We start from the raw sequence: 144,179 nt of genomic DNA, 5'->3' as shown, positions 1-144,179 counted from the left end.
AAGCCTGGATGCCAAGTAAACTAAGAACACTGTCCTGAGAATTAGTGCCTGAGAAAGGGAGAGTTCCCCTCCTCTTTCTAGTCTACTCATCTTCAGGAACTTGATAAACACAGTCCACTCTTATCTTTTGGATTGTAAATGCTTCCCTTAAGATCTAACTACTTTCCTTTGAAGTGTAAATGCCCTGTGCAGGCCTGGGCCTAAGGCCAGAGATTTATGGAAGGCCTTGTAAAAGGAGCCAGTTCTTCCCCTTATCACACTCTGTACTTCCCCCTTGAAACCCCATGTATGTATCATGTAGGCTAGAAAATGTATGACACTAGATAGCATATAAATGTGAAAAACTGGTGATGGGCACTCAGAATTTGGAGTGTGATCTTCCCTGGGCCTTCTAGGATAAAATAAAATTTGGAGTTTTCCTCCTCTCTGAGTGCTGCTTGCGGTTTCTCCACCAGTCTGTTTCCTACAACAGTGATAATCCTTCAGTTCACTCATTCATTAATCCAATCACGAGTGCAGTTGCCTCTTACTGGTCCCCCTTCTTAACACCTCACAATGGGAATTAAATTTCAACATGAGTTTTATAGAGACAATCAAACCATAGCACCAATCAGAATAATATCACGTTTTTTAAAATTCAGGGCTTACCTTTTCTGGACTTTTGTTAGAGAAAATTGTCAGAATTAGCAATTCCAATAATATCCTTAACATCTCCACAAATTACTTTGGGGATCCCACAGATTACTTCAGGGACCCTTCAGTTCTTTTGCCTGGATAATGAGTGGTCAGGGGGCCTCCTGTTAGGTATGCACTGTTCTAGTGCTGGGGGTACCAGGATAAGCAAGACACATAAGATTTTGCCTTAGGGCCCCCCTCAGCTGCTGGAGGACACTGACAAACTGCAGAGCAGAATGGTAAATGCTGTGTTAGTGTTTGATGTGTGAAAGGAGCCTACAGAAGGGGCACAGGACTGGGTCATGCAAGGTGCCTAAGCTGAGCCTTCAGGGCTGTGCAGGAGTCAGTGAGGTAGGAAAACCTTCTAGACAATGGGAATAGCATTAAAAGCAGGATAGAGCAGGGTGATTCTGAGTGACCAAGAGTTTAGCAGTGGAAGAGTGTGGGTGCTCATGGGGACAGTGGCAGTGAATGAGGCTGGAGAGAGGTAGATAGAAAGCATGGGATACTGTGTAAAGGAGCGTGGGCTTTGTTTTTAAGGCAAGAAGTATCAGTGGATCAATTTGAGGAGTGGTGTTATTTGGTGGGGGTTTTGGGTAGCTAGTCCACTGGCTATAAATAGTGTGGAGAATTGGAGGAACCCAGGTAGGAGGCTGTCAGAGGAGTTCAAAGAGGAAGTGATGGTGGCCTGAGCTGAGGATATGCTTGTGGAAATAAAAAAAAAATGGACGTAGAATCAAGAGATGTTTTGATTGTAGAATGGCATGCACTTGGGGTATGTATGTGTGTGTACATACGTGTATGTGTGCTGTGACAAGAGAGATGTTAGGGTTATGGGACCCTATGGAGACTTTATGGCCATGAAACTCTTTATTGCAAGGTGTTTATTGACTCAACCCTTCTTCCTGAAATTTTCAGTACACAAAAGTGGCTGGCTTATTGATGGTTTATTGTCAATTGAACTTCTGTATTCTTCTGCTGTTTTGTCACAAAGTGTGCACCTTCTTATTTTCACAGAGAAATTAAGTAGATCCATCTTTTAACTTTCTGTTCTGCTGTTCTCCTTTAATATTTTTGTAAAGTCAAACTTTAGTAAAAGGACAACTTTTGTAAAGGACAACTATCAGATTCCAGACTTTATCAACTGTGTGGGTGGTGATTCCACTAACTGACTGACTGAGAAAGGAATATAGGTAGAGAAAGGGAATGACAAGTTTGTCAATTTTAGGTTTGGGGTGTCATTTTTCCGAAGAAAAATTGCAGTAGGCAATTAAGTGTGAAGAAAATTGAAGTTTAATAGGGAATTTTGGGCTGGAGTTATGGATTTTCTTTTCTTTTTTTCTTTTTTAGTTGTAGATGGACACAGTGTCTTTATTTATTTTTCATTTGGTGCTGAGAATAGAATCCAGTGCCCTACATATGACAGGCAAGTCCACCACTGAACTACAACCCTAGCCCAAGTTATGAATTTTCAAGTCAGTTGCAAACATAGGTGATTTAATGCCTCCTGATAATAGATAAAATCATCCAGGGAAATTATTTAGGGCAAGGAAAATAGACTGAAGAAAAATGACTTTCAAAAATAATAAAGGAGTATCCAGGGAGAACAGGAATGAGAAGAAAAGAAAAGGGATGACTTGAAGAAGGGATTGGTCAGGGGCTGGGGATGTAGTAACACGCTCAAGTGGTAACATGCTCGCCTGGCATGAGTGCGGCCCCGGGTTCAATCCTCAGCACCACATACAAACAAAGATGTTGTGTCTGCCGAAAACTAATAAATAAATAAATAAATATTTAAAAAATTCTCTCTCTCTCTTTAAAAAAAAAGAAGGGATTGATCAGTATGAATACTTTAGAAAGGCCATCTAAGATAGGAGTTAAAATAGATGCAGAAGATATATGAATTAGGAGTTCCCTCATGAGAAGAGCAGTTCAAATCGAGACAGACTGAAAGGTGTAGCAATAAGGAATGAGTACAGCTACAAGTAATCAAAACTCAGACAAAGTGGCTTACCTATCTATGCTTATTTTTCTTATATACCATGAAGTCCAGAAGAGGGAGGCTACCTGTGTGCATTCTAGAACTTATTGATATTAGAGTCTTCATTTTTTGCTGTTCTCAAAGACTTTCCTTACAGTCTCAAGCTGGCGGCTGCAACTCCAGACATTGTGTTCATATTCATAGTGGGAAGAAGAGAAAGAAATGAAAAACTTCCCAGAAATACTCATTTTAGTTGACTTCCACTTAGGTCTCACTGGCCATAACGAGACCTAAGCATTCCTATTGGAATGAATGTTGGAAAATGTTCTGACAGAGTGTGTCTGGGCTAGACACATTGCCACCTTGAACAAAATTTGGATTTTCTTCAGCAAGGAAGAGTGCAAGTTAAGTGGGCAGCTGACAATGTGGGCCTATATGGATTGAAAAATGAACAGTAAGTGAGAAAGCGAGGACAGAGCTGGGTATGGTGGTTCATACCTATAATCCCAGAGAATCTGAGGCAGGAGAATCATAAGTTCAAAGACAGCATTTTAATGAGATCCTCAGCCACTTAATAAGACCCTACCTCAAAATAAAATAAAAATTAAGAGGGCTGGGGATGTGGCTCAGTGATAAAGCATCCCAGGACCCCTCAAAAGTGGGGACAGTCTGTGTCCATGGCTCCTTAAAGGTGGCTTAGAAGTGGAGACTAGAGAAGGAAATTGCCAGGTAGAATGTGGGGATGTAGTAGAAGGTTCCCTTTTAGAATGTGAATGGCTTGAGTCATGACAATGTTGATTTGTATTGGAGAGGGTGAAACTGCACAGAGGTGTTCACATTCTGGGGCAGCAACCAGAGATGTGGACTGGGTGAGGGCTGTGCTCTTCTTTTGTAAAGTGTCAGAAGGGAATAATGAATACAGGAGCCTTCTCAGGCAAATCAGTTGCAGGGGAGAACACACAAATAATTTGAGGATCTGGAAACTTTTCCCTTAAAACTCTCCATTGCAAAAGCTATATATGACATACCCAAGGCCAACATCATACTTAATGGAGAAACACTGAAAGCTTTTCCTCTAAAAACAGGAACAAGACAAGGATGTCCACTTTCACCTTTTCTATTCAACATAGTCCTTGAAACTCTAGCCAGAGCAATCAGGCAGGAGAAGGAAATTAATGGGCTACAAATAGGAAAAGAAGAAGTCAAATGATCACTGCTGGCTCATGACATGATCCTATATTTAGAATACCCAAAAAACTCCACCAGAAGACTTCTAGGCTGATAAACAAATTTAGCAAAATAGCCGGATACAAGATTGACCTTAATAAGTGGCTTTCCTATATTCCAATAATGAATCTTCTGAAAAAGATAATTTCCTTCAAAGTAACCTCAAAAAACCCCCAAAATGACAATTTAGGAATAAATCTAACCAAGGAGGTGAAACACCTCTACAATGAAAACTATAGAACATTGAAGAAAGAAATTGAAGAAGACCTTAGAAAATGGAAAGACCTCCCATGTTCTTGGATGGCAGAATTAATATTATCAAAATGGCTATTCTTACCAAAAGTGTTATACAGATTCAATTAAATCCCCATCAAAATTACCAATGATGTTCTTCACAGAACTAGAAAAAAACTGTTCTAAAATTCATTTGGAAAAATAAGAGACCCAGAATAGCCAAAGCAATATTTAGCAAAAAGAGTGATGCTGGAGGCATCATCATAAATAATACAAGACATCAAAATATAGCAAGAGTTATGGTAACCAAAAAGCATGATATTGGCATCAAAACAGACATGAAGACCAATGAAATAGAATAGAAGATACACAGACATTAGAAGATACACAACAAGGACTACGAAGAATTGAAATGGTGAGAGTAGACATCCTTGTCTTGTTCCTGTTTTTAGAGGAAAATTTTTCAGTGTTTCTCCATTAAGTATGATGTTGGCCTTGGGTTTTTGTCATACAAAACTTTTGCAGTGGAGAGTTTTAAGGGAAAAAATAGTTTTTTAACACATAGTACTGGGGAAACTAGAAATCTATATGTAGAAAAATTAAATCTGATCTGCTGATCCTTTTCTCTCACCCTGCACAAAAATCAACACAAAGTGGAGCAAAGACCTAGAAATTAGACCAGAAACTCTGCAACTACTAGAAGAAAATGTAGGCTCAACACTCCAGTGACTACTTTAACAAGACTCCTAAAGTGCAAGAAATACAACCAAGAATCAATAAATGAGATGGCATCACATTGGAAAGCTTCTGCACAGCAAAGGAGTGGGAGATATTTGCCACCTACTCCTCAGATAGAGGATTAATATCTATAATTTGTAAAGAACTCAAAATCTTAACACCAAAAACCCCAATAGTTCAATTAATAAATGGGCTAAAGAACTGAAGAGACACATCTCTAAAGAAAAAATACAAACATATAATAAATATATGGAAAAATGTCTCAACATTCTAGCAGTCAGGGAAATGCTAATCAAAACTCTACTGAGATTTCATCTGACTCCAATCAGAATGGCTATTATCAAGGATACAAATAATAATAAATGATGACAAGAATGTGGGGGGAAAGGTTACGAATATGTTGTTGGTGGGACAACAAATTTGTGCAACCACTCTGGTAGTATGGAGTCTCCTCTGAAAACTAGGAATGAAACCCTCATATGACCTAGCTATCCCACTCCTTGGTGTACACACACACACACATACACACACACACACACACACACACACACATCTCAAAGCTCTAAAATCAGTATACTTTGGTATTCAGCCTGTTTTAGTCAACTTTTTTACTGCTGTGACTAAAAGATCTGACCAGAACAATTGTAGAGGAAGAAAAGTTTGAGGGCTCATGGTTTTAGAGGTCTTAGTTCCATAGACAGCCAGCTCCATTCCTCAGGGCTCAGTGTGAGGCAGAACATCATGGTGGATGAACTTGGCAGAAGAAAGCAGTTCACATGATGATCAGGAAGCAAAGAGAAAGACTCCACTAGCCACATACAAAATATATATCCCAAAGCCATGCTCCCAGTACTTCACCCCCTCCAGTCACATCCCACCTGCCTTCAGTTACCACTCAATTAATCCCACCAGGTGATTAATTCACAGATTGGGTTAAATCTCTCATAACCCAATAATTTCCTCTCTGAACCTTCTTGTGTTGTCTCACCTCTGAACTTTTGGGGGACACCTCACATACATACCATAACACAACCACCTCGGTGTTTTTAGCACAATTCACAATAGTCAAGCTATGGAACAAACCTAGGTGGAGGTCAATAGAGGAATAGATAAAGAAGGTATGATATGTATACACAATGGAGTTTTACTGAGCCATAAAGAAGAATGAAATTATGACATTTGTTGATAAATGGATGGAACTGAAAATATTAAGCTAAGTGAAATAAGGCAGACCCAGAAAGTCAAGGGTCTAATATTTTCTCTCATGTGTGGAAGCTTGGGCAGGGGGCATTCAACTTCATTCTTCCCAATATTGTACAAACGTTAGGAAGTTACCTGGGCCAAATACCTCTGGGTATTCTTTCTGAGAAAAAGTTAAGTTGTGCAAAAAGTAAGTAGAAAAGATCTCACCAGTCCTGAATCATAGCCCTTAATTTCTAGGTGTGAGAGCTGAGATGGGTCAGTTTCTATAGACATGGAACATTTTCTCTCATTGAAATCCCTTTTCACAAAGTGCAACCATAACTTAGAATCAGCTCCTTCAGCAAGCCCAAACCAGGCCTGAGGAGAGCAGAACTTCCTGATATAGTAGGGATGGCATCCAGAAGGTGCATAGTCCCAGGCAGCCTTAAGATGGGCTATGGCTAAATTTCTTTCTATTTCTCATCTCATTATTTTGCTGGGACATTTCCTTGATTCTTGTCTTTCCAATAGGTAATTCTGATTTCAGCTTTGTCTCTTCTGAGTTCAGTCTTTTAAATTGAGTTTCCTTCTCTTCAAATTGCCCCTTTTTTTGTATTAGCCTTTTCTTGTATTATGTGTATAATCTTTTCAAATTTATCTTTGGGTAGTAATAAAAGCTTTAAGAAAAGCTTTTATGTTATTTTATTTTTTGAGAGAGAGAGAGAGAATTTTTAAATATTTATTTATTTTTTCATTTTTGGCAGAGACAACATCTTTGTATGTGGTGCTGAGGATCAAACCCAGGCCACACGCATGCCAGGCCAGCGCACAACCGCTTGAGCCACATCCCCAGCCCAAGATTTTATTTTTTAATCTATGCCTCCATCATCTCTGTTTCCTTTGGTTCATTCTAAATTTCTTCTCTGATACTTTCTCTCATGTTCCTGCTTTTCCTCAAATTTGTGTTATTTCCTGATTATCATTCTGTAAGAATGAAGGACTAGGTCTATCACTGCAGGTAGCTGAAGTAGAGTTTGTCTGTTTGCCTAACAGTCTTCTCTCCTTCCTGGAAAGAGTGAGTATAGGATGAGAGTGGTGGGGTCAATGGCCAACAAGTACCAAACAGGAAGGCTGGAAAAAATATTTTACTTTGGGAATGTAGAACTATGCTCTTGGCCAGAGCTGTCTCTGTATGTACCCCCATGTTTTTTTTTAAAACATTTTTGGAAAGATCTGTAGCTTCTATCAGATCTTGACACCCACTTTGGAACCCACCTCATCAGAGTAATCCACTGTTTTGGAGTGTGGTTATAAGTTTAGTCTGGGGACAAGCAGCCCTATTTCCTGTTGCTTAGTGGATATTGTTATTGGCTAATATTTAATGAGGCAGTGTGAGATACTGTTCTCAATGCTTTCCATACATTTATCTTTTAAAGTAAGTACATTATTATCCACATTTTGCAGATAAGGAGTTGGAGGCACAGAGAGCTCCAGTAATTTGTCCAGAGTTCCTTCTCTAGTTAATAGTTGGAGCAGGGATTTGAGCCAAGATGTTGTAGCTACAGAATGTGTTTTTGGGTACAGAGATGGGATGTGAAGGGCATCATCAATTCTTGCTTTCCATGTAGTTTTTTAAATTAAGTTCCTTGATAGTTCTCCAGGGATTTTCCTCTTCTTTTTGTGTTTTCTTAATTTAGATTTAGAAATTCTCTGTATTAACTTTTATCTCAGGAGCAGATTCTATCATGTATATATTGTTCGGCTCTTTTCTCAGCTCTCTTGATTCCATATGCTCACTGTCTTCTAGGAATTTCTCACCATTTATGTTCTGTTACTGGCACCCTTTCTGGTTTTTCAGCCCTGTTATGGGTATATATGTCAATATATATTTAGAAATTTACTTAAAGGCATTTGGAACAGCAGAGGAGGGTACATGCATTTGACGCACCATCTTGATTCTGTGTCTGCAGTATTTACTTATGCATTTTAACTATTTATTCATGATAGGATTAATTATTTTTTTAGCATGGTGCTGTAATGATTAAATTCGAAGTGGTATTTGTGATTCAGGGGATTCAGTCACAATATAGTAGCCCCTGAGCTTTTTATTCTTTTGAGCATAGATTATTAGATCCTGTATAGTTTAGTTGCAATTGCACTGAACAGAGACTTCCAGATGTGGATAATCAGATATGCATTGCTTGTTAGACTTCTTTCTAGACAAATAAATCAGGAAAATTACAATGTCTTATACATATTGCAAACATTGAATGCAAGGTTAATGGAAGGGATACTTAAATGTTTTTTAAATTGAATAAATGCATACAGGGAAGTGAGAGACCCATAGTGTAAAACTTAACATATTTAAACAAATGCTGTATCCATGCAACCAGTTCAAAATATGGGATACCAGCACCTCAGGTGGCTCCCTTATAAACTTACCTTAAAGATAACCACTATTGCTAGGCTCAGTGGCACACATCTATAATCCCAGAAACTTGACAGGCTGTGGCAAGTTCAAGGCAAGCTTCAGCAACTCAGATACTGTATCAAAATTTGAAAAATGGAAAGGGCTGAGGATGTAGTTCAGTGGTATAGTGCCCCTGCATTCAGTCCCTAGCTCCCACCCCCATACACTGACTTCTATCACCATAGATGACTTTTTCTTATTTTTGATTTTCCATGAATGGAATAATACAGTGTCCTCTTTATTTTTGAACTTTATTTCATTAGAATCACATAACATGTGCTTCTTTCATTCAATATTATATCTGAAATTTACCCTTATAGTTACATAGTTGCATGTCATATCATTCTTTTAAATTACCACAGTATTTGTGTTTTAGAAATAGCTGCAATATATTTATTCATTTTTTCTTCTGATGGGTATTTGAGTTGCTTCCAATTTTTGGTTCTTATAAATAATGCTGCATATACATGAATTTTGGTGCACAAATGTAGTAAGTTCTGCTGGGAATTTACCTATGAATGGAATTACTCAGTTATAGGGTATCTCTTTTTACATTTAGCCTTTGTAAAATTGCTGAACTGTTTTCCAAAATATTTATATCAATGTATTCTCTTAATAATGTGTGAAGTGCTCTATTTTTTCCACTAATTCTTGGAAACATTTATATTGTTGTTGTTGTTGTTTTAAAATAATTTTAGTCATTCTGTAGATGCATCTCATTGTGGTTTAATTTGCATTTCTATGATGATAATAGGTGAAAATATTTTCATATGCTAATGGCCATTTTTGATATTGTCTTAGTGCATTTGGGTTGCTACAACAAAAATATCAATAGAGTGGTTTAAGCAACAGCCATCTCTTTCTCAAAGTTTTAGAGACTATGGAGTCCAAGATTAAGGCAGATCTGATGTCTGGTGAGGGTCTGCTTCATGGTTCTCAGATGGCTGTCTTCTCTCTGTGTCCTCACACGATGACTTTAATGAGGGCACTAATCCCTTATGACCTAATCAACTGCCAAGGACCCCACCTCCTAGTACTATTATATGGAGGATTAGGATATCAACATATGTTTTTTTTTTGTTTTGTTTTGTTTTTTACTATACTGAGAGTTAAACTCAGGACCTTGTGCATCAAGGCAAGTGCTCTGCCACTTAATTATACCCTTGGTTGTATATCAATGCTGATAACCTTGACACAACAGGGATTGAAAGGATTTAAGAATACACTTCAGGATTTACGAGGTCAGGTCTCTAGATTTTTAGGCCTTCAGAGACTAACTAAAATCCCAGGGTGTTTACCAAGGTATCTCCTTATCAGGCTACTCTAAACTCCAGAGTTTAAACACTTGATCACTGTGATAGTGCAAAAAACTCTCAAGTCTTTAACCTTTAAGCAGCATCTTTGTTCTGGTTTCCTCAGTGTCTTGCTTGGTGTATAGGCAAGGAATTGTCAAAAGCCTCGAGAGGAAATTGAAACATAGCCTGTCAGGCTTACTTCTTTATGTTTCTCTTTTTTTCCCCAGAAATTTGGCCTCATTTATATCCTGGTTTCCTTGGTTACAGTGCATTCTGCTTTTCCTTTCACACAGTGTAGTGAGACTACTGCAAGTTCCAGTCTGCAGCTTTCTGCTCAGACTTTCTGTTCCATGTTTCAAGACAGAAAATTCTTCAAAGAGAAAAAGCAACTTAAAAATATATAGCTTTCCTCAGCACATTACTTTTTCTCCTTGGTCCCTTGGATCCTGGCTGCCTTGGTGTTCTGATGCTCTTAGAGATTTTTAAAATACATATATTTTTAGTTGTAGATGAACACAATACCTTTACTTTATTTATTTTTATTTTTATGTGGTACAGAGGCTCAAACCCAGTGCCTCATACCTGGTAGGCAAGCATTCTACCACTGAGCTATAGCCCCAGCCCCCTCTCAAGAGATATTTTTTAAAGGAAAAAAAAAATATTTTGGACTTACAGAAAAGTTAAAACAATAGCAGAGACCTTTATACAACTTCCACCCATCTTTCCTTAATGTTAACAACTTACAAATAACCTTGATTATTTGTTCTTAAAATTGAGTATTGCCATATTCTCTGAGCAGATAAAAGCAGAGCATGGCTGCTGATTGGTTGAAAGAAAAAACAAAGGAGTCAGTAGAGAGGGTGAACATTTTGGCGCAGGGCTTCTCAAAGTGTGTTCCTCAGAATATTGCTACTTGGAGATTTGTCTTCATTTTAGACATTTCACATGACTATTATGGTTTGGATCTGTAATGCTCTCCAGAAAGCTAATGTATTAGGCAAAACAGGAATTTTCAGAGGTGAAATGATTAGCCTGTGAGAGCTCTAACCTAGTCAGTAGATTAATCCATTTTATGGATTAATAATCTGATTGTACTACCAGGTGATAACTGTAGGCAGGTGTATGGCTGGAGGAAGTGGGTCACTGGGGGTGTGTCCTTGGATTATATGTTGTCCCTGACTCCTTTCTTGCTCTCTCTGTGCTTCCTGACTACCATGAGCTGAGAAGCTTTTCTCTACCATGCCTTTCCACCATGATCTGCCTCATCTGCAATGGACTGAACCTCTCAAACTGTGAGCCCCAAATAGATTTTTTTCCCTCCTCTAAGTTGTCCTTGACAGGTCTTTTGGTCACAGTGATGAAATCTGACTAATACACGTGACCAAATAATTGTGGGCCATTTTATACATGCCCCCTTGGAAATCCAGAGGTGCCTATTAGCATTTTAAAGCCTTTGAAAAAATTTTGCCTCCTCCTCCTCTTCCTCCTCCTTCTCCCCCTCCTTTCCATCTCCTCCTCTTCCTCCTCCCCCTTCCTCCTTCCTCTTCCTCTCTTCTTCTTTTTAAAAGAAGTCTAATTTTGTTTCCCCTGTGTTTCCAAACTTATGTGCACAAGAATTGTTTTCTTTTTAACTGACTCTTACATACTGTAGAACTATTGTTTTTTTGTGTACTTATATGCAAAAATACTATTTTGGAGTAATTTCTAAAATCCTGAGTTATAAATTTTGCTTTTTTACATTTTCTCGTAGGTTGGGCTTTCTTGATGTTTAATTTCTTTCTTGATAAAAGGGAAGAAGATGGAGAAGCCCGGGTTTCTTTGAAACAGATATTTGCACAAGAAGATGGCCAAGGCTTTATAAACTATAAACACCAAAACCTCACAACAGCTAGATGAAAAAAACAAATGCAAAACTTCATGTTACCCAAGAAAATTTCTTTTATAATTTGTCACTTCTCTCTTGTAATCTTTGAAAAAAAATTGGTTTTGGTTTTGTTTCCTATTAGTTATACATTTATTGCCACCAAGTATATGTTGAATGAGGATTTTTATCTCTCACTCCATTATTAGTTAGTACATAATTCTAAAGTTTTGTGCCTATACTTTTTTTACTGTTGATTCTTAATATAATTATATTATTAAAAAAAACAACAAAACCAAACACACGTTCTTATAGTATTAATAGCTTTTGTGCCTCAGTACATGTCAGCTTTTGTAATGTTCTCTCTTGTATTTGCAAAGAAAATACATTTTCTGTCTATTGAATAGTGGGATATATATGTATATGGGCATATTTTGTCGGGGTTATTATTCTGGGCATTTGAGTCATCGATATCCCTTTCAATTTTTTTATCATGTTTGATATGTTGGTTTTCTGATGAGTTGTATTAATTCTGGTACAGTTGTGAATTGGTCAGTTTTAAAATTTCAGATTTTTAAAGACCTTTTATAAGTTTATTGTTTTTTATCATCAACATTTTTATTGGTGCATTCTAGTTATACATAATAATATAACTATTTTGTAGTTGTACATGATGGTGAGATTTATATACAATATAACAATATGATTTAGCCAATATCACTCCCCAGCACTTCCTCCTTTCCCTCCTCCCACTCCCTTGTCCCTTTCTTTTATTCTGATGATTCCTTTTTTTCATGAGATCCATCCCCTCATTTTCTTTTCCATTTCCTCTCAAGCTTCTACATATGAGAGAAAACACAGGAACCTTGACCTTAGTTTGACTTATTTTGCTTAACATAAAGCTCTCAAGTTCCATTCATTTTCCTGCAAATGCCATAGTTCATCATCTTTATGGTTGTATAAAACTCTATTGTGTGTATATATATACCACATTTTCTTTTTTCATTCATGCATTGATGGACACCTTGTCTGATTCCATAGTTAGGCTATTGTGAATTGTGCTGCTACATGGGTATGCATGTATCAACTATAGTGTGATGACTTTAATTCTTTAGGGTAAATACTGAAGTAGTATAGCTGGGCCATATGCTGGTTTTATTCCTGATCTTCTGAGGTACTTCCATACTGATTTCCATCATGGTCATACTAATTTATAACCCATGAACGGTGTAACTGTTCCTTTTCCTCCACATCCTCTCCAGCATTTATTATTGTTTGTATTCTTGATGGCTGCCATTATGACTGGAATGAAGTGGAATCTCAGTATAGTTTTGATTTGCATTTACCTAATTGCTAATGATGTTGAGCATCTTTTCATACATTTATTGGCTGTTTGTATTTCTTCTTTTGAGAAGTATCTGTTTAGTTCATTTGCCCTTTTATTATTATTATTATTATTATTTAGTTCTGAGTATTAATCCTCTGTTAGAAAAATAGTAACAATTTTCTCCCGTTCCATAGACTCTTCACATTCTTTTCTCCTTTGCCGTGCAGGATTTTTTAAAAATCGGATACCATTCCATTTATTAACTCTTGGCATTATTTCCTGAGCTTTGGGATTAGCAAAGTTGTTGCCTATGCCTATCTGCTGGAGTGTTGACCCTACCTTTTCTTCTAGGAATTATATAGTTTCTGGTTGAATTCCTAGGACTTTGTTCCATTTTGAATTGATTTTTGTGCAGGGTGAGAGATAAGAATCTAGTTTCATTCTTCTACAAATGGATAATGTTTTCCTGTCACCATTTGTTAAAAAGGCTATCTTTTCTCCAGTGTATATTTTTGGCACCTTTGTCAAGGATCTAGAAGACTGTAAATGTGTGGCTTTGTTCCTCTGCCTATTTTTCTGTACCATTGGTCTATGTATCTGTTTTTATGCCAGTACCACGGAGTTTTTGTTACTATGGCTCTGTAGTGTAGTTTGAAATCACGTATTGTGATGTGTCCAGCTTTGCTTTTTTGGCTTACAATTGCTTTGGTTATTCTGGTCTTTTATTCTTCCAATGAATTTCTGGTCCATTTTTTCTAGTTCTGTGAAGAATGTCATTGGTATTTTGATGGGGTCAATATTTCAGTTTTTGGTTAATTTATTTTGGACATCATGATGTTGGTAGATGCAATATCATTAAAACATCATTTAGTGTGGATTGCTTCTTTTATTATTAGCCTGAGTATCCTATTAATACTTTGTCTTATGAAAGTATTTCTTGTCAAATATTATTATTATAGGCTTTATTCTGACTAATATTTCTTTACTATGTATATTTTATGTATTTATTTTTAATTTATGTGTTTTGCTTTAGTTATGACTCTAGATCTTAAAAAATTCACTTTATTAATTTATCTTTTAATGTTACACTTAATCCATTCACATAATTACTGATTCGGACTTATTATTGCTATCTTATTTTATTTTTTGGTTTCTATTTATTTAAATAATATTTTCCATCTGAACCCTTTTTCCTGATTTCCTTTGGATTGGCAAACACAGGTTTTTCACCAGTGTTCTGGTATGGATATTATTACAACATCCATAGCATTATATGTAATTTACAGTTTTGTGCTTTTAATGGTTACCATTAATTAAATAACATATATGTTTCTTATATGTTATTTTAACAATATCTCACATCATTCCCATTTCTCACCTCCTTCTGAACACACATGAACTTTAATGTGTTCAAAAATTCCTTGAACACCTTTCCTCTTCCCTACCTTATTATTGTTAAGATTTTAGTTTTGCCTTTGTATAAATTCAGACATTTTAGTTTTTGTGTGCTTGTTTGTTTTTAGTTAGTAGTTAATTACCAATCTTACCATTATTTCTAGTGATCCATACTTTTCCTCTTACTTCAATTTTATTTCCTTGGTGCACTTTAGCATTACTTTTTTATTTTTCATTATGTTAGTGCTGTTTTCATTTTTTTAAGGGAAAAAAATACACAAGAAATATTGATTCAATTAGCAAAGCCAAACAAACCATGGGATTGTAAATGAGAATGAATTTACACAGAGCTTCTTAGACCTTCTATCTGCCAAAATATGCCTTCAAGTGGAGGCAGCCCTGTGCCTGAGCATTGGAGGGTAATTCAAAAGATGCCCCAAGTTTCCCTTAATAAGAAATCTCTCCTCTGCTTCTTCCTAGTACCTGAAATTCTTAAGACTTACATTCTACTTTAAGAACTTTAATTGTGTCTTAATTCCTCCCTCCCTCTGGTACTGGGGATTGAACTCAGAGCCTTATACATACTAAGCAAGTGTTTTACCATTGAGCTACATTTGTAACCCCTTCCCCCCTTTATTTCCCTTTATTTTAAAATGAGACAGTTGCCCAGGCTGGCCTCAAACTTTCTTTTTTTTCTTTTTTAGAATATTTTTTATTTGTTTTAATTAGTTACACATGACAGTACAATGATCTTGACATATCATACATTTGAATCAGATGGGGTATAATTTCTCGTTTTTTCTGAGTGTACAGGTTGCAGAATCACATTGGTCATGCAGTCACGTATATACACACAGCAATAATAATGTCTATTTTATTCTGTTGTCCTTCCTTTCCCCCTTTCCCCATCCCTCCCCTCCCATCACTTCTCTCTACCCAATCTAATGTGACACACTCCCTTTTTTTTCCTCACATCGTCATACATGTATCCTGTATAATGATGAGGGTCTCCTTCCATCTTCTGTGCAATTCCCCTTCTCCCTCCCTTTCCCTTCCATCTTTCTTCCCTATTTAGTGATAATCTTCTTCCCATGCTCTTCTTCTCTTCCCAATTTTGAGTCATCCCCCCTTATATCAGAGAAGACATTCAGCATTTGTTTTTTGGGGATTGGCTAACTTCACTTAGCATAATCTGCTCTAATGCCATCCATTTCCCTCAAATGCCATGATCTTGTTATTTTTTAGTGCTAATATTCCATTGTGTATATATATAACATTTTTTAAAATCCATTCATCATTGAAGGGCATTTAGGTTGGTTCCACAGTCTAGCTATTGTGAATTTTGCTACTATAAACATTGATGTGGCTGTGTCCCTGTAGTATGCTGTTTTTAGGTCTTTTGGATGTAGTCTGAGAAGAGGAATAGCTGGGTCAAATGGTGGTTCCATTCCCAGATCTCCAAGGAATCTCCATACTGCTTTCCAAATTGGCTGCACCAATTTGCAGTCCCACCAGCAATGTATGAGTGTACCTTTTTCCCTGCATCCTCGCCAGCACTTGTTGTTTGACTTCATAATGGCTGCCATTCTTACTGGAGTGAGATGGTATCTTAGAGTAGTTTTAATTTGCATTTCTCTGATTGCTAGAGATGGTGAGCATTTTTTCGTGTATTTGTTGATTGATTGTAATATCCTCTTCTGGGAAGTGTATGTTCAGGTCCTTGGCCCATTTGTTGATTGGGTTATTTGTTTTTTTGTTATTTAACTTTTGAGTTCTTTTTGTATGCCCTTGAGATTAGAGCTGTATCTGATGTGTGAGGGATAAAAATTTGTTCTCAGGATGTAGGCTACCTATTCACCTCACATATTATTTCTCTTGCTGAGAAAAAACTTTTAAGTTTGAATTAGTCCCATTTGTTGATTCTTGGTTTTAACTCTTGTGCTATAGGTGTCTTATTAAGGAATTTGGGGCCTGCCCCCACGTGATGAAGATTAGGGCCAACTTTATCTTCTATTAGATGCAGAGTCTCTGGTTTGATTCCTAGATCCTTGATCCATTTTTGAGTTAACTTTTGTGCAGGGTGAGAGAAAGGGATTCAATTTCATTTTGTTGCATATGGATTTCCAGTTTTCCCAGCACCATTTGTTGAAGATGCTATCCTTTCTCCATTGCATGCTTTTAGCACCTTTGTCTAATATAAGGTATGTAATTTTTTGGGTTAGTCTCTGTGTCCTCTATTCTGTACCATTGGTCTTCCAGCCTGTTTGGTGCCAGTACCGTGCTGTTTTTGTTACTATTGCTCTGTAGTATAGTTTAAGATCTGGTATAGCAATACCACCTGTTTCACTCTTCCTGCTTAGAATTGCTTTATTATTCTGGGTCTCTTATTTTTCCAGATGAATTTCATAATTGCTTTTTCTATTTCTTCGAGGAATGCCATTGGGATTTTGATTGGAATCTCATTGAATCTGTAAAGTGCTTTTGGTAATATAGCCATTTTAATAATATTAATTCTGCCTATCCATGAGCAAGGTATAACTTTCCATCTTCTAAGGTCTTCTTCTATTTCTCTCTTTAGGGTACTGTAGTTTTCATTGTATAGATCTTTCACCTCTTTTGTTAAATTGATTACCAAGTATCTTATTTTATTTTTTTGAGGATATTGTGAATGGGGTAGTTTTCCTCATTTCCATTTCAGAGGATTAGCATTACTTTTGTTAGAGACTTATATGTCTTTATATGTCTGAATATGTCTTTATTTTATTCTCTCTCTTAGAGAAGGAGACATAAAATTCAAGGTTTCTATTTACTAGTTCTTAGCTTTTTGAAATTTTTAATTTCCATGAATTATTTTGTTTCTAAGATTTATAATTTTTAAAATATATATTTTTAAAAAATTTGTCCTTTTGTATGTTTGATTACTATTTATTTACTATGAATCTGAAAGATTATTATTTACTATTAGAATACTATAAGTAGAAGTTATCCCTCCATTAATCCATTTTGTTAATCCTAAACATAACTTTGCCATCTTCTTTTCTTTTATAAAGTTATTTTCATTAGGAGGGAATTCACATTGTGTTATATGATTTTTGTTGTCTCTCCCTTGGTATTGTATTTTGTATCCTTGTGTGTTAGAATTTAGATCTAGGATGGATTTTAACTTGGAGAGTTATCTTTTTGGTCTTTAGGCCCTCTAGTGATTCTACTTTCTTACACTTGGCTTTCTGAGGCTCTTACATAGAACGATGACCTCTTCTGTGGTGATATTGTAGACATTTGGATCTATCCACATAGCTGAGGGATGAGTGACTTGATTGATTCAATCCCCTTTTTCTTGAAGATTGCCAAATTTGGTAGCATCAGGCTATGATTTGTATCTGGATTGTTTTTCCCAGCCTCACCTTCCTTCGTCTCCCCTGCCCTTAAGCAGAGCTTGGGTCCAGACTCTCATCTCATTGAGCATTTATAGACCCCTGTTCACCCAATAAGAACCAGATTGCTGGCTACCATTGCCAATGTGCAGACAAGAAGCCCAAGAAACCTGCATTTCACCCTTGCTCACCCTGGATCGTTTTCAGGTCAAAAGGTTATTTTGTTTCTGAGCATTACTTATTTTTCCTATTTTATTTTTTTGATATTTAATCTATCATTTCTATGTGTCTAGAGTATAGGGAGTGCATCAAATTTGAATTTACATAGTTGTCTTTTAAAAATTTTTATTCTATTTGTTATATATGACAGCAGAATGCATTTCAATTCATATCACACATATATAGCACAATTTTTCATATCTCTGGTTATATACAACATAGAGTCACACCATTTGTGTCTTCATACATGTACTTAGAGTAATGATGTCCATCTCATTTTACTGCCTTTTCTACCCCCATGGCCTCTCCCTTCCCCTCCCTCCCCTTTGCCCTATCTAGAGTTTGTCTATTCCTCCCATGCTCCCCCCATCCCTATTATGAATCAGCATCCTTATATCAGAGAAAACATTAGGCATTTGTTTTTGTGGGGGATTGGCTTATTTCACTTAGTATTACATTCTCCCTCTAACTCCTTCCATTTACCTGTAAATGCTGTGATTTTATTCTCTTTTATTGCTGAGTACTCTTCCATTGTGTATATATACACATTTTCTTTATCCATTCATCTACTGAAGGGATCTATGTTGGTTCCACAGTTTAGCTATTGTGAATTGTGCTGCTATAAGCATTGACGTGGCTGTGTCCCTGTAGTGTGCTGTTTTAAAGTCCTTTGGGTATACTCCAGGGAGTGAGATAGCTGGGCCAAATAGTGGTTTCATTTCCAGTTTACCAAGGAATCTCCATACTGCTGTCCATATTGGCTGCACCAATTTGCAGTCCCACAAGAAATGTATGAGTGTGCCTCTTCCCCTACATCCTCACCAAACTTATTATTGTTTGTCCTCTTAATAGCTGCCATTCTGACTGGAGTGAGATGAAATCTCAGAGTAGTTTTGATTTGCATTTCTCTAATTGCTAGAGATGTTGAACATTTTTTCATATTTTTGTTGATTGATTGTATATCCTCTTCTGAGAAGTGTCTGCTCAGTTCCTTGGCCCATTTATTGATTGGATTATTTGTTTTTGGTTTTTTTTTGGTGTTAAGATTTTTGTGTTCTTTATATATCCTAGAGATTAGTGCTCTGGTGTGTGTGTGGTAAAGATTTGCTCCCATTCATTCTTTTGGCTCTCTATTCACCTCACTGATTGTTTCTTTTGCTGAGAAGAAAGGATTTTTTTTTAATCCATCCCATTTATTGATTCTTGATTTTAATTCTTGCACTATAGGAGTCTTATTAAGGAAGTCAGGGCCTAATCCTGCATGATCGAGATTTGGGCCTACTTTTTCTTCTATTAGGCATAGAATCTCTGGTTTAATTCCTAGGTCCTTGATCCACTTTGAGTTGAGTTTTGTGCATGGTGAGTGATAGGGGTTTAATTTCATTTTGTTGCATATGGATTTCCAGTTTTTCCAGCACCATTTGTTGAAGAGGCTATCTTTTCTCTAATGTATGTTTTGGCACCTTTTTCTAATATAAGATAACTGTAATTATGTGGGTTTGTCTCTGTGTCCTCTATTTTGTACCATTGATCTACAAGTCTATTTTGGTGCCAATACCATGCTGTTTTTGTTATTATTGCTCTGTAGTATAGTTTAAGGTCTGGTATAGTGATGCCACCTGCTTCACTCTTGCTAAGGATTGCTTTAGCTATTCTGGGTCTCTTATTTTTCCAGATGAATTTCATGATTGCTTTTTCTATTTCTATGAGAAATGTCATTGGAATGTTGATTGAAATTGCATTAAATCTGCATAGTGTTTTTGGTATGGTCATTTTTGACAATATTAATTCTGCCTATCCAAGAACAAGGGAGATCTTTCCATCTTCTAAGTTTTTCTTTAATTTATTTCTTTAGCATTCTGTAGTTTTCATTGTAGAGGTCTTTCACCTCTTTTGTTAAGTTGATTCCCAAGTATTTTATTTTTTTGAGGCTATTGTAAATGGGGTAGTTTTCCTTTTAGAGGATTTGTCACTGATATACAGAAATGCCTTTGATTTATGGGTGTTGATTTTATATCCTTCTACTTTGCTGAATTCATTTATTAATTCTAGAGGTTTTCTGGTGGAATTTTTTTTTGTCTTCTAGGTATAGAATCATACTGTCAGCAAATAATGCTAATTTGAGTTCTTCTTTTGCTTTATCTATATCCCTCTAATTTATTTCATCTGCCCAATTGCTCTGGCTAGTGTTTCAAGAACCATATTAAATAGAAGTGGTGAAAGAGGGTATCCCTGTATTTTTGCAGTTTTTAGAGGGAATGCTTTCAATTTTTCTCCATTTAAAATGATGTTGGCCTGGGGCTTAGCATAGATAGCTTTTACAATGTTGAGATATGTTCCTGTTATCCCTAGTTTTTCTAGTGTTTTGAACATGAAGGGTGCTGTTATTTTGTCAAATGCTTTTTTTGCATCTATTGAGATGATCGTATGATTCTTAAAGATAAGTCTATTGATGTGATGAGTTACATTTATTGATTTCCACATGTTGAACGAACCTTGCATCCCTGGGATAAACCCCACTTGATCATAGTACACTATCTTTTTGATATGTTTTTGTATTTAATTTGCCAGAATTTTATTGAGAATATTTGCATCTATGTTCATTAGAGATATTGGTCTGAAGTTTTCTTTCTTTTCTTTTCTTTTTGTTTCTTTTCTTATCTTTTCTTTTCTTTTCTTTTTTTTTTTTGATGTGTTTTGCCAGGTTTTGGAATCAGCGTGATTTTGGCCTCATAGAATGAGTATCTGTGTATCCATCTGGTCCCGGGCTTTCCTTGGTTGGTAGGCTTCTGATGGTGTCTTCTATTTCATTGCATGAAATTGATCTGTTTAAAATGTGTACATCATCCTGATTCAGTTTGGGCACATCATATGACTCTAGAAATTTGTGGATGCCCCTGACTTCAATCTCCAGTAATAAAATAGATGAATGAATGAATGTATGAATGAATGAATGAATAAATAAATAAATAAAAGCTACATATCAGTGGAGAATTTAGGAAAATTAAAAAAAACAAAAATAAAAATAAAAGATCCTAACCCTTACCTGACTCCTGCTTAAAAATGAACCCTATATTATCTCTTTCCGAACAAGAAAGGAGTATTGATCTCACTTGTTTCTGTTCTTGAAACTAGAAACACCCTCTTTCTATGAGGTGCTCTGCCTTTTGAAAACAGAACAAATTTAACCTGAACAGATGAGAACTACTGATTCAGATTTAAGAGGTTTCAGGTGTATTTTCAACTTAGTATTTAAAAACAGGAATCTGTATCTGGGCTTCTGTGGTTCAGAGAGCAAGAGGAAATGATGGGCAATGGTGTCAATCATCTTTTGCTGCATAACACACTATCCTAAAGCATGGTGACTAAAAGCAAAAGTCATTTATTTAGTGCAGGGTTCTGTAGGTGAGTAATTTGGGCTGGGTGCACTGGGTAGATCTGCTGGCACAGCTGATCTTGACTCCACTTGCTCACCTGTTGGCTGACAGCTGCCAGGTGAACTGGGGGTTTGATGATCTGAGATGGCTCTGTTGGGATGGTTTATCTCTGCCCCATGTGGTCTTTCACGTTCCCTCAGCTAGCCCACTCACAGAGAGAGTGAGCAGAAATATCTATGTTTCTTTCTAGCTCTAAAGTTTAAAGTCTAAACTCAATATACATATGGTGTGGCTTACACTCCATTGTATTGGCTAAAGCAAGTTGACGATGGACTCTCTCAGTGGGGGGAGTTTCAAAGTATTGTGGTTATTTTTACAATCTACTTGTGGCAACAAAATGTGAAGGGAAAGGTTTTGTAACTTTTATTAGATTCTCAGAATATGACCTCTGAAGTTAAAGTATTTCAGATTATTTCACTCCTGAACTACAACAGCAAAAATGTTTAAAACATTGCTCGGGTGAGCTGGGACTGTGGTTCAGTGGCAGTGCACTTTGCCTGGCATATGTGAGGCACTGATTCGATTCTCAGCATCCCATGTAAATAACTAAAATAAAGGTCTATCAACAACTAAAACAAATATTTTTTTTTCTCTTCATCAGTCTTCCAAGCTGGAGGTATTTTTTTATTGGTTGTTCAAAACATTACAAAGCTCATGACATATCATCTTTCATACATTTGATTCAAGTGGGTTATGAACTCCCATTTTTACCCCAAATACAAATTGCAGAATCACATCAGTTACACATTCACATTTTTACATAATGCCATATTAGTGACTGTTGTATTCTGCTACCTTTCCTATCCCCTACTATCCCCCCTTGCCGCAGTCTGGCTGGGCACAAATCACGAGCCACTGAAGCAGGAACAAATTTTATTTTTTCTACTGCAAGAAAAAACCTCACACACACTCCTGGGGAATCCTCCCGAAAGCCACGAGGCTCCTCCAGTAACCCCCAGCCGGAAATATCTCCCCGGGAAACCCTCCTCCTGCCCTTCGCCAACCAATGGGAACTCCCGGGGAATCCCCGTGAGAACTAAAAATAGCGCGAGAACTCAAAATTAGCGCTAGAACTCAAAAGTAGCGGCAGAGGCGGATATTAACGCCTTGCCTGTCAATCAATACTGTTGGCAAAATGCCAGGGGCCATACAGACTCGGCTGTGGCTCTCAGCACCCCCTCCCCTCCCCTCCCATCTACCCTCTCTACCTCATCTGCTGTTGTTCAATTCTCTCCCTTGTTTCCCCCCCTTTCCCCTCCCAACCTCTTATATGTAATTTTGTGTAATATTGAGGGTCTCCTTCCATTTCCATACAATTTCCCTTCTCTCTCCCTTTCCCTCCCACCACTTGTCTCTGTTTAATGTTAATCTTTTCCTCATGCTGTTCCTCCCTGCTCTGTTCTTAGTTGCTCTCCTTATATCAAAGAAGACATTTGGCATTTGTTTTTTAAGGATTGGCTAGCTTCACTTAGCATAATCTGTTCTAATGCCATCCATTTCCCTGCAAATTCCATGATCTTGTCATTTTTTAGTGCTGTGTAATACTCCATTGTGTATAAATGCCACATTTTTTTAATCCATTCATCTATTGAAGTGCATCTAGGTTGGTTCCACAGTCTAGCTATTGTGAATTGTGCTGCTATGATCATTGATGTGGCAGTATCCCTATAGTACGCTCTCTAAAACAAATATTAAAAACAACAACAACAAATATTGCTTTGTGTATGACAATGAGATTCTTGCTGATTCCCACTGAAGGTCATATCTTGACCTGAAAAATATCAAGATCATCTAGTGTATCAGTTAACTTCTGAGGAATAAACCATCCCGGAACTTACGGTTTAAAACAATACCATTTATCATGCTTATGATTCTATGGATCAGATGAGGCTGGTCCAGCTGGACTCTGTCATGTGCAGGCTGGCCAGCTGATGGCTCCCATCCTGGGATGGGATGGTTGTGTGATGAGTGCCAGGCCACTTCTCTCTCATGAACAGATTGGTCAGGGCTGGTTCACAGCATGGCAGCAGAGTTTCAAAGGAGCAAGTAGAAGCATACCAAGTTTCCTTGGGCCTAGCTAGGAGGTATCAACACAAGGCACAGGCCCAACCCAGATAGCAGAGGAGAGCAGCTCTAGGGAGGATGGAGAGCCCTGGCCATTCCTGTGATCTTCCATATACACTCTTCAAGAAAATTCTTATCATACCTCAAATTTAAGTTAGACACCATCTCCATTTATTTCCCCCTCTATTAAATAGTTATACTCTGTGTGCAATAGTAGTAGTGCACATAGTAGGAGAAACCAAACTTGCCTTTAAAACAACCTACAATCCTTTCACCTATCACTGGCACTCCCTATTTTTTGTGTTTATATTAATATTTTAAAGGCATAAACAAATAATTTTGATGTAATTTTTTAAAGAAAATGATTAAACATATTTTCTTCCTCCAATTCATCCTCCTTGTTCTTTAATCCAATCCCACTGGGGCCAGAGTTGCCTTTCTAAAAGGGTTCTCTAACTACATTGTGCTTTATGAGGAATCTTTAGGGACTTCTTAATCACATCCTTCAGCTTTCGATGGTATGATCTGGCCTCTGTCTAGTGTTCAAATTTTATTTTCCTCCATTCTTCTTTGAGCACTAATTTGGACAGTTCAACTGAATTCTTGCTGTTTCTTGAACACATTTGCCTGACACTAGTGCTTCTCAATTGTCTGAAGGCATTTTTGGTTACCACAATGGTGTGTGTGTGTGTGTGTGTGCTACTTGCATTTAGTGGGTGGAGACCGGGGTTGCTGCTAAACATCTTACAGTGTACAGCATAGCCCCCACAACAGAGAATTATCAGGTCCAAATATCAGCAGCACCAGGGCTGAGAAAACCACCCTACTCACCCCTGTTTCTGATTCATTTCTTCCATTCTGCCTCATCCTATAATGCCTTTCCTTCACTGCTGCATATTGAAATGTCCCCTGTCCTTAAAAAGCCAGCTCAAATGCCAAATGTTCTAAGAAACGGGTCTGGATGACTCACCGCCGGTGCCGTGGGCTTCAGAGTACTTTCTGTACATCACTGAAGTGCCTACCACTTAGCATGTTAATTATAATTTGAGTCTAGTACTATTATTTTAAATTGTTCTTGTCCCCCCTTGGAGTTTAGTTGAATGTTAGTGCAGTAATTCTTTTGCTGAACTGCTTATTTCTGGATGACAAAGCTCCTATTTTGTCTTTCTTCATATTGGAGCACCTGTGTACTATGTGCTTTATACACAGCAGGTGTCTAATAAGTCAAGACCAACAAGTAAGAAACATGTCTTCATGTGCCCTTAGATATAGTTATTCTTCCAGCAATTTTCATGAAGACTTAGATTTTAAAAACTAAACAAGTTAGAGTTTTCTTTTTGTTTTTAATAAATTAGGTAAAAAACTACGATAATTTTTATACAATGCACTTGTGTTTATTTCTGCAGCTGTTTAGTGAAAAAATAAGTGGTGCCGAAGGAACGAAGTTAGATGATGAATTTTTGGACATGGAAAGGGTAAGAGAGCATTTTTTTCACTTGTATTTCTGTTTGGTTGTTTTTTCACATTGAAAAAATATATATATATGTAAAAAAATATATATATATATATGTATGTATTTTAGTTATAGGTGGACACAATATCTTTATTTTATTTTTATGTGGTGCTGAGGCTTGAACCCAGTGCCTCATGCATGCTAGACGAGTGCTCTACCTCTGAGCCACAACCCCAAACCCCTTCCACATTTTTATTGGTACATTATAGTTGTACATAACAATGGAGTTGTTGTTCTATATTTGTACACACACAATATAACAATATAATTTGGCAAGTATTACTCCCCAGCACTTCTTCCCTTCCTCCCCATTTTCCATGTCCTAGACTCTTTCCACTACTGATCTCCCTTTTATTTTTCATGAGATCTTCCCCTCCAACTTCATTTTCCTTTTTCCTCTTTAGCTTCCACATATGAGAGAAAACATATGACCCTTGACCTTCTGAGTTTGGCTTATTTCGCTTACCATAACGCTCTCAAGTTCTATTCATTTTCCTGAAAATGATATAACTTCATTTTTTATAGCTGAATAAAACTCCATGTGTATATATACTGCATTTTCTTTATTTATTCATCCATTGATGGACACCTAGTCTGGTTCCATAGTTTGGCTATTCTGAATTGTGCATAAACATGATTATGGTTATGCATGTATCACTGTAGTATGATGACTTTAATTCTTTAAGATAAATACTGAGGAGTGATATAACTGGGTCATTTGGTGGTTCTATTTCTAGTCTTTTGAAGAACTTCCATATTAATTTTTGTCATGGTTATACTAGGCACATTAGACCAGAGACAATGCACCTACTAGAAGAAAATGTAGGCCCAAATCTCCATCATGTCTGCTTAGGAACCAACTTCCTCAAGAAGACACCTAAAGCTCAAGAAGTAAAATCAAGAATCAATAAATGTGATGGCATCACCCTTAAAAGCTTCTCCACAACAAAGGAAACCATCAAGAATGTGAAGAGAGAGCTTACAGAATGGGAGAAAATTTTGCTACCTGTCTCAGATAGAGCATTAATCTCCAGATATATAAAGTACCCAAAAACTTAACACTATGGGCTGGGATTGTAGCTCAGTGCTGGAGCACTTGCCTTGCACATATGAGGTACTGGGTTTGATCCTCAGCACCACATAAAAAATAAATAAAATAATAAAAGGTATTGCATTCATCTACAACTTAAAATTTAAAAAAAAACCCTTAACACCCCCTCCCCTAAAAAAACCCAACCCAATCAATAAGTGAGCAAAAGAACTGAACAGGAAATTCACAGAAGAAGAAATACAAATGGTCAACAAATATATGAAAAAATGTTCAACATCTCTAGCAATTAGATATGCAAATTACAACTACTCTGAGATTCCATCTCACTCCATTCAGAATGGCAATTATCAAGAATACAAGTAACAATAAATGTTGGCAAGGATGTGGGAAAAAGGTCCACTTATGCATTGATGTTGGGAATGCAAATTGGTGCAACTACTCTGGAAAGCAGTATGGAGATTTCTCAGAAAATGGGAATACAACTACAGTTTGATCCAGCTATCCCACTCCTCGGCTTATGCTCAAAGGATAAAGTCAGCATACTACAGTGATGCAGCCACATCAATCATCATAGCAGCTCAGTTCACAATAGCTAATCTATGGAATCAACCTAGGTGCCCTTCAACAGATGAATGGATAAAGAAAATGTGGTATATATACACAATGAATATTACTCAGCCATAAATAAAAAAAATATGGCATTTGCCAGTAAATGGATAGAACTGGAGACTATCATGCTATGTGAAATAAGCTAATCCCCAAAAAACAAAGGCCAAATGTTCTTTCTGATATGAGAATGCTAACGCACAATAGTGGTGAGGAGGGAAAAATATAAGTTCAGTGGAGTAGACAAAGGGGAATGAAGGGAAGGGGGGATGGGAATAGGAAAGACAGTAGAATGAACTGGACATAATTTTCCTATGTTCATTGTGTTCATATATGAATACACAACCAGTGTTACTCCACATCATGTACATCCACAAGAATGGGACCCTAATTAGAATAAGTTATATTCCATGTATGTTTAATATGACAAAATACACTCTACTATCATATGTATATTTAAGTAGAAGAGTTTTTTAAAAGGAATAAATATAAATCAGCAAAAAATATAATCCTGAAGGTATTTTTAAAGTTTATTTTTTTAGAGAAAAATAAACTGTGGGACATGCAAAAATAAAATAAATTTTAAAAAACCCAATCCTACCAACAGTGTAAAAGTGTTCCTTTTCCTCCACATCCTTTTCAGCATTTATTATCCTTTGTATTCTTGATGGCTGCCATTATGATTTGAGTGACATAAAATCTCAACATAGTTTTGATTTGCATTTCCCTAGTTGCTAATGATGTTGAACATTTTTTCATATATTTGTTGGCCTTTTGTATTTCTTTTTTTGAAAAGGGTCTGTTTATCTCATTTTCACATTTATTAGTTGGGCTTTTTGTTGTTAAAATGTATTATGTATTCTGGATATTAATTCTCTGTTGGAAGAGTAGCTAGCAAAGATTTTCTCCAATTCTATAAGGTTCTCTAAGAAATCGTTTAACAAGTATGAGAAACTGACTTTTGCTGTGATGTAAGATGTGCTTTACAGGATGTTAGAGTGGAACTAGGATGTTTACATGTAGGTATGGATGGTACAATCAGAAGGCCACACGTTCACACTTCCAAATTCTGGAGGCTCCCTTGAGCCACTTCCAGTCTAGGCAGGCAGAGGAAGGAAATGGGATGTGGCTGATTGGTTCCCTCTAGTGGGCACATGTCAGAATGCACAAAAGATGCTTCTTCTTGCAGGTACTGTGAGTAGTTGTCCTGTGTATCCTTGAAAATCAAAATCTGTTTCTGGGACAAGATCTTTCAAATATGTATCAACTGATTTACTATCAGATTTTGTCCCTATATATTGCATCATCTATACAGCAAATAAATTTATCCTGGTTTTGCCATTAGAGCTAGCATTATGAATTTGGATATGCAATTTCATCTTTCCTCAACTGTGTCATGAAAGATGATAATGTGTGTTCTGTTTGCCTCATGTGATGTTGCAAGAATTATGAAGAATATTAATGTGTTTGCAATAACATAGGCAAATATGACCAGCTTGGTACAGAAATGATTGTGATATGATCCAGAGAAGATTGTATAATCTCTATCCCCTAACATGTTTCCTGGTCAGTATGTAAAGGCTGACCTAGGAGCACTTAATTTCCTTACCCTTTGTATTGGGCTCTTTAAACAGTACCCTTATTCTAATAATTAGACTCCCCAGATGAAAGAGGGAGGAGATAAAGGAAAGCTTCTGTCCTCAGGCATAACATAAGGCCAGCCTGTAGCAGGTAGGGGAGATTTCAGCAGGTTCTAGGGAAGGAATCTCTTCAGGAGACCTTGACCCTGGACAGCTTGTCCTCCAAGGGAGTTCTGGTATTTCTGAATGAGAGGTATTAAGTTTCTAGAAATATTAATACCTTGAAGGGAAAAACTTATTTTGGTTTTGATTTTGAAAAAAAATTGCAATTTGAGAACCATGGAAACATTTTCACATCATTGAAATACCTGAAAGTACTTTAAGAAATCTCTTGATATACAAAGGTAGTATGGGTAGCCTTGTTACAAACAAGATGATTCAGTTCAAATGTTAAATTTAAAAGCATATTTCAGGAGTTATAGTTGCAGTTGATGGACCAAGATCCCTTGTTTATCTCCTTTTCCTTCCAGAAATCCCAACAAGTAACAGAATAAATATAAAATCTGTTATCTGTTTTATTTCAACATTGAAAAGCTTGAAAATATACAATATGTGACCAGAAATTTTAAAGACTTCCTGAAAGAGATATATTAGATAGCATCAGATCCAGCTAAAACATCATACAGAAATGATGAAAGTAATGAAAAATATACCCCATGAAAAATGCTGACCATACAAAAATAGAGGAGAAATAGTAACATCAAAGGAAAATTTGATGCAAAAAGCATTAAATGGAAAAATAGCTTTCCTAAAAAAAATGAGAAAATGAAGTCAGTGTCAGGGAATGATAATAGTTATAAATCATTTTACACCACATAAGATAGCATCTAAATTTGTAAGGTAAAGCTTTCAGAAATACATAGCAAACTGACAAAAATCAGAGTAGAGGACATCACATACCTCTGTCATAGCATAACAGATTCAATTGGCTCATAGACAATTTGCATAAAATATGGTTATTAACTGTGATTATAAATAAATAGAGACATCTGCATTTCCCAAATGGAAAACACATTCTTTTGGAACAATCATGTACAGGGGGAAAAAAAACTCCATAAATTTTCCAAAGTAAAAATCATAGAATGCAAAAATTACATGGAAAGTATAGTTTCCAAATTCTGAATGTTTGGAAATTCATAAACATGTAGAAACAATTTCTAGTTTAAAGAGGAAATGAAAAGTAAAATTACGGATTGCTCATGAGTGACAGAATTCTATGTTCAAGAGCAGTGATATATGGGCAAATCTTAAATGCATTTAATAGAAAAATAAAAGTTGGGGAAAAATGAATGACTCATGCAGTCCAAGAGATAGGAAAATAACAGGAAATCATATCACTCTAGGTAGAAAGTAGAAATAAATATGGTTAAAAAGAGAACTTAATAAAATAAACACCGGTAACAACAAAGAGACAGAAGCAATAAGGCCAAGAGCTGTTTTTTTTTTAAGCCATAAAATGATAAATCAAGTGTGACCAAGAGGAAGAAAAGTAAAAAAAAAAAAAAAAAAAAAATCAAAAAACAAAACAAAAATGACATAATGAAAAAGAAAGACATACCATTGGTATATTTTTTTTCCTAACAATACTTAAATAGCCCTCAGCACCCAGGGCTGTTAAGAGCCCTTTAAGTCGGAGGTGGGCCTGGGAGTTCATGACACCAGCTTTATGACAAGCTCATGGGCAAGGTGACAACGTTAAATGGAAATTCCAGATTTAATCAACCAACAAACATGCCTTTACACCCCCATAGGCTTTACAAAAATAATGTTTACCTCTTTACTTCCTCTATTTTTTTCCTGATGGTTTGCCAAGATACTTGCATAGCATTTTGTTAACCTGAACATACACCAAACACACACACACACACACACACACACACACACGCACACACACACATACACACACACACACACACAGAGTTATTTGTTTATTCTAAGACAGAGGTTTTATTTTTGATTCTTTGCTTTTAAACTACATGGGTTGTTTTTTCAGGGTCCACCCTGACTGCCTATATTTGCCCACGTGTTTGTTGGGCATTCTTTGTTGTTGTAGAGAGTTTATTTGCAGTTTTGATGCCTGGCCTGAGTTGGAAATAGCTCCACTATGCACATGGCAGGGCCTATAGTCCCTGGCAAGTTTTGGGTCTTTTGTTGCTTGATCTTTAAGCACTGTACTAGGCATTTTCATGAATCACAAGTGTTTTCCAGCCTTCTTGGTGAACAGGAAACATTTAAAAAAATTTTTAATATCTATTTTTTATGTGATGCTGAGGATCGAACCTAGTGCCTCACACATATGAGGCAAGTGCTCTACCACTGAGCTATAGCCCCAGCCCCCAGTTGCTTGGCCTTTAAAAAAAATGATCCAGAAGGATCTAAAGTAGAAACTATTTCCCTGCTAATTCCTCTCATTGTCATCTCTGAAGGGTGCCTCTTATCTTTCTCATGGCTCTTCACATCCAAAGAAGGCTGAATACATCAAAAGGAGTACTCTGAACTGTGTTTTAATTAAATTAAAAAATCTACAGCCTAATTTTTCTTAAATTTTAGGCAGAACTTATGAATTTTATTTACAGATTTAGTAATTTTTATATAATATGATTTTTTCATCTTTAATTTAGGTTTTTATTAACATAGGCCACTCACACACAGTGTGTGATTATCAGTGCTACAGCTTTGATTCATTTCTTGTCATTTCTGTACTGTCCTTTTATATTTTTATATTTTTCTGGTACTCCAAATTTAGGCATTGAGCTAAGGGGAACAAATACAATGTCAGGCTGAATGAGACTGCATGATTGAAAGCTTGTGACTGACTAGGTTGTAGTTTTTCAAATTACAAACATAAAACTTTTTCCTATTAGAATTCACTCTGCAGCTCATCACCTTCTTTAGCAGTGCATTTTGGGTATTTCTCCAGAACATGTACATCTTACTTATTTACCTATTTTTCCTTATGACTAAAGAGTGATTTTTATGTGGATGTTTATACAATTTATCATTTATCTAGTAAGTCAACTGTTGACTATAATTTAGATTATTTTAAATTCTTTTTCTTGTGGGGGGCAGTACTGGGGATTGAACTCAGGGGCACTCAATCACTAAGCCACATCCCCAATCCTATTTTGTATTTTATTTAATGAGACAGGTCTCACTGAGTTGCTTAGCACCTCACTTTTGCTGAGGCTGGCTTTGAACTTTCGATCCTCCTGCCTCAGCCTCCCAAATCACTGGGATTACAGGCATGCACCACAGTGCCTGGCTATTTTAAATTCTTAACACTGCATTTTTGTGGGCTTACAAAAATTACAAATGCAGCACATAAGATTGGCTTATGTGGAGCTATGGAAACTTGCATATTTAACTGTATTGTATGTCCTCTTATTAGTTCCCTGTTAACTAGCAGTCAGAAAGTTCAGGAATGGTTTTTGCAGAAGAAAAGGTTAATCTTAATCTGGCAGGTTGGACTTTGAATTTAACTTTTTCTGACTGTAGCACAAATAAATAGGTTTAGTTATATCACCAATGATTTATGATTATCTTATTGTTGGTTTCTGAGGTAGTTCTAATATGAGTCATTATTATGGTATCCTTCTTACATAAGCACAGAAATTCAAGTTCACCCAGCAGATGAGGAGAGATTGGCTCATGTCTCATCTTGGTATTGAGAGATCTCCAAGTCTATGCAGTCATTGAATGAAGAGGAATGATTTTCTAAGTTCTGCACTATTACATTAATATTCACTTTAATGTTCAAAAGAAAAAGAAATTAGGCTTCTCTAATGGCATTGGGAGGAAGTGATGTTCAAACATTAAAAACCAAGAAATTGTTACCTCCCTCAAAAGGTTGCAAGCATTCATTTGGATTCAAATAATCATGATTGTGTTAGAAGTACATAATTAATAAAAATTACATCTCTATTTGTTCTTCTGAGAATTATCAAGTCTTCCATTTACTAACATTTCTACTTGTTTTGTCTTCTTTTAAGAAAATAGATGTTACCAATAAAGCTGTTGCAGAAATTCTTTCAAAAACCACTGAATATCTTCAACCAAATCCAGGTAAAGTTAGAAAATGTCTTGAAATATTCTATTATTTATTGGTTGTCATGGATGCTACGACCCCCCTATTTACTTGACATTTGGTTGACATGATCTAGAAACAATGTCCTCTAGGTCCAAATAATGCTATTCAGTTTTAAAAAGTTGAATCTTACAGGCATAGTGGTTCATGCCTGTAATCCCAGTGCCTCAGGAGGCAGGAGGATCTCAAACTTGAAGCTAGCCGGGGCAGCTTAGCAAGAAAGACCCCAACTGAAAATAAATAAAAATAAAATAAAAAAGGCTTGGGATGTAACTCAGTGATAGAGCACTACTGGGTTCAATTCTTAGTACTAAAAAACAAAACAAAACAAAAAATAACAACAAAAAAACTCCAATGACCAAAACAGTGAATAGTGGCAATGGACAGTAGACAGTTGGTGAGAAGCAAAGCACATACCTCTATGGACTTTGGTTGGTATCATCTGATGGAATGTTGCTCTTAGCAATAAGACATGCTAAGCAAAGACATTTATGAAATGCTTCAGAAATCCACTAAACATTTTATAAGTGTTTTCTTATCTATTTCCTTTTAAAATAAAAAAAAACACTCTCATCCTGTTCTAAAGGATCATGTTCTTCCATCATGTATGTTAATTTGAAAGGACTTTCACATTATGGCTCAAATGCTAAAGAAATGAGGTGTGATAAACATGAAAAATACAGAAAAGCTACCAGTCACATCTTCGATGCAGAGGCCCCTATGCAGCATGCAGTGATGTGGTTTCCCTAAGAAACCAAGAGAGGGCGCCCAAACCTTGAGTCTGTGGATTTCCCAAGCTGCCTTTCTTTTGTAGGGATTTATTATTTGCATGTAGTATCTGCGATTCCTTTGGCTGTGGGAATTGGCACAGAGATAACTTTCTGAAAATCTAGAAAGTGAAAATTTAAGAAAATAAATTTTATCATGTATCTAGGGAAGACAGCAAGTGTAAAAATTGCTTTAAAATTGTTTTGATGATAGTAGCTTTAAAAACCATAATAATGTATCTTCTCCATGGCCTCATCAATGATTGAAATGATGAGTTCCCTTTTCTGTATATCAGTCTATAAATGTTTAATAATTGTCCCCTCTGTGCTAGAGGCTTTCTAGGGTGCTGGAATACACTGTCAGAGACTCCATCGTCAAGGAACTGACATGGGAAGAGGGTGGGGAGGCATTGGCTAGCAATCAAAGTGTCCACTGGCCAGTGGTCTCTGATCATTCCTGAAGAAGAGTAAGGGAGCCCTTCTAGCTTCTAAAGTAGTCTAATGCCCTTCACTGAGTACACACCACATCCACTCTGACAGTGGGAACAGGGGCTGAATGCCTGTGTGTTTGTGTGTGTGTGTGTGTGTGTGTGTGTGTGTGTGTGTGTGTGTGTTGGGGCAGGGGAAGGGAGTGAAGCATTTGGGCCTGAGGACCCAGAGGATAAGTGCTTTGAGGCTGAGACACAAGGCTTAAAAGGCTGCCACTGCGAGTGTTTAAATCCTTGCTACTCAAAGAGTGGTCCATGGACCAGCATGATCTATGTACCCTAAGAGATTGCTGGAAACAGAATCTCAGACTCACTCCAGATCTACTGAATCAGACTATATTTTAACAAGATCCCTGGGTTATTTGAATATATATTGAAGTTTGAGAAGCACTGTCTAGATTATGTTAAAAATAAGTATCTCAAATACCATAAGCTAGTTTGTGTTTTACTCTCTTGCCTATAGGATGGAATTCCAAACTCTCAGCTTGATGTTAAACTGGTAGTCCCATTTACTCCATAGTGACCTCTCATTTTTGCACTGTATTAATCTCTTCTTGGGTCAAACCAGCCAACTCCTTGTCCATTAATTATACCATAAGCGTACCCTTTTCCATGCTTTGCCGATACTACTTTCTGCACATTTTAGGGGATTATTTTAGCCTTTCTCTAGCGCATTGTCATCTTTTACTTTCCCTGCACCACCCCAAACTTTATTTTAATAATTACAATGCTTAAATTCTGCCTCCCAATAACCAGGTGTGAGCTCCTTGAGGAGAGGTCATAAGCACAATGTTGCACAGGACCAAAAACCAGTAAATACATATTGCCTATGTCAAAGGAAAGAAAAGAAAATAAGAAGCAGTGACTGCCCATCACCTCCTTAGGGATGGAAGCTGAACTATAGCTGGGGGACCATCAATGAAGGCCATTCACTATGGCAGGGATCTGTCTTCTCCTATTGGTTCTGCCTTTTGAGCATGTGTGGCCAACCTTCCTTGCTGTCATCTGTTTGAACCAATTATTGGAAGTGGTTAGATGAGGATGTTAATGATCAATTGGTAGTTTGAAACACCCACCTTAGCAATTTTGTTCTTAATTTGTGTTTGGTCCCTAGAAAAAAAATGGTCCGCATAGGTGTTGGTGTCTGACTTCAATTTGTTGATAATTTCAAGCATTCCAAAGTTCATCACTCTGGGTGATGCTTTTAGTATAGCCACACTTTCTTTTCATTTGGAGACAACAATATGTGCCATAATTTCTGTATTCTACCATGGCTGTGCAACAGTGTGATTAGCACCCACCTTGGTAGAGAGTCTAGAAAGTCATGTGAGAAAATGAAATAGGTCACACAATTGCATGCTTCAGGTCTCTTGCATTTTGTCTAAAACAACCTTGATTCTGGCAGCTATTTGCTAAATGCTGTTCTTGTCATTCCACCTTGTAACTTTAAGGAATTACAAATGACAATGTTTTTAAGCATACAGAGCTAAGCTAGGAATGCTGAACACTGTGTCGAAGATCCGAGGGCAGGTGAAGACCACTGGATACCCACAAACAGAAGGCTTGCTAGGGGACTGCATGCTGAAGTATGGGAAGGAACTCGGGGAAGACTCCACCTTTGGTGAGTATTTACAGCTCTCCTAACAGAGCTGAGGATGAATACCTCCTGTGTTAGTTGTAAGTTGTGCACAAGACTTTCAACTCAACAGTTTTACAATTTTTTCATATTATCAAAGTAATACATACTCACTCCAGGGGGTTTAGGGGAAAAAAAAGGAAAATGCTAATATCACCTATGATTTCCACTGATAGGCCCACTTAAACTCTTTTGCTGTGTATCCTTTATACCTTTTGTTTATTCTTAGGTATATTCACATATAACTTTAAAAATAAAACTGGATTACAGTATATATATACATCCTTTTATAACTTGTTTTTTCCCACTATACTGTGATCCATGCTTTAACAATCTTCTACAATTTTTTTTAATTCTTATTTTTTTATTCTTTTTAGGTATACATCACAATAGAGTGTATTTTGACAATATTGTTTTTTTAAAGGCAGCATAATATTTCAAGTATCATACTTCAACCAGCTACATTTTACATTTACTAGATATAGTAAATTAGATGAACCCTTATTATAGACCAAACTTTTATTTTCTTTTTTTTTTTTAACATATAAAGTAGGATTTATTTATAAAGGGGTAACATAGACTTCTCCTGGGAGGGAGAAGCGGGCCATAGTTAGTATCCTGGTATCCCAAAAAGTAAGTGCATTCTGCCTCTTTTATACATAGTTTTTTTTTTTTCCTTTTTATTGATTGTTCAAATCATTACAGAGCTCATGATATATCATCTTTCATACATTTGACTCAATTGGGTTTTGAACTCCCTTTTTTTACCCCAAATACAGATAGCAGAATCACATCTGTTACACACTCACATTTTTACATAATGGCATATTACTGACTGTTGTATTCTGCTACCTTTCCTATCCCCTACTATCCCCCCTCCCCTCCCCTCCCCTCCCCTCCCATCTTCCCTCTCTACCTCCTCTGCTGTTGTTCAATTCTCTCCCTTATTTTCCCTCCCCCTTGCCCCTCATAACCTCTTATAATTTTGTGTATCATTGAAGGTCTCCTACCATTTCCATATGCCTTCCCTTCTCTCTCCCTTTCTCTCGCCCCATTCGTCTTTGTTTACTGTTAGTCTTTTCCTCATGCTCTTCCTTCCTGTTCTGTTCTTTTTTTTTTATTTTTTATTTTTTTTAATTTTTTTATTTTTTTTTTATTGGTCGTTCATAACATTACATAGTTCTTAATACATCATATTACACGGTTTGATTCAAGTGGATTATGAACTCCCGCTTTTACCCCGTATACAAATTGCTGTATCACATCAGTTACCCTTCCATTGATTGACATATTGCCTTTCTAGTGTCTGATGTATTCTGCTGTCTGTCCTATTGTCTACTATCCCCCCTCCCCTCCCCTCCCCTCCCCTCCCCTTTTCTCTCTCTACCCCTTCTACTGTAAATCATGTCTTCCATTTGTATTCTCTTGACTTACCCCTCCTTACCTCTTATATGACATTTTGTATAACCCTGAGGATCGCCTTCCATTTCCATGCAATTTCCCTTCTCACTCCCTTTCCCTCCCATCTCTCATCCCTGTTTACTGTAAATATTCTTCTCAAGCTCTTCGTCCCTACCCTGTCCTTGTTTACACCCCTTATATCAAAGGAGTCATTTGGTATTTGTTTTTTAAAGATTGACTAGCTTCACTTAGCATAATCTGCTCTAATGCCATCCATTTCCCTCCAAATTCTATAATTTTGTCATTTTTTAATGCAGAGTAATACTCCATAGTGTATAAATGCCACATTTTTTTTATCCATTCATCTATTGAAGGGCATCTAGGCTGGTTCCACAGTCTTGCTATCGTGAATTGAGCTGCTATGAACATCGATGTAGCAGTGTCCCTGTAGCATGCTCTTGTTAGGGCTTTAGGGAATAGACCGAGAAGGGGAATAGCTGGGTCAAATGGTGGTTCCATTCCCAGCTTTCCGAGAAATCTCCATACTGCTTTCCAAATTGGCTGCACCAATTTGCAGTCCCACCAGCAATGAACAAGAGTGCCCTTTTCCCCGCATCCTCTCCAGCACTTATTGTTGTTTGACTTCCTAATGGCTGCCAGTCTTACTGGAGTGAGATGGTATCTTAGGGTAGTTTTGATTTGCATTTCTCTGACTGCTAGCAATGGTGAGCATTTTTTCATGTACTTGTTGATTGATTGTATGTCCTCCTCTGAGAAGTGTCTGTTCAGGTCCTTGGCCCATTTATTGATTGGGTTATTTGTTATCTTATTGTCTAATTTTTTGAGTTCTTTGTATATTCTGATTATTAGGGCTCTATCTGAAGTGTGTGGAGTAAAGATTTGTTCCCAGGATGTAGGCTCCCTATTTATCTCTCTTATTGTTTCTTTTGCTGAGAAAAAACTTTTTAGTTTGAGTAAGTCCCATTTGTTGATTCTATTTGTTAACTCTAGCGCTATGGGTGTCCTATTGAGGAATTTGGAGCCCGATCCCACAGCGTGTAGATCATAACCAACTTTTTCTTCTATCAGATGCCGTGTCTCTGATTTAATATCAAGCTCCTTGATCCATTTTGAGTTAACTTTTGTGCACGGCGAGAGATAGGGATTCAGATTCATTTTGGTGCAAATGGATTTCCAGTTTTCCCAGCACCATTTGTTGAAGATGCTATCCTTCCTCCATTGCATGCTTTTAGCCCCTTTATCAAAAATAAGATAGTTGTAGTTTTGTGGATTAGTTACTGTGTCCTCTATTCTGTACCATTGGTCCACCCGCCTGTTTTGGTACCAGTACCATGCTGTTTTTGTTACTATTGCTCTGTAGTATAGCTTGAAGTCTGGTATCGCTATACCGCCTGATTCACACTTCCTGCTTAGTATTGTTTTTGCTATTCTGGGTCTTTTATTATTCCATATGAATTTCATGATTCTTTTATCTATTTCTACAAGATATGCTGTTGGGATTTTGATTGGCATTGCATTGAACTTATAGAGAACTTTTGGTAATATCGCCATTTTGATGATGTTAGTTCTGCCTATCCATGAGCAGGGTATGTTTTTCCATCTTCTAAGGTCTTCTTCTATGTCTTTCTTTAGGGTTCTGTAATTTTCATTGTATAAATCTTTCACCTCTTTTGTTAGGTTGATTCCCAAGTATTTTATTTTTTGGGGGGATATTGTGAATGGAGTAGTTGTCCTCATTTCCGTTTCAGAGGATTTGTCGCTCATATACAGGAACGCCTTTGATTTATGCGTGTTGATCTTATATCCTGCCACTTTGCTGAATTCATTTATTAGCTCTAATAGCTTCTTTGTAGACCCTTTTGGGTCTGCTAGGTATAGAATCATATCATCTGCAAATAGTGATAATTTAAGTTCTTCTTTTCCTATTTTTATGCCTTTAATTTCTTTTGACTGTCTAATTGCTCTGGCCAGTGTTTCGAGGACTATGTTGAACAGAAGTGGTGAGAGAGGGCATCCCTGTCTTGTACCAGATCTTAGAGGGAATGCCTTCAATTTTTCTCCATTCAGAATGATGCTGGCCTGTGGCTTATCATAGATTGCTTTTACAATGTTGAGGTATGATCCTGTTATCCCTAATTTTTCTAGCGTTTTGAACATAAAGAGATGCTGTACTTTGTCGAATGCTTTTTCTGCATCTATTGAGATGATCATATGGTTCTTATTTTTAAGTCTATTGATGTGGTGAATAACATTTATTGATTTCCGTATATTAAACCAGCCTTGCATCCCAGGGATGAATCCTACTTGATCATGATGTATAATTTTTTTGATATGTATTTGAATCCGATTCGCCAGAATTTTATTGAGGATTTTTGCGTCAAGGTTCATTAGAGATATTGGTCTGTAGTTTTCCTTCTTTGATGTGTCTTTGTCTGGTTTCGGAATCAGGGTGATGTTGGCGTCGTAGAATGAATTTGGAAGTTCTCCCTCTTTTTCTATTTCCTGAAATAGCTTGAAAAGTATTGGTGTTAGTTCCTCTTTAAAGGTTTTGTAAAACTCTGCTGTATACCCATCTGGTCCTGGGCTTTTCTTAGTTGGTAGTCTTTTGATGGTTTCTTCTATTTCCTCTATTGTTATTGGTCTGTTTAGGTTGTCTATATCCTCCTGGCTCAATCTGGGCAGATCATAGGACTCAAGGAATTTATCTATGCCTTCACTATCTTCTATTTTATTGGAGTATAAGGATTCAAAGTAATTTCTGATTATCTTCTGTATTTCTGAAGTGTCTGTTGTGATATTGCCTTTTTCATCCCGTATGCTAGTAATTTGGGTTCTCTCTCTTCTTCTCTTCGTTAGCATGGCTAAGGGTCTGTCAATTTTATTTATTTTTTCAAAGAACCAGCTTTTAGTTTTGTCAATTTTTTCAATTGTTTCTTTTGTTTCAATTTCATTAATTTCAGCTCTGATTTTAATTATTTCTTGCCTTCTACTTCTTTTGCTGTTGTTTTGCTCTTCTTTTTCTAGGATTTTGAGATGAAGTATGAGATCATTTATTTGTTGGTTTTTTCTTTTTTTGAGGAATGAACTCCAAGCAATGAATTTTCCTCTTAGAACTGCTTTCAATGTGTCCCATAGATTCCGATATGTTGTGTCTGTGTTTTCATTTAACTCTAGGAATTTTTTAATTTCCTCCTTGATGTCTTCTAAAACCCATTGATCACTCAGCAACCTATTGTTCATTCTCCAGGTGATGCTTGCTTTTTCCTTTCTTCTTTTATCATTGATTTTCAGTTTCATTCCATTATGATCAGATAAGATGCATGGTATTATCTCTACCCCTTTGTATTGTCTAAGAGTTGCCCTGTGACATAGTATATGGTCTATTTTTGAGAAGGTTCCATGTGCTGCTGAGAAAAAAGTGTAGCTACTTGATGTTGGGTGGTATAGTCTATATATGTCAATTAAGTCTAGGTTGTTAATTGTGTTATTGAGTTCTATAGTTTCCTTATTTAACTTTTGTTTGGAAGATCTGTCCAGTGGTGAGAGAGGTGTGTTGAAGTCTCCCATGATTATTGTATGTTGGTCTATTAGACTCTTGAACTTGAGAAGAGTTTGCTTGATGAATACAGCTGCACCATTATTTGGGGCATATATATTTCTGATTGTTATGTCTTGTTGGTGTATGGTTCCCTTGAGCAGTATGAAGTGTCCTTCTATATCCCTTTTGATTAGCTTTGGCTTGAAATCTATTTTATTAGATATGAGTATGGACACTCCTGCTTGTTTCCGCGGTCCATATGAGTGATATGATTTTTCCCAACCTTTCACCTTCAGTCTATGTATATCTTTTCCTATCAAATGCGTCTCCTGTAGACAGCATATTGTTGGGTCTTGTTTTTTGATCCATTCTACTAGCCTGTGTCTCTTAATTGGTGAGTTTAAGCCATTAACATTTAGGGTTATTATTGAGATATGGTTTGTTCTTCTATCCATATTTGTTTATTGATGTTACTAAACCTGATTTGTTATCCTCTATGACTACTTTCCCCCCTTTACTGTCCTACCTCCCATTGTTGGTTTTCAATGTTGTTTTCCATTTCCTCTTCCTGTAATGTTTTGCCAAGGATTTTTTGAAGAGATGGTTTTCTAGCTGCGAATTCTTTTAACTTTTGTTTATTGTGGAAGGTTTTAATTTCATCTTCTAACCTGAAGCTTAATTTCGCCGGATACACGATTCTTGGTTGGAGCCCATTGTCTTTCAGTGTTTGAAATATGTTATTCCAGGATCTTCTAGCTTTCAGAGTCTGTGTTGAGAGATCAGCTGTTATCCTGATTGGTTTACCCCTAAATGTAATCTGCTTTCTTTCTCTTGCAGCTTTTAAAATTCTCTCCTTATTCTGTATGTTGGACATCTTCATTATAATGTGTCTAGGTGTGGATCTCTTATGATTTTGCACATTCGGCGTCCTGTAGGCTTCTAGGATTTGGGATTCTGTCTCAATCTTCAATTCTGGGAAGTTTTCTCGTATTATTTCACTGAATAGACTGTTTATTCCTTTGGAATGGAGCTCTGTGCCTTCCTGTATCCCAATGACTCTTAAATTTGGTCTTTTGATATTGTCCCATAATTCTTGGATGTTCTGCTCATGGTTTCTTAGCAGACTTGCTGAGCTGTCTATGTTCTTTTCCAGTTGAAATACTTTGTCTTCATTGTCTGATGTTCTCTCTTCTAAGTGATCTACTCTGCTGGTAGTATTCTCAATTGAGTTTTTAAGTTGGTTTATTGTTTCCTGCATTTCTAGAATTTCAATTTGTTTGTTTTTTATTACCTCTATCTCCCTGTGAAATTGATCTTTGACTTCCTGGATTTGTTTGTCAATGTGATCTTTCATTGTCTGATTTTGCTGTCTCATGTCTTCCTTGAGACTCCAGATCATCTGAAGCATATATATCCTGAACTCTTTATCTGATATTCCATCTGTTGCAGCTATTACCTCTTCTAAAGTTGAGTTGACCTGCATTGCTTGTGGTCCTTTCTTTCCTTGTCTTTTCATACTGCCCGCGTTTCTTTCTGCTTGGTGCAACTGTTGTGTTTTGAAATTTACCCCCTATTTATTTATGTTGCTCTTGTATACTTGAAAAGTCTCCCTTGCAGGTGTGGGCGGCGGCTGTGCCCCTACTCCAATTGGGGTGACGTGTCTATCACGCTGGCGGCTCTCTGGGCCTGTTCCGGGAGTGGAAGGCGGCTCTGCTCTGTCCCTATTCCAATTGGGGTGTCGTGACTACAATGCTGGCAGATCGCTGGGCCTCTTCCGGGCGTGGGCGGTGGGCTTGGCTGGTGGGATTCCACCTAATGGCAGTCCCTAACCTCCCTGCTTGCTAATTAATGGCTTCTCTGAGGCGCCACGCCTTCTGTAGCTGCGGGGCAGGCCGCGCGAATCAGTTGGCCTGGATCTCCGGGGTCCTGCTGCTGGCTGTTTTGATGTTACAAGCTGTTGGAGAGTGGTGGTGTATTCTTCAGCTTTCCCGGATGGTGGCCACTGACTGCCTGGATGGAGTGTCCGCTGTTTTGATGTTGCACTCTGAAGGAGAGTGGCGGTGTATCCTTCAGCTTTCCCGGATGGTGGCCGCTGACTGCCTCGGTGGAGTGTCCGCTGTGGGGGATGGGACTGTACCGCTTTCTTCCCCTTCTGAGAACCCGAGCTCGGCCCAAGGGTCCGTGTGGGCTTGGCTGGTGGGATTCCACCTAATGGCCTTCCCTAACCTCCCTGCTTGCCAATTATTGGCTTCACTGAGGCGCCACGCCTTCTGTAGCCGCAGGGCAGGCCACGCGAATCAGTTGGCCTGGCTCTCCGGGCCCTGCTGCAGGCTGCTGGGATCCAAACTTTTATTTTCTAAGTTTGTTTCTTGTCTTTCCCTTATGTTTCTTGATCTGTATCTTCTTTTGATTCAGTGTCTCATTGTTGTAAGTACTGTAAGTTTTTTTTTAAAGAGAGAGAGAGAGAGAGAGAATTTTTTTTAATATTTATTTTTTTTAGTTTTTAGCGGACACAACATCTTTGTTTGTATGTGGTGCTGAGGATCGAACCCGGGCCGCATGCATGCCAGGCGAGCGCGCTACCGCTTGAGCCACATCCCCAGCCCCAGTACTGTAGTTTTAAAAATATTTTAAAATTGTATTTTACTAAAATTTCCCCTTGTTATTTTTCTTCATGTAAAAAATCTTTATGTAGCATTTATAATAATCTTTTTTTCATTGACAGATCTTTAGGGATACCCCAAATCATGTTTCTTGACATTTTCTAGAGGAAATTCTTAGTAGCGAAATTGCTGGCTCAAGAATAGGCCTGTTTTTTTGGGTTTTGGAAGCATATTCTTAGTGACCCACCAAAAGGGCTTTACCAGTTTGATGTTCCTGCCTGGAGTATATGAGAGTGTTCCCCAACACAGTTTCTAAATTGTGTTTTTAGTTTACTTTTACGTAACTTATAATTTGATGTATGGCATATAAATATGACATCTTGGTGCTGTTTTTCTTTACTTTTAGAGATATGGTGAAGCAGAATTGTATTCATGTTTGTCATTGTTTTCATGAATGTGTATTTATGCCTTTGCCTATTCTTCCCTTAAGTTTTTTTTTTTTTCCTTTATTGGTCTTTGAGCTAATGTCGGATAGTTGCTCTTTACCTGCCTTACATGATAATAAAGTTTTGTCCTAGATAGACATTTACCTTCTGACTTTGTATATAGAGGTCATTTTTAATTTAATTTAATTTTTTCATTACAAGGGATTAAACCAAGGAGTGCTCTACCACCGAGTTACATCCACATCTCTTTTTACTTTCTATTTTGAGACAGGGTCTCACTAAGTTGTCCAGGCTGACCTCAAACTTGTGATCCTCCTGGCCTCAGCCTCCCAAGTAGCTGGGGAAACAGACATGTGCCTTTTTACCTGGCTCGAGGTCATTTTAGTGCAAGAAAGATTTTTATTTTTCTTTTAGTGAGCTTATTAGTCTTCCTTTATGTTTTCAAGCTTTGCCATCATGTTTGGAAAATCTTTTACACCCCTACCCCCTGAGAATTATATAAATGTTTATTTGTACTATTTTTTGATACATATGCTTCCTTTTCTTAATTTTGTTTTTCCAAGCTCCTGAGTTTATTGGAGATATGGTGCAATAGGATTCTAATTTTGTTTTCTAACAAATAAATAGCTGGTTGTCTCAGTGCTTTATTAGTAAGTTCAACTTTCTCTGTTGATTTGAGATGACCCTTTATGTATTTATTGTAGGCTGATTTTTTTATTTTTTAACGTTTGATTCTATCCTTTCTCTTCAGTTTCTCCATCTGAGTCCTGTTTTGATGCACAGTGTCATAATGTTTTAAGTATTGTAGTTTTAAAGTATTTTAAAATATACTTCATTGAAGCCTCCTCTAATTATTTAATCACAAAAACCACAGGGACACACTTGTCAGTTCTGTTTATTCAGATGAAGCTTAAGTCGTTTTAAATCTCCTTTATGAAAAATGAGAGTTCATTACATTTTGATTGAGATGGCTTTAAATTAATACATTAAATTGAGGCTGAATTGAATTAAATATATTAAGTCTTCTGGGAGAATCTGGCATGGTCGCTATTCATGTAGTGCTAACAAAGCAGGGTATTGAAGTTGAGAGATCAAGTATTTGGCCATGGTAATAATTCTAGGAAATCAGAAAAAAATCTTTTGGGGAAAAAATTTTCTAGTGTTAAAGCATTTAATTGGTGACAGAGGGTAGCACTATCCTTCAGGGTAGTAAAATGTGATTCTTACTTTTTTTTTTAAGGGTTGGTGGCAACAGGATGGCCTGTTTTTCTTACCAGGAAGGTCCATTAGTGGAGAGAATATGTGGGGCTGCCAAGCAGACCCTGAGATCCAAGGACATTCCTGCTGTGCACCTGGCCACTGTGTCTGGGCTGTGACAGCCAGACAATTTGGTAGCTGGACCAGGTGTCCAGCCTCTTGAAGAAACTTGGATTAAGGGAGAGAACTGATGTCAGCATGGTATCAGGGACAGATGGACCTTTCCTGTTCTGAGGGAGAAGCTGTGCTGATGGATGCTTTCTTCTTGGGGCCACATGCTAGAATCTAGAGTGCAGATACCTCAATGGGTGGAGGCTCTGCCCCTCACCTTTATGCAATTCAACAGATCTAATCTTGTGCAGAAAAAGGGAATTCTAGGGAGGTGATGGCCAATATTCAGAATATAATCTTTGGAGTCTTCAGAGAAACATATTTGAGAATGTTTCTGTCACAACTAAATAAACTAGCCAAGTGAGGTATGGGCCCTTGTAGAAGGAAAGGCTGAGGGGTCAGAAGCATTACCCTCCAATTGGTTTTGGCGACTAACTGGGCAAGAAAGAGCCTCTAAGCTAGGCAAGCACTTCCTGTCTCCATTTAAGAAAGATTTAGAAGCAAACTCTGGAGAGTTGTGTTCAGGAAATTTGACCTCCTAGGAGCAATGAAGCTCCCAGTGGGTCAAAATGGAGTTCCAGCCAGCTTTAATTTAAAGTGATGATTTCCACTTATTTTGGCAATGTCCTGTCTCATATATATCCTTTTTTAAAAAAGTGAGATGAGGCAGATCTTGCTATTTCTGTCTACTGGTGAATAAATTGTCTATGCCCTTGACTGGAAGGTGAAACAACTCAGAGGTCAGACTTGGGGTGGACCTTCAGGTCTTCAAGTGAAGGAATTGAGAGAACCCAAACCTCATCTTTTTTAAGATCAACTTGGAAAACCCCCATGTATAGGAAAAATTGTTCGTTCTAGTGCAGAATTTCCCAGGGACATCTTCTAGAGAACCTGCAACCACATTGTGCACAGCACCCAGGACACCTGTTTTGCAGGGATCTTGCAAATTACATTAGATTAACTGAGTCAAGATACTGGAGCATAATCCAGCAAAAACTGCCTGTCACTACCCAAGTCCCACAAGGCTGGCCCACAAGGCTGGCCCAGGCCTCCTTGCAAGAGCAGACTAACATCTGCTGACAGGATATCACACCTGCAGCTCAGGATGACCTTAGAGAAGACTGGAAGCTTTAAAAAGAATTCTTATGCTGGGAAGAAGTTTACAGCAGAATGACTACGATTTCTACATTTAGCAGTAATACATGTTAGCCTAAGGTAGCTTATATATTTTTCTCTGGGAACTGAATTACATGTTAAACATTATGCATATCCAAAAGCTATACGGTTTTGTGAAATGAGTTTGATTTCTCCATTCAGACTTTGGCTTGGTTTGTTCTTCTCTTAAAACATACAAAAAACACCCCAAACCACCTACAGGGATGCAAGGATTCAGGGAGTGGCTCCAAGAAGATCCCACAGCTAGAAGCTAGAAGAGGCTTTGTTCATTTCTATTGTAATCATTATTGGTTAATACTTAGCCCCTGGTGAGTGAATCCTTTCATTGTTTACAAAGAGAGATTTCATTCCTGAGCTTCTAAGGAACCTTTGGTGCCAGTTTCCAGAAGTACCAGTTTTTAAAAGGAGCTTTATCTCCACCTAGTGGTCAAAATGGTAAGTGCTTTGGTCTGTCAACTTTATTTCATGTGGTGGTTAAAGTGCAGAAGGTAAAGAAGAAAATGTAGAAATTAGGACATCTTTTATTTTTTCCTTTCTAATTTCTTATGATTCAGGATCCAAAGGTACCAGAGTGAGGGCATTATTATACCATCATCCACAAACCTTTTGGAAATAATTTATTAAATATCACTGGTAACCTAGAGAATTCTCCTCAAGAACCTATTTTGTTTGTATTTTCTATCCAAGGGAATGCATTGATAGAAGTTGGTGAATCCATGAAACTCATGGCTGAAGTGAAAGACTCTCTTGATATTAATGTAAAGCAAACTTTTATTGATCCACTTCAATTACTACAAGACAAAGATTTAAAAGAGATTGGGGTAAGTTTTCCATGCTGTAAGTATACTTGTTTATATTTATGTAATTATAAAATGATATAAATATTTAAAAATAATTAGAAGGTTTATGTAGGGACTCAGCAAAATCATCATCTTATTTTGGGTACTGAAAAATAACAGTTACATTTTTCTGGCTCATTGTGAAACAGTGCCAGGATCAATTAGGATCAGTTAGTCATGTCTACCATGGGGATGGGGGCATGATGATTGGTGTGTATGCAAGCTACAGTTCTCCAGCTTTACAATTCTGTATCTCATAGAAGCCAGCTAGAAGCCAGGCTAAATATTCATAATTTCTGTAGCCATTTCTCACATAACAAAATGACTCCATTGTAAAAAATCACATCAGATTGAATTTTAATATATTTTCTTAGTTGTCAATGGACTTTATTTATTTATACGCAGTTCTGAGAATCAAACCCAGTGCCTCACACGTGCTGAGAAAGTGCTCTACCACTGAGCCACAATCCTAGCCCTTATATTGCATTTTTTGATCCATCTTGAATGGGAAAGATGAACCCCCATGGATCCAGCTTGTGTGGTAGAGATGGGGCTAGGAAAATGGGAGCTTGTCTTGCCTTCCCTGCTTGCACAGTGACCCTGAGGTATTTCTGCATCCCAGGATCAGAGAAGGAACTGATAATGTCAGTTTGTTGGTTCATTCATCCAACAGTTGTGTATGGGGCCTGTTGTGTTCTGTCACTGTGGTGGGCACTGGCTGTATGTTGCTAAGCCAGACCAGGTACATGCTGTTGTGAAGCTCACAGATATAGGGTAGAGAGACAGCTAACAGTTATAATACACCCTGATGGGTGCTGTTGGAGAGACAAGCCCAGGAATGCCAAGGGGAAGGCACCTCCCTCAGCTTGGCTAGGTCAGGGAAGGCCTCCTGGAAGGGGAGAAACTGGCCAGCCATACTCAGGTGGGCAGAATCTCCAGCAAAAGCTGGCCAAAGGCCCAGGCCCATGAAAGCAGACATCCTATGTGTGGGTGCTATGGCCAGGGCATAGGGTGCCTCTGGGATTGGGGAGATGTGGAGGAAGGGAAGGCTTAGAAAGTCCTGCATATCTGAATAGGCGTTTTCAGTGTATTTTGAAAGTAAAGGATATGGGGGGTGGTGCGTGAAATCCTCAAAGGTTAAATGAAAAATGAAAGCTGCCATTCAGGAACTCCTTAAACACCCCACTCCCTACCTGGATGCTCCTTTGCCCCCTTATGTACCATCCTCTCCTTCCATCTTAGGGAAAGCATGTCTGTGTTGCTGTCTCAGGCGGGTAATGTTGAAACACATCAACACAGCAGTTCTTGACTCCAGGCTTCACAGTTCGTCCCTTCAGTCTATTCTCCATGCCATGGCTAGAGCAATCTTCCTAAGATACCAGTCCTGATAGCTTCCTACTGACCTCGGAATAAAGATCCAATAACGTGGCCCTGGCTCCTGCTTCCCTCTGTGGCCTTATTGCTCTTCCTTGCCCAGTTGAACTCTCTACCCAGCCTCACTGAATTGCAAGAAGCTCCCAGGCAACATTTTGCTTTGTACTCTCTATTTGTTGTCTTTCTCCTTCCTAAGACATCTCAGATCTCAGCTGATATTTTCCTCTGGGAAGTTCTTTGTTCTCTCTCCATATACAGTGAGGTATGCTTCTATACTCCCTGTGCCATGAGCATCATTGCTTGGCTATGTCTGTAGTTGGGCAGTAAGTTCTTTGGGGGTAAAGAATCAGCTCTCTTCACTGCTGGACCCTCAAGGCTTCCACATGGATTGTGATCACAAATTGTTATTGAATGGATGATTCCAGGGAAGAAGTGATATTCTGGGTTGTGGAGATACTGAAACTTCTTTTCCAAATGCAGAGCCTTAAAACTAGATACCTCCTGTTTTAGTCAGCTTTTTTTTTGGGAAGTTGTCAGGGAGCTCTTGGTTTCAGAGGTCTCAGTCCATAGACAGCACCATTCTTCAAGGCTGGAGGTGGGGGCAGAAGAGTGTGATGGAGGGAAGGACTCACATGATGATCAGAAAGCAGAGAGAGACTCCATTCTCCAGATATAAAATATATACCCCAAAGGCATGCCCCCAATGACCCAAATCCTCCAGCCACACCCTACCAACCTTTAATTACCACCCATTTAATCCCTATTAGGGGATTACTTCACTGATTGGGATAAGGCTCTCATAACACAATCATTTCACTTCTAAACATTCTTGCATTGTCTGACACATGAGCTTTTGGGGGACACTTAATATATAAACCATAACACCTCCTTTGCTAAATCAGAACAAATTCATTTCTTCTTGTTCTATTGCTCCCAAGGAAGGCCACACAGAAAGTCAACTGTATAACATTGCACTTTTGACATCCTGGTCTGTAGGGTTGCTAGCCATGGACTTGGACCCTGTGTAGTAAGTGCAACAAAATAATTTCCTTAGAGGCATCTTGTTACTCAGCTGCTGTTTGATATAGAATTTGTATCAATTTAAACTGAAATTATTAGATGATTAATTGTTAAGAATTAAGAGACCTTTCATAGTCTCAACTCTGCTCTGTATCATAGAAATCAAGGTTCAAGAACCTGTTCATTTATTGTATGATTAATTTACAGCTATACATATGAAGATGGGGAGGGATTTAGGGTCTTGCTGGAAGTAGCAGATCATGCAAGAAGGATGCTTCTGCTCTTCAGTCTTATCAGCCCTTCTCACCTCATTGTTATGAAAACAAAACCAGAGCCTCCCAAATGAAAAGTGCAAGTTACCCATATGCCTGAGGGAATCTCAGTTTTCAAATATAGTTTAGATATCAAATATCTGTTTTCTAAGGTTTATAGTCATACTTTCTGAGAGACCCCTTCATTTCCCTGAACAGTCATCTACTCTACACTGTTTTGTGTTTTGATACTGGGGAATGAATTCAAGGGGCACTTGACCATGGAGCCCAGCCCTATTTTGTATTTCATTTAGAGACAGGGTCTCACTGAGTTGCTTAGTGCCTTGCTGTTGCTAAGGCTGGCATTGAACTCGAGATCCTCCTGCACCTCTGGAATTAAAGATGTACCCCACTGCACCTGGCTCCATACTATTTTTTACCTGTGACCCCCTGCTTGAACACAGATTGTGATGGGGAACTTAACTACCACAGCTCTAATAAGCCTCATGGCTGCATCTCATTAAAAGGGTTATAGTATCATTTAGAAATCTCTCTATTTCAGAGGTTACCTTTTTATGCAACTTATTCAGTAATTGTTTGGAAAAATTACAGAAGATTCATAAATATCCTGGGAGATACTAGAAATGTGTGTTTTTATATTCTTAGTGGAGTTGACAACAGAAATGCCCTTATATTTTGTATAGTTAATTCAGTTAGAAGTTAATCTTGATGTTAATAGAGCTGAAATGAGGGGACTGAGTACAGATACTGCATCTTCATGTCCCAGGCAGACACACATTTGTCTTACCACCTGTCCATCCCTTCCTTTATTCTTTCTGCAGACATTCCTGAGGACTTGTAGAGCAGGCAGCCTCCAGCAGGGGCTGAAGTGCACACAGCAGAAGTACAGGGACAGGTTCCTGCCCTCTGGAATTTAGGCTGAGAAAAAGTAGTTACTATTTGCTTAGAAAGAATGAAGTGGTTTGTTTGTTTGTTTTGTTTTGTTTTTTAATGGGGGGAATGCCACTTTGTGCATGTAACAATCCTCTGAGGTTTTCCTTTCCTCTTCCTACTTTTCTCTCTCTCTTTCCCCCCTCTCTCTTTAGCACCACCTGAAAAAATTGGAAGGCCGCCGCCTGGATTACGATTATAAAAAGAAACGAGTAGGTAAGATACCAGATGAAGAAGTCAGACAAGCAGTAGAAAAATTTGAAGAGTCAAAGGAGTTGGCTGAAAGAAGCATGTTTAATTTTTTAGAAAATGATGTAAGTATTTAAGTCAAACAAGAGACCTTAATGTAAATTAATAAAACACTGATCAGCATGTTGAAAACCTCTAAAGTCTGAGTTGTTATGGAAGTTTTTAGAATGTTCAGTAGCCATTATTTCCAGCCTCAAAGATAGGGTCAGACATCCAGCAAGCCCTAACTCAGGTCTGGAATCTTGGGAAGCCCTGTTTATCCAAGAGATATTTTGAGTGGGCCGCAGGAAGGTAGACTTGTCTCAGAAGATGGCAAAGTAAACTGGCCTTTGTGTTTGAGGCCACATTTGTGGTTTCACAGGAGAATAGAAAGCCCAGATCATAGACCAGTTTGCAGTTCTTAAGACTGAACAGCACTGTAGGAGCCAAATGTTTGAGGATGAGGGCCTTTCTTCCCTGCGGCTCTCTGAGGCCTTTACTCATCAGAGTGAACATTTGGTACTCAAAAGCATGACCTGCGTTTTTTTTAGCTGCTCCATAGTGGTGCTTGTGAAACTGGGGACTGGGAAGGTCTTAGATCATAGCACCTAGAAATGCCAATCTTCTCTTGTACCGGTCCTGGCATTAACTAGCCGGCTTTTATTTGATTTTTCCAAATGACATCGAATGAAATGGGGATGAGTAATTCCCCATGGCAAGCTGAGGGCTTCCCTTATTTGCCTTGGTTATGAGGAATCACTTGGCATTTTTACTGCCTGAGTGGAAAAGGCCACAGCCACCTGCCTTCTGCTTGAGTCCCTGACTCAGGTCTTAAATCAGCCTGGCCTGAGTGAAACCATGAGCTGTCTTGGCCAGCATTAGCTTTGGACTCATTTGTTAAACTTTCAAACCTGTGACAAGTCAGGGGATTTATTTATCCTCAAAAACATATCATACTTATAGCTGCTTGTTAAAAAGTACACCATGGTCTTTCATCTTCTGAATCAGTTCAAAAAGAAGGTATGAAGCACTTTCTAGTCCATGGTGATGTGTGGAGGAACTATATCCAGTATTGACAATTCATAAATCCCAGAAGACTAATTTTCCCAAATGGAGAAATCGGTTTGAAATTTCTCATGCCCATTAAACCATCGAGAATTGAAAAGTACACTCTTTTATGTTTTTTGTTTTAATTTTTTTTTTGTTTTTACATTTTATGGGAAATAGGAGGAGGTATAACACTTTGCTGTCTCTTTGTTTATTTTGCTTAAATATATAAATTTCTTCTTGAAATTGTCCCCAAGCAACAGGCATTTTTGTTTTGTTTCAGATTGCCATATTTAATTTGTTTGAAGTATTTAGAAAATCTTTTTGAGGTATGACAGATACTCCTTATGGGGCCATAACAAATGACTTGCCAGCTTGGGGCCCATTAGCAGTAGATTTACGGGTTGAGGTTGTATCTTGCATGTCACACATGCTGCCTAATCCATGTGCTGCACTCATGACCTTTGTGCATGAACCTCCATAATTGTTTTTGCAAAGTTCTCCATGAGTAAAGCCTGTCTTAGCAGCTTTGGCCTTGACAGTTAACCCAAGAGACCTCAGTGTTCCCCTCAGTATCAGTGAAAAGTCAAAAAATGATCCCTCCATTATAAAAACAGTTATTTGTCCATTCTCTGACAGTGACAAGTATTCAGCTTGTCACAGATGGGCTAACCCCTCCCTCCCTGCCCTGGCAGAAGTAGTAGCTAGTCCTTAACCCAAGCTCCATAGTATCAAGTCTTCTCCATTGTGGCCTCAGTATTTCCCTAGGGAATTTCTGCAGTGAATGGTGGTACCCCTGTTCAATTCTGGGGAACTGGGGTTTCCTTCCCCCTTATTTCAGCTCCTGGGGTCCATACTACCAGAAAGCCTGCTGTAACTGGCATCAGGGATGACCTACTATCACTGCTTTTTTGACAGAGGCTGTGAAAACCAGCAATTGAGGTGAGAGGAGACCAAAGCAATGAGACTGAAGGGCTGTCCAGACTGCTTTGGCACTGGGCTCCTTCCCTTTCTCTTTCCTCCTTTCCTCATGTCAACCACAGTGGGTTATCCTGTGCCCTGTGGTTGCTAATTCTTACCATAATGATGATGGTGTGATGATACTAGGGACAAGAGCTGCCATTTGCTAAGCACCCCATGACAGAGATCCTCAGGGTACACTGGTAACAGTCCCCTATTATGGCACCCTTGCTTTGGCCTTTACGCCTCTTGGTTTATAGCTGAAGGGACTCACAAGTTATATATAGGCCCCAGAAGGCCATCTTTGTTCTCTTTTGGGGGTTAGAACCAGAAGGGTCTTTCTCATGTCCAGCTGATCTGGCTGTTTCTCTCCTCTTACCAGGAAAGGTACAGAAAATCTCCTTCAGTTCACTCCTTGTATCTGATGTGCTAATGCTGACATTGCCTGGTGGTTAGGGGACAAACTATGGATGTGATCTGTTGGGGGAAAGGAAAAGTACTAATATATGGTGGGGTAGGGCATGCATTGAACCTTTGGCCCTGTCTTTACCCCCATCTCCACTGGCTAAGGCCAGTGGTTCTGCAGCCTATGGGACTCTGGCCTCTTGCTCCCTCTTCATCACCAACCTCACATCCAGCCTTTGTCACTCAGTCTCTTTAACCATGTCTGCTTCCTTTCATGGTGGGAAGCTGTGCTTCTGGAAGGCTGGATTTTCTCCTAGGAAATCATCTTGGCACTAACTAAAGTTGCCAAGGACCTGTCTAATTATCAGGCTAAATATAGGAGATCACAAGTCCTGCCAATGCCTGATGGGTTCAAAGGTGACTCCACCTAACATAGTATCTGCTGGAGATAGGTGCACAGACTCTGTCAAAAAAACATGCCTCAGGAGGAACAGAATGGCAGGCTGTATAGGCCTGTCTTTTAGACACAGATGGGAGATGCTTATATTATTAGGGGTTAGAGATTTGGGGATATCCATCATAGTATTCACCATTTTGAGTTCTGACTTATTGAGAATTAGACACGTCTTAATTGATGAAAATACCAATAATTAATAAAATGCAGACTTGTGGTCACCTGTGTTGGAGGATATGGCATGACCCCAAAGTCCCAAAGAATCACTTTCTACTCTTTGCGTCCTCAGTTGATGGAAGCCAGCCCTGGAACAGAGCCAACCTGACCCTCATTCAGACACAATCTGAGATGCTGAAACTGGGCAAGTAGCCCTCACTGGGCCTCTGGCCATGTGGAGCCTGTTTTTGAGGCAGAGCAAGCCATCCTGCTAACGAGAGAACACTCCCCAATCTAATCCATAGGGGGAGGAGAAAAGAAAGGCTGGAAAGAGGGCTTAGAAGTATTTATTCCAAAGAAAGTAAATAAGCCAAGTACATAGTGTGAAGGGAAACCACTTGAGATGGTGTGCTTGGTGCTACCGGCCCATGTTTACCTGGCACTAGAAATTCAAAGGCTCAAATCTCATTCCAGGGAGCAGCCAGTGCCTTTCTTCTTCAACCCTCGTGTCTTAACAATCCTGGCTAAGAAATAACAAAAGCTTCACCAGAGAATGCCTAAAAAAAATTGCTTGCCAGATCTCTGCCTGATGTGGGAAGAGCTCTGACTGTAATTAATAGACTTGATCTTTCCTGGGCCACCAAATACAAATCTTTCTAGGACTTTCTGGCTTACAGGCCATTTGTCAGGAATTCCAGGGTGTGGTCACTTCTCTGTCCTCACATGTGCATTCTCCCAACTGAGGAACGGGAGCCAAACAAGGATTACATACCAGCCCCCTACTCAGAGGATAAGGCTTTCTGAAAAGCCTTGTTGGAAGAAGCAACTTGGGCCTGGACCAATGGATGTCCAGCTAGCTAGACCTCGGAACCACTCACAGGAGAACAAGTTGCACAGAGCAGAAAGCCAGATGACACATGATATCTTGGCATCTTCACCAACCCACTTTCTTAAAGAATACAGAACCCAGAGCCAGGGCCCTACTGTCTTTTAGTGCAGTGTCCAAAAGTCTGGTTAGCAGGGCCAAGCAGGTGCCAGGCTTCCAGGCTCAACAGTATCATTTCTCCACCTTTGCTGTGGAAAGGAGAGGATAGTGCAGAGACCTGAAGTGTTCATTCCAATGTTTCTAAGCAAAAGTTCTATCTATTTTCTTATCTAATTTTTTGCCAGAATTGGGAATGGGAAAATGAAGAAGAGTATCCTTTGGTTCCTTATTGCAGCCACTGATTAAGAACTGGATAAGAAACCTTGAGCATCATTTCACTTCTGGTTTGAGACCAAATAGCTTCACTGTTCTATAGGTGGTGATACAAGCTAGGGGGTGTTTTGATCCTCTGGCTTTCAAGCGCCAGGCCTATGACTGAATCCTTTTGTTGTGCCAGGCTTGGCAGGGTCCCCTGAGATGCCTAGAGTAGCTGTCCCCGCAGAGAATGGCCATTGTGCCTGCCACCACTGATTTTGGGGGTTGTAGGAAAATCAGCAAGGTGACTCTGAGCCTTCATTGCATTTCTTGGGAATGGTGAATCCCTCAAGGGCTTGTTAACACACTGTCTCCTCTTCTGTTTTTGCAAAGAATTTTATTCCTTACAAGTTGACATTATCAAATGTAGATCATTGACCTTAAGCAGAAACTGGAGATATTGTATAGATGTCTACTTCAGCCCAGTGGAGCAAGAGCCCTGCACTATCCACTACCTGTTTTGGTACAAATCCCCTGGAGCTGGGGGTCCTTCATCCATGGGTTCCCTTAGGTTCTTTTCACTGGTCTAGAGTAGCATTCTCCCAAATTAATTCCATGAGCTGTTAGCATGTTGCGTTAATACTCTCTCTTTTATGGTTAAATAAATTTGAGAAACCTTGGGTTAAAAAACTAAACAACAGTTTTTTATCCCAAGACTCTCTAGACTGTATAAGATAATATGAAAGATTAATCTCTGAGCAACATCTAAAAGAGGATATTACTGGCAATTTGCCAAACTGGTTGACTAGAACTGCACTGCATTATTATAGTTACTGACATTTCAGGAGTGGAATAAGATGCATCAGGAAGTACTGGGCCAGCAGAAAGTATACCCAGCAAAAAAGTAAGAGACCTGGTTCTGGTTCTGGCTTTATCTCTTCTTGTGCATATGCCCTGGGAAAGTTACTTTCACTTTTGAAATATCAAGCAACTGAGCAACTTCATTTGAGAAGTTCTTTTGAAGTGTAAAGTGGAGAATGAAAATATATTATTAATTTAATTGCCTTACTCAAGCTTTGTTCAGAAACTCTGAATAAAGACTTTGAATCCATTGAAAAAGACACCTATTATGACTAGACTGCAAAATTCACAAGAAAATTTCTTTTGGCTTCTCTGACAAATCCAAAAAGAGATGAAGTGTGTGATATGATAGAGCAAGGAAAATGAAGATGACTTCCATGGGAAGTATGTCATTTCATTTGTGAGAGAAGATGGCTTAATCTGCATAACTTTCCTATGTACATAAATGAATACACCACAGTGAATCCCACCATTGTGTACATCCACAAGACTGGGGCAATAATTAGAATGAGATATATTCCATCCATGTATAATTTTATCAAAATGGACTATATTGTCATGCATAACTAAAAATAACCAATAAAAAAAGAAGAAGAAGAGGGCTTGTTACCTCCTAAAGATGTGCATTTCTTTTCTCATTCTTGCTGAGCACACTGGGGATCCCAGGCACCTGGGTAGAGCAGCACCCATTCACATGATGGTTCTCTGTGTTGTCACCATAGCCTTCAGAGGATGCCTCTCTCTGCCTTGGCTGTCAACCAGTCTGAGGAGGAGGGGTCACATCCTTTCCTTCTTTAACCTCAGATTCCATGTTACTTTTTTAGAGAATTGACTTAGAAAGCCCTACTCTGGGCTGTAGTCTTTGGAGCCCTTCTTCTTTGGGGTAAGCCCGAGCCCTTTGAAGTTGGTCCACAAGACCAGACAATGGTTCCGATACCACCCAAGTGTCCCTAAGGTTTCCACTGCTAGTAACACTAGGAATGTTTAGTGCTTTTGATCCACTGTAGTTCGAGACATCTCTGACCTGCCTCCATCTCCAGGGTCAGGTAATTCCAACAGCCTCATACACTGGTCAGCCATTGGCTTGCAGCTTGAGAGAGAATTAAATACATCCATAAGTGGTACATTAATTGATATGCTATGTGCATGGGAGAGAAATGAAGTCCATCTTACCCATCTGGAAAGAGAGTGAGGTGCCATGGGGTAAAGCTGAAGCATCAGTGAAGTCCCCAGGCCCAGCCACAGAAGACTCATTACCTAGTGAATTTGGTTGGCAGCTCTTCCAAACCCTCCCCTACCCCAAACAGGGGACCCTGACCTGCATTAATCCCATTGTTAGCATTTAGTTAGTTTGGGAATAGACCAAAGCAGCCCTGTATTAGGATCACAGACATGATGACTTAAAGGACCATAAATTTCTTATATCTTGGAGGTTGTAAGTCCTATGATCAACGTTTTGGTAAGGCTGCCTTCCTTCTGGAGGTTCCAGAAAGGAATCTATTTCCTTTCTTTTCCCAGCTATTAGAGACTATCTGCATTCCTTGGCTCCTTGACTTATTTTCTCCATCTTCAGAGCTAGCAGCAGCCTAGACATGGTGGCACATACGTGTAATCCCAGCTATTTGGGAGGTTGAGGCAGGAGGATGGGAAGTTCCAGGCCAGCCTAGACAACTAGCAATACCCTGCTCAAAATAAAAACAAATAAGAAAGGCTGGGGATCTAGCTCAGTGGGATAGAGTACCCCTGGGTTCAACCCCCAGTACATGCAAAATAAATAAATCAACAAATAAATAAAAGCAGAGTATCTTTAAATCTCTTGTTCTGACCTCTGCTTTTATTGTCATGTCTTCTGCTATGACTCTAACCCTCCTATGTACCTCTTAAAAAGGACCCTTGTAATTATACACCAATAATTCAAGATATTCTCCCCATCTCAAGATGCTTAATTTAATTATATCTGCAAAGTTCCATTGGCTGTGCAAACTTATTCATAAATTTGGGGGTTTAGGCCTGGGACTTCTTGTGGGACAATATTCTGTCACAAGTTCCCTCTGGTTTTATGGTTTCATGAATCTCCCAGATATCTTTGCGGTCCTCTCACTCCATGCATTTGTCGGCCACCACTGCCTGTGCCTCCTTAATTTCTAGCCTAATGGTGAAGTCTGTTTGCATTGTGAGTTTTTCAAAGTAGGCATCTGAACTGGGTGTGAGAGAAGACAGCTGTTTCTCGGGTATTTGTGTTCCTTTGAATGTCAGGTAAACTTTTCCATATGGTGAGGTCACATTTTGTTCTTGAGGTCCCAGCCTGCAAATGGAATTAAGCGTCCATATACCTGAGGCAGATCCAAATTGAGTGGTGTGTGGCCACTGGAGGAAATGTTTAACTTTCTACCTAAGTTTTGGTTCTTAGATGGCCTGGGTTTATTGCTCTATCTTGTTTTTTCTTGTTCAGGTATTTAATTCTGATTGCAGCTTTGGGAATCAGAGTCTACCTGTGCTGGTTCCTAGCACAGCTTGATGTTCATGGTCTGGAAGACAATGAAATGGAAGCTTCCATTTTCTGACAGTTATAGAAGAATAATCCACTTGTGGCATCGCATGTCTTGCACTTAGCATGTACTATGTGCAGGCATTGAGTAGCTCTGCTGTTACCTCTCGAGCTTTAAGGGGCTCTGACATTCACTGTCTTCCCACAGTCAGCCTAAAATGCATTTCTTGATTATATAATCATGCATTTTAGCCATTTCAGAGAGAATAGCTGGTAATTTGCAGACCCCGCCCTTTACCAACCCTACATATGTTTCAAGGAATATTCATTTAGCTTTTCCACTCTTCCTTTAAAAATTCTAAAACATCAAACATATTTCAAAGTGGGGCATAAATTAGGACATATTAATTTTACTAAAGACAGAGAGGTGTGGCACAGATTTTTACCAAACATACAGCTTGAGCACTCTAAGGAAGAAAAATTTTGTAGCAAATTCTTTTGTAGCAAATTCTGCCATGATCCTGTTAGGCCATGGTGCCGGACTTATTCAAAAGTATGTGAAAAAGCCAAAGAGATGAAATTTAAGAAATCCTTAGGATTTCGTTGGGGCCAGGCTGTCTTTGTTTTGTTTATTGGGTTTTTAGAAATTTAAGGCTGGGCTTGCTGCTTTTCCAGCCACAGAGCATGGTAAAGTGAATGTAACACCAGGGGATTTCCTTATTCAAATGCCAATCACATTTTGGCACAAGTAGAATTCCATGCGTACCTTTTTCTTTTTCTTTTTTTTTTTTTTTTTGGACTGAGGATTGGACTCAGGGATGCTCTCTGCCACTGAGCTGCATCCCTTGCTCTTTTTATTTTTTATTTTAAGACAGTGTCTTACTAAATGCTGATGCTGACCTCTAATTCGGGATCCTTCTGCCTCAGCCTCCCAAGTTGCTGAGATTACAGGTGTGTGCTATCATATCTAGATGTATTCCATATATATCGTCAATGCATATTGAGCCCATGTTTAAAGTGGTATAAATGGTTTAAGAAAATTTATAGAGTAGGCAGCAAAAGAATAGTCTGCATCAACACATGGAAACACCTTGGATCTTTGAAAACATGCAAGTCCATGACTGTTTACATGGGGTGAGAATGTATGAATGAATAAGCAGGCAGATTTTTCCCCAAAGCTGGTTAGAAAGTGATATATGAGAATGATGCCTGAGCTTTGGGGAAAATGTGGTAGAGCAATGTTGATTTGTGACTCTGTCCAGATTTGGAGTTCATGGGATTTATGCTGGGAGGTATCACCTCAGCCTTCTGGGACTTGCCTCTGAGGCTTCCTGAAATACGTTTTATTAATCTTTACTTCTTAAAGCAGTTCCTTAACCTTGTTGGGTAGCAGGAAAGCTCTTGGGCCCTCTCAATATTGCTCTTCCCTCAAATTACACACCTCCAGGTCTTCCGGACTTTGCTCACAAGACAAAGCTTTGTTTGTTTGCTTGTTTAAGCATCCATTGTAAGTTGACCACTAACTTGTGTTGATTTGTGGGAAAGAAATACGCCGGAATCTTTGTAGTTCATTCTTTTCCACTGTATGTTTCAGGGAAAATATTTTCTGCTGGTAGCAATAAAATACACAGGGGGATTCTTTGCCCTGCAGCACATGTTGCTTTTGGGCACTCCATTCTTATCTGAGAACAGCTTAATTTACTTACTTTCTGGGGTTTGCTTAGCTAGAAAGTGCCCATAGAGACACTTCACAAAGTTTCTTTACTAGGTGTTGGCTTCACTTACCATTGGAAAAGCTTCCTTTCTCCATTTTCAGATCAGTGAACTATAAGCATAAAAATGTCCATAGAATATCAACACCTAATTGGAAAAGAAAGCATATTATTGAATTACATTAAATTCATAATCACAAATAAATGTGAACATGTTTTTCCAGCATCTACATCTCTATACCACGGCTGTATGGTTATTATGCAGGGCTCCAAGATGGAATGAAATGAAATGGACCAGAGCCAAGGCAGACGTTGGGCTTCCCCGCAAAGCTGGGTCTTTGTTGCTGGGCACCTCTCTCTGGACATTACATGGGCTCTGGCCTCCATGGAGTAATTTTGCACTTCTGCTGCAGGTAGAGCAAGTCAGCCAGTTGGCCGTGTTTATAGAGGCAGCTTTAGACTATCACAAACAGTCCACAGAGATTCTGCAGGAGCTGCAGAGCAAGCTACAAATGCGGTAAGGTCCTTTACCTTTCTTATAGCCAGGGGCTGCAGAGTTAAGTCAATTGAAATCAATCTCTGTCTCTTTATCTCCCCTTCCCTCTGCCCCATTCTATGCTGAAATTTCTTTAGTTGGCTTTCATGGTTAGGCATGGATGGGACAGAAAACTAATATGTGACTTTGGACAATAAGTCAGAACTGGGAAAAGAAATCTGATAGCTTTTCTCCTTTTTCTTTTCATTAAAGCCCCCTTTCTCTCCGCTGTGTTTAGGGTAATCAAACAAAGGGTTCCCTTGCCCACTTGGAGGTTGACCCTTGCAGAGCTATCTGCTTCCTTGCCAACTTGCTGAACTTTGCTCTCCACTTTTAAGCTGGCAGTAGCTATGGTGTATACTCTCTTCCCAACACCTAGGGGCATGCAGAGAAGAATGGAATGATTCAGAAAATATGTCAATATCCATACAAAAGATATATTTATACTTCACTAGTACAAATACCAGGCTGAGCTGGGCGGGGTGGTGCACACCTATAATCCCAGTGGCTTGGAAGGCTGAGGCAGGAGGATCTTGAGTTCAAAGCCAGCCTAAGCAAAACTGAGGCACTGTGAAACTCAGTGAGATCCTGTCTCTAAATAAAATACAAAATAGGGCTGGGGATGTGGCTCAGTGGTCAAGTGGCCCTGAATTCAATCCCTGGTACCAAATATACAAAAAACAAACAAAAAACCAGACTGTATTCATAAGATTGACATGAAAAGCAATTTCAGCATATTCTGAAAGATGAAAGAAATATTGAGATTTGTGCTTTATGGTTTTAATGATCGACATAGTCTATATATTTTTGAAAATTAGTAATAACATCTATAATATGCACAGCAATCCCACTAATTAAAATGTTGGGCTAAAAATACCATTAATACCCTATGTTTTGAACAAATTTGATAACAGAAAATTGTTTTACACAGCATTATGGCAATGGCAAAAACAAATCTGGAGAGATTTTCTCTCAATTCAATGCCCTGATTCTAGAAGGATATGTGTCCAGTCCCTGAAGCATCCACTAGATATTCATCTAGCTCTTATAGGAGGATATTTTCAAATTCTCTAACAGAGGGGAATGAAGAAGGCAGCTAGTGTGGTTGAGGGGCCACTTGCTAAATGCCTCTGGGACTTATGAGGCTAAATGGTCTTCAAGATGAATTTCACTGAGAAGCTCACATAGATAGTTGGAAAACTGCATTTAGGATGTGACTTCTGTCCCTTAGGGCTATTAAGGAATCAGTGTGTAAAATCCGTCACCTCCCTGGTCACTCATGTAACCTAGGTTTGCATACTCATCAGGGCTTAGTGAAGGTGTGTTTGAAAGCTCTGCTATCTTTATCAGATGCCTGACTCAGATTCCAATGTGTGTTACAGAATTACGGCTGCATCCAATATCCCTAAAAGAGAATATAAGCCAAGACCCGTGAAAAGGAGTACTAGTGAGTTCAATGGGGTTTCCACTTCTGCAGCAAAGTCGGCAGGTACGTTAACCTCTCTCAATGTATGAAGTGTGCCCCTCAATAAGGCTTCTTCTAGAAACATTGATCTGCTTCTTGTTGTGAGGTCTATCCATGCAAAAACCCTAACATTCTGAATTCCTTCGCTGATTTGGTGAAATTCTTTCCCCCAACAATGTCCCTTTTTCCTATTTCAAATACTCATCCGATTTTGAAAATGAACACCAGGAAGAATTCCATCACTTTACTAAAACCTCCTTATATGGCAATTAGATAAACCCTCGATCTTAGGACCCTTGTTGCTACATTATCCTTACGTTTTTAACTTTCAAAGTATTTTACTAATTTTTAAAGTTTTTTATTGTTGAGCACTTGGTATATGCTGGGCTCTGTCTTAAGTGCTGCATTCTTCATTTTTAATGACAAATGACACATAAATATAATCTTGAGTAAAGTGATCAAACTGAGGGGAAAAATTCAGATGGTATAAAAATTCTGTTGTCTCTTGTGATTGCCCATTCCAACCCAATCTCCTCCTTAGATATAGCCACTGTTAACCTTTTGGTATGAATACTCTCATATGTATTTATGTACACATACATACACACACAGTTTTAAGATTTTTTTCTGTTTTATAAATGTAACATCAACTTAGGCATATTGTTACACAGTTTGATTTTTAAAATATTACTATTTCTTGGAGTTATTTTCATTCCTTGCATATAGATCTATCACTTTTTAATGAGTTCATAGTTTTTTATTATACATACACTATATCCCTATTAATTAACCTAGTTTTTTTTTTAAATTTACTAATATGAATACCTTTTATCTTCCTCCATATTCTGATAAGCAAGTCTTTCTAGGAAATGAAATTGCTGATTTAGGCTCATTGCTGTATTATGCACATTTTAAGTGACAGTAGATAATTGCCTAAATTACCTACATGACCTTTACTATTCGAATACCTGCTTCCTAATGCCCATGTAATTACACTTCCATTTCTTCTGAGCACTCAAGAATTAAAAAATGGCATTCAATTTTAGCTTGTCTTTCCATAATTACAAGTGAGATTGAATATTTTTTCTCTAATTCATCATTTGTTTTCCTTATGTCTGAATTACTTATGTCATTTTTTAGGTAGTTTATGTTAGTGATTTGTATGGATTCTTTAATATTTACAATTTTTTTCCCTCTTTGTCACTTATCTTTAAATCTTGTTTATTAAGTGTTTTATCTATTTATTGGTTTTGTTGCTGTGATTTGCTTTGTTCATTTTTTTGAGTATACAGAAGCTCTATTTTGATGTAGTCAAATTTATCAATATTTTACTTATGATTTTTACATTTTGTGTATACTTACGATTTTTGCATTTTATGCCATTGAGAAAAGTCTTTCTGACACCAAAGTTATTCTGCTGTAGTTTTCTGTGACTTAAAATCTCCTCTGGATACTTAAATGCTAATCATTTGGATTTTGTAAATTAAAATAAACTGCCAAACTATCAGAATGGCTGTGTGAGTTTGCATTCCCACCAGCCATGTATGAGTGATACAGTTACTTCACATACACACCAGCATTTGGGGTTGTTACCATTTTTAATTGTAGTTCCTTTGACTAATGATGTTGAACATTTCTTCATTTGCTTATTTACCATTTGAAGGTCCCCTTTGATGAAATTTCTTTTCATATCTTTGCCTGTTTTCTACTTAGATTATTTGTATTTTTACTGATGAGATTTGAGAATTCTCTCTACATTCTAAATGTAGTGGGGTTTTTTGGTTATGAAAGTGGTTTGCAAATATATTCCTTCACTCTGCAGCTTACATTTTATTATCTTAACAGGGTTTTTCACAGATCAAAAGTTTTTAATTTGGATGAAATCCAAGTTATCCGTTTCTTCTGCTATTTGTTCTTGATATGAAACTAAGAATTCTTTGCCTTGCTTAGTGTAAGATCTTCTCCTATGTTTTTTCTCAAATTCATGACCGATTTTGAGGTAGGGTTTGTATGTGACATGTGGCTTGAGGTTCATTTATTCTGTTGTTGGGTGTCTGGTTGTTCTTCCATAGCACACCCAATCCAGAAAACCATCAGTCTGAATTTTCTTCCACCACTACACTCCCTTTAAAGTTCCTTTTTTTAATGAAAAATAACAATTCTCAGGGGTTGGGGCTGTGGCTTAGTGGTGGAGTGTGCTTGCCTCGCATGTGTGAGGCGCTAGGTTCGATCCTCAGCACCACATAAAAATAAGTGAAGATACTCTATGTTCATCTACAACTAAATTAAAAAATAACAATTCTCAGAATAATATGTACATGTAGTTTTTAAAATAAAATGGTACCACAAAGCTTCTATTTATGAAAATCAGTAGTCTCCCTCTCTACTCCTCTGCCAAGGCTTATTTCCACTCTCAGAGGAAACCACCTTCAACTCTCCACTGTTTGGTATTTAACTCCATTGTTCTAAACAAAATGTTATTTGCTGATTTTTCAGTTTTGGGTCACAAATAATGATTTCCTACTAAAGAAGATAAGCATTCAACTTGCTCTCCTTTGGTCTCCCATATACACCCCCTCTTCCAGCTTACTTAAAATCACCATTTTTTGTCAAATAAATATTTATTACATAATGATCATTTTCATCATGCAGAAGTATTAAAATCCACCCCTCTCATTTCCCCTGCTGTTATTTTACATGCAGTTGCTGCTATCTCTGAATGAAGACCTGGGCAGTCCCCAAGACTTTTCTGATTATATCTAGGTCACATGAGTTCTCCAGTCACTTCACTGTATAAGTGAAAGTTTGCACAGTGGCCCAATTGCTAAGACCTGTATAGTAACCAAAGTTAAAATCTCTAATATACTATTTCAGTGGCAAGCTAGATATCAGGGCAGGGATGGTATTAGGCTTCTTTGTTTCATCTACCCCTTCTGTTCTTGAATCTCTAGAGAACTTCATGCTCTTTGAGGGCACTTTTAAATAAATCTCCCTCCTACCCTAACCTCTCTCTTTCTCTCAGAAGAATATGCAAATTCCAGCTCCTCCATGCTCTCTCCATAACTTCTCTGAATTTTTTTTCTAATCTTTGTTACGTGATCTGGTTGTGCCACAGGTGTGAGTTAGGGTTAAGAGTAATAAAAACGTTCCCCCCATCACTTCTGTTTGTTTCAAGTTCTCAGGGTGATCTTCTGCACACCAAGCTTTAAAAACAGTTCTGAAGCCTCAGCCCAAACCTCCATTTTTATGTTCTGTAACAATGACTACAATGCCATGTGCATAAAAATAATATGCACAGCATCATTACTGAGGGACTAGGGCTCTACTTTCATTCTTATTCGACTTCCTGCTTCTTGCTTGTCATAGCTTTCTAAGTCTTGACATCAGGTCCTGTTAATCCTCTAACTTTGGTCTTCTTTTTCAGTCAAATCTGGGTTAGCTATTCTAGTTCCTTTGCATTTTTTTGAGAATTTTAAGATCATCTTTTCAATTTTTTTAAAGCACATTTGAATTTTGATTTATATTGGGTTGACTCTCTGATCCCTTAAGAAAAAATCAGTAGTTTAATAAAATTGAATGTTCCAATCTTGAACACTTTGGCCTTTATTATTTTATCGCTTCTGCTTGCTTTGAGTTTAATTTGCTCTTTTTCTGTTCCAGGATACCACCTAACATTTAGTAGTTTGTCACATTAGGCCCCTCTTGGCTGTGACAATTTCTAAGACTTTCTTGGTTTTAAACGAGCTTGACCATTTGGGAGAGTACTATTCAGGGATTTTGAGGTTGATTTAGTGTTATTCATGGTCTGAATGAGATTGTGAGTCTGGGTTCCTCACCACAGTGTATCAGGTTGTCTAGGTGACTGAGCACTGTGGATGCCCATCTGGATCAGCTGGCTAAGGATGCCCATCTGGATCAGCTGGCTAAAGCTTCTCCTTTTCTTCTCTAAGGAAAAGTTTTAAATTACAGATGCGACATTTTAAAAATAGATACAGGGATATCAATGTTACCAGGTTCTTGAGAAAGTTTGTCTCTTTCAAGGAATTTGTCCATAAACCTAAGTTGTCAGTTAGGCATAAAGTTCTTCCAGTTATTCTCTTATTATCCTTTTAAGATATGCAGAATTTGTGGAGGTGTCACCTCTCTCATCCATTGCTGATACTGCTTATTGGTAGTTTCTTTCCTTTTTTTCTTAATCATCTCATTTTGGCTATGAATTTCTTAATTTTCCATTTTTTTGTCAGTGTTTTTTCTCTCATGTTTACTATATTCCGTTTTGGTTCTACTTTGATCTTTATTATTTCATTGCTTCTGCTTACTTTGGGTTTAATTTGCTCTTTTTCTAGTTTCTTATAATAGACACTAAGGTCTTTGAGTCTGTTCTTCTTTTCTAATAATCGTATGTGTTTACTGCTATCAATTCCCCTCTGAGTACTACTTTAGTTGTATCTCATGATTCAGATATGTTGTGGTTTTATTTTCATTCTCTTTGAAACCCTTTATAATTTTATTTTTCAAATCTCTTTAACCTATGATTTCTTTTGAAGTATTTCATTTCCACATATGTGGTCTTTTTCAGATATCTTTCTGTTTGAGACTTCAGATAAACTCTATTTTGTTCAAATAACATATTTTGTATGAATTGTACCCTTTAAATTATTTTGCTTTATGGCCCAGAATATAATTCGTTTTGGTAAATGTGCTGTGTGCACTTGAAAATGTGTGTATTATATTTTCTTTGGTGGAGTGTTCTATAAATGTCAGTTAGATCAACTTCTTAGTGTTGTTCAATTCTTCTATATCTTCTGATTTGTTGCAGTCTGTTTTTTTCCTATAATTTTTGGGTAAAAAGAGTATTGAAATCTCTAATGGTAGTGCTGGACCTATCCATGTTTCTTCGCAATTGAATCAAATATGGGAAGACCGGTTACATTCCCTTCTCCTTCCTCCTTCTTGTTGACCCTTTAATCTAATTACTCATATTGCTTTTAAACCTGGAAATATTTTTTAAAGCCTTAAATATACTTCTCTATTTCCTTGATTTTTTTCCCTTTTTAACTCCCATTAGATATTGGCTCTTTTGATTCTTCCTCTGTGTCTCAGTGTCCTATCCCTTCTTTCCTCATCTCTGCCCTCAGAGGAAATTTCATTATATCATTTTATTCTTTGCTGATACCATTCATTTATTTAGCATATCTACTCAGTTTCTTACCTCTATCATATTAGTTTCCCCACTACAAACTATGTGGCTTAAATTAATACACATTTATCATCCATTTTAAAGCTGTGTGGACCACAGGGCCTAAAATTCAGGAGCTGATGCAAGAGGAGAATCCATTTCTTACCTTTCCCACCTTCTGGAGGCTCTGTGTTCCTTGGCTTCTGGCCCCTTGCTCCATCTTTTTAGCTGGTGGCATGACATCTTCACATCTGCCTCTAGCCTTGTTTTTTTTTTAATTTTTTTTAGTTGTAGTTGGGCCCAATACCTTTATTTTATTTTTAAATTTATTTTATGTGATGCTGAGGTTGGATCCCAGTGCTCACACATACTAGGTGAATGTTCTGCCGCTGATCCACAATCCCACCCCTCCAGCCTCATTTTTCACAGTTGCAAGTTCTTTTCTGAGTCTGATCCTCTTGCTTCCCTCTTATAAGGCCCCTTTTGATTATATTAAGTCCACACACATAATTGTATGACTATAAGTGCCCACCCACATAATTCAAGGTAATCTATCTATATCAAGATCTGTAAGCCAGGTGTGATAGCTGTATTCCCAGCAACTCAAGAGACTGAGGCAGGAAGATTGCAAGTTTGAGGCCAGTCTCTGCAACTTAATGATTCCCTGACTCAAAATAAAAAAATAAAAAGAGCTGGGGGTTTAGCTCAATGGTAGAGCAACCCTGGATCAATCCCTGGTACCAAAAAAAAAGAAAAGAAAAGTTGAAAGATTCTCTTTTGCCACATGAGATACCATATTCATAGATTTCAAGGATTAGGAGGAGGAGAGAAAGGCATTTTTGGGTTCCCACCATATATATATTCAAATTTCTAAAATTTTAACCTTATGAGTAATTAGATCCTTCAGATCCTTTTTAGAATATTAATTACAATTTTAAGAAGTCTCTATTTTTGTAATATATTAAATTTTATCTCCTTGAGTGTTTGTTTAGATCTGCCATCTCTTTTTTTCTTTTAGAGAGGGAGATAGAGAATTTTAATATTTATTTATTTTTTTAGTTTTTGGCGGACACAACATCTTTGTTTTGTATGTGGTGCTGAGTATCCAACCTGGGCTGCACGCATGCCAGGCAAGCGTGCTACCACTTGAGCCACATCCCCAGCCCTCTGCCATCTCTTTTATGAAGTTTTTTCTCATCCAATGTTGTTAATTCTTGGCTCTATATGAATATTTTATTTGAGATTCCTTTCTAGTTGGCCTCCCATGGTAAAGGGGGATTAAGTGATTCTCAGCTTATTAAATACTGGTTTCTGGTTTTCAGGATGTTTCCATCACCCATAGTATTGCCCTGATATCCTATTTTGGGTCACCATATTCAATACTCCTTCCTGAAAGCAGATGTCTGGGCTCCCAGGCACACAACACAAGCCCAGGAAGGGAGGACTTACCTGGCTCCTTTTCTTTCAGAGTGCCACAATAGCTACCCAGCTACCAGTATGCATTTATTCTGAGCTTTGGCATCTGATTGCATTTTTCTGCTTTTAAATTAATGTCAGCATAAATATCTTGAATCACATTATAAGAATATTCTTTTTTTAATTCTGTTTCAGTCATTCTGATGTAAAGTCATAGTTTTGTGATGAAATGTTATTAATGTCCAATTTTAACAGAAGATAGAGACCTCAGGTTAAAAACCTTTTTCAGGCAAGAGTCCTAACTTGAATTGAATTAAATCCCCCCTTTTCCATCATAATTGTTTTCATATAGTCTTTTTATAGCATGTGGTGCTAGTTTTCAATTTACATTTTTGACATAATGTTTCCTTTAAAGTTATTTTAGTTAAATTTATTTCTTTAAAAATAATCAAGAGGATATTCAGATATAGTTCTCTGAAGACTTCTTTTATATTATATTAGGGTGACACTAATTTCTGTATCAAAAAAAAAAGAAAAAGAAAAAAGAAAAACTCAAGTGCAGTATGAAACAGCATAAATTTTTCTTACTCGTGCAACAGTCCAGGGAGAATATTCCAAAAGGATGGGTGATTCTTGTCCCCAGACCTGCTCAGGGGCCCAGGTGGATAGATGCTCTGGCATCCTTATCATGTGATTTCCAAGTTGTTGTCGCTCCAGCCAGCAAGAAGGGGGTAAAAACCAAAATATGTAGGCTAGACACTTCATCCTAAGCTAGCAAGGTGGAAATGATACACTCAACAGTCCAGGGACAAGAGCTCAACCAAATAGTTGCATGTAGTGGCAAAGCAGCCTGGGAAATGTGATCTCTAGCTGGGTGGTCACTACCCAGTTCAAGTTAGGACTCTTGCCTGCAAAAGGTTTTTAACCTGAGGTCTATCCTACTACATATCAGTCTGTTCATACTACAATAACGAAATATTTGAGAGTGGGAAACTTAAAAGCAACAGGATTTATTGCATACCTTTCTGGAGGCTGGCAAATCCAAGACCAAAGTGTTGGCTGATTTAGTGTCTTCTGAGGCCCATTCCTCACAGATGGCACCTTCTAGCTCTATCCTCACACTGCAGAAGGGACAAACTAGCTTCCTTGGACTTCTTTCATAGGCACTAATCTTATTCATGAGGGCTGTTTTTATGACCTACTCACCTCTGAAGGCCCCAACGCTTAATACTTTCTCATCAGGGATTAGATTTCACCAATTTCATCTGGGGCAGATGCGAACATTCAGACAATGGAAAATGGGAATACACAGCAGAAACAAGTCCATAACAATGATGGATCCTGCTGGACAGAAATTGCCAAGGACCCCCTACCCTGGCAGTGAAGGAAGTATCTTGACTAGATGGTGACTCTGCTGCCTTAGGGGAGAGTTCCTATCTTGTCCTTCACTCTGTGGGCCCCTACATTGCCCCCTTCTTAATCTTTCATATCTTCTGAGTCCACATATGAGGTAGTCTTTGGAAAGTTGCCTTCTTTATGATTTGGGCTTGTGAATTCCTTAATGTCCAATAGATGCAGATATTTTCTGGTTAAGCTTGTTTCCCCTTAGTTTGATTCTATCAGAAACATATGGAGCTACAATCTGCTTTCAGGCAGGTCTGTTTTCCCATAATTGACCTCAAGGTCCTTTCTTTCTGTTTTCCTTTCTTCCTTCCTTCCTTCTTTCCTTCCTCCTCCTCCTCCTCCTCCTCCTCCTCCTCCTCCTCCTCCTCCTCCTCCTTCTTCTTCTTCTTTCTTCTTCTTTCTTCTTCTTCCCTCTTTTTTGGTACCAAGTGTTGAACCCAGGGATTCAATAGTGAACTGTATCCCCAGCCCTTTTAATATTGTATTTTGAAGCAAGATCTCGATGAGTTGCTTAGGGCCTTTAAGTTGCTGAGACTGACTTTTGAACATGAGATCCTCCTGCTTCAGCCACCTGAGGCATTAGGATTTCAGGCATGCACCACCACACCCCGCTCAAAATCCTTTCTTAGACATAGTTCTTAAGACAGGTTACTTTTCTTCCTTTCTTATCAATCCCATGCCTTCCCCTCTCAAGTTATGGAGGTTACCTCTAGGGCATCCAAAACCACAGAACTGAGCAGGAGGCAATAACTTTAATTTTTGAGGTAGAGTTGTGTTTCTTTGGTTTAGGGAGGTCCCTGAGAATTATTTGGAATAGCAATCTGCTGATGTTCTGTTCTTTGGGGGCACAGAAGCAGTTACTGTTGTTTCTAATGTGCTGATCCCAACCTCAGATTATTATGGTCTTCCTTCATTTACTTGCAAACTGGGCAGTTTTTATCCTTCTTACACTAACTTGTTAGATCTAGTTAAGGAGTCTAACAGTAACTTTTTGGTTTTGTTCATCTTTTTTCTTCGGAGATACTGGTATGTGCTCTGGTTTCAAAGGTTATCAAGGACAAATATTTGATTATGAAACCTAATAAGAGTTTACTGGATTCTATACCTGTTAAATTTATTTCTTCTTTATTACTTCTGGCCCTCTAAATCAGTACTACTAATTTTAGGTGTTACTATGGCAACCCCACACTCCTGGTACCAGTTTCTCTATTGGTAGCTACCATTCTCGGGATACTCAAGAAGGTAGTGTTCAAACAGGACAGAAATGAAGAATGGAAGTCCAGGGCCAGAGGTATCCTCCAAAGGAAATAAGCCAGAAGTGGTTCACGTCACTTCTACTCTCATCTCATTGGCAATGGCTTGGTCATATAACTCATCAAACTGCAAAGGCTGGGGAGAGGTGAGCTGGAAATTCATATCCTACCTACAATTATATTACTATTGAAGAAAGGAAGAGTGGGTTTTGTTGGCCAGCTTGCAATCTCTACCACATACATTTACTACAGACTTATTGTGGAAGAAAATGTCTATTTTGTGACTCAGTGTCCTCTACAAGATCTCGTAAATTCATTTCTGTTGGAGTGTGGTACATGGTACAATCTCACAGACAAGGTAGGAATATACATTAGGATAAACTAGGGATGGGAAGATTTTTTTTTTTTTGGTACAGTGCCAGATAGTAAATATTTTAGGCATTATTTTCTCTATTGGGCAATATTGTTTCTATTGCAGCTAGTTGAGTCTGTTGTAACACACAAAAATGTTCATAGACAACATATAAGTGAATGGGCATAGCTGTGTTCCTTTAAATTGTTATTTGGTTCTCAGGCCATAGTTTGCCAGATCCTGATATGACTCGCTGCAAAATCAACTTGGCAATGTCTACCAAATGTTTCCATACTCCCAGTAGCTTCATTCCTGGAAATGTATCCTAAAAGAAATAATTTAAGCAAAGCATCCTCCTTTATATCTGTATAGAAACTGTCTAAACAAACAAAAAGTTGTGAGAACAGCCTAATAACCAACATTTATTTGTCAATAGTAGGATACTGGTTAAGAGATTGTGGTATACAAAATGAGATATCCTGCATCTATTTAAACGTATTAATAAGTAGAATATGAAGAAACATAAGATGTTGATAGTAAGTAGAAAAGAAAGATGAAAAATTGTAAGTAATCTATGATTATAACTTTGTGAACATGTATCTGTATGAAGATTAGTCTAAAGATAGGATTATGGAATTTTTTTTCTCAAGATATTATTCAAATTATATTTTAATAAGAATATTGCATAAAAATGTATTTACTAGTGGGAAAAGTTGATGGCTTTGAACAGGAGGTATACTTCCTTCTTTATAGAAGTATGTGCCCCACTGTATTCTCCATTTGCTCTAGCTACCAGGAAGCTCAATACCAGATGTAAGGTTCAAGCACAACACCATCTAAAGAACTGTAGCTAGTATTTTTGTCCTTCCTTTGATGGGGATGACCATATGTCCCACGTCCTTTGGGATAGTCCCAGCATATGCCTGTTGGTTCAGTGTAACTTTTAATCTCAAAAGTTATGTTATTTGGATGAAAATTATATTGTTTCCCTGCTTTTTACCTTTACCTTTACCTTTCTACTTCTATTCTAATAAAACTTTATCAGAATATGAAGATATTATTGTAAAATTTACTTACTTATTGTAAGTCACTTCAAATTTTTGTTTAGAAATAAGCTGGATATCAATAGACTAATTGAAAACTTTGGAAATGATTCCAGTGCCAGCCTCCGCACCCCAATATATTATATTCGAGTAGGAAGAACCCAGAACACCACCTAGGTGGGCCCAATTCTTGCTCTGCTCTCTCCATCTTTCATCTTGCATAAAACAAGGGTTCCATGCTTGAAGACAGGACCCCAGAACTAGAGTCAAGGGCCCAAGACATCATACTTGCACTTGGTACCAGAGAACTTGGCTGTATTTTGTGTTGGCCTTTTTGGCAGTGTAAAGAGTATTAAACTCTATAAAAATGAAAAGTTATTTGAATTAAAGCATTACTGAAAGCCATAAGCTCATAGCATTTGAGAGCCTAAAGTATGCCAGGTGTTATTATTTGATGCTTTATGTACCTAATATTTCATCCTCATAATGATACTGTAAAAAAGTGAAAACAATAAAAACAAAATAATAAATAATGATATAATGTTACTATGCTCAAATGCTCACTATGGGTTAAATAGTGTTCTAAATACTTTACATACATGTCTAGTGCTATTTTTATTCCCATTTTACATACAGACAAATAAGAATGCTCAGAGAGGTTAAGTGACATTTTATCAAGGTCACAGAGCCAGTAAGTAACAGAGATGGATGCTTTCCTATAGATATTTCATTTTATATCATTAAGAAGGAAGACTGGAGAATTTTACGAGATGTTCACGAGCACTAGGAATGATTTATTTCCAAGACTCATCATAGGGAATCTGTGGTCAGCACATGGTTGCAGAGGGATCATGCATCCAAATTGGAGGAAGAGAATACTGATAGCACAGTGAGTTCTCTGGCTTCTTCATCCAGGCAGTGCATGCCTGAGCTTTGTCCCTTCCTTCTTGGCCAGTAGCTCAGTCCCTAGGCAGATTAAGTTATTAGAAGGGTGTTGTTCAGCCAGGGATCACAGATGTGCAAAAGAAGGCTTGAAAGAAGCCTTCATGTCCAATAACTAGATTCACCCCTGCTACAGACTCTCCTGTGTGCCTTTGTTGGCCGTTTGCCTGTGCCTTTCCTGGGCCACCTCTTTGAAGTTTCCATTGGCAGAAGCTCTGAGTACCCATGTCACACACCTAGCATCGAGCTTCATTGATTTGTGGGTGGAATTTTTGAGTGTAAAGGAGTCCTGTAGTGTTTGTTTCTCAGGCGCAGTTTCAAAAGAAAATAACATTTTATAGCTTGCATTAATGGGAAATTACTTTCCATTAGGATTCTGAATGATTTGCACATAATGTTTATAAAGTAAAGGAAAAATGTCAAGCATTTCACTAACAATTTAAAGCAAAGCTCAAAAGACTGTGCCAGAAATGAATTCCAAGAACATTTTCTTCATCATTTCTTCTTTCTAGAGAAAAAAGTTTAGAGAGAGATGAAAGGACATGGGTCAATTAGGCAGAATGCATTGTGGGACTGAGATGGAATCTTTGATAATATCATTGCTAGGTAGTTTAAGGAATGAATAAAGTTTGCCAGAAATGGAGAAGGAGAGGAATCACAACTTGAAATGATGGATTGCAGACAAAATCCAAGTTCAGGCTCTGGCTAGGATATATGAGTGCCTGTCCAAGCTTGTGAGTATGAACTGTGCTGCTTTATCAGCATATGCTACCCCTGTCCCCAAAGAGAAAAGGAGGCCAAGGAAAGTCCTTGGGATGAAATGTGTGCCTGGGCAGTTCCAGAAAATTGTTGATTTTGAAGAAAACAGTGTAGGGACCTGTGACCTATGCTCAAGTATCTTCTCCATCTGTGCGGAATTTTTTTATCAGCCACCAGGTTGTCATTTTCTCAATTATGCATTAAAACATTGAAGAACGAGGGAGGTATATTTTACACATTTTATCAAGTCATATATTTATGAAGCATTTTCTTCTCCACTAATATTCCTAAAGAAGGTACCATTTTATTTTTAATTTTTAGTTGTAGATGGACACACAATACCTGTATTTTTATTTATTTATTTTTATGTGGCGCTAAGGATCAAACCCAGTGCCTTAAATGTGCCAGGCAAGTGCCCTACCACTGAGCCGTAGCCCAGAAGGTACCGTTTTATATGCTGACAACTTATATAATGACAGTGAAGGGTTAATAGACTATACACTTAGATCTACTTTAAAAATGTAGAAAAGGCTGAGATTCGTTAACAAATGTGCATTCCAAATGTGTGCTACAGGCATGTCAGAGTGAGGCAAAATAAATCTCTCAAATGACTTGTATTAAGACATTCTAACTCTCTTTAGGTATAAAAGAGACTTTTATAAATTTCTTAACACTTCGAAGCCTGCTCAGAAATAATTTCTAGAGCCTAAGTCATTCGTCTCATTGGTACAAAATCTCTAGGATTACGCTAAAAAATAAACATTGATTCAGAAGTGAAATGTGAGATTTAAAAATTAAAGAAGACGAGCACTTTGCAAATAGAAACATACCTTTTTTTTAAACCTACATTTCCAAAGAGGAAATTAAAATTTCACAGAGCAGTGAAAATGGAGTTTGTTCAGTCAGCAAGTTCTTACTTTTCTCCTCTTTTCTTTTCCTCATATTTTTTTCTCCTCCTTCCCTGCTTTCCCCCTCATCCACTAATGTAGACCATGTCGAGTGGTTCAGAATTCAGAGACAGGGTTATGGACAAGAGAGACACAAACATGTAGAAAGGAGTGGCACATTGTAGTTCAGACTCTCATACTCATTAGCTGTGTGACTTGGGTGAGTTCCTTAACATCTCTAGACTGATTTGAACTTGTACCCAAATGAAGGGATTAGACTTAATGAATTTTAATGTACTTTCCAACTCTTAATTCTGTGACTGCAATGTTCATCTTTTGTGAGTACTTAGAATTCTTAAAAATTGGAAAAGTGGTGGGGGCTGGGGTTGTGGCTCAGCAGTAGAGGGCTGCTTAGCCTGTGCGAGGTGCTGGGTTTGATCCTCAGCACCACATAAAAATAAATAAATAATAAAATTTATCATGTGCAACTACAACTAAAAATATTTTGAAAATTGGAGAAGTGTATAGGTTAAGTACTTAATGTTTTCTATATTTAAAAATATTTTTTAAAAATTAAAGTGTGAGCTGTGTTTACAATTGTTAATCAGTAGCCATTGATGAGGGAAATAAAGAAAGAGTCCTTTTATTTTCCAAACTGAAAGAAGATTTGAAGGGGAAAGTTTTTCTCACTGCAGAGAATTATTTCCCATAATTCTTCCAAATACTATGCAAAAGGAGTTTTTGAAAAGCTATACAGCTTAACTTCTAACTTAGCTGTAGAAGTTTTAGTATGACTTAGCTGAAATAGTTATATGATATGTCATCTCAAATGCTGAGTATCTATCTTAACATCTTAATATGTGTTTTGTAATAATATATTTAATCTTTGAATGAACATTTAAAATCCCATCATCTAAAATTATTCTATTCAATTATTTTTTGAAAATAGTATAGAAGTCAATATGTTTCCAGGGATTACAAACAGTATAGCCATGTAGCACAGTTCTAGGGAACTCCAGTTCGAATCCACATGAATGATAGCTTCTGGAGTTGTCCAGTGGGTGTGGCTACAAACTCTCCAGATTCTGGGAATGAGAGAATAAGAAAAGTGTAAGAAAATTGCACCGGCCTGGTAACAACACCAAGTCTCCCAGTCAGGAGCCTAACACAGAGAGGCAAGTCTCTAGCTTAGTAGGAATCATTTGCCCTGTCCAAAGTGGGTGACCAATAGTCTATAGCAGCTTTCCCTTGCCCAAGAATGTGGACCTAGAATAGCCAGTCTTTCTGCTTTTTTTCAAGAGGAGCCAGAAATCATATGTTTATGTGCAATCTCCTGATTTTTCCATATTGGCAACTAATCCACCTTGTTTAAAAGACATGGATCAGGCTAAACCAAAATATCACCTGCAAGCCAATTCCTGTGCCAGGGACCAGAAAACTACATCTGTCACTTCTCAGGAAGTTTTAATAAGTAAATGGGCTGCAGCTTCTGAGGTATCTGCCTGAGCCATCTCAGCATTCAAGTCAAGACTTTGTAGAATGAAGGGCACAAGCTCTACTAGTTAATCCAAAATAATATAACCAGTGTGAATGGTGGAGGATTGGTATTAAATTTAAAACAAATCACACATGCTTATTTTTATAGATTACAGTGATTAAACTTGAGTTCTATTGACAAGTAATTTCCATCAATCCTATTTCCTGTGGATAAGTACATCCTGTGGATGTTATTTCTAGAAAGACAGTTTATAGATTTTACTAGCTTTTCTCAGTAGTTTTCAACTTATACATCTTAGATTATGACTGAAAATTTGCAGATAAAGAAATTGGGGCCCAAAGATGACCTTATTCAGAGGTAGGACTCAGGGATCTCAAGTTTCTATCCAGTGCACTTTTACCATGGGCCCAAGTGGTATTTTAGAAATGGTAAACAAAATGGTTTTGTGGTATTTATTGGAACTATACAGCAATGTTGTGTATGGGTCAGCTAAAGAGAAAGAAAGTATGTATGTACTTGGCAAGTGTTCGAGAATGAGTCCAGAAGTAACCTTAAAAGTGCCAAATCAGTTCTTTGCCCCAACAAGGTAGGAGATGAATCATTTGGCCTGATGTCACAAGTATCCTTAAATGTCAGGGTGATCTTGCTTGTGGAACCAAAGCTTCCAGAAAGACACTTAGTTAGATTCTATTCTTGATTGGATGCTAACTCTACCCATTAATAGGTACCTTCCTTTTTGTTCTATAGTGCCCCTGGCAGTAGCATAAATAATAAGAAAAGACCTTTAAACTTCTGAGTATCAGACCAGGAAGTGAATGGAAAATGAGCCCACCCAGCCAGAAGGAGTGAAGGGGGGGGGGCATGGAGTTAGAGGGAAACCAAAATCCCAGCTCTGTCACTTCATACTTCTGGGTCTCAATTTTGTCATGTAAAGAATGAGGATTATGACTCCTATTGCAAAGGATTTTTCATATATATATATATATATATATATATACACACACACACACACACACACACACACACACACACATACCACACATATGTCTATATGTATATACACACATACATATATATGTATATATGTATATTTTTTAGTTGTAGATGAACACAATATCTTTATTTTTATTTATTTATTTCTATGTGGTGCTGAGGATCGAACTCATGCATGTGAGGCAAGCACTCTACCACTGAGCTACAATCCCAGCCCTGCAAAGGATTATTCTAAGGATTAAATTAGATCATGTAAGTTAGAGGTGCTGGGCATGGTACTTGCTACAAAGTAAGCACCCACAGTATAGCAGCTGTTAATGCTACATAATTGGTTATCTGATTTCCCAGCCTACAGCAGACTGGAACCAGCATATTAGAAAGGCCCAAGGGACTGCTTCGGGGAGGCCCACTGACAGCAGGAAAAAGTGACAGGTCGCAGCCTGACTACAAGGGAGGCAAGAGAAAAACTATAAAAAGCAGGAACAAAAACTCACAAGGCACAGCATTCTGGGGCAGTTACTAAAAGACACAGAGCCCTCCTCAGGTCAGTAGCTTCCTGGAGACTCCGTACCTTGTACTACAACAGGGACTCATGTTGACAGCAGTTGTGTGAATGACGTCTCTCTCCATCCCCTTTCTCCCTCCAAAGCAGGTGTGTATGTCGGGGGTCAGGTTTGCCTTTCAATAGGGATGCTCTGACCAAATGCTCCCAGGCCATGAGATTCCCAAAGTCAATGGCAGCAGAGAAGAGAAAGTCATGGGCTCCTTTGATGGTCTGAAAATAACTCAAGTTCAAGTACAATAAAAGAACTGTGATTTTTAGTGCTTTGGAGAGGAGGAGTCCCCTTGCCCCACTGACCTCTCCTACTTTCCCTTCTCTCATTAGAAATGAGAAAGCTTATAGATCCTGGCACAGGACAAAGAGAAGGAGAATGAATGAGAAGGCCAAGCTACACAAATGCCACTCCCTTAGTAGGATGCTGTCTCTATTCTAGTGTCTAACCCACCACTGGAGCAGACATTGCTTTAAATTGAAGCCTTAAGTGGCTCACTTTGATGAAGGAGCTCAGGCAGAGGAAGGCAGGACAGAGGAGAAGTCAAGAACACACCTCAAGGTGGAGTAGGACTAGGTGGGTCCTGGGCCAAAGCCCAGAGAATCAGGGTAGGATTTAGGTAGAGAATGTTCTTTTAGTAAAAGACACAGAGCCCTCCTCAGGGTAGCTGACCTGGCCTGGGAGCTCCCTTGGAAGTGCCCAGCTGAGGACCCAAAGACTCCTTCCAAGCCCAGCTGATGGACCTCTCCTTCGGCTGAAGAACAGAGAGGGGAAAACCTCACCCACTGATAGTTATCAGAAAGAGCACATGGCACAGTGATCAGGAGTGCAGACTCTGGACTGACAAGTTGGATCCCAGCACTGCTGTTTAATCATGTCGAACCTCAGTTTCTCTATCCCTTAAATTGGGGAATATGATGTTACCTAAACATGGGATTTCTCTGGAAATTAAATCCATTAATATCTGTGAGGTATTAAAACATTGCCTCTGCACATGGTAAACGCTGAAACTGAGAGGTATGACTTCATCCCCATAGCTGAGTGGCGCTGAGGAATGTGGTGTGGGATGACCACCACCTAAATAAAACGTGTTCAGTGCTGATATATGTGAGGAAGTCTTTGCAGCAGGGACTTGGGCAAAAAAGAATGAAGTTGTGGGGAGGACACTCAAAGAATTTTCCTGTAGTTAAAATAAGAGGGGACCCTATATTCTTAGAAACAGTTCCACGGGAGGGAAGTGAAATTTATTTTCATGAGAACATGGTTTCCCTTCCTATTGTGTTGCTGATAAAGTATTTATTGTCTAGTCATCTTAAAACCCTTGTGATAGGGTCTCTCTCTCCTTCTCTCTCTCTCTGTTAATGGTGTGGATCAAAGCTTGAATAATAAATATTTAACGGGGTCACTCCCTTTTCTCTGTTAAAATAATCTTTGTTTCAGTACTTTAACAAGGAAGACTGTGTTTTTCCCACCTCTTCTCTCCTGTTTCATTAAAGCCAGTTCTCAGGAGTAAGAGAAAATAAATATGGGCTCTTTGGGAGGGCAGGAGTGGGCTGCAGCCTCCTCTCTGGACGGCATAGGGTTGTGTGCCTCACTGGCTGTTTCTACAGCAGGGAGATCCACATGGGCCAGCGAGGTCTCATGTGCACTTTCTCAGTGGTTTTAGGAGCCAAGTCCTGTAGGTGAAAGAGCAGAAAGGTGGAGATGTATGAGGAACAGCCACAGGACTTGGGGGGAGCTGGGGACATAGAGAGAATGGGTTGTCAACAAAATGGGATGCAGAGTAGGGCTAATTGTTTTTAAAGGAAGTTTTGGGAAAGGTCCTGGCTTCTGGTAGTAGGAAGCCAGGCCCTGGGGCACCTTGCAGTGCTTATGTCTAATACAGTTTGAACGATCCCACTGAAGAGCCCCTTCTGCCTGGATTTGTGTTCCTTCCATGGTTGACTTCTTTCATATCAAGGGGAAATTCAGCCTCTATCACTCAGGTGGGCAGAAACTTTCTCTCAACTAAGCTGAACTTGCTCGTTCCTTTAAACCAATGGTGGTGGAAACAACTTAATCTTTTTTCCAGTTCTACTGTTGGCCAAAAAAGAAAAAATATTTTTTCCATTTCTTCTAATGGCAGAAAAAAAATAATCTTGCCTTTCAAGGTAATTCATTCTCTTCCAATAGAAAGCGTAGATGATGTATTTATTATTAAGTTGATTTAGGACTTAAACTCAGTTCATATCTGAAACTCCCTATCAGGGATGCTGGTTTTTCTCCTCCTCTTCATGTACACCAAGATGATGTTTGGGTGAGCCAGGGAGTTTGTGAAGTGCCATGGGTGGCTGGCAAGGAGGCTTATGTCCACAGCTGAGGTGACTTGACCCAGGAGGCCTGTGTCCACAGCTGAGGTGACTTGACCCAGGAGGCCTGGGTCTTGGGCTGGATTGTAGAAAGTCTACGTCCTGAGCCTGTATACCTGCCCACAGGTGGCCTCTGGCCTAACCAGCCCCTTGGCCTTTCCTCATCTCCTGCTGGCACTTGAGGGGATTTGTTCACCATTCATGGGAAGTGAAGGATGTGGCTCCCTCAGCCCTCTCTGCTTAATAAAACCACCCTAATATTTCTGCTGGGCACCGGGTTACCTTGTTGGTCCAGAGTGCTATGGGGAGCCTGTGTTCTCTCAGGTTCCGTTGGAGAGTGGGGCTTAAGACCATCTGGCTGGGGGTGAAATCCAGAGAGATCTCAACCATCTCACCTACCTTCTCTCACCAGGCCCTTTCCCCCTCTAGGAGGAACATATATCTCTTCTCTGAATGTCAGGAAACAGCCTTTCCCTCTCCATGGCTTGTAAAAATAACCTCTAGTCTCTGAGGCCTCCAAACTTTGGTTCTTAGAACCTAAAACTTCTTTCTTTTTCATAAAAACCTACCTGCTCTGCCTTGGTCTTCAACATTTCACAGCTGAAGTGGCATTATTTTGGAACTTAAAAGCCAAACATTACTGCTTTGTTCATGTCCAGGTTCTATACTCCCCCTCAAGGGAGACCATAGTTTTTTGGGTTGAGGGCCCCAGCATTGAATGATGTTTCAAAATATCATCCTGCTGTATATGTAATTTGGGTCAGCCAGTCTGAGCTCTGGCTGGCATGAATTTATCAAGTGCCTGTTGCTGCTAGGAATTGTGCTCAGTGTTGGGGCTGTGCAGATGTGTATGGAATCCAGGTACGTATGTGTCACTTGAGATGGGGAACTCTGGGGTCTTTCCACTTGGTGGTCTCCAGAGAGATATTGTATCTGGGGTTTATTTGTTGATGGAGTATAATATGAGTGCCAGTCTCGCTTTTGCTCTCAGAGTATCTAAGTGTTCAGGCTGGCAGTTGTCCCTTGCCTCGAATGATGAGGAATGTGTCTTTTCCCTGATATATTCAGTGAGTGCATGCAGTGTGCACATGTATGCACACCCAGGTGATTGGCTTGGATAAGTGCATGCCTGTATTTAGTATTTGTTTTGGTCATTGCTGGTGGCTTATATAATAATAGGAAGAAAAAATAGAGTTAGCCTCTTAGTGAGTGTGATAGTCCAGAAATATCTTAACAACCCTTGGCAGTGTCCTGGGTTATACAGGTGGCACTCTGGGGTCTGGACTGTGGTGTCTTGTTCTAGCTTCACCATTTGTCTGGGGTAGGCCATTGTGACTTCTTGAAACCATTTCCACTCTTCAAAAAGGGGAATCTGGGCACAGTGGCACATACCTGTAACTCTAGCTGCTCAGGAGGCTGAGGCAAGAGCATTACAAGTTGAAGGCCACCCTCAGCAACATAGGGAGACCCTGTTCTAAAAAAAAAAAAAAGGATTGGGAATGTAGCTAAGTGGTAGAGCACCCCTAGTGCTCTACCCAGGGTCTCCCAAAATTTAAAAAATAAAGGGGGTAGGTTCATGGAAGACTGCCAAATTCCCTTCTAGCATTAACATTCTATGTTCAAGGAAAAGCTTCTTGAGACTACCATGTGGTTTGGAACCTGACTAGTGTGTTAAAAACTGGTAGATGGAGAAATGCTAAAAGAATACTAACCATTTTTATATGCCACATTAAAATAGTTGTACATTAATAAAACTGACTTTACTTGGGGCTCAAATCGCCTTGGGTTTTCAACGTCTCACCCCTACCCACCCAGATAAATACTGTGTAGCCAAACACAAATGAAAAGTTTTATGTTGGAAACCCTCAGTTCCCCAATGTTTTGACATTGTTGAATGTTATTCTTTTTGAATTCAAAATAATGAACTGAGCCCTAGTATTTAAATCCTCCTATGCACAAACTCTCATCGTCAAGACAGAAGAAATAAACAGACTTAGGCTAGGATGAGGTCTCTCATGAAAGGAGCAATCCAAATGCTAGAAACATCAAAGAGGTCCTAGAAGTTAAGAGGCTGCCCTGCCTGTAGGTTGCCACATGGGTGTGAGCAGCCTGCTAGAGAGGAACAAGAGCCCTTCCCCACCACCTTTCCTTTCCCCTTCCGTTGAAGTTCCTCAACATTTCCAAGCTCTGGGAAAAGAACATGGAGGAAGGGGAGGGCCAATACACTGGTGATCCTCAACTTCCCCAGGACATTGGAAAGATCTGGAAAGTTTGAAAACATACTGCTATTCCAGTTCCATCGCCAGAGAATCTGATTTAGTTGATATGGTGTTCACCCCTTCAGAGGCCTGTTTAATATGCTACCTAGTTGAGAACTATTGCCTTCGAACGGCAGTGGGGAGCCTCCTAAATGTCCCCTGGGGAACTTCATCAATTAGAGCCCCTTGGGTGAATCTGGTCTCATGTATTCCCTCTCAAGTAGACATGGCCAGAGTGTTGATAAGGTTGTAGGCAGTTGGTGGAACTTGAGGACTTCCCTGTCAGTCACGAAAATGGGTGAAATGGACACTACTCAGTGAATTTCATGCCACTGAAACCAACATAAAGTCCTTGTCACAGCAGGAAAACTCCCCCCCTGGACCTTCCCTGGACCCTTCCCTTCCTCTCCCCACAATGCTGCTGACCCCTGTCCTTCTCCAGGACAAAGAGACTTCTCATTTGTTGAACCAGAAAAATACCCCAATTTCCTCTCTCCTTCTCTCTTTCTCTCTCTCTTTACTTGGATTGGTGAGGAAAGCCCATAATCTCTTGCAGAATTTGTTTCAGTTCTTGTTCGAAGTCTAAGGAGAAACAGGGTTTCATAATAATAGAAAAAAGGAAATAAAAATGGAAAGCATAAAATCGGAGAGCTGAAATAAGAAAAATGCATCAGATATTTCAGTTCTGGGAAAGGATTAAACCTTCTTCTTGAAGGATGAACACTGAAACTGCCATGGTCTTACTCTGGACTGTCACCCTCCTCTTCCTTTTCAGGTCTCTTTTTGCCTGTGTTGTGACTTAGAGGAGCATTAACATAGCTAGGCAGCTGCTGGTGGCGGGAGGCTTCCCTGACCTTCTCTTGGTTGACTTGGGTCCATCAATATGATGGTTTCCACGTAGACAGGTGTGAGCTTCTCTGAGATGGCCCTGTCTTCAGAGACAATCATGTCTCACTTTGACCTCAACTTTGGCCTCCATGTTCCCAGTCTCCTCCACGTGAGGCACCATCTCTCTTGGCCAGGGGCCCTCAGCTCCTGCCTGTGGCTCACTTTCCATTCCTTCACAGGTAATAGTGGCATTTCCTGAGATATTTGAAAGGCTACAGAGAACTGCTGTGGGGTGATGCCATCTCCTCCCATGACACACTAAGTCATTACCCTCAACCAAACTACAATGCATCTCTATTCAGTTTGAGGCATTTTTTCCCTAAGCTTCAAAATGTAAATATTTTAGAAAATGGAAAAATAAGAAATACTTAATTATTTTTAAAAAATTTTGTAGCTGTAGATGGACAGAATTAGGATTTATTTTGTTTATTTTTATGTGGTGCTAAGGATCAAACCCAGTGCCTCATGCATGCTAGGCAAGCACTCTGCCACTGAGTTACAGCCACAGCCCTGAAATACCTAATTTTTAAAAATAAAGCTAAAATCACTATGGAACCAATGCCTGATCAAAATTCAAAAACAAAATCATTTCACTTTTAAATACAGATACAAAAATCTTAAAATAGTAACAGGTTTAATCTAGTCATAGAATAAAAATTGTAGTATATGAACCAGCGTGGGTTATTTCAAGTGATCAGACATTTAAAAAATCTCCTAAAATTAATACTCAAAAGTATGTTTGAACAACCAAACTTAAAATGAGATTTTTGTGGGAAAAACTTGATACATTCATACTGAAGTTAATGCTTTTTCTGTTTCAAATTTCTGGATGCCTGTCAAAACAATAGAAACTCTATTCCTTGCCCCATCACCAGCACAAACAGCAAAAATGAAACAAACAAAAAATAGTAGATAAGCTAGGAATATGGATCAATATTTGTATTCTAATGGGCTCCTAATTTTTTTTAGAAAGTAATGATTGAATAATAAATTGATAGCAAATATCAAATATTTTAGAAAAATTAATGTTCTATGATCATCAAATCCCTTTCTAGGAATTTATCCTCAGGAAAATTATGCTTGTTTGTATGTGTATGTGTACATATAGGTATACACTATTTTGCAAAGAGTTAACTATGAAAGCCAAAAGAGAGTGAGAGAGAAGGAAGGAAGGAATGATGAAAGGAAGAGAGAGAAAGGAAAAGAAAAGAAATAAAAATCAAGGAAGGATCTCAAATATCCAACAATAGAGTCACATTAGTAAAGTTGACAGTTGGTCAGTAACTAAAAGTAACCCAGCAACACCTTACAATAGTTGTGTACAAGAAGATTCTTGAATGAAAACAACTATATGTTAATGTACATGTATAAATACATTCATGATGACACCTGGAATCTGAAAGCTTAACATTGGTTATTTCTAGGTTTGTGGGTTAGAGTTCTTCTTTAATGATTACCATTTTTTCCTTTTAGGAAAAAAAGCAAGCTGTTTTAAAATAGTCTGAGAACTCTAGGCTCCGTATGGTAACCTTGAGATGTAAGGCTGAACCTGTGAATATTCTGCCCATTCCCGCTCTGGCTCCTGGCTACCAGCTCTAAAACGTTCTCTCTGACCACCAGTTCTCTCAGGCATCTCTGCTCCTCTCTTTAACTTTCTCAACTTTGTCCTTTAACTGTTTCTATGTACCATCCAGTCTCCACAAAGAGGCTGTAAGCTCCCCATGGGGAGGGGTTGGCCTTGTCATTCTCCTGCCCCTCCCTTAGGGCTCCAGGCAGAGCTGAGTAGCAGCTCTGAGGAGATGGGCTTGGCATGCATCCTCTATCTGGGAGGACAAAGGAGACAGACACTGTGGCCCAGAGGTGTGCTCAGGCAGCTGGTGAAAGAGGCAGAGACCATGCTGCAGCACCCATGGACAGCAGGAAAGGAAGCCAAGACCCAATGTGCTCTCTAGAGGTGTCCACATTTCCAGTTTCCCATGGGTGATTGGTCATGTTAACCTGTATTTTTTTGTCTCCATATCATGCGGACAGGTTCTAACGTTCCCATGGACCAGCCCTGCTGTCGTGGTCTCTATGACTTTGAGCCAGAAAACCAAGGAGAATTAGGATTTAAAGAAGGGGACATCATTACATTAACCAATCAAATAGATGAAAACTGGTATGAAGGAATGATACGTGGGGAGTCCGGATTCTTCCCCATTAATTATGTCGAAGTCATTGTGCCTTTACCTCAGTAAACATGTTACTCAAACTCTGGACATACTTTCACAACTGAAATGAATTCACACCAATGTTCTCGCAGTGTGGTGTTCTGTGACATCCTTGCTCTCTGACCAACTTAATGACTTTTGTATGTGTGTTCTCTTTATAATGTATTTTGTATCAATTTAATCTGTATAAATGATTTTCTTGACTGAGCTATATGAAAATAGTTTTCTTCTTTGTTTACAGTCCTAAAAAGTCATTGGTTAAATGTGTGTGCTTCCTGTTGCTGAAAAAATAAATTTCACCCATTGCAGATATGTCAACAAGTTGCCTATATATTCCTTAACTGCAATGGAATGCGACATTTGAAACTAAGAACTGCTAAATATTTTGTTTCTTGACATTACTGATGGCATCTGGTCTTTCCTCCTTCATCACGTTTTAAGCTTACCTGTGACTCTCCCAATAAACATGACATATTGTGTTGGCAAAAGGCCTCAGTTATTTTTAATGTTGAATTAATTTTTAAGCACACTCTTCCAGCTGCAAAATCTTTCTGTGCCCATTGGTTGACCATCGGTCACAGTGTGGATGCTTAGGTAATTGCTTCTGACCAACATCAGTAAGGTTGAGAGTGATTCTGCACTTTCCACTGACTCAAACATGGTGTATCCTCCTTCCAATTGGGGGATGGAAACTCCTTCTACCTTCTTTAAAGTGTATTTATAAAAAAGCCTAACTCAAGCTTTGTTTGTTAAGCTTTGTCAAATATTGGGTAGGTTTTCTAAGTGTGTCCTCAAGATGTATCATGGGCAGGAGTTGGGTTGAGTGTTCAATTACATGACCACCTAGTGAACAGCCTTTGGCCTTGCCCAGGGTATGTGCTTGTCATGTGCTTTGACCTGATGAGTCAAAGTGGGCAGGTATATTCCCCTTTTACAGAGAAGGTGATTCAGTGAATGACTTTCCCAGAATCCAACAACCAAGTAGTGGCTGAGACAGAGCATAAGCTCAGATTGTTTGATATGCCTCATAACACACTTAAGTGTGCATCCAAGTCACTTAGAAGTGTACCCTTCCTGTTCATTGGTATTTGAAACAAATGTCAAGAGGCCAGATCAGTCATATAAGCCAGGTTTCCCAGTCTGAGTTCATGGTACATCACTGATTCATAACAGCAAGCTTTCCTACCAGCCAGTGACACCCTCCACCACACACACCCCTTATACAAAACACTTGTACATTTAGCATCTATGACTTATCACGAATTGAGTGCTTACTATGTGCCATGTGCTTTTCCAAGCATTCCATATGAATTTTGTCCTCATAAACCACTTTGCCATTTTGTCCTCATAAATCACCCTCTGAGGTAGACCTGATGCCCATTTTTTTCAGATAAGAAACTGAGATGATGAAAAGGTAAGTAACTTGTCCACAGGCACACAATTAAATGGCAGAGCTGGGTTTTATCCTCAGAAGTCTCTCTCTCCCATACCCATGATCTTTCCCCCATATCCTACCTCTTATCATATGGGTTTGTGCACATAAATTCACAAAGTAGCCTTTTTTAAAAAAAATATATATCCATCAGCTTCTTTAGCTGCCACATTAAAAACTACCAAAGGGAATGAGAAATCCAGGGCCATTCTCCATACATAATATACTTTGATAACCTGTTTGTGAAGTAAATAGTAACTGAAGCTAATTGAGAGATATAGATTAACTTCCAGGAATAACAAGTCAGCAATTTACACCAGATCATTTTAAAGCTATTAAAATAGCACTTGCATCAGTTGACTGGTATCTGCGGAAGAGGAGAGGCAATGATCATGAGCTGCCAATGAGATGGAAGTACTTGCTGTTGTCTTTCCCTGGCTTTTAGCTTCAGATAGTGTGCAAGATCCCATCTCCAGGAGACATCCATAGGCAGGGCCAGCAGGTAGTACCTTTAGCCTAGCTCCTGGCACTGGGTTTACACAACTCTGCTTCAGACCAGTTGTTAGAAAATTGCATTTTGGGCTCCAGCCTTAAAGTTTTCACAAATTTACATTCAGAAGTTCCCTGTACAACTCCCTTCACTTCTTTTTTCATCTTTAAGAGTCATGCACATTTTATCTTTTACTGTAAAATATATCCAGGACTTTTTAGGTGTCAAAGCAATTTCAAAATTCAAATGGCTTTATTTTTCTAATTCTAAATGTAGTACAGTTCTGTTGCAGAAAAAATTCAGAAGTATACAAAGTTATAAGAAGAAAGTGAAAATCGACTTTTATTCCATAACCTCAAATCATTACATTTGCTAACATTCTCATTATATCCTTCCAGATTTGCCCAAGCACACATAAATGGGCGTACATATCATGTTCTCAGCTTTTCATATTAATAATTGTAGAACCTAATTCTTATGGTTTATTGGAATGTGGTAATTTATTGTAAGGCTGTGTAACTTCTATAATTAATCTACTATTATTCAGTTCTAGTTTTCCTACATTATACGCAAAACTGAAACAAACAACTATGTTTGTTAAGTTAATATTTTTCTTATGATATATTTCTTAGTTTTTTTTTTTGGGCCCATAAAAATGGGCCCAAAGGACAAACATAGTGAACTCAGACATATTTAAATTTGGCCTATTAATTAAAATTCTCATTATAGTATTTGCACTTCCTGAAGATTGTACTTTTTAATATCACTTATATTTCCATAGTGTTTTCCATAATGCCCATACCAATGTATATTCCTACCAAGATTGTCCAAGAGTTTCCTTTTCTCCAAATCCTTACCAACATTTGTTATCTCTTATCTTTTTTGATAATAACCATCCTAAGAAGTGTGAGGTGATACAGTAGTCAGGGGATACATTCTGAGACATATAGTGGATGCCTAAAACCACAGATAGTACTCAATCCTACACTCCTCTGTGTGTGTGTGTCTGTGTGTGTGTGTGTGTGCTTGTGAACTTCATGTCTTCTCCATAAGATTCGCTTATCACACACTATGGCCATAAGTTTTGCAGTTTGAGATGTGGAAATTAAACTAGCACAACTTTCTTTTTTTCCTTCACAATGTCACAGATTTGTTTCTACTACAGATCTTAGCAACTTCAGCACACAATTTTTTCCCCTTTGCTTATGGAGCAACTTTCACTTTTCATGTAAGGAAGCACTTACAGCTTTTCTTTGGCATATCTGAATTGTCAGCCTCACTACTCTTGTGCTTTGAGGCCATTTTAAGTAAAATAAGGGTTATGTGAACACAAGCACTGCAACACAGCAATGGGAGATCTGAAAACTGAGATGGCTACTAAGTGACTAATGGGCAAGTAGTGTATACAGCATAGATACACTGGACAAAGAAATGATTCAATATTCTGGGCATGATGAAGGCAGCACAAGATTTCATCCTGCTACTCAGCATGGTGTGTGATTTAAAACATATTTTTTGAATTTTCCACATAATATTTTCAGTGTATAGGTCACTACGGGTTACTGAAACTGGAAAGCAAAACCAATGATAAGGGAACACTACTGAATCCCATTGTGGTTTTAATTTTCATTTCCCTGATGATTAGTGATGTTGAGAACCTCTTTGCACATTTTAAAATCAGATTTTATTTTTTGCTATTGAGTTGTATGAGTTCCTTAGGTATTTTAAATATTAACCCCTTAGTAGACATATAGTTTGCAAATATTTTCTCCCAATCCATAGATTCTTTTTCATTTTGTCGATTATTTCCTTTACTATGTAGAAGAACTTTAGATTGATGTAATCATGCTTGTTAATTATTTGATGATGTCATATCCAAAATTATTGCTAATATCAATGTCAAAACACTTCTCCCTGAGGGGTTTCTTTTCTTTTTAGGATTTGTATTGTTTCAGGTGTTATATTGAAGTCTTTAATCCATTTTAGTTGATTTTTTTTGAGTATGTAACCTATTTGGAAGTCAGGAAGTGTGATGGTATGCGGTTATGCTGTTTGCATGTGTGTAGGCAGATGGGAACTGAATTAGAGATGTGCATGTACGTAGAGCTGACAGCAATGCTGAAGCCCATCTTCAGGTGTTAGCCTTGGGTACAGGTGGCGGTAGAGTCCTTAGAGCTGTTTGTGAGCATATGTGTAGTAGCTGTGCTATGTCCCTGAGTCAAAACATGTGCAGAGGCAGCATCTGGGTAGCTCTAGGAAGCAGGGGTAGAAGCTTAAGCACCTGGAGAATGCAAATACCACTAGGGTGGGACTCTGGAATGGGGAGGCTGTGGTAGTATCAGTGCAAAAGACTTTCAGGGAGAGGAGGCAGAGAAGAGTTGCAGGCCAACACATAGACTTCCAAGGCTGCTGCCCTGGGTCTTCAGGATGGTGCATCCATAGCAGCAACAGTCTTGTGGTTCTGGGTGGCAGGACCAGCTCAGGCAACTCTAGGAGGAAGGGAAGCAGAAGGATATAGGTTGTGTTATACGAAGCCTGGTGGACTGGATCCTCCAGCCTAAGCAACAGCAGCAGCATATGGTGGATCACATTTATTGATTTGTATGTTGGAATCAAGTAAATCCCACTTGATCCTGGTGTATGATGCTTTTAATGTGCTATTAAATTCAGTTATCCAGGATTTTGTTGAGAACTTCTGCATTTATGTACATTAAGGATGTTGCCCTGTAGTTTTGTTTTTTTGTAGTATCCTTGTCTGGCTTTTGATATTACAGTAATTCTAGCCTTGTAGAATAAATTCGGTAATATTATCTCATCTTCAATGTTGGAGGGAAGGATTTGAGAAGGATTGGAATAATTCTTTTTTAAGAGTTTGGTGAGAGTCAGCTATCTGGTCCTGGGCTTTTCTTTTATGGGAGATTTTTTGAATTACTGATTCAATTTCCTCACTCTTGATATGTTTAGATTTTCCTCTTTTTCATGATTCAGTCTTGGTAGGAGTATGTTTCTAGTTTATCCATTTGTTCTAAGTTATCCAGTTTGTTGGAATATAATTGTGATCTCTTAAGACCTTTTGTGTTTCTTTTGTATTAATGATGGTGTCATATTTCTTTGATTCTTCAGGTTCCTCCAAGCTTTTTGTGACTATCTTCACATTTGTAAAAGCAGTCACTTCTTACAGTCCTTTCTGAAGGACTTTGGCAGAGAAAGACCTTAACTAGTGAGCCCAGCTACAGATTTTGGAACTTTCAGATTTTAGATTTCTCAGAACTTTTCTCTGGATGTTTCCACTCCAATCCTGTGCCTTTTTATGGGTCAAATGTAGGCTTGTGTGCTTTCTCTTTATTCCAAAATACAAGACTTGGTATTGACAGAAGCCTCCTATTTATCTTCCTTCCCTAGTTAGTCCTCTGAAATGTTCAGGTTGTGTACTTTCTTCCAAGTCATCAGAGTCAAGCCAGCTGCTAAGATCTGTACGTGCTGTTGAGATCTTTGTGCTATCTGTAGGAGCTCATAGGGCCTCCACCAGGAGGCACACAGGGTTCTCAAGGCATGATTTGGATAGTTGGGGGTCCTCAGGAGAATAGTTCTGCAAGAGTCTCTTGTTAGTCTGTGAGCTGGATAGCAGGATCTATAGCTCACTATTAAGAAATTTGTGCTGGTTGCTATGAATTCCCTTCCCTTCTCCCTGCTCCTAGATGTCTCCAGAATATTCAGCTATTATCCAACTTTTGGGGGGTGGGTGAGACAGAAGTGAGCCTCCTGGGAAGTGTCCTGCAAGGGTGGGGGAGCTGAGTCCTCACTTTGACCTCACTTTTCCCTGTGGGAGGAATTACAGGCCAAGGGGTCTGTCTTGGGCAGAAGTGATCATGTAAAGTGAAATTACTCTCACTCTCTTCAATGCATCCATTTTTATATTTTCCACTCCACTGAGGTGCTGGACACTTGGCTAGACCACAGGGATCCCATAAAGGTGTTCTCCTCTGTGGTGGTTGCCAAATCCATGTTTCCATGACTGTTGGAATCTTCTATTCTGTCATGTTTTCTGACATCACTCTTTCAGGTCTTCTTAAAACAACCTTTTCACTCCCTTTTTCAGAAGTCCTAGTCATCACAGGAACTGTTAATCTCCCCTCTTTCTGACTTCAAAACCCCACAAACTGCCCTTGGTTGCCTGGCTGTTACTATTTTTTCTGGTCTCCTAGAACCTTTCTTCTCTAGGTAACTTTATACATTTTTTTAAAGTACAAAATTCTTCATATTTACTCTTAAGTCCAAGAGAAGAATAATAGCTGAGTAAGTATGCACCATCAGCCTAGTAAGGAATTGAGGGAGCAGTATAGGGTAGCTATGGTGGATTCTAACAGGGCCCCCCAATCATTCCTGCCTCCTGGTATTCACACCTTCGTGTTTGGTGTGGGAGAAACAATTTTATATGTTCACCAAATGCCTTTTTCCTGGATCCTTCCAGAAGGTTACAATTCTCAGTCTTCTAGTTGTTAGGTAGAGCCATGCAACTCATTCTGGCTAAAGAACTAAGAGAGAAAGTGATGTGTGTCTTTTGTGGGTGGAGGCAGAGAAAAGCTCCTGTGCATTCTCCAGTCTCTCTCTTCCCTTTGTGCAGCTGACATAAATGCTGCATGTTGACACAGGGTGAAAGGGTTCTGCATCACTGAACAACACCATGAAGGACAGCTGCCCTGGGGAATTAGGCGACCTATGCCAGATTTGACGTGAACAAGAAATTACCTGTTGAACCTCTGAAATGAATGTTCCTTGTTACTGTAACATAAACCTATTCTATGCTGACTAATACATTTGGAGTACAAGGTAAAAATGGAATGGCAAAAGGTGAGTGGAAGGTGGGGGTCAAGTTAGGGAGGCCATATATAACATGCTATGGGCTTTCACGCTTCATCTCAAGAGAAGTGAGTTACTTAGTATAACATTTGACAGAGCAATGACATGGTAAGGTTGGCTTTCCAGCATGATTACTCTGGCTGTATTTCTAAATAAACAAGAGCTCATGATTACTTTGCCCGGAATACACAGTAGTGGGGACAGAAAAAAAAAATGGTTTGAGAGTTAGTAGGTAGAGTTGACAAAGATGGGGTGAATGATTTAAAGAGTATGATATTGAGGAGAGGAAACTCAAGGCTCCCTGAATTCTGACACATGAGTGTAGGGGTGTCATTCATGATAGGTGACATAAAGGAAAAGGAGAATTATGTTGGGTGGGAGAGGGTAACACACAGACAATGGATTTGCCTTAGACAGTCTGAGCTGGAAATGCCATTGGATTTAGTATCAGGAGGACAACCTGGGCTGGAGGATTAAGCTGATGACTCTTCATCAACAATTGGCTAGTAGTTAAAGTCATGGAAATGGATGGTGGGGATACCTATTTAACCAGCTCTGTTCTTCTGCTCTTCCATTGAACTTCAGCTTGAAAGTTACATATTAAAAAGTAGCTGGATCTGTTGAATACCGAAATACATTTAATCACTTTAGTATCATCATCTCATTTATTACTCCTTGGGAAATACAATTTAATTATTCATTTAAAAAAAGGAAGAAAGATACACCCTGAAGTTCCAGATTGCCCCAGGGCAAGTCTGATAATCAGCTCAAGCCTGGTCTCCTGTTCAACATAATAGTGGGACATGCTTCGTATTTCCCAAGAAATTGCTAAATGCTATCATTAACTGTGTGCCAGAATAGTGTATTATTATTTGTTGTTTTTAAAGACTAAGAAAAACATCAAAAGACTTCATGAAAAAGGATCCCCAAATTCATTTGGGGCCAGGAAAATTGAGAACAAAGTGTTCAGTGTTCTTCAAAGCCTAAATAAGGAAAATGGAAACAAAATTTTAAAAACAGATATTGACATGCAATTTCAGGTCAGGTAGAGACTTCAGATCTCAGAAAAGTATTTGAGCTCAGATGTTTTACTCAAACCAGTCATTATCCAACGAAATTACCAAATGGATAGGATAGAAAATTTTGTTTTAATGCTGGAAGCTAGGAGAGGGAATCAGACGCATGACAGACTCAGAGGGTTGATGGGATGCCATATAGCCACTGACTTTGGAACAATGACTCTCACAATGAGGGAAGAAGCTGTGGACTGTGGGTGCTCTTTTTCGATTCTATGTGACAGGTAAGGAGACTGACCACTCTGGAAACAAATGATGTGATGAGTATAAAAGAAAACAGAGTAACTAATAAAAGATGCAATATTGTGTTCTTCCTTTACTTTTGAAGATAGTATTTGTTTTAATTTATCTCCTGTATCCAAGGCAGAGAATATATAAAATATGAAATCTTTTTTTTTTTTTGAGATGAGATTTTATTACATTGTCCAGGCTGGTCTTGACTCCAACCTCAGCCTCCTGAGTAGCTGGGAGTACAGGTGCTCACCACCATACCTAGCCAGTTTATATTATTTTAAAATGCATATTTGAGCCAGGTGCAATGGCACTTGCCTGTAATTTCAGTGGCTGGGAAGGCCAGGCAGGGGGACCACAGGTTCAAAGCCAGGCTCAGCAATTTAGCAAGGCTCTAAGCAACTTAGTTAGACTCTGTCTCAAAATTTTAAAATGGGCTGGAGGGCTGGAGATGTGGCTCAAGCAGTAGCGCGCTTGCCTGGCATGCGTGGGGCACTGGGTTCGATCCTCAACACCACAGAAAAATAAAAAAGATAAAGATATTATGTCCACCAAAAACTAAAATAAATAAGTAAATAAAAATGGGCTGGAGATGTGGTTCAGTTGTTAAGCGCCCCTGGATTCAATCTCCAGGACCAAACCAAAAAAAAAAAAAAATCAATCACACAAAAAAATATACTTGAGATTATAGATTGTTCTATACTGAAGAATACACAGAAGGAGAGTACATTTTAGAATTTTTTCCTTTTTTCTACAGTAAGATCTTGTGTTTGTGTTTAAACTTTCTCATTTGAAATAATACTTTCCCTAAGAAAACTTTATTACCCCCAAGACTGAATTAGTTACTTTCCTGTGTTTATAGCTTCCTATTCTGACACTCTGGGCACATTTGTTCCATTGTATCTCATTTGTTCCTGCAAGACAGGTACCATATCTTGTCATACCATTGTGTTACCAAAACCTAATACATCTGACACAAGGCACAATTGTCAAAGAATATGTCTTGTACTGTAGTGGGTTACATCAAATTGCTCCTTAGGTCTACAACTGACAGGTATGGGTGTTGGAAGTCTGAAGGAAATTGGTTCTTCACACTCATCCGTAGAACATCTTTGCCTGAGTCTGCATAAAGATGGTCTAGAAATGCTTAATTAATTAGCTACCAAATCCTCTCAAAGTTAATGTTTTGCAAACTTAATATGTAGAAACATTTTTATTGAACTTATATTTGTAAAAAGAAACTTTTCAAATATTCCTTTGTGGCACTTCCAATCCAAATATTGCCAAGTGGAGAGAGTAAGGAACACATAGGGAAACAGACTAAACAGGTGAGGCTCTTTTGTGGCACACAAGGAGTGGAATGCCATGGAGCATCAGAGCGAATGCTTTTGTGTGCAAGTCCTCTTGACAGATTGCACAATACAGTATTTAGATTAATGCAATTTCTTACTTTATACTCTGTTCTTTTCCCTCAAATTAATCAATTCTGGAACAATATAGCATTCTGGAGTTGTTGGAGATGATGTTCTAGACATGAGTTTTTCAGAAAGTAAATAATTAAAGGAATAGATATTGCTTGGTTTAAATTTAACCTTTAAATTTAACCCTCTTGTGAGTGAATATTTTTCTAAAGCATAGCATGTATTTCTATATAATCATAAACAGAATTCAACACACAAAGGTGTTCACAGATAACCTGGCTTCACGAACATGAATGCAGTATCATACATAGTATTCTTTTCAGGCCCCAATGAGATAACTAGCTATAATAAACTAGTGATTTAAAAAAAATTTTTTCTTTTGAGACCTTTATAGTTTATCTGTAGCACTGCTATGGTGTCAATATTCTTAGCATGCATTCTGTCCCTTTATAATTTGTAGCCTCTACTTTACCTTTGAAAATCAGATGAACAAATTTGTTAGAACTATGCACAAAGTAAGAACTAATAATCCTGAGCAAGCTCTATGTGTTGGCTTATAGCAATGTGCTTAAATATGACAGTGGTTGGATGCTGTGAGGTCTTTTACTGGTATGGTTGTCGTGAGCTAGGGGAGATTTTTAGTTAAGTTCAAGAAGAGAGAGGTGCATTAGTCCATTTTTCATTACTATAATAGTAATGAACCTTAGTCTGGGTAACTATAAATAAAAGAGTTTTATTTAGCTGATGGTTCTGGAGGTTTGAGGGCATAGAACTGGCATCAGCTCAGCTCTGGCAAAGACCCCCCATCGTGGACAGCATCACAACAATAGAAAAATGTGTGGGAGCAAGAGATCATATCAAAAGGCAAGAAACCAAAGAGAGCAATTTGGGGGTCAGGTTTCCTCTTATAAAAACTCCCTTTTGTGAGAACTAACTCCAGGCCCCACAAGAACTGCCTTAACCCCTTCTAGGGCATGCCCCCAGTGACCTAAGGACCTCCCATTCACACAGCCATGCAGAAGTCCAAGCCTCCAACCCTTAGGGGACAAACCACATCTGAATCCTAGTAAGAATATCACTACAGTATACAAGTAAAGTATGAAAACAATTTCAGAGGTTATACAGGAAGGGACTACTGGAACCTTCTAATATTTACACTTGGACAAATTAAGGTGAAAATTGATCTTGAGAGAATAAGATGGTTCACCTTAATCTCTCTCAGTTTGTGCGCAACCTGGACACAAGGCCAGGCTTAGGCATTGGGAAGAAGACAGGGTTTTGTCAAGGGCAGAGTAAGATAAATTTGAAGGGACTGACAATCTATGCTTCTCAGGGTGTTCCACAGCAGTCTCTGAGGACATGTGTGCAGGATTATAGGGGTATGTCTGGTCAGTACCCTCATAGCCCTGGAGGCCATATGGGAATCAGCCTTGGGTTTGGGACTTGGAGAGTTTGCTGACCCTGGGTTACCAAATCACAGCACTTTAGGGGATTCTAGATCTTTTTCTCCAGCCCCAAGATTTGGGACATTCTGTAAAAGAAACTGTCTAACATCTCTCTCACCCTCCTTACAGATTTTGATTGGCTCAGACCTCCAGTGCTGCAGCAGTTCTAAGCCCTGATTTGAAAACAGATATGGCACCCCTAAAACCTCTAAGGAATTCTTTGGGGATCTCAGTGCAGGTAAAGGGGAAAGACCAAGAGTGCGGTATGCTGAAGCATGCAGACCTCTCATCAGGTAGAACCATTCCTGTCTTGACACCTCCTCTTAGGGTTTCTTTTTTGCTTATGAGACAGAAAAGCAACCAGATGGAGACCTGAACAATATTTTATAAAGTGAATATCTATTCAAAAGAAGAACTCCACTCTGGACAGTCAGAAAGCCACCAGAGCAAGTTGAACATGTTCTCCCTATAAGTCCTGGGATACATGTGTGGTAGACACCATTGATGAGATGCCCTGTCCAAATTCCTTTTACACTCTGATATCCCCATATCTTCCTGAGGCACGGCTTATGGGAGCCACCCAGGAAAGCATTGGGTATAACAGCTCAGTCCTACTGCTTCAAGTCAGTGCTATAGGACCCTCCAGGGTCCCAGGATCACATGAAGGCTAAACCTGACCTGAGCCAGAGGCCACTCTTGCCCTTATCTGCCTGCTTCCTGAACTCCATTCCAGGTTTTCTGAAGAGAACTCCCTGAGTAATCTTGTGCCCCGAAGCACCATGTCCATCTAAAGTCCAATCATCTCCTGGTGGCCTTGCTGTGAGTGCATCCTTTGGGTCTACTGCAGTCAACTGTACCTTTGACAAGGTTGGCCTCCAAGTTCTTTTTTCCTCCAAGCTTCCAACATAGTTTTCTTGAGTGTGCTTTCCCAGCCCACTCCACAAAGAACAATTGGGACTTGGAGATGCAAAGAACAATTCTGTATCAAGAGTAAATTAAGGCAGATGCCTTGAACTGATATTCCTTCTCAGAGTAAAACACACATAATACCCCAATACCACCATCACCAACAGTTACTCCCCTGATCCTCTCTGTATATCTGTCCTGTGAATCTTGCACGGTTGTGTTTATCTGGTTGGGTTCAATAGGCAATTCCTGGAGTAGGGGTAGGACTCTCTGAGACTCAGAGAAGAAGAAACTAATCCTGAGACAGGTAGTGGAATCCAGGAACCCAAGAAGATGGATCTTAGGGAGGAAATGGAATGGTTTCCTAGACTTCTTAGAGTGTATCATGTTGTCATTGTCCTCAGGTGGTGCAGGTTCTCATGGGGAGGTACTTGGGAGTTAGGCAGAGAGGGCCTGACTCCCACCCAGAGATGGGCAGTTGCACCCAATAGCCAGATCTGTTCTTTTGGGGTTCACTAATTCCTGTTCTCCTCCACTTCCCAGTTTTCTCCTTTCCATGCCTTTAGCAATGTCTTGCTTGAACATATGGGCCCATCTCTCCAGGGAAGAAATGAAGAGTAGGAGGGAAAGGTAGAGGGTGACTGAGGGAAGGCTCAGTCTATATTTGGGAAGAGTGTCAAAAGAAAGTGCTAGTGAGGTGGTAAGACCACAGACCTGCAGATGAGGACACCTGCCAGCCCCTTCAGTAGAGTCTGTCCTCTGTGGTTCTTGCCTTAATTTACTGTACCTTCGCCATGCATATAAGATTGCTCGATCTGCTAGGGTTAAGAGGAGGGCAGAACTTCCAGAAGGATACTGGTAATCTGTCTCTTCTACTTTGCTCTTCTGACCAACTGCTCTTTGTGAAGGAAACCTAATGCTAGATGGAATCTGCCAGAGAGAAAGGTTCCCCTCTGGCCTTAATGCTTAGTGAGGGGCACTCCCTGGAGACTGACTTAGGAATCAAAAGTGCCCAAGGGAAAGTGTGACAGGAAGTCCTGCTGAGACATTAAAATCTTAGAGCAGAGCCACTCAGGCTTTCCCAGGAAAGTACCCCAATTCCAGAGGCGTTCCCAGTGCCTTCCTGAGTTGCAGACTCTATGCAGCTGCCACTGCACAAGCATAATATTTCTTTGAATTCTCTATTTCATCTTGAATATTCATGTGAGTTCTGCAATCAACTCCATGATACCTCATGAGGGGTTTTAGAATATGAATGATTTGAGAAGTGGCATAATATATTTGCTAAGAACATGTGGTGTTTAAACCTTTCTACTTAAGTTTCCTCATTTGTAAAATGGGACTAAAATAATATTTACCCCATAGACTATTGTGCTGAGTTAATACACATGAAATGCCAGGTGCATCCAAAATGTAAAATATTAACATTCTTCTACTTATACCCGGATATGAGAATACATACAGTCAATCCTCATTATTTCCAGATTCTCTAGTTTTGAATTCACTTACCTGTAATCCCATAATCAATACCTGCAACACATTCAAAGTCATTTGAGGAGTGGTGAGAATTTTGAGTCGACTGATGTGCATGTTCCCAGCTAAGGTTGAATAAGGCAATACTTTGCCCTCTTCTTTCAGCTTTTATAATGTAAATAAGGATCCTAGTTTTTCTTTCTTTCTTTTTTTGGTACTGGGGATGGAACCCAGGGGCATACTACCACTGGTCTACATTCCCAGCCCTTTTTGATATGGGCTCTTGCTTAGTTGCTGAGGCTAGCCTAGAATTTGTGATTTTCCTGCCTCAGCTTCCCAAGATACTGGATTACAGGTGTGTGACTGCACCTGGCACATTTTTGTCTTTTTTTGTTGTTGTTGTTGTTGATAATTTTGATGTTTCAAACAGCCCTCAAGGAAGGGCTGAAGTTCTGTCTAGTGTTCCTAAGTAGAAGAAAGCTGTGCTGTGCCTTGTGGAGAAAATATATGTACTAGACAAGATGCAGTGGGCATAAGTTGTAATGCTGTTGCCCTGAGCTATGTCAATCAATCAACAATGTATGTTAAGTAAGGTGCTTTTTACATAGAAACACACAAAAAGGAAGATAATGTGCTAATTGGTTGATCAAAATGTTGTGACCAGAGGCTTCAATATTCATAAATTCATTGTTCAACTTTTTAGAACACAAACATAGTTGAGTCAAGGGACTCCTTCACATTGATGTCCCTCTGCTCATTTTCCAAAAGAATCCAGCCATTTTATCTGGAGTAGACAGGCTCAGAGACCCTCCTCCTGTCAGAGGAAGCCATCAGTGAGTAAGGAAGGGAAGAACAGGTGAGGGAGGCAGGCAGGGCAATTTTTCTGTAATGTGCAATAGTTTCTGCATTGGAGCAAATACCAGGAAGGAAGGAGAGCAATTGTGGGGATGAATAATACAGATTCTAGAGAGGTGCAGACCTGGGGTTCCAGTCTTGGTGTTTCTATTCACCCAGCAAGTAATTTATCCTCTGAAACGTCTCAGATTCCTCACAGGTGAAAAGGGATAATGCCACCAACTTCTGCCAGAATGCCTTTCTGACAGTAGATTCACAGCTTGGCACTGCAGCTACAATCAATGACTGTGATGGTAGTTAGGTGGGGGCATAATCTTGCAGAACTCCTGGCCCTTATAAGGAAGCCTCCTGGTATATTGCTGAGATTAAGCCAAGGTCATTTCCCCAAACTTCTAGAATCCCACAAGGCAGCTCATTCTGGCCTTCTGCCCCTGACATGACCACCTTCAACCCCAATTGCAGGCCTGTACACTACATTATCCCGCCAGCTGTGGATTCTGTTACCCAAATCAGCCTTATAGAAGGGGGTGCCTACTGGGCTGAAGAGGCGCTCTGCTGGGTCGCCCACTATATGGACAGCTAGGTGTCGTAGGACCGCCCCGCCTCTGTATGGGTCTGCATTGGGGACCCCGGGAAGCAGAGGAGGCGCAGACTGAGAGGGGGCTGCTGATCCCCGACCCTGATCTTTCCTGGGTAGGAGCGCCTAGCGCTCTTAGGCATGAGCTAGCAGTCCCAGGCAAACCTCCGTGTAGCCGCTGGGCTTGACTTTGCAGAACTGGCTCCCGGATGGGATGGGTGGAGGCGGTGGGAGGTGAGAGGGGACGACGGCATCCCTACTCTGGCTCTGGCTGAGGCGGGGCGGCCCGGCTGGCTCACGGCGCAGCGGCCGCCTTTTCTCAGCGCGCCTGCCGGCGGCGGCTGCGGCGGTGGCGGCGTCGGCAATCCCGGCTCTTGGCATAACGCCTGGCGGCCGGCCCAGGGCGAGGAGTGGCTTCCAGGAAGCGGGCGGAGGAGCGTTCCAGCCGAGTCTCCCCGTAGCCTCGGCCCCAAGCGCTCCGATCGGCCGGGCCGGCCCCCTCACCGGGTCTCTTCGTGCCCCCAGCGCCCCAGGTTCTAGTGGAGGGCGCGGTGCCCGCACGCGGGCAGACGGGAGCCTGGGCGCGCCGTGCACTTGCCGGGCGGCGCAGGTGGCGGCGCGCGCCCTCCGCCTCTGGGCCCTGGCCAGCGCTGCGCTCCGCGCGCCCAGAGGGGGCGGGAGAGGCGGGGCGGCCCCCGTTCCAGCCCCATTTAACTTCGCGGCGGCGGCGGCGACTGCGGCGCCGCGAACTGGAGGCCGGCGTCGGGGACGGTCCTGGTCCGGGATTCTGCACGAGGTGTGGACGAGGCCGCTTGTCCCCGCCTCTCCTCCGCGCTCAACGAGCCCGCGCGGCCCCAGAGCTGCACGTCCTAGAAGCTTAAGCGGTGTAAGGTGGGTGCAGTGAATTGGGCGCAGGGACACCCTACGGGGATCAAAGGAACGCTGTCTCTGAAAAGGGACAAGACTCAGAGCAGTGACATCTCCAAGCAAGTTGGAGGGACACCGAGGGAGATGGGGGTGTGGTGGTTTACGCGGGCCTCAGGGGCCTTCGTGACTGGAACGCCCTTCGGAGCTTAGATATAGGACTCCGTGAGGACCTGGAAGGTTCGGGGAGAGTCTTTTGGGACTCTCCACGCGCTAAGGGGCGCTCTTGATTATCGAGGCAGTCCCCACGGTTCTATTTTTCAGGATTGGGGATTTCTAGGTAGAAAGCAGGCTGGAGACAGCTAGTAGCCTCGAGCGTCCGAAGGTCCATTTGGTTGGCAACTGGGTCCCCAGCTCCTAGAGCGCAGAGGACTGAGGCGAAGCGCGTGCGATGGAAAGTGGGCGTGGGGGTGAGGAGGACGCGGCCAGAGAGCTGGAGGAGCTACTGCGAGGCAGCGGGTAGTCGTAGGAGTGTGCGCTAGGATGGCTGGTGCGAGGTAGCGAGGGGGGCGCTCAGCCTTGGGGCTTGGCTCTGGCCGCCTCCCTTCAGCCCAGAGTCGCCGCCTCAGGTCGGAAACAGCAGCACATTTGCGGATCGCATTAGGCCAGGCCCTTAATGCTTTCTCCAGATGGAGAGAAGCCACCGACCCGCCCCCGGACACCAGCTCCGCCAAGGCGCCCGCGAGGCGAAGAGAGAGTCGAGTGTGACCTCGGCTTTTCCAGTCTGGACTCATACTGATTTCCCCGTAAATTGACAGGAAAACTCAGGGGAAAAAAGTGCCCCGCTGCCCTCCTGGTCTCAGCAGAAGCTGGTGTGCTCTTACCTACTTTTAAGAGAGTGTACTAATTAGACTGGTCCCAGGTCTGTGCCCTCCAAAGCTCCCTTAATTCAGCTCTTGGAGTTGTGGCTCTGGACCCAGAGGGCGCTGCGTGTCATCTAGTGGGAAAAGCCTTGAACTAGCAGAAGACCTGCTTTTCAGTCCTATAAACTCACTGTCTTGCTGTGTGACCTTCAGCAGTTCCCTTCCCTCTCTGGGCTGGTTTTATTGGTTTTAGATTCGTTTTTGCCTCAAGGAACAGAAGCTGGCAGGTGCCCTAACCCTTGGCTCTACGCTAGTTTCCTAAATCAAATGCCAATAGCCACACCCTGGCGCTGACAAATGGGCTGGGAGGTGGCTGGTGCAGGGATGTCTCAGCTTCTGGAGAGCAGGAGGTGTGAGTTGCTCCTTGGAGACAGGCCTAGCTCCCTCCTGTCCTTGATGTAGAACCATCCTAAAGGGAGCCCTGGATTGCCTAACCCTGCAGTGGGCAGCTCCATCTTGGACCAACAGAAACTTTTCCAGGATATTGTATGGGCTTCAGGGTCCCTTTTTGTGATTGATTTTTTTTTTTTTTAAGTGACTAGGGCTAGAGCTGATTGGAAACCAACACTCTCCTCTTTTGTAGACTGCAAGTGAGGCCCCTAGGATAACGGATCTCATGGCTTCCTGGAAGAGCCCCTGGTGGCTGCTGATATGGATGGTCTTCATGCATTCTACTCTCCTGCAGGTAACATGGAGGGGAATGATGAGCCTGTCTCTGTTTACTTAGGATCATTATTCTAAATCACGTAAATGTGATAATGGGTAGTGTTAATGCTGTAATAGAGAATTTGACTTTCTCTCCAACTTCTGACGTATGATTTCTGATTGGTTAGCTATAAGGAGAATCCCCATACTTGGGTCCTCTCTGAATCCCAAGCAGAGCTTTAATGTCATGATGGTTTGGGCTATGGTGGACTGTGTCTGTTCAGACTGGAATGGTTGTCTGTATGTGTTCAGTGGAGACTGGGCTGCCGGAGGCTAGGACACAATGAATGGGCAAAGCCAGGTTCTTGTTCTAGTTTATCCACTAAGTACATATTCTGAATTTACTTCTGTCAACACACATTTCATTGTTTGCAGTCCTCTCTTTAGACTTTTCGTCTTTTCCAACCAACCTGGGAGAATCGAACGCATGCATTGCATCCTTATTTATCTACTGGGAATATTCAAACACAGGAATGATACTAGAATTGCCAAAGACACAATACGGAGTGATGGTGACAGTGGCAAAATGGAAAACACATGTTCCATCTATTAAGCGCAGCCTCTTCTTGACTTCAGCTGATCATTGCTAAGTGGGAATGCAAGCCCAGAATTGTTAGATCTTACTTTGCAAGATAGGTGAATCATCCAGATTTCTTATAAAATCTCCTAGTTTATAAAGCACTGAAAGCCAGACAAATACATTTGCAACTTGGATTCAGACAGGAAGTGTGTGTCTCCAGATCTAAAAGTGCAGGTGACACTTTAGTCAATATTGTGTCCTCAGGTGCTAATCCCATGCAATGTCTTTTGTGAATCAGAACAAGGCAACCCCTCCAGGAGGATGTTTCTTCTCAGGCACATGGCTTGGTGGCCTGTATGCCTACAGGGTCTGGCAAAGGGCCTGGCATCTAAGGACCTATATGACTGTGAAGTAAGCACTTATTTACGACTGACCTTACACTCTGAGTTAAATCAGCCAGACTCCTCTTCCTCTCATGCACTCTCCTGGACCTGTGTCTTCAAGGCCTCTTTTGGTTCCAGTGTCCCATGAATTCTGTGACTCTCACGGAGCTAGCTAACAAGCAACATTTTCCTCATTATTCCATTTTATGGATGCTCCTCATACCCATATTTTAACAGCTGTCTTCTGTTAGAACAAAAGGTAAGTATTTCAGGGTGGTTTTAGGGTATCTCTGGCCAGCAAGGTGTAGTGTCAGGATAAAAGCATGAAGACAGACTTTCTGTCCTTTCAGAGGATCTGAAACAGGCCATGAGAGCTTCACAGATTTGTTCTTCATCAAATGGGGCTGAGGCTTCAAGGCACAACATTTCATTTTGCCTTCTTTCACCCTATAAAATTTAAATATGCTTTGAGGCAGTCTGTTGACCTTTGGCCAAGGACAGTGCTTGCCCAGCTTGAATCACTCACTGACCTCTTTTGGATTTTTCCATATCTGTGTGCCTGTGGCAGTGCTATTTCCATGTATCAAGGCAGTGTGCACAGAAGGTCATAAAAGGAGATTTCAGAGCAGCAGTCTTCATCATCCATACCACCCACTGGTTGAATCCCAGCGCCACCACTTCATCATGGTGTCACACAAACATCTCTGCATCACATCTCAGTTTCCACATCTGCAGAGAGGAGGTAATAATAGTATCTACCTCATGGAATTGTTTGGAGGAGTTAATCCATTGTGAAGTGGGAAAAAAATTAAAAAAAAAAAGCAGGCAGGGTCTGGCACGTGGAGAGTTCACAATAAATGTCAGCTCTCCGTGTTGCTGCTGCTGTAAGCATTCAGGGTTTGAAGCTTAGCATGGGGCCTGTATTTTCTGCTGTGGGGCTGTAGGGGGCACTCAAGAGGCACAGCTGAGGAGAGAAGATGCTGCAGAGGAGGGAAGATGCTGCAAAGGATCAGAGGTGGGGCCTGTACTTCTCAGGGGAGATTACTGGGTGTTAACACCTGAGGCCAGAGCTATTTCACTGCTTTTTCTCCTAGGTTCAGGGTGGACTTGACATTCAGTTGCCCTGTGAGGTATCTTATAATTTTGGTGTTTGGGTGAGGCTTACAGTGTTCATTAATATTTCCCCTTGCCTCATAAGTGCCACTGCCAGGTGGCATAGGTCTCGTGAGTGAGACTGAGCTGTCAGGAGTGTGGTATGTTCCAACTAGAAAATAAAAATCAAATTCTCCTCATTGAAACTCATATTCATTGACTGTAAGTAATTGTGATAGAATGCAGACCAAGGCATGAGGCCCTTGTTTTTCTAAACTAATTCTTAACCATTCCTAGATCACTCAGACTCCAAGAAAGGCCTTCCTTCTTCCTCTCTCAAAGGCCCCTGAAATTTCCTGTTACTCAGCTCTCTCCTTAGGGATCTCCATCTTCCCGGGGAAGTCAGTGACTGCTATTCTACCCCTCTCTTCCAGCCTGGTGCATTTGAGGGCTTTTCAGACTTTCTCCAGACAACTTGATGGTGCCTCCCATGTTGATTGTCCCAAGTTACAGCTTGCTCCTTGTAATTTGGTCCCTCTCCTCTTACCCAGGAGAGGAATAAATGACCTTCCCTGTCTATTCATTGAATAGTCATAAGAGAGATTACTAGCTCTGTCTTCTAGAAATGGTTTTAACTTTGATCATGTGCTCTTCCATGTCTCTTTAAATAATCATATCAAGGTATCTTGATGTGTATCACAGTGGCCCCCTACCATATTTACCTCTGGGGAGGTGCTGCCCTGCTTAGATTCTCTGGCAAATTCTATCTCCTTACCTTCTGTGACTCTGGGTGGGAGGGTCTCTTCTGATCTTTGATCATCCTCCTGCCAAGTTCTCAGACATCTGTTGGAACAGGTCCCTCAAGGTGATAGGTTTAAAGAGTGAGAAACAATTAGATGAAGTAGTTCTGGAAGGATAGTTGGAAGAATTGTCTGAAAATTGTGGGGAACTCCTGTGCAAAGAGATGGATTTTGACAATGTTGGAACATAACCTGTAACATAAGCAATATCTGAGTTGTCTCAGATCCTGTCTCCTGGGTCTTGTTGATGCATATGTATAAGACAGAATAGTTTCGCATTTCATTTCTGATTGTGAGACTGCAGGTTGGTAGAGGAGACTGATCCTACAGAGGGCTTAGTGGTAGGGAGGACACACAAGTTCATGTTAGTTTGGTAGATGACCTCCCAGCTCTTATCGTCTTGATCATTATAGCACAGGTAATGCTGCCAGGCAGAGTGTAGATGTGTGGTAGGCTGAATAACAGCTTCCAAATATGTCCATGTACCAATACCTGGAAACCACAAATGCTTCCTTAATTGCAAAAGAGACTTTGCAGGTGTGATTAAGGATATTGAGGTTGGAGAGATTCTATTAGATTATACAATTACAATAGGGGAGGAGATAGAGGCAGAAGGAGTAGGCAGTGCTATTATAGAAACCAGAAACTGGAGTAATGCAGCCAGGAACCAAGGAATGGCAGTCATCTCTAGAAACTGGAAGAGGTAAGGAATGGATTTTCCCCTGGAGTTTTCAAATGTAACTGGCCCTGGTGGCACCTTGATTTTAGTCCTGTCAAAATTCATTTTGGATTTCTGACTTTTAGCATTATGAAATAATAACTTGCTTAATTTTAACATTAAATTTGCTATAATTTGTTACAGCAGCAGGAGGAAACTAATACAGTATATCAGAGGTGGGCTTTAAATCTTGACCTCTCCCCAATGCCAACAGGCATCCCTTCTCTATCACTAATAACCCACATGCAATAATAGATGCTGAGAGTGGCTGGCATAGCCCTAGAACTAACATGAGGACAGAAGAGGTGCCATTTGAGTGCTGGTGGTCCAACCCAGGCCTCTTTTTTCAACAATCTAATGTTCCACAATGATCTCACCATCTAAGTTCTACCAATTATCCATGGTGTTGCTGTCACCCTTGATCATGTCAATCATGGGTAGTGAGGATAGAGTCCCAGGAAGGCAGCCTGGGATCAGGGTTCAGAGGACTTACTCACAGTAAATGAGCTCAGAGGGCCCTGACTCTAACATGGTACATAATTTCTTTGAGGTCAGCCTGGATTTGGTTGAGCTTGGTAAGTCATATCTGAGATGATTATGAATATTGACCCATCTTGGGTGATCTGGAAGATTTGAGCCTCTGAAAGACAGATTTATTGAGAAGTCTCAACTCAGTGGGGTATAAAGCCATGCCTAGTCAGATTCCCTTTTCTCATCCCTAATGAAATCTTCAGAAGATTCACTTTCTGTTTTTAAAAGTCCAGTGCAATTTAATATTTTGGTTACCCACTTGATTAAATCTCATTTCCCTTCCCTCTGGTTTAGGCTTGGTGCATGGCTCCACGTATCTAAAATGGTATTGGGCTGGGAACTGCTGTCTTCTTTCCTTGCCATGGAATGGCTCAGGAATGGTGGGGACTGCTTCTGAAATACTTCTTGCACATATTTCTTCCAGCTGTCTTGGGATAAGAAACAAAGAGGGGGAATGGGAGATGAGCAAAAAGAGCTCTTTACTTAAATGGATGCTAACTCTGATAGTTGCCATAGCCACTCTGGTTCTCCCTGATGATTCTGTCCTCTTGATAGCAACTGCAAGTTCTTCAGAGGGTCCCTCAGGACCTTCCCTGTAGAAGATGGTCCTGTGATGACTTGCCACTTGATGCTGAGGTCTTCTCAGCTAACAGCAGCCTTACTGGGTGGAGTGCTGGCAGGATGGTTTAAACCCAATATCTCTTGGTGGTATCCACTTGCATCCTGGGAAGCCAGGATGATCCAGTGCTACCTCTTCTCTGTCATGTCAACTCCCTGTAATTCTTCTCTTCTTGCTCTGTAGGCCCAGGGATGGATCAACAGATCTAATTTCTAAGCAGATGTCTATCTAGGAAATGTTTTTTTCTTTGCAGACAACCCCCAATCTCTATGAGTGCTTCTCTTTTTCTTCATTTTCATTTCCAATACCATAACTTAAAAAACAACAACACATTACTCTTAGCCATCTGTAATGAACATCTTATGTTCACATCTTTGCTCACCTATCTGAATATTTTCTTAGAATAATTCTTTCTTAGTAGGATGTGCTATACTACACATTTGATATACCTTGTGGCCTTCTCCTCTTCCCTATGTTTCAGTTGGGAGTGACTTTTTGAATGCACTTCCTGTGTGACCTCATCTTCTATAGTGATTTTGGATGAATATTCTAATCCATGTTGACATTGATGATAGAGTTTGAACAGGCTCAAACTTGTCCTGGTTGCAGATTCCACTTTATTACCGTGTTGTACCCAAAGCCTGGAAATCTTCAAGGTGGAGTCACTGGCTGTATTCATTGAGAATGCTCTCTCCTTGTTTGTCATGTGTGTCACTTGTACTCTACCCTTTCTGCCTCTGTGACCTTTCCATCTTTGGCTCCTTCTAAGGCTCACTTAATGGCTCCTTTTAAATATTACCCATTTTCAGAGCTCCACTCTTTATCCCGTCTCTTCCTCCATATGTTCTCCCCAGGCAGCCTCAATCACTCCTCTGGTTTTCTCACCAGAGTCTTCTGCCTGGTTTATCCCTGGAATCCCAGATCTCCTAATGATGCAGACCCTTAAATTTAAGTTTTTGATGTTCTCTCCAGATAGGATTACATATACACCAAAAAGGTAAAAATTTGCTCATTATTTTACATTAATGGTTAAATATAAACCTTGAAAATAAAACACAATCTTGACAGCTATGTTTTGGTTATTTTTCTTTTCTTTTTTTAAAATTCAAGAGCCCCTTCAAAGTGGAAGAGGCCAAGCATTTCTGCCTCTTCTAAGAACTCCAGATCAATATATCCATGTCAGTACCCCCACTGGAATGTTCCTGACAACCTCAAAAGCAATACTTTCCAAACCAGAGTACTTACTTCTCACCTTGCTCTTTTTCAGCATCTGTATTCTCCATCAGCTAGTGATTGAGCCAGAATCCTAGTGTTGCTCCTGATGCCTCCTTCTTTGTGGTCCTTGACCTGTACCCATTTGGCTACTAAATCCTGTTCATTCCATCTCAGAAATGCCTCTCAAGGCTGTTTCCTCCTGTTGGTTTTAATGACGCTGTATTTGAAGAATAGGGTGTTTAGTAGCTTGGGATATGAGATAAGAATGAATGGGGACAATTTGTGCTGCTACAGGGAACACTTTGAAGAGCATGCTAAGAAATTTTCTTAGTAGGCAGCATGGGGTCCTGTGAATATTGTTAAGGAGGTCATGCTAGGCACCATTAGGACTCCATTGGACCACTAGGAATGTGCTTGAGCAAAGGATACTTGTGAGGTCTCTGGCACTAATTTAGGTTGGTAATTATGAGGCCTGAAACTCAATTTATAATATTTTCCTGGGTGGGGGGGACTAGTTGTTGACAAGAATATAGCAATACAAGAATAATTTTAGAATCTGAAGGGACAGAACTTGATAAGTGATTACCTGAGATTGAGAGAGATGGAAGAATTGAAATACTTTGAGGTTTTGAATATGGTTTAGGGACACAAAATGGTAAAAGTTCAATCTTATTTTCAGAAGGAGTAAGTTTGGGGAATGATGTGGATTGCAGAAGATTGAGATACTGAATAAAGGAAATATGTAAGATTCTTTGAGAAGGAAAGAGGATCACAGGAGAGGTTTTTCTTAGCAAAGTGTACTGCAGTGTGTTTGTTCTCCAAAAGGGAAGCGTCCAGGAAAAAGGGAGAGATTAAAGATACAGGGGGAGAAACCTAATTACATATAATTGTTTCATAACAGAAAAAAATAGGCAGTATTCCTCTGTTGCATTACTAATGGTTCTTAAAGCACCAAAGCTAACATCTTGTGGAAACCACATTTCAAGGTTTATGATTGTGATTGCTCTCAGTTTATTTTTACAAAGATGCTAATTTCCATAAATAGCATGGAAGCATAAAGCAATTTCCTCTCCAAGTATTTTATGCAGTTACTTTCTGGAATTTGTCAGCACCGAACAGCTCTAGCCAATGTATGCTATAAATTATTGTGGTCAAATACTCAGAAATATATTTGTTCTCCAAACCTTCATTTATAAATATGATAGCATTTTACTTTGAAAACAATTTAAAACTAAGGAAGAATAAGTATTTTATTAGTGAAAAATCGCTTATAGTATTATAGGACTCTTTAAATTTTCTCCCTTTTGAAATTATCTTTGTGCTTTTTTTCCAATTTAAAAACAGCATAAAATTATAAAAATATGAAAGACTCAGGAAACAGATGAGAATAAACATCACTTTTGATTCCACCAACTGTTAAAATTTTTTGAACATATTTCTAATATTCTTAAAATATCAACATGTATGTATCTCTAAAGAAGTAATTTCACTCTATTTTTCATAATTATTTTAAAATGAAACAATTTGAGGAATATTTTTACATGTCATTGAATATTTTTCTAGAATAGTGTTTAAACTATTCTTAGTGTTGTGTCATTTGAATGTATTATGGTTTCTTAACTAATTCTTTACTGCTAGACACAGGCTGGTCACAGATTTCTTAAAAAATTTTTTGCTGTTGTAGGATTACTGTTATAAATATGCTTTCAGATTTATCTTTGCTAACCCTTGTGATTATTTGTTTTGAGTATATTTCTAAGGAAATGTATTTGTTTAAATATAATTTTGGGGTCAGATGCCATATGGGGTTTTATTTATACTATGAAATTATCTTTCAGAAAGTTTTCGTCACTGTTTACTTTCATCTTGCAATAGTTGGCAATAAAAGATTAAGGAAATTTTATCAGTGAGAGATTATTAAAAATACTTTTGGTTAATGTGTGTTACCACTTTTGTGAATTGTTGCCAAAAGACATTAGATGTAGAATAACAAATTTTTACCTTCATATTTTTTCCATTTTTCTGTTGAGAATTTCTTATTCTTCATATACAAAGAATATTAACCTGCAAATAATTTTCCCATTTTGTTATTTACATTTTATTTTTATTTGTGTTTTTGACATATCATTTATTCTGGGAGTCTCTTAATTTTTTTTTTTTTTTTTTTTTGGTACTGGGGATTGAACTCAGGGGCACTCAACCACTGAGCTACATCCCCATCCCTATTTTGTATTTTATTTAGAGACAGGATCTCATTGAGTTGCTTAGTCTCTTGCTGTTGCTGAGGCTGAACTTGAAATCTTTGTGCCTCAACCTCCTGAGCTCCTGAGATTACAGGCGTGCACCACCTCACCTGGAAGGAATGAACATTTTTGAAAAACAATCTAATCTGTCACTGTGGCAAAGCCAGGCTTTTCATTGAGGCAGTTTAGTTTTAGTGAGCATACTTTAATCAAGACACTCAAATGACCCTTATAAACTAACATTACTGAGTTGGGGGGGAGTTGACACCAATGAGAAGTTATAGACAGGTCTCACTTTGTGATCTACTCCAGCTTTCTTCATGAAACAGTTGCTCATACAAGATAACAAGAGACTCTAATACCATCTTTACTGTCTCATTCATAACTCCAAACCTAATCCTAAACCCAAGTATTTAGCAGTAGAAATCCAGAAAGTGATTCCTCAAAGTACCCCAGGTTAATGGTGTTATTTTGACTTTTGATTATGACCCAATAAAAGAAATCTACTTTATATCATAATTACATGTATATTTTTCATATTAATTAAAAGTTTCAGAAAACAATATCTAACCATTTCTGTGAATGATTCACCTGCTACTTGCTTTTATTTTCCATTCCATTTAGTTCCAGTCCAACTGATTTCATGAAAAAAAAATGGCTGGTTGAGATCCAATCTGTTAATTTCAAGGCCTGCTAATGGGCTGTATTCACACTGCCCTGACTAATGGACTGATGTTCTCTGTCTATTGTTGTGGGAATTGGGACAAGTATCTAGTAACTGAAACTGTAGCATAACCCTTGATGTTGGTTAGCCTTCTCCAAATGTCACTGTGTTGTCCTTGGGTGGTATCTTTCTCAGCAGGACCAGTATTGCTCGTGGTATATGTATAATGCCAGAATTCCAAAGCATGTTTGGTTGCCAGGGTTCTTCAGTGCTATCTATATGATCATATTGTTTTTTGAATTCCTCTGACCTAGTAACATGAAGAATCATATTAATAATTTTCCTCATATTGAATCATCCTTGTGTTCCTGGCATTAACTGTACTTGGCCATGATATGTTGCCTGTTTAATAATCAGCTGGATATGGTTTGCAAGTATTTTATTGAAAATTACTACATCTGTATTCGTAAGAGATGTTGGTTTGTACTGTATTTTTTTGATTTTTATATCAAGGTTTTTAGTAACCTCATAAAATGAATTGCACTTTCCATCATTTTTCCTTTGGGGGGACAATTTAAGTAGTACAGAAATAACCTGTTCCTTGATGGTTTGAAAGAACTTGCCAATAAAATAATGGGGGCACAGAACCTTTCTAAAGGATTATTTCTTTGACAAGTACATTTTATACAATGTTGGTTTATTCAGGATTTCTCTGCTTTTTAAATCAAGTTTGATGATTTGCATTTTTCCTAGAACCCTCCTATTTCATTGGAAGTTACATAATTGGTGGGAGAGCAGAAGAGAATATTTTATAATTTTTCAACAATTTAAAAAATATTTTGCTATTAATTTCTGAATTCTTTCCTCTTCAGAGAATATGGCCTTTAAAGTTTTGAAATGTAAGGGGCTCAATTTCATCGATGTCCCAAAGGTTTTGACAATTTACATTTTTTTTTGTGAATTTCTATGGATATTTAACAATAAGTTGCCATTCTCTGAATTAGAGGATATTGTTATACTGTCCCCACTGTTTCTCCATGATTCTCTTTCTTCTTTTCTCTAGGTGAGCCCCGTGCTAATTCCTGTTTAGTTCTAGTGAAGAGCAATTTGTCTTTCTTGTTTTCTTGTCTCCTACTGATCTCTGTCCTCAGGACTTCACTCTCCACCAAGTGCTTGCCTGGATGCTTTTATTAACAAAAATTCCCCACCTTAAGGATGTTGGGTAGTGTTGAATTGCACTTCCCCATTGGCTTATGTGTGGTTGGATTGCTTCTTAGTTTTTCCAGTGTTATCATTAATGGAATATTCAACAGCTTTGGGTACAGATATTTTTCTTTATTACCAAGTTACACTACTATTAGCAGTCTGGGAGACTGTCACCATACACTTGCCAGCGTTCTATATCACAAAAAAAATGTTTATTTGGTAAAAGTCTGGATGTTTTAAATTCTGACACCCTTAAATCTAAATAGAAGTAACCACCCTGGTAATCAGAGCAGGGAATTCTGAGGGTTGTGTGGCTCATTTAGGAGTATATTTTAAGCTGTGTTATGAAATGGATATGCTATGAGTCTAATTTATGAAAGACCTATAGATCTTAGAATCCCAAAATAATGTACCAATAAAGGGAAGTAGGATACAATCATAAGCAAAACTTGCTGATGCTCAGGGGACCTAGAAGAAAGGACTCTAGGTGATGTTGGAAAGGAAAATGCTCTGTCCAAATTTTTGGCTGGGGTGAAGACTGGGCCTGTGAATACCCTCTTTTCTTCGTGGGTGATTTTGTTACGAGTGGCTGTAACACCAAGTTCTTGGTGTCTTCCAACAAAGAATTAAACAAGATATGCAGAAGTGACAAAGCATAGATTTGTTGAAGGAGGAAATGATAGTTCATAAAGTAGAACAATAGGGCTGGGAGTGAGAAATAGAGGCTCCAGGCCACAGTGTTGGGGATTCTTGTCTTATAGGCTCAGTTGTCAGTGCTCCCCTCCCTGCATGTACCTAATTGAAGAACCTGCCTCATTTTTCCCCCATTGGTTACTTTATATCTAATTACAACACTGCCCACTTTGCCCCCATTGGTTACTTTATATCTAATTACAACAGTGCCCACTTTGCCCCCATTGGTTACTTTATATCTAATTACAACACTGCCCACTTTGCCCCCATTGGTTACTTTATATCTAATTACAACACTGCCCACTTTGCCCCCATTGGTTACTTTATATCTAATTACAACACTGCCCACTTTGCCCCCGTTGGTTACTTTATTTTCACATAATTAGAATACCCAGGGCTGGGGTTGTGGCTCAGTGGTACAGTGCTAGCCTATCATGTGTGAGGTACCAGGTTCAATTCTCAGCACTGCATATAAATAAATAAAATAAAGGTCCATCAACAACTAAAAAAAATTTTTTAAAAACCACATTAGAATACAGAACCTGTTGGCAGGAGTTGCCATGGCCAGTAAGCCCTCAGTGGCTGGAGTTGTCATGGTAATGGGACTTAGGGTAAATAGGGACATGGTGACTCAACTCTTGTACCCCAGCAGTTTTCTTGTACCTTGCCTCTGCCATCTTGTTGTTCCTAAACTCCTTCTCTGAGAGGCTGACCTATTCATTCCATGGGACTGAAGATGGAGCTGGTATGAAAGGAAGCCAGACTGAAAGAGAGAGCCGTGGCTGTCCCGAAGGGACGAGTCTCCATTGGTTGGCAGCAGTGTGTGGTCATCCGTTGCTCAGGCTGAGACAGAATGAGGAATATGTGTAAAAGTGATGGGCAGAGTGAAGCAGGTTCAATATCCTGTGGCCACTCAAACCAAATTCCTTTCAAGGAAAATACACTTAGAATGCAGAGCCTCCTTCCCAGAGAACTGTGGCCAGTGGAAGTGGAACAATTGCAACCAGCTCTCCCTCCTCCCATGGCATGCTGATGGAAGCAGACCCTCCCAGACCTGGGTCAGGCTTTGGCTTGGGGATGGAGTGGTGGTCTCACTTCTCAGGACAGGCTGTGTGTCCTTTCCTCCGAGAGGTATCCCTGTGGCTTTGAGCTGACCTTGGAGCTCTCCTTCCAACCCTTGGGAGGTCCAGCATGTGGCAGGCATCATTGTTCACAGCTCTAGAGGCGGAGCATTTGTGCTGCATGTTCTGTAAACACTTTCTGGGATCCATTAGCAGCTTCCATTGTCAGAGCCAGGAAAGCATTTTGGTGCACTGAGCAGGGAAGGAATGCATGGAGCGGCCGGCGGCCATGCTGTGACTGCTCTGTTCAGGTTCTGTTTGGGAGGGGGTCATTTATTTAGGTGGTGCCTACTATGTACCTGGCTGATGAATACTGATGTTTGGTGGATCCTTATCAATGTACTTACAACCAGATACTTTAAGAGATTACCAAAAGCTTCCGCAAAGAGGAGGAACCCAAACTATACCAGGCAATGAATTAGCCACTGTTTATTATGTAGTTAATTGACAAAATTAACGGATGGCTATACACACATTTGTGTACACTCACAGATCAATGGGATGATGTACATAGATGTAATCCTTAGACTTCCCTGAGTGGAGCCTTGTGGGTCTCTTGAGTGCAATAGGCCAAGGTAGTGTCCCTGCCCACGTTGGCCTCATTGCTGGTTTTTGTCTGTGTTGTCTGCTGATCCCTTGTGCTGTCCATCTCAGGACACAAAGTACATTGAGTAAGCCTTGGCTCACCAGACACCTCCTTGGCCGGCACTGGAGCCGTGTCCTAGATAGATGTTAACAGTTTTTTTCCACTCTAGGAATAACCAAGGGAAGCTTATCCTTCAAAAGACACACAGCACACCAGACACAGGAGTCTTTTTTGAACTGTCATGTGGAGGAAGTACTCACTGAGCCCAGAGTTCTATTTTGTAACATAAGACTGTGGGATTAGCACATAATTCTGAGATCTGATTAACAATTCCATTGATGGACAATCTCTGATGAGGTCAAGACAGAAAGCAATCTCAATGGAAACTAATCTGAGACTGGAGTTGGCAGTAGAAGTATGAGGGAGTCCCCATCTGTGTTCAGCAATAGAGATCATAGATCCTTCTCTGATCACTCTTTGATGGTAAAAAGGATTTTTAGTTTCTTTGGTATGCTATGACTCCCTTTATGGAATATGTGGATTGTAAATATTTTCCCCAGTCTGTAGCTTGATTTATCTTTCTCTTATTAGGGTCTTTTGCAGAGTACAAGTTTTAAATTTTTGTGAAGTTTAGTTTATTTTGTTTTTCATTTATGGATTATGGTTTTTGTCGTCATGGCTAAGAACTTAAAATTTTTCTTTTGTTTTTGTAGACGGACACAATACCTTTATTTTGTTTATTTTTATGTGGTGTTGGGATAGAACCCAGTGCCCCATGCATGCTCAGCAAGTGCTCTACCACTGAGCCACAATCCCAGCCCATGGCTAAGAATTTTTGACTGGCTCTGGATAATGAAGAATTTTCTGTTTTCTTCTAAAAGTTTTATTGTTTTGCATTTATCTTTATGATCCATTTTTAATTAATTTATGTTTAAGGTGTGAGTAAGGTCAAGATTTATTTTCACTTATAAGTGTCCATCCAATTGCATTATCATCATGATTTGTTAAAAAATTATTGTCCTTCCTGGGGCTGGGGTTGTGGCTCAGTGGTAGAGTACTTGCCTAGCATGTGCGAGGCCCTGGGTTCAATCCTGGGCATCACATAAAAATAAATAAAGTAAAGGTATTGTGTCCAGCTATAACTAAAAATATATTTTAAAAAAATTGTCCTTCCTTCATTGAATTACTTTCAATACATTGTCAAAAATTAACTGGGAATATTTGTGTATATCCATTTCCAGTCTCTATTTTGTTCCATTAATCCATTTATTTATCTGTCCTCTAATACCACACTACCTTGATTATTGTGGGTGGCTATGTAATAAATCTTAAAATTAGATAGAATGATTCCTCTTTCCTTATGCTTTATCAAAACTGTTTTTCTATTTCCTTTGTATTTTCATATAATATTGTGCACGATACACAATAATTTTGACAGGAATCATATTAAATCTATAGACAAGTTTGGGGAAGGATTAACATGTTTTACTATGTTGAGTTTTCCAATCCATGAACATGATCTGTGTCTTCATTATTTGGATTTTTTTTCACTTCTTTCATAGTGTTTTGTAAAATTCTGTACATGCTTTCTTATGTTTGTTCCTAAGTATTCCATATTTTGGGGGGTGATTATAAATGGTGTTGAGTTTTCATTTCATTATTCACCTCTTAGTGGCTAATACACAGAAAAACAATTGATTTTTTTTGTTGATATTGTACCCTGCAATCTTTCAAGACTCAAATTTTATGGAGTTATTATAATTATTTTTATTATTTTACTTTAGATTCCTTGAAATTATTTCCCTCATAGCAATGTTATGTAAGTCCTCTAAAACTAATGCCCTGTATGCGCTAGAACAGAGACCCTGCACCTAACAGAAGAGAAAGTAGGCCCAAATCGTTTTCGATAGTCAGTTTAGGACCCAACTTCTTAACCAGACTCCTAAAGCTCAAGAAGTAAAATCAAGAATCAATAAATGGGATGAATTCAAACTAAAAAGCTTCTTCTCAGCAAAGGAAACAATCAATAATATGAAGAGAGAGCCTACAGAATGGGAGAAAATCTTTACCACATGCACCTCAGATACAGCACTAATCTCCAGGATAATATAAAGACCTCAAAAAACTTAACATCAGAAAAACAAATAACCCAATCAATAAATAGGCAAAGGAACTGAAAAGATACTTCATAGAAGAAATACAATTGATCAACAAACATATGTAAAAAAAGTACATCATCTCTAGAAATTTAAGAAATGTAAATCAAAACTACTCTAAGATTTCATTTCCCTCCAGTCAGAATGGCAATTATCAAGAATACAGGCAACAGTAAGTGCTGGTAAGAATGAGGGGGGAAAGGCACACTCATACACTGCTGATGGGACTGCAAATTGGTGCAACCACTCTGGAAAGCAATATGGAGATTCCTCAGAAAATTTGGAATAAAACCACATTTAACCCAGCTGTCCCACTCCTTGGTTTATGCCCAAAGGACTTAAAATCAGCCTACTTTAGTGAAGCAGCCACATCAATGTTTATAGCAACTCAATTCACAATAGTTAAACTATGGAACCAACCTAGATGCCCTCCAGCAGATGAATGGATAAAGAAAAATGTGGTATATATACATAATGGAAATTACTCAGCCTTAAAGAAGAATGAAATTATGGCATTTGCCAGTAAATGGATGGAGCTGGAGACTATCATGCTAAGCTAAATAAGGCAAACCCAAAAATCCAACAGCTGAGTGTTTTCTCTGATAAGCGGATGCTGATCCATAAGAGGGGAGGGTAGAAAATAATGAAGGAACTTTTGATTGTGCAGAGGGGAGTGAGGGGAGGAGAGAGGATGTGGGGATGGGAAGGACGGTGAAATGAGATGGACATTATTAACCTATATACATGTAAGATTGCATTACTGGTGTGACTCTGTACCATGTACAGCCAGAGAAATGAGAAGTTGTGCTCCATTTGTGTCCAATGTGTCAAAATGCATTCTACTGTCATGTATATAACTAATTAGAACATATTTAAACAAAAACAAAATAAAAACACTAATGCTCTGTGTGATGTGCTATCTTGGCATCTGGTGAAATTAGGAGGTCATTGAATGGTCTAAGTGTAAGTTCTCCCAGCACTGCAACAACAGATAAGGTTTCCTAGCTAAATACCCCTCCTTATCAAGGAGGACAGGCACAGTTGCTGCTTATACTTGAGTGGTGGGTTTAAGTTTCCTACTAGCCCTCAGAATTATTCAAGGAAAACAATAACCTCCTCTAGTAGGAACCAGAAGTCACCTCATCCTCTTGACAAAGGCACCATCCCTCTGGCCCTACTTATTTACTGTGTTCCTGAGTGTGTCCCTATATGAACTGGCATGGCAACTAGTGTCCTGCTCTTCCAGGCCGTTTGTATATGTCATTAATAAACTGTTGTGTGTCTCATATGTCCAGCATCGGGTATTGTGTGCCTGGCCATTCCCATTATCACCTGGGGGGAATCCCTTTCTCACCAATGGGGTGAATAGGAGGTAGTTTAAATAGATAATCATATCATCTACAGAAGGGTAGTTTTATTTCTTACCTTTTTTAAAATCTGTATGCTTTTGTTTTCTTGCATTATAGTGCTGTCTAGCATTTCTAGTACTATGTTGAATAAGAATGGTGAGAGTAAACATCCTTGCCTTGTTCCCCATCTTAGGGAGGAAACATTCAGTCTTTTACTATTAAGTATGACATTAATTGTAGATAAAAGTACTTTTTATAAAGTTGCACAAGTCCTTCTTTCTTCCTAGTTTGCTGAGAATTTTTTTATCACAAATAGATATTTAATTTTGTCACATGCTTTTTTTCTGTATCAATTGATATGATTAGGTGTTTATCTTCATCATGTTGATTTGATATATTGTATTGATAATTTTCAAATATTGAACAAGCCTTACATTCCTGAAATAAATCCCACTTAGTTCTTAACTAAGTGTATAATTCTTTTTATATAGATGGCTGAATTATATTCACTGGCTTTTTTTTGAGAAATTTTGTATCTAAATTCAATACAGATATTCATCTTTAGTTTTTTTTTGTTTTTTTACTGTACTTTTCTGGTATTAATACTATCTTCATAAACTAAGAGTGTCCCTACCTCTCCTGTTTCTTAAGAGATTGTGTAAAATTGATGTTATTCTTTAAATGTTTTGTACAATTCTCAAGTGAACATGGAGATTTCTTTTGGCAAGGTTTTAAAGTATGAACTCAATTTCCTTAATAGTTACAGTACTATTTGAATAAATTTCAGTGATTCTGTTTTTCAAGAAATTGACCCATTTCATCTAAATTATTGAATTTATACATGTAGAGTTATTTGTTGCATTCTTTGATTGTGTTGTTAATGGTTGCAAGATCTGTACTGACATTTCATTCCTGATATTAGTTTGTATTATTTCTCTTTTATTCTTTGCAATATTGCTTGCTATTTTTCTGTCAGTTGATTGTTTTGTTATCTTTTGAAAGAACAATCAGGTTTCCAAGTATTTGGGATGTTCCTGTTACCATTCTGTTACTGATTATTAGTTTGATTTGTTGTGGTCAGAGAATACTGTGTGTGATTTCATAGAGAATGGGCTATAGAATACACTCTGTATGATATTAATTCTTTTGAATTTATTGAGGTTTGTTTTATGTCCAAGAATTGATCTGTTTAAATGAATGTTCTTTGGGCATTTTTTAAAAGAATGTGTATTGTGCTATTGTTGGGGAATGTTCAACTGTCACTTAGATTTTGTTAGTAATGGTATTTAGTTCTTGTATATTCTTGCTGATTTTCTATCTAGTTATTCAGCCAGTTTTTGAGAGGAGGGTGATGAAACCCCCAAATATAATTATAACTTTGTTTTCTCTTTCAATTTTATCAATTTGTGCTTCAAGTATTTTGAAGATTTGTTCTTTGGCATACACACATTTAGGATTCTGTATGGTCTTGGTGAAATGTTTCTCTATGATCCTGATAATTTTCTTTACTCTGAAGTTTACTTTGATATTAATGCAGCTACCTTTTCAAAATCACTATTAAAAAAACTGTAAGTGTAGTGTATGCATTTTCATCCTTTTGCTTTCAGTCTACTTGTATTATTATATTTGAAGTGAGTTTTTTATAGATATTATGTAGATGGGTCATGTTTTAAAAATCCATTCTTTCAGTTTCTTTCTGGTATACTTTTATACTTGCTATATTTTGACTATTTACATTAAAAGTAATTATTATTGATATGCTAGGCTTTCAGTCTTCTATTTTCTATGATTTTTTTTCCTTTTGTTTCCTGATTCTCATTCCATTCTTTCCCTTTTATTTCTTTCCTATGGGTTACTTGAACATCTTTTAGCCTTCTGTGTTAATTTATCTATAGAGGTTTGGGTTTCTATCTTTCTGTATCTCTGTTTCTTTCTCTCTCTCTCTCTCTCTCTCTCTCTCTTGCTTTATCTTATCATAGTCTACTGATACCAACATTTTACCCCTTCTGATGGAGCATAGAGATGTTATCTCCATTTAGGTCCCTTATAATATAGCTGTCTTAAATATGTTCTCTATGTAGATTGAGAATATCAGATGGCAAGATTTTTTGTTTCAAGCAACAAACTTTTTTTTTTTTTTTTAAAGAAACTCATTGGAAGGAATCTCACTAAGTTGCCCAGCCTGGCTTTGAGCTTACAATCTTCCTGCCTCAGCCTCCTGAGTAGCTGGGATTACAGGCATGTGCCACTGCACTGGACCCTTTTTTACAGTGTTTTTCCCCCTCCCTTTCTGGAGTTCTGAAGCCTCCTTCTGTTATCATGTCCTTTCTTTTAGGAACACTTCTTTTCCTTATTTTTATTTATTTATTTTTTTAGGGGTAGGAGGCCTCGAGATGACAAATGCTTAATTTTCTTTTATCTGAGAATGTCTTGATTACAGAAGGATCTTTTTGCTGAATATAGAATTCTAGCTCAGAAGTTCCTTTCTTTCAGCACTTGAAGCATGTTGTGCTTCTTCCATGTGGTCTCTCGGGCTTCAGATGAGAAATCCTCTGTCATCCAAATTGTTTGTCTCCTAGAAATCATGCTCTGTGTCTTTCTAGCTTATTTTTATATTTTTGCTTGTCCTGATATTTCAAATGCAGCGTTTGCTGTATTTATCTATTTTTTCAGCCCACTAAATCCCAAATTTTCAGTTCTGCAAATCTTTCAGTAACACAAGTGCATTAAAATAGGTTAGGTTGATTTGTTGCTTAATTTAAGTGCTGATAGGTGTGTTCCATATCTGGAGTGATGGAACAAAATGGGTAAAGGAGTCAGATTCCTTGAATCTTATGTTTTAGGCTTTCCCCCATATTGGGAACATTTCAGCAATTATTTCTTCAAATATTTTCAGCCCTTCATCATTATCTTTTCCTCTTTGTCCCATGAAAACATAAAAATTGTATCTTTTGCTATTCTTCCACAACTCCCCCATGTTCTGTTGATCTTATTTTCAGCCTCTTTTCTTCCTGTTGTTTACATTGGGCAATGTATTTAGATCTTCAGGTTTACTTATCGTTCCAGTATGCTGAAAACTTCCATTCAAGATTTTTTTTAAATTTAGTTTAAGTTGTTGTACTTTCAGTTCTGTAATTTTTATTTAGTTCTTTTTACATCATTCCTTTTCTGTGATGTTCTATTTTTTTCCATTTGTTTCAAGAGTGTTTGTCTTTGTTACGGTGGCTGCTATTCCTTGTCAGATAATTAGAACATTTGAGTCATTTCACTTTTGGCATCTATTGATTGTCATTTCTGATTCAAGTTATGATTTTCCTGGTTTTTCCTAGTGATTTTTAATAATTGTATCCTAACTATTTTGGTTATTATGTTATGAGACTCTGGGTCTTATTTGTTTTAATTTAAGTCTATCTTATATTTTAGTAAACAGTGGCTCTTAGATTTGGGGTACAGGTCTTTGCCGCTTTTGTGGACCATAATTATAAAGACAGTTGGATTTTTAGAGCCCTGCAATGCTCTCCTGGTCCATGTCATGTGCTGTGTTCAATGCTATTGTTTACTTCTTGCACCTTTTGCATTGTTCTGCCTCAGATTTTACATGCATGTTAAAGATTTCATTTCTCCTGCTCCTTTATCTCTAAACTCTACTCCCCACCCGCTCCTACTTGGGAGGGATTGGGGCACTCTGCTCCTGTTAGGTGTGAGTCAAATCCAGTCTCCTCTTTTGGTCTCAGTGGATATTGTCCAGCAGTGAGGGATGGGAGTGTCCCTGGGCCACGCACTATCACTGGGTGGGAGTCCAGGATCCATGCTTGGTTTTGTCTGGCTCTGTGCCAACAGGAGGAGGAAGTTAGTGTGTCCCAGACAATCTGTTACCATTCACTGGGGAATGGAAGTCCAGGCTTTCCATTTTCTGCTGGGAAGGCATCTATAATGTTTGGCTGGACTGTGTCCTGGTCTTTTGACTGAAGAAAGCAGCCTTACTTCTCCTCCTCTTCCTGTCCCTCCTACCCTTTCTTTTCTCCCTCTGGCTTGTTGGTATTATGAGTTGCCAGAGTTCTCTAGAACCCAGTTCAGAATATACAGACTATAAAGGAGAACTCAAAGAACCCATCACTGTATTGTTCTTCAAGACCTTAGGTACCTAGCCAGGTTGCTCTCTGCCTTCCACCTTTCAGAGCCTCTGCATGATTCTTTGTCTTGTTATATACAGGATTCTTAGTTATATTTAGCAGAGGGAGTCAGGAGACATGAATATATACCATTTTGTCTGTAATCCAACATTTTTCTGTCTTTGAGAGATTCACTAAGATACGTCTAGGTTTTAATTTTGATTTACACATTTTAGTTGTTTTAAGTGGGAATTTTTCTTTTAGTATATCTTTATAAATTTCACTGGTGAGGAGTGAGCCCAGGTCACTCCTCATCATCCAACCACTGATGAGTACATGTTTAAATACTTTTCCTGCTCCTGTTTTTCTGTGTTCTTCTTTAAGAGCACAAGTTATCTTCTTGCAGATATGCACTGTCTATTTTCCTTACCTATCTTCAGTTATAAATTTTGCATCTTCCTTTTTATTCCTGACTCTCACACTGTCTGTTATTTTGCTGACTCAAGTTTTCTGTAATGTAATTTCTTCTCTGTACTCTTAATGCTTTAAGACATTATTTCCTTACTTATTTTCTTACATCATATCCTTTTTCATTTAGTACTGGTGTCTTATCAACTCATCTTCAGATCTTATTTTTCAAAGTTCGTGTTTTCTTTTTCTTGAGTTAAAAGCAAATGGTATCTAAAATTTAGTTTATTTTTAGAATAAAACTTTAAAAAATTATCTCTTGCATGTTATGTTATTATTTTTTTAATCCTACAGATACTTATAATTTTCAAGTTGGTTTTGATCTTGTTCAATTTCAGATCACTGATATATTGGAAGAAGGAAGAATTTTGTGTCATGTTAGAGAACCCCAGTGTTAAAGGGTAGAGAGATTCAGTGTTTGTTTATTGACCAAGGAAGCATGATAGTGCTGTAGTCTAAATAATTCTAATTGGTCTTTCTCTTGGCTTGGCCTGAATTGTGCTGTTTTCCTTGAATTTTGCATCAGACAGCAGATGTCATGTAATGACTTTCCTGCAAATGTTTGCTTTCTTAGAAGTGAACTATGTTTATTTCTTCAGTTACAAAAATGTGTTGTTTATAGCTTGTAAAGCAATGTGCCTCTATTATGATTTGTTTCTCCTTCACTTTTATCCTTGGTCACTCCCCAGCCTGTTGTCAGGTGGACCAAATTGCCCAGTGGTAGAGGAAAAAAAAAATCCCAGGCAGGTCTTCAAAACTTGCCCGATATTTTTCAGAGGTTTATGAGTACAAGGAAATTCACTTGGAAATATTTGGACTTTCGCCACAACTTCAATTTAAGGTATTGGCTCAATAAAACTGGTCATTCCTTTGAGCCAAGAAGAAACTGGTGTTAGTGGGGAGAATGAAAGAAAATAGACACCTGCTCAGCCTTCTGTTTGTGGTCATCAGAGAGATATTGTCGGGTTCTTACTCTGCCCTGTGTGTAGCTCATTGTCTTCTTTAAATATCGTGGTGGACTCCGTACCCATGTTCTGGTCACTCTGAGTTTTTGATGCCCTGCATTTTCCTCTACTTAGCCTCCCTATTCTCAATCTGCTTCCACTCACCCCTCTGTTCCTGGACATCCTTCAAGATTCAAGACATCTACAGAATCTTCTTGGGTCCTCTCACTACCTTGAATTTTCCCTTATTGTATTCTACCTTGTAATTGAGTTATTTCTATACATAGAAATTCCTCTTGACCATCATTGGACTAGCCTTTTTATTTTTATTTTTTGTAAAAAAATATTTTTTTTGTTTTTTTTTAGATACACATGACAGTAGAGTGTATTTTAATGTATTATACATATGAGGAATATAACTTACCTTAATTGGGATCCTATTCTTGTGGTTGTACATGATGTTGGGTTTAACTGGTTGTGTATTCATATATGAACATAGGAAAGTTATGTCCTTTTCTTGCAGTCTGTGCCTGCTTTTCCTTTGGGTCTTCCTCACAGTCCAGCGTAGATCTGGGGAAACAGTGAGGGCTCATTTGAGGATATGAAGTTCAAATTGAGTTGGGGAGATGAGTAGACAGCAGGATATGAACTTTGTTTTATATTTATTTTTTAGTTGTAACTGGACACAATATCTTTATTGTGTTTATTTTATTTTTATGTGGTGCTGAAGATTGAACCCAGGGACTCGCACGTGCTAGACAAGCGATCTACCACTGAGCCACAATCCCAGCCCCCAGGATGTGAACTTTTTAAGACATAGGCTTTCTGATCTCTTTAGGAGCCATGCTCTGGCCTGCCCAGCACTGTGCCCTGTGCTCTCTGCCCTAAGTTTAGCAGTGCCCTGTTTACTCTCCTCTCCATGGTGCTGCCCACACTTGTCTCATACTGCCCAAACCCGAGTCTTTCATATAGGAGCAGCTGTGTTTTTCTCAGATGGTGGAGGTAAGTATTTTGCCCTGAGACATCTTAAAGATCTGGTGAAGACTTTTACAGCCATCACTGTTTAATTTCTCTTGACTTCTCATTCTTCAGTGGTCTGGATCCTCAGATACTGGTACTTTAGCGTGTATTTATGTTCCCAGTTATAAACTTCATGTGGTCTTTACCCTTAGGGCTTCACAGTAGATTTGACATAGAAAGCAAAGATCACCTATTTACAGGTTATCGAGGATAGAATTCTTTTTTTTATCATTTTTACTTATATGTTTCAAAACTCTTCTATTTTTTAAGATTTCTGCTGACTTTGCTAAAGTTTTTATATGTTAATTTTGTAATTTTATGATATAAAGAATGATTTTGTAATTAAAATATATTAAATAACAATATAGTACACATTTACATACTACCTTCCAGCTTAAAAAATAAAACACTATCAACACAAAGCCCTCGGTACGTTTTCCTTTTTGTTTCCTTCTTGTCCCCAGAGCGTGATTATTCTGAATTTTGAGTTTATAATTCCCTCCTTTTTCTTATCCTTCTACTGTATATTCCTAAATAAAACACACGGTGTTGTTTTATACTTTTTGAACTTTGTGAGTATTCTGCCACTTGCTGTTTTAGCTCAACATTGTTAGTGAGATTTATGCCTATTGTTAAATGTGACTTTATTTCAACATTTAGTTGTTTCCAATTTTCTTTTTTTAAAAATTTTTCATTTCTAGGTGGACACAATACCTTTATTTTATTTTTCACTTATCTTTATGTGATGCTGAGGATCTAACCCAGTGCCTTACACGTGCTAGGCAAGTACTCTACTGCTGAGCCACAAACCCAGCCCCTCTAAGTTTCTTTTTATAAACCATTCTGTATGCATTTTGTACTCTACCAAGAAGTGGAATTGCTGGGCAAAACAATTTGTTATCTTCAACTATACTAGCTGTTGCAAAAGTGATCATGCAAAGTAATGATATCAATTGATAGAGTCTAACTAGAAATGAAGATTCCTCATTGTTTCACATTGTCTCCAACACTTGATATTGTCAGGCTTTTTCATTTTTGTCTTTTTTTTTTTTTTTGAACTGTGGACAGATTGAACCCAGGGATGCTTTACCATTGAACTGTATCCCTAGCCCTTTGTATTTTTTATTTTGAGAGTGGGTCTTACTAAGTTGCTTAGGGCCTTGCTTAGTTACCGAGGCTGTGTGATCCTCCTGCCTTAGCCTCCCAAGTCACTGGGATTACAGGCGTGCATAACCATGCCTGGCTCATTTTTGTCATTTTTATAGTTATGAACTGGAGTCTTTTGATGTTATAATTTGTGATTTCCCTATTACTACCAAAATACCCACCTTTTCTTTTTTCCTTTTCCCTTTTTTGGTACAGGGGATTGGACTCAGGGGCACTCAACCACTGAGCCACATCCCCAGCCCTATTTTGTATTTTATTTAGAGACAGGGTCTCACTGAGTTGCTTAATGCCTTGCTTTTGCTGAGGCTGGCTTTGAACTTGTTATCTTTCTGTCTCAGCCTCTTGAGCCACTGGGATTACAGGCGTGTGCCACCGCACCCGGCTGAAATACCCATCTTTTCATGTGCACTGGTGTTTGAATTTCTACTTCTATGGATTCCTTGTTCATACATTTTTCCCATGAGGTTTTTGTGTTGTAGTGGTTGTTGTCTGTATCTTCTTATTAATCTATAGACAGTATTTATATTTTCTGTGTACTAACCTTTTGCTGGTTATATATCTCTTCTCAGTGGACAGCTGATATTTTTAACTTCTATGATGAACAAAGATGCTCATTTGAAATTGATGTGGTTTCTCTCTTGAATATAAACTCTAGGAGAGCAGGTATTTTTAATCTTCCTCTTTTTTTTTCAGCAATACATCCTAAGTGCCCCGTAAGTGGTGGTACATGACAGATGTTCAGGAATATTTGTTGAATGAATGGAGGGATGGGTGATTACTCTTCCTGTCTTTTATAGTTTGCCTTTGTATGTGTCTTTTTAAATAAATCCCTTTTTTATCTTGATACCACACAGATTTCCTCTTATATTTTATTTAAAATGTTTAGCATCATTTATTTTCACTCCAAGAAAATTCAATCTTTATCCTGCATGGCTCTGTGAAGAGGAAATGGATGAGTTTTCCAACAAGCTCTGCCACTTATTAAATATTAGACAGCCCTCTTGACCTCTACAACCTCAGAATTTTTTTCTCCCTTCTTTAATAATGAGGGGTGATATTAACTACCTTGCAGGGCTGACGTGGGATTAATTTAGATAAACTCTGCCAAGTGTCCCATATGTGCCTGGTACATTGTAGGCCTTCAGTTATGTAGCTGTTTCTAACTTTTCTTTGATTTCTCAGAGGATGGCAAAGCAAGAGTGAGGCCCAGGAGTATGAAACTTCTCTCTCTGTGACATGTACCTGTAGAAACCCTGTGATGGGCTCTTTCCAGCCTCTTCTTGGCAGCTCTCTCCTTCTCCCTCCTACTCCCTCCTGGTCTGGCCTCTACTCCCTTCTGGGTTTCTGCCCTAAGCCAAGTAGCAGACGCCTCTCTTTTACAACCTGTCACAGACCTCTGAGTAGACACAGGCAAGCCTTTGAGCAGCTACACCATTTTTCCTTCTGAATACTTAAAGACACTTTGCACCACAACAGAGCTGTTTTTAAATAAGGATATGGGCTGGTTTCTTCACCAGGAGGTTTGTGATTCATTCACATTATAATTACTCCTGAACAACCAATCACAAGGTCCATTCTTTACCATGGGTACCAACTGGCTGTGGGAGGGGACAAATAGATCTTTAGTAACTGTCAAATGTCATTTAAGTATAAAAAGTGGATATAATCATGCTGTTTGAATTATACTTGTATTCAAACTGCTACAAATGGAAGAAATCGAAGAAGTTTCATGTCTTTAGGTGGTACGCAACATCTTAGTTGGAATGTTTGTGTTTTCTGGCTTCCTGTTCAGGAATCAAATGATTTAAATTTTCAGCTTTGTTGTGGGATCGGAATGTGTTATTTTGGTATGGTGTGTCTTGCGCAAGGTCTTTCACATTGGCTTGAGTTTGACAGTCTTTCTCATCAGAGGCAATAATGGATGTGGGGTGGTACCTCTTGTGGGGCATGGAGTCTACAGTGTCATAAGGTCTTGATCATTCCCTTCTGAAGCCCCTGTAGCATTGTCTACTTAGTCTTGAACCCAAGACTGCATCTAGGTGGGAAAAAAGTATTGCAGACATCCACCTGACTTAGGTCAGTAGTGTTTTCTCAGAACATTCAGGGAGTAAAAACTACCCCTGGATCCCAAGCAGCAGTGCAAGTCAATAGAAATGTAATGTAAGCTACATACATGGCAGTAAATTTTCTAGTAACTATGTTAAAATAAGTTAAATGAAACAGGTGAAAATCAATTTTAGTCATACATTTCATTTTACCCCAGTATATCCAAATATTATTTCAGTATGTAATCAATATAAAAGTTCCAAGTGAAGTATTTTACATTGCTTATTTTCATACCAAGTCTTTGAAGTCAAGTGTTTATATCACACTTTAAGTGCATCTCAATTCATACTGGTCCTGTTTCGGATGCTCAATAGCCTCATGTGCCTGGTGGCTACTATAGAACTTCTTAGGAAGAGGTGGATCCACATTCTCTGCCCCATCTTCTTCCCTCTGTCATTTAGAACACAGCTAGCTAATTTCCTCTGTTCTCCTTGCAAGGAGACGACCAATGTAGAGGGTTTAATGTTTCCTTAGCCTAAAGCTCATTCTCTCCCCCTTAACATTACTAAGTACTTACAACTGAAATGTGCCAAGGAAAGTTAATCTTTAAATGTATGTAACTGAATAGTGTTTCAAAATTTCCTTCTGTTATTTGTTTTGATATCATGTGAGCAAGAGTCTAAAAGGAGCACACCTAGAGGGCCCGGCAACCCTAAAGAGGAATAGCAATCAGAGCATCCCAGTCAGACATCTCTTACTGAAGCAGTGATGATGGAGGAAACAGAGGAAAACCGGAGCAGCCACAGACAAACCGTGCTTAAGGAGATCTGTGTGTAGCCCCAGCAACTTTCTTAAACTTAAAAAAAAAATTTTCCAAAGTAAAAAGTCAGTGGATGAGTTGAAGGAAATCCAAGTGGGGAAAATATCATCTAACACAGAGGAAAACCACAAAGTGTAAAGCATGCGGGAAAAGCTAAGAGACTTTAAGAACAGACTTCGATCTCATATTCAAACACTAGAAACAGCAGGAGAAGGAGGGATAGGTGGAGGGCAGGCAATAATGACTCAACTAGTAGGAAGTTGCCTTGAATGAAGAAAAAGACAGGTTCATGGGTTCCAATTAGGGTAGATGAGAAAAAGCTACATCTGAGCCCTAACTGTATTCCAATAAAATTCTCAACTTCTAGGGTCGAAGATGAAAAGATTTCTAGAGGTGCTCATGTGCTATTATTTAAAATGTCCAGTTTTCAACAAAACTTTAGGAGATACACAAAGAAAAAACAAAGTTTGGCCCCCGCACACAAAAAAGAAAGTGGTTAAAAGAAACTTTTTAGGATGTGTGATGTTGGACCCAGTAGACAAACACTTTAAATTGGACATTGTAAATATGTTCCAAAACTCCAGATGGGAGAAAAAGTAACTTACAATAGGAAAGCAGATTGATGACAGACTTTTCTTTCACAATTCTTGACCCTATAAAATGGTGGAATTATACACACACATGCACACGCATATTATGCACATACATATTACATTTTTAATCCATATGGAACTAATTTTGGTGCAATAATGGAGGAGGGTGTCTGTTTGCCCATTTTCCTCCCTATTTACTTATTATGTTGAAGATTTATTGAATAATTCACGACTTTCTCATTGATATTAAAGGTTTGTCTAGTGTTAGACATAAACATGCAAACACATTCGAGTCTGAGTTAAAACTTATTATATGTGTATGTGATGTATACATACAACTAAAGGAGAGTTTTGTTATGCTTCCTTCACATATCATTATACTTTAGCTCATAAGTGTGTGTCCCTGAATAATTATATTATTCAGTATTATCCTTTTTTTGGATTCTATTCAAATGAAATCAAACTGTATCTATTCTGCTCAGTGTTATGGTTTTAAATTTCATCTCTGTTGACAGGAGAAGCTGAATTCATTCATTTTTACTGCTCTATTGTGTTCCAGGTTATAAATACAATACAATATATCGATTCATTCTAGTGTTATTTTCTTTTTGTACACTCTTAGATTTATTGTATTTGCCTTTTGCTTTGGAATTTTGTATTCATTTTAGGGGAGTTCATATGTGAGTTTCTTTCTTGTATTATTCTTGTCTGGTTTTGTTATCAAGATTATAATCTCATAAAATGATTTATTAAGTGTTCCTTTATTTTCACTATTTCTTGAAATAATTTTAAAAGTTTAAATTGTTTGTATTTTGAATGTTTTGCAAAGCTCACTTATCAAAACTTGTGGTTGTGTGGTTTTCTTCATGGATAGAAGGTTAAATACTGATTCCTTTTCTCTTTTCTCATGGTTAAAGGGCCATGGGATTTTCCCTCCCTCTCTCCCTTCCTTTCTTTCCTTCCGTGGAGTCAGTTTTATTCTTTATATTCTTCCCTTAAGTGTTAACATTTCTTCCAGTATTTCAAATAGAGTGCAACAACTTTTTAATAGCTTGAGTTCTAAGATGCTATCTTATTGTTCATTTCTCTCTCTCAATTCTCATTGCCACCATCATATAGCGTAACTAGTGGTGTCCCTGCCTCTGTCTCTCTCACCCTTCCAGGTCTTCACCATCATAACTTCACCTCTCCTTATTATCCCTCCAATGCTTCCGAAGGATGAACATGGACTTTGCGGTCTGCATTCCAGCCCTGCTTCAAGATCCAGCCTGGGTCTGCCTCTCCAACTCTTTTCTTTCCACTTCTCTCTCACTCTGTGCAGAGCTACACTCTGTTCCTCCGACTTGCTCTTTCTGATCCAACCTCCTTGTCTTGGCCCATGTTGTTCATCATGCCCATGTTATTTCCAGAGGGCTTTGTTCATCCCTCCTTCACTATATTTCCCTGGCTAGTTCCTTCTTCTTTACAGCTCAGTGTGGTGACTCCAGCCTTGGTGACGCTCCTGTGTGTACTGTAGCATCCAATTTTTCCTCTCTCTGCTAGCCCTTATCACATGGCTTCATCATTGCCTATTTCCTTCTCTCGGTCCACACCCAAACCCAGATGGTGAGCAGCCCAAAGCATGGAGCCTCTTGTTCAGTCTGACGGCCAGTGCAATATCTGCAAGGGGAATATACTCAGTACATGTTTGCATTAATGTTTAAATTAAAAACTTATTTTTTGGAACTTTGTGAGTACAATCATCTTAGTATTATATATTTGTACAGCTTCATACAGCTTCAAGAGCACCATCACATGTGATATTTTATTGAATAGTCACAGCAACTCTGGGAAGGATTTGGTTTTTAACTTCATTTGACAAATGAGGAACTTGAAGTCCTGAAAGCACAAATATGCCTGGTCTAGCTGCCTTCTCTCTTGAATACCCTCCCTTCCCAGAGGCAGCGAGAAGCAGCAGCTAAGGTCTCCAGCCATTACTTCTTTATCCTGGAGTTATTCTATACTTTTATCTTTGCACATAGTGGGGCTATATCTCAGGGCCTTTGGAGTCAGTGGGAGGGGTCTTAATGCAGTTCTTTTCTTCTGGATCTTATTTTGGTTAAAACCATGTAATCAGGGCCTGGGGCTATAGCTCAGTGGTAGAGTGCTTGCCTTGCATGTGTGAGACACTGGGTTTGCTCCTCAGTATCACATAAAAATAAACAAATAAAATAAAGGCATGCTGTCCATCTACAATTACAAAAACTCCCCCCAAAAAACAAAAAACAAAACATACAATCAGTCTGGGTGCGGTGGCAGGTACAGCCTGTAATCCCAGTGGCTTAGGAGGCTGAGACAGTAGGATCACAGGTTCAAAGCCAGCCTCAGCAATAATGAGGCATTAAGCAACTCAGTGAGACCCTGTCTCTAAATAAAATAAAAAGTAGGGCTGGGAATGTGGCTCAGTAGTTGAGTGCCCCTGAGTTCAATCCCTGGTATCCTCCCTGCACCCTGCCCCCCCCCCAAAAAAATACAATGACTCTCATGACAAAGGATCCCAGAATTTTACTGTTTGATGGCTGGATATTTTTTTCTGCTTGGGGAATGTTTTCTATATTCACACTAAAAGTATTACTGTGGTAATTTTAAAAATACAGTAAAGAAACAGAGTTACTGCCCAGTCATCTTCTTGCCTGACTTTCCTACTATCTAGGGCATTGTGGTGCTCATCTGGCTTGATGTTCCCTGTTGGGTGACATGGGGAATAAGACCTAGGGACTTGAGGGGATCTGTGGAGAGTCACACAGTCACTTTCTCGGACCCCCAGACTCCCAACTGCAAATCTGGCCCTCTTCTTAAGCTTAAGTTTCCATTGCCAATTATAACAGGTGTTTGGTGTCTAAGTTTGTCTAGTTTGTGAATGTGATTTTCCATGTATCCGGTACCACTGGTAAAATGAATCTGATGTTTATTCAGGACTTAAAGCTAAGTGACATTTTCATGTCAAACAAATATGGAATTGCATGATGATGCTTTAAATACTCTAAATAAAATTATTTATGACTCCATATATCATTAGGAAATTAAAATTATACTTTAAAATATTATCTTAAATTTATAAACCTGTGTCACATCCAACATATTGGATCAAAAACTGTAGTTTGCATTGTTTTTCTTTTCAACAAAAGTAGTATTTTGTAACCATTTCTTATTCTGGTTTATGGCTCCAACATGGATTTGTTACAATTATACTGCAAAGGCTGATATTTGTTATCTTAATTTTATGAAAGCATCACCTTTTGTTTTTAAGAAGTCCTTCAAATTTTATGCTAAGTTTCAAGGTTTTTCTGTAGTTATGGAAATTAGAGCGATGCCATTTTAGTCTCATGAAGCAAAGACATCCCAAGTCTAAATCACTAACATCCTATCGTCCTGCTTGTTTAAGAATTCTGAAAGGCATGAGCATCCATACAGCAAGTTTGGCAATTCCTCTGACGTTGTTCACACTGAACACTTCCTGCCCTGCAAAGCTTAGAAAAACAAACCGATTTATGATGAATATAAATGTTTTTCAGAGTATGTGCAAACAGCACATTTCTGTCTTTTTCTTCTCTTGGAAGGCTGCATTTTGAAAGCCTGCATGATTTCAGCCACACAGACGAGCTGTTTCCTGAAAGAAATAAAGCTGTAGGGGTGAGAAAGACCTTGAATAAACATGAATATGTCCCCGATGCATTTCTGGACTTTGTCAGGTTGGGTGGTGTCTCGTTGCCAAATGGGGAAGATGGGGAAGAGCTGGTGATGCTTCTTTTGTTTTCTGTTCTTTTTTTTTTTTTTGGTACTGAATTAACAAAAAATCATGTATAAAATTTGCATGATACTCAGTAATTGTCATGCAGGTTGGCAACAAAGAATATCATGCAGGCATAACTAATCAGTCATCAAGGAATGTGTGTTCTCAACATACACATGGAGCACCTGTGTTATAAGGACAGGGCAGTGTCAGCTGTGGCTGATCAGGTAGAGCAGCTGGCCAGACATGGCAGGACAGCAGAGACACCCTTGTTCAGGAGGGATGCTGGAGTGGCAGGAACAGATCTGGATGTAGGGCAGTCGAGGCTGAGAGGCACTTGGGCCAAGGAGGAAAGGGTAGATAGAGGCAGAGAGACTCCAGAGAGCTCTGCAGGTCCTAGCCAGGTTCCTAGAGAATGTGGGCATGTTGGAACCTCCAAGAAAAAAGGACAAGACACATATTGTCAGCTTAGAAGATCAGACAAATGAGTGATTCCCTCAGGAATCCTGACTTTCCTTGGTCTACCTGGATCACTTCACTTAAAACTGTAATTTATATCCTGCTCCCCGATACCTCCAGTCTCCTTTCCCCATACAACTTAGTATACAATTTACTTCTGTATTGAGTTCGTTTTCTGTTTCCCCTCGTCAGAATCTCAGCTTCTTGGAAAAAGTGATGTATTTTTTTTTTTCTGTTTTATCAACTGCTAAAATCTCAGTGTCAAAAACACTGCTGGGTGCCCTGTAGGCGCCTAATCCATGCAGACTGAGTGACTGAACAGGCACTTGGACACTCCATACTTTTTGGATGACCCACCCCCATCACTTTGGTAAAATAAAATACATATTTGCACTTTATTTAAAAAGCAAAGATGCCTTTTTCTCTGCCAGGGAGATGATGATGAGTGTTAGTGGTGAAGAGGCTGTGGGAAAATACATATTTCACTTTAGGATCAAAGTGCAAATTCCAGTGCCCAGACTGAGCCCTGAGAGATGGTTCTCTCTTTACATGGAGTTCCTGGCAGGGAGTGGAAGGGATTCCTGGGAGAGAATGACAGGGGTCCACCAGCAGTCATCTCACGTCTGCGCAGCTCTCTCTTGGAGTAGTTCCCACACACCGCACTTGCTCCCATCCCCAGTTATTTACCCTCGCTCCCACTGCCTCCTCTACTGACCACCTTGGTCAGGGACAGCACCACCCCTTGCCAAGGATCTAACATCTTTTTTAAGATGTTAGATCCTTGCCCAGGTGGCTGGACCAGGAGGAGAAAGGACGGGACAAGGAGTGGAACAGGGAGTCTCCAACTTATCAAGATCTGAGATGAGCACCTGGGTTCTTTATTTGGCCACAGAGCCCTGTTCATGGAGCATGAAGTTGAGTTTTTTCCTAAGGTATTTTAAGGTAGACTTATTTCCATGTGACGTTTTGCTAATTGCTGTTTCCAATGGGTCAGCTTACTTCAAGGTCTTGAAAAATGGACTCAAATAAAATTTTTTTTGGGGGGGCAGGCTCCAGGGAAAGAGGATCTATATTGTGTATGTTGGCAGGGGAAGGCTTTCTTTCCGTTCCCCCTTCAGAGTAATAGCTGAGTTTTAAAATAACCCCTTGTGAAGTGCCAGCACACAGCCTGTGTGTGCTCTGTGGTGGAGGGAGTAGTCATGCAGGGTTCCCGGGCTGGGCAGAAGGCAACTCAGGTCTGCTTGTAGGAAAGAACTCAATTACTGGAGGTCTTCCGGGTACAAAGCCCAATGCTGAGCACCAAAGAAAGTTGATGGGTCCGTTTTCAGGTTTTTCTCCTTCCAGGGAACTGAAAGGTGAAACCTGTTCCAATAAGATTTTTTCACTGATTACCCTGGGCTCTGCTTGCCAGGGCTGATTAAGAATGTGTACCTCAGTGTGTGTGTGTGTATGTGTGTGTGTGTCTGGAGTGCTATGGGGAAGCGAGAGAGGAACTTGAGAGAGAAGGAACGCACGATTAGTGGCAGAAGAAGAAATGGTGCTGTGAATGACATAATGACATTCATGAGATTCAAATTCCAATTTGCTGAAGAGAGTCTTAATGTGATGTATTTATTTTTTACTGGAGTATTATGATTACACATAATAGTTGGATTTATTGTGACGTATCTCTACATACATATAACATAATTTAATCAATTTAATTTCCTTGTACCTCCCCTTTCCCCTCCCCCTGATTCCCTTCTTCAACTCTACTGGTCTCCCTTGTATTTTCATGAGGTCCCTTTTGTACTTTTTTCTCTCTAGCTTCTATTAATGTGATATATTTAAATTCCAGGAAAGAGCTTTTCCAGCCATGTAAATAGTTCTTCCTGAATAAGGGCACCCATGGGCCCGCCTGCCTCTGCACTGTGGGAGGGATGGAGAAGAGTCTGCTGCTCACACTTCTTTTGAAAACATGATCCAGAGTGAAGCTAAAGTGTGAAACTTGGTGGTATTTGGCTGAGGTTGTTCTCAGATGTTTTTAAAGATGTTAGATCTTTCAGCTGAACGATATCAGGAGAACATATATTAAACCGACACTAAATAGAGAAAAAGAATCTTAAATCCCTAGAATCAACTTTAGAAACTCAGAAAAAAAAGGTTTGAAACTACTTTTCTTTCAGCTTCCCTTTTTACCCCGCCAAAGTAAATGTATTATATTGTATCAGGAAGTTTTTGGGCACCAAAGACTGAAAAGTCTTGGAATGGTGACATTCTACTTGAAAAAACAAAATGATCCTGGAGGTTTCTTTTTTTAATCTTCATTTCAGATTCAAACAAAATGTACATCATAGATTTTGGAACAAAAATGTACTTGGTACACTGAATTTAAGTTGTATTGGTTATCTTAATTTTTCCTCATTGACCTTGTGTTAGTCATCTTTTTGTCACTGTGACAAAATACCCGAGGAAAACAATTTAAAAGAGAAAAGATTTATTTTGGCTTCTAGTGTCAGAGGTTTCAGTCTGTGACTGGCTGGCTCCACTGCTTTGGGTCTGAGACAAGGCAGAACATCATGGCAGAAGGGCATGGTGGAGGAAAGATGTTCACCTTATGGAAGCCTGGAAACAGAGAAGACGTGACTGGGGACAAGATATAGTTTCCAAGAGCATGCTTCAAGTATGTACTCCCTCCAAATAAGTTCCACCTCTTATAGTTTCCACCACCTCTGTTTTAGTCAGATTTTTTTGTCATGATGATCAAAACACCCGACAAGAACAACCTAGTGGAGGAAAAGTTTGATTCAGAGTTTATTGTTTCAGAGATTCCCTTCACAGATGGCTGACTCCATTGCTCTGGGCTCATGGTGAGGCAGTGCATCATGGCGGAAAGGCCCAGTGGAGGAAATCTGCCCAGTGCATGGTGGGGTCAGGAAGCAGAGGGGGAGGAAGGGACCATGGGGGAAAATGCATCCCGGAGATTTAGCTCCTTTAGCCATGTCCCACCTGCCTATAGTTACCACCCAGTCTGTTCATTCTAGTTTGAAGAGTTTGATCAAGTTACAGCTCTCAGAATCTAATCATTTTGACTCTGAATATGTCTGCATTAATGAAAACTTCTGGTGACACCTCATATCCAAACCATAACAACCCCCAATAATCCAATCAGCTATGAATCCTTCAGTGGATAAATCCACAGATGAGGTCAGAGCCTCATGACCCAGTCACTTCCCCCAAAACCCTATCTCTGAACATTGCTGCCCTGGGGACCAAGCCTTCACCACATGAGCTTCAGTGAACAGTCCAGACCCAAACCACAGGGTTCAAATTGTAAAAGTTCAATTTTTGTAAAGTCCCTATAAACTATCCTAGGCAGGGGAAACAACTGCCAGAGGCCACACAGAGAATGTCTTCTTTGCAAACTGTTTGTTGGACATGCCCCTAGGAAGCACATTTCCAGACTTAGGGGACATTATCATTTAAAGGGATCTTCCAACTGCAGGAGTGGTCCTACCCCTCCCATCCATGTGCTGAACTCTCCCTTGCAGATCTTGGTTGCCATGAATCAAGATTGATCCATGTGCTTTCTTATTCCTGACAGTGACCTTAAAAGTCCTCTGCTGAGTCCTAGTATCATGGGAGGAGTCCAGCAAGAGTGGCTCAGGCTTTGCCCTCTTGGAGCTTGGCCCATTCATTCAGATGTGTTGGAATGTCACTTCTTCCACCTAGCTTCTTATTCCCTTGTGTCCTCTGTATCACGACTGACTTGAAGCACCTGACAAGATATTTTTTGAATCTCTAGTGACCAACACGGATTTGCCATGAGCCTGAGGATAGCTAAATGGCCAGACTTCAGTCCTGTCCCAGCTCAGTGTTTGTAGTGGTGACTAGGATGGAGATGGAGGCATGCCGATGGAGAGCATGCCTCAAATTTGGGCTGGCTCAAAGCAGGGAGAGTGATACACATACTGGTAGATGAAGTTGGGATCCAAAATAGTCCCGATGGATTAGAATGAAAGTGGATGTGAACGACAGGAAACTGGGCAGTCTGGTCTGAGTCCAGAGTACAGGAACATGGCTTAGCAACAGCTTGTGGGAAAAAAAGACTTGGGAGCCTCCACTGACCACAGCTCTGAAGTTTGGTGGTGTATTGCTCAGATGTGTTCATGCTCGGGAGAGGAATGAGCATCCCTCTTCTAGGGTTCAGACTGAACTCAGAAGTATTCAGACTGGCTTGCAGAATTTTGATGGGAATCACATTGTGTTTGTTTTAACTGGTGTCTGCTTGACTTTTAAAAAAAAATTATAAATAGACACAGTACCTTTTTAAAATTTATTTATTTTATTTGGTGCCTCACAAATGCTAGGCATGTACTCTACCACTGAGCTACAACCCTGGCCCTCTGCTTGACTTTTGAGGCACATGAGACACATTTTCTGTTATAGGAATACCCACTTCTCCCCTGCTTTTCTCTCTTCCCGTTATCCCATTGTGAGAGACAGGAAAAAACCAACAACAAAAAAAACAACAAAACAAAACAAAACAAAAAAAAAACTCAAAGTGCTTGTTCCTACTCTCTTTTCCGCTCAATACAACACTCCTTACATCAAATGTCTGAGGGTAATTTCCTACACACCAGCCATTTCTTCGGTGGATACAAGCTGTGTCCTTTAGTCAATTCTGAAACTATTTATCTGGAGGTTGCATCAAACTCATAGGCTAAGGCCTCAGTCCCCAAGCTGCCCCCCTCAACTTCAGATGTCAAATATATAAATATATGTATTTTATTTATATATATTTTTTATATATTTATTATAGCACAGTTGTACAGTCAATCCCAGTCTTGATAGTTCTTCCTGATCCTTTATAGGGATGGAGCAGTGCTTAGAATACTGAAATCCTGGTTTTGAATCCATGTTACTTCCTTCTGCCAAAGTCAAAGACTTCAGCTGAAGTTTGGGGGTGGGGGAGACACAGCTGTATCCCCAAGTCTCAGATTCATAGTCCCTGGAGGTGCTGTCTGGACTCCTCCTGCCCCTGTCCCTGGTGACTCAGCAGCTGGTGGAGAGGATGCATTTTGGCAGCTTCTCTCCCAGGCCCTGGCTCTGTGCCCTGGGAAGATTGTACACTTCCTATCTGGCCTCCCTCCCCCTGTCTTCTCTCCAACTCTTGCTACTTAAGGGTCCTGACCTCTTTGGTCACCCCATCCCATAAGGAGCCACATGCCCCTGAGTCCCACTGACAGTTAGGAAGTTACCTCCCATCTGGGTGGAAATGTCACATGCATTCCTTATGGGGCTCACTTTCTAAGACCATGCATGGACTCAGCCATTTCTCCTAAAGGATACTGCTCAGTTTTTCTAAGACTTGTACCCATTGAAAGAGAAGAGGAAATGGAAATGGAGATGAAGTCTGCCTGGGCAGCCAAAAGTTTGTGTGTCGCTAGTCAAATGTCCTAACCCACCGTGTGCAGCAAGGCTACAGCACCCACCTCACAGTGAAGTGTGGAGACAGAAGGAGCTCCCACAGGTGCTAGCTCACGCTAGACACTCAGAAACCCAAGTGGCCTTCCTTCCAGTCTCTTTCTCCAAAGGATCTTTGTTGAATATGTTGCATCTACAATTGGAGTTGTTGCCAGAGAAACTCCATCCTCAAGAGAGGTGGGGGTTGGACTGTCTCTAACGTTCCTTATTCTGCAATTCTGTGCTTCAGACATTTGGCCCATCCTAGACCCCACTCTGCTCAGATGCCAGAATTCTACTAGATGGTGCATATGTGGGAGGGGAGTTGTGGAGGAGGATGTCAGAGAAGGTGCTGGGGCCAGGGCACTTCAGCTGGAAAGCCACAGGCCACTTTGGACTAGTTTGGTGTCTTTAAACTGGCTAGATTCTGACAGACCCCTGTAACTTTGAAGAGAGTGAGCTCCTGGTCACTAAAGGTATGCAAATAGAGGCTGCAGAGTGTCTGGCAGGATTCTTGAGGCAGTCAGGCTAGATCAGAGAGCCAAGAAATGCTGGGCTTTCATAATCGTGCAATACGACAACACTGCAGACAGCCATGGAGGTGCGAGGTGGCCTCACTGTGCTTTCAATGCTATGGGGTTTTGGAAAACACTTGGATTGCACCTGGGCTGTAGTACATTCCTGAGTGAAAATTTATTCTGGAGTAAGGATTTTATATAAAGAGATGAGTGTAAAAGCTTCATTGTTTATCTGTAATAAGTAATATGAGGGGGATGTGAAGAAAATCTTGTTTAGCCCAGGGACTGGTAACCCTGAACTCCCACAGGGTTGCCAGGGAAGCAGGTCCTTTACTACTTGGCTCAGGTGAGGCCACCAGTCTTTCGTGCCTCACCTCCCATGTACCAGGCACTGTGATGGGCACCTACCGTGGGGAAGGCAGAGCCAGTGGAGACTCTGTCTTCGTGAGCTGAAGGTGGGGAAGCTTGTTGGAACTTAGGAAATGTTCGTAGTTGTTTTTACTACTGTAGGAACACAAGGAACTAAGAGAAGTATTGTGCTGTTACCAAAAGAGACTCCAAAAGATTTTATCTGTAACAGTCTTAGGAGAGTCCCACTTTGCTAAGTGGAAAGAAAATTGAATGGGAAGGAAGACAGCACAGTAGGGACAGATGGATGATCTTGGGACCCAGTGGCAAGGTGTCCAGGGGGAGGTGATAGCTCAAAGTCAGGAGTCAGCAAAGAAACATGGCCTGATGTGGACTTACATGGATCCAGGGCCCTCATCTTTACAAAGCCAAACCGTTTGGTAACAAGCTGGATTCCATTCCTCTTCCTTCTAAAGAGCTTTACTACCGCCATCATCTTATTCTGACCCCTCCTCTTCCTCCTCCTTCTCCCTACCTCACCCTCACCCACTGGAGTATCACAGTAATAGAAGTGCTCCTGTCTTTAAAAATGTCTACCTGCCACTCCATGTTCCCCTACCTATGGCCTCATTCTCAATCTCCCTTCATGATCTCCACATCCTCTTCTCCTGTCACTCATACTCATTGGAATTGTCCCTGTGCCACTTCATTGTCACTATGCTTGTCAATGTCAATAGTGACCTCCTTGTTGCCAGACCCAGTGGACACTCATCCAGCCTCGTCTCCCTCCATCTCTTAGAGCTCAAGATAGTTGATTATTTTGATGCTGAATCCTTCTATGACCCAGGATTTTTCTTCATTCTATTGCAGTTAATGATCATTTTCAGACTCTTTGTTTCTTTTGTTGTTGTTCACATTTTCAAGTATTAGAATTGTTGAGAGTACCAGGAAAAGCTCCCTTGTCTATCAAACTCTCTAGGTATGGTCCTTTCAGGCATAGTGGCTGTAAGTGTGTGTGTGTGTGTGTGTGTGTGTGTGTGTGTGTATGAAAATTTCAGCTGTGACTTCCAAATCTCTTACTCCAGTCTCACATCTTCCTGAACTCCTGAGTTGCATATGGAACAGCAAACTCAAGCTCTCCATGAGGATTGTCTCACAGACTACTCCAACTTCACCTGACTCCATTCTTCCCAGCGCCTCCAGGCCTGCCATAGGCCATTGCATTCCTTTCTAGTTTGTTGCTTAGGCCTCAAACTCAGAAATTATCCTGGATTCCTCCCCTTTTCTCCCTCATCAGCAAGTTGGAGGGTTCTAATCCAACCACCTTGCTCCGTCTCCATTGGGATGATGATTCTATTCCAATGAACCATCCCTTTTAACCTGTTTGTATCAATGATTTCATTTTACCTCCTCTAGCCATTAAACAGTCACTGTTGTTTAAGTACAATTGTGTGATTCCAGCCATGGTCTCAAGGTTTTGAATGTCCTGGCTCTTTCTCTCCTTCATATCTCCATTTCATGCTGCTTGTCCACACTGAATCCAGCCACACTGACCTCCTTTCTATTCTTTAAATTTGTTGGCCTCCTTTCCACTGTGGGGCCCTGGGACTTGCTCTTCATTTGGTAGAAATACTCATTCTTGGCTTTTTGCAAAATGGGCTCCTTTGAATGCTTTAGAAATTAGCTGAAATCGTACCTTCTTGAGGATCCTTTTGCTGACCGTCTTATCTAAAAATCAAGTATCCCCTCCCAATTCTATTCTATCACCCAGTTCTTTCTTTTACAGCACTTCAAACTTTAATTTTCTTACTTATATGCATTTGGTTATTTTATTATGTATTTCCCCCACTCCACTAGAAGTAGCTTTCATGAAAACAGGGACTTTAGCCTTGTTCCTCATTGTATTCCAGGCATATGGAAGGCGCTCAATAACTAGGTATTGAATGCATGGTCAACTTAATATAATTATAGTCTTGGAAGGTCCTCTACATTCAGAAAACTGTTTTAAGGTGATGACTCTCGACTGCTCCCACTCTTTGATAAGTGGATCTGTCTGTGACTTTGTACATGGGAACTAAGGGTCTAATGCCTGGCTTCATTATGATAAGCAGGTCTCTTAACTCTGACAACCTGAGTTAATTCATTTATAAAATAAGAATTTTGACCTGGGATGACTTCTGCAGTTATCTTTAAGGCATCTAAAATTATGATTCTGGTAATCGTGAAGCCAGTAGAGACAAATTAAGAATTGTGGTGCTAAATTTTTCATGCAAATTAAATTCAGTAAGAAAAACCTTGAAAATTCTTAGTGCTATCCAATCTAGTGAAGTTAGATGGTCTCTGTTCCTTGACCAAACTACTGTGTGCTTATTTCTCATTTTAAAGTGCTGTACTCAAATGCATGTTTTTTTGCTTCAACCAAAGTTTCAACTGTGGTTTTGGAATGAGATATCCATGGAGCAATAGAAATACTTCTGCTCCGGAAATGTACATTTGTTCCTGACTCATCATATTTGCAGAGATCCATTTCCTTGGAGGAATACCTCTGACCTCTTACTCTGTTTCTTTCTCATTCCTTCGCAAGCAGGGGGGAGTGAGGCTCCCAGTTGAGGGGATAGTCATGGGTCCATGTTTTTCAGTTGGACAGGACTGAGCATTGGGGATTCCATCTCCTTTTTGACTTTCCTTCTTGAATCAATCAAGGTAGAAATCCTGGTAATCACTCTGCATCCTTAAAATTATTGGATGGGATTTATCAGTAAGGAGGTGGGTGGCTTGATAGTAACAAGTCTATTAAATCATTCTGTCCAAGGCATATTCCCCAACAGGGGTGTCCTTCTCCTTGAGTCCTTTTAAATAGCAATCAATGGGACTTGTTCTAATGATTCAGATACCAGGGTATGAGCTTTCCATGAACTAAATGGAGTTTTTCTGCAACAGTCACCTTTATTTAACCCCGGATTTTTATATAAAGATAAAAAGTGTTAATAGAAAAAAAAACCCTAAGTAAATCCACCAAAACAATTAAAAGTAGTTATTATAACTTGAAGGGATTATGGGTGAATTTTGCTGTCTTTTGTAGTAGTCTGTATTTTCTTAAGTTGCTATAATGAACATGCCTTTCTGTTAGTGTGGAAAAAAAATCATTTCCCAGTTTTACTCACACATATACATACACACACAAATAATAAAAGAAAAAAGGAAAGAAAATGTACTGTAAAAGCAATAGGTTTGCAACAACAAAACGTAAGCAGTTAACTTCTCTATGGCTGAATGGCTGAAAGGTGGGGAGCAGCAGGAGGAGGGCAGTGGAATAGTTCCACTCCTGGTCATTTGAGAAAGACCAATGTGATATCCTGGTCTAACAGTGTCCCCAGCACAGGTGCCTGATGTGCCCCACCTTGGTCTTTGCCCAGACAGGACACTTCCCTTTTCTGAATGCAGAATTCTGGATTCTCTTGGAATGTCCTTTTTAGAATCTGTCCCTTAGGAGGTCTGCCCTGGAGCCTTTTGTGTAACCAGGTGACTTTGCCTTTCAGACCACAGCAGAGAAGTCTCCTGGAGCCTACTTCCTTCCTGAGTTTGC

The 144,179-nt window shown here is 39.3% G+C and overlaps 2 protein-coding genes across 3 annotated transcripts in view; both read left to right on the top strand.

The window, feature by feature from the left end:
• Positions 1-35,110: 35,110 nt before the first annotated feature.
• On the top strand, positions 35,111-85,754 carry Sh3gl3 (SH3 domain containing GRB2 like 3, endophilin A3). 2 transcript variants are annotated; one of them, XM_026388189.2, is made up of 9 exons: positions 35,111-35,249; positions 46,505-46,638; positions 50,408-50,566; positions 60,157-60,260; positions 61,661-61,709; positions 73,322-73,344; positions 82,458-82,469; positions 85,247-85,329; positions 85,549-85,754. In XM_026388189.2, exons 1-9 carry the CDS (start codon positions 35,126-35,128, stop codon positions 85,752-85,754), a joined length of 894 nt encoding a protein of 297 aa, XP_026243974.1. In that variant the 5' UTR covers positions 35,111-35,125. The 2 variants fall into 2 exon arrangements, with proteins under 2 accessions (XP_026243974.1, XP_026243973.1); XM_026388188.2 differs by lacking the exons at positions 73,322-73,344; positions 82,458-82,469; positions 85,247-85,329 and having other exon boundaries at positions 61,661-61,767.
• A 15,378-nt stretch (positions 85,755-101,132) lies between these two features.
• Positions 101,133-144,179, top strand: part of Adamtsl3 (ADAMTS like 3) — a 320,949-nt gene continuing 277,902 nt past the window's right edge. Inside the window, exons 1-3 of the mRNA XM_026388213.2 lie at positions 101,133-101,384; positions 102,864-102,965; positions 144,133-144,179. The exon at positions 144,133-144,179 is cut by the window's right edge and continues 73 nt beyond it. Of these exons, the coding sequence (XP_026243998.2) occupies positions 102,897-102,965; positions 144,133-144,179 (116 nt within the window). The 5' untranslated portion in view covers positions 101,133-101,384; positions 102,864-102,896. The remainder of the gene's footprint in view (positions 101,385-102,863; positions 102,966-144,132) is intronic.

The sequence above is a fragment of the Urocitellus parryii genome, chromosome 6, assembly GCF_045843805.1.
Source record: "Urocitellus parryii isolate mUroPar1 chromosome 6, mUroPar1.hap1, whole genome shotgun sequence".
NCBI lineage: Eukaryota > Metazoa > Chordata > Mammalia > Rodentia > Sciuridae > Urocitellus > Urocitellus parryii.
Note: the sequence above shows the minus strand (reverse complement) of the source record. Positions and strands in the feature narration are given on the sequence as shown.

Bases quoted from the DNA above. Each gene is read 5' to 3' on its own strand.
- Sh3gl3 (XM_026388189.2), top strand. From the start codon at position 35,126: ATGCTGAACACTGTGTCGAAGATCCGAGGGCAGGTGAAGACCACTGGA. The intron at 50,567-60,156 runs GTAAGTATTTAA...CTTCTGCTGCAG, and splicing joins TTAATTTTTTAGAAAATGAT to GTAGAGCAAGTCAGCCAGTT. The intron at 60,261-61,660 runs GTAAGGTCCTTT...TGTGTGTTACAG, and splicing joins CAGAGCAAGCTACAAATGCG to AATTACGGCTGCATCCAATA.